Below are 144179 nucleotides of genomic sequence, written 5' to 3'. Positions count from 1 at the left end.
TATCCTCCCTTGGTCATCTTTTGTTGTTTTCTGACCCCGACGGTATTAGCTTTTCAGGCCTAGGGAGTCTTTCATTTTCACGCCCTTCGTAGCCCTTATCTTCCTTTGGCCGATACCTTCATATATCGAAGCGTCGGACCCCTTCCATTTTTTCTCTCTGATTAGTGTATATAGAGGACAGTTGCCTGGTAGTACTTCCTCTTAAAACAATAATCACCGGGAGAGTTGGCCGTGCGGTTACGGGCGCGCACCAGTGAGCTTGCATGCGGGAGATAGTGGGTTTGAATCTCACTGTCGGCAGCTCTGAAGATGGTCTTCCTTGGTTTTCCATTTTCACACCAGGCAAATGCTGGGCTTATACGTAATTTAAGGCCACGGCCGTTTCCTTCCCACTCCTAGGCCTTCCCTATCCCATCGTCGGCATAAGACCTATCTGTGTCGGTGTGACGTAATACAAACTATAATAAATATATTAAAACAATAATCACCACCACCACCTTACCAAAAATTGGAAAATAGTTTTCCATACAAAAAAATAAGTTTTTCTGCTCTTTGGTCAGAATCTAAGAAATTGGTACTGTAGGCCTATTTTGTGCGTCGGTCATGTCCAGAATAAGAAGGAAATGCAAGTTTTAAATTGTCGTCATATTTGTATGCCTCCGTGGCTCAGGTGGCAGCGCGCCGGCCTCTCACCGCTGGGTTCCGTGGTTCAAATCCCGGTCACTCCATATGAGCTTTGTGCTGGACAAAGCGGAGGCGGGGCAGGTTTATCTCCGGGTACTCCGGTTTTCCCTGTCATAATTCATTCCAGCAACACTCTCCAATATCATTTCATTTCATTTGTCAGTCACTAATCATTGTCCCAGAGGAGTGCGACAGGATTCAGCAGTCGGCACAATTCCTAGCCTCGCCGCTAGATGGCATTCCATTCCTGAACCGGTCGAATGACTGGAAACAGGCTGTGGATTTTCATTTTCATCATATTTGTATGGACCTATGTACTGTATGTGCCAGTTGGCGACTACACATTTCCTCACCACTTGACGAGTCAACAGCCTCCCTTTCAGAATCTGCATCTTCTCTCGGACTTCATCCAAGAGGTTTCGGGCTGCAATATTGTTGTTGTTCTTGTGCAAGTCAGTTGCGAATTTGATAGCAATTGGACTGTCATTGGGATAAAACTGCCGGGAATCGAAAACAATTGGCAGTAGGCTGTCACTATTGTAACGGCCGCAGGGTTTTGAGGGTTTCCTAGACTTACTTATTAGAAACGCTCACATATTGGAAATCTGTACGATCCGGATTTTTTTTTTTTTTTTTTTTACAATTTGCTTTACGTCAAACCGACACAGATAGGTCTTATGGCGACGATGGAACGGGAAAGGCCTAGGAATGGGAAGGAAGCGGCCGTGGCCTTAAGTAAGGTACAGCGCCTGCATTTACCACGTGTGAAAATAGGAAACCACTGGAAACCATCTTCCGGACTACAGACATGAGGCTCGAACCCACTGTCTCCCAGATGCAAGCTTACAGCTGCGCGCCCTTGACCGCACGGCCAACTCGCCCGGTGCGATCCGGATTAATGAAACTATTTGTTTTAGACAGTGGAGGTATCTTCTTTTTGTACAATTACCTCTTGCAAGAACCACACAACATAACTATTTCTACATTTGAATCTGGAAATACTTCTCACAATGTACTAACGAAGTTTTCATTCTTCATTTTCAATGCCACATCTTGCATAAACCAATGAGTGAAACTGGACTAGACGAAACAGTGACTGAATGGGTTGCTATATTTCTAGAAAATAGATCTCAGAGAAGTAGAGTAGGTGAAACTTCATCTGACCCTGTCATAATTAAGAGGGGATTTCTCAAGGCAGTATTATTGGGCCTTTATGTTTTCTTACATATATAAATGATATGAGTAAAAAAGTGGAATCAGAGGTAAGGCTTTTTGCGGATGATGTTATCCTGTACAGAGTAATAAATAAGTTACAAGATTGTGAGCAACTGCAACGTGACCTCGATATTGTTGTGAGATGGACAGTAGGCAATGGTATGATGATAAACGGGGTTAAAAGTCAGGTTGTGAGTTTCACAAATAGGAAAAGTCCTCTAAGTTTTAATTGCTGCGTTGGTGGGGTGAAAGTTCCTTAAGGGGATCATTGTAAGTATCTAGGTGTTAATATAAGGAAAGATCTTCATTGGGGTAATCACATAAATGGGATTGTAAATAAAGGATACAGATCTCTGCACATGGTTATGAGGGTGTTTAGGCGTTGTAGTAAGGATGTAAAGGATATAAGTCTCTGGTAAGACCCCAACTAGAGTATGGTTCCAGTGTATGGGACCCTCACCAGGATTACTTGATTCAAGAACTGGAAAAAATCCAAGAAAAGCAGCTCGATTTGTTCTGGGTGATTTCCGACAAAAGAGTAGCTTTACAAAAATGTTGCAAAGTTTGGGCTGGGAAGACTTGGGAGAAAGGAGACGAGCTGCTCGATTAAGTGGTATGTTCCGAGCTGTCAGCGGAGAGATGACGTGGGAGGACATCAGTAGACGAGTAAGTTTGAGTGGCGTCTTTAAAAGTAGGAAAGATTACAATATGAAGGTAAAGTTGGAATTCAAGAGGACAAAATGGGGCATATATTCATTGATAGGAAGGGGAGTTAGTGATTGGAGTAACTTACCAAGGGGGACGTTCAATAAAATTCCAGTTTCTTTGAAATCATTTAGGAAAAGGCTAGGAAAACAACAGATAGGGAATCTGTCACCTGGGTGACTGCCCTAATTGCAGATCAGTAATTGATTGATTGATAGATAAATTGATTGATTGATAGGTAAATTGATTGATTGATTGATTGATTGATTGATTGATTGATTGATTGATTGATTGATTGATTGATTGATTGATTGATTGATGTCTGTCGCAAACATCACACGCAAAATCAAATTCAATGTCCAGAAAATGCTGCTTGAAATACTTGCTGTAAGGGGTACACCAATGCATTTCCAACGTTGTTCACGGACAGTTTCTTCAATCACACCCAATTGTGGAATTTTAAAATCCACTGGTTCACTTTCCTTGTCTTCTAACAAAGTCGTACTTGATGTATATGCACCTTAATTTACTTTAAAAGTAGTTAATTACAGTAAATTGTTTCAATATCTCATAGTAACGCCCATTACGTTCTTTTCGTTTCATTTCTTCATCATTCACTTTTCTCGTTTTTACTATTTCTTTTGCACGTTTTTGCCTAATCCTAATCAATTCATCCTTTCCCATTGTTACGGAGTTACCCGTGGAAGGCAGAAGTGAAAGAAGGTGTGGGCTGGAATGGATCTAACTACAAGGCCGAAAGATGAATTAAAATTTCAATAAAGGTTATTGTTGGGAATGCACTTCGAAAACGATAAAACACGGGTACAATTCCACAATAATCGAACATATTTATTTTAATACACATATATACATGGAAGCCATCTTGCGAACAACAAAATTGATACCAAACTAAAACTTGAAGTGTCTTTCTTTGCTTATTTCAAAGCTCTCGTAAACAAATCTCAGGAGTAACAAGAATCAAAGAGGTTACACTAACTGATCTCACCAACGACATTAAAGATATATAGACTGCTAAACATACTCGTTACAGCGCCCCTGGTTGAAGCACAGCGAACTAACTTTTGCCTACAACTGTCATGGCGGCTGCCACTTCTTGGTCTTGACAGTTAGCCCTTATCAGTTCAATGAATTGATGAGATTATACGTTATTGCAAATTAAAGATGTATTTAAGAATAAACACGACATTTTCAAACGTGCTTAATGTTGCATTGATGTTATAATGAAATAAGCGCAGTGAATATGGTGAACATTTGCTTGATTAAAACGAGAATTACGTATGTAGAAGAATGGATAATTCGGCGTCATGCACTAACAATAAAGTCATTCATTACAGAAAGACATGTTATATGTACAGCAGTTCATTGAGGAATTCACACGCGTAAAGAAAGATACCCTGCCTTTTCATTACATACCTTCAGTGTCATTCTGGTATAATTTTTGAATTTTGCTTCTTTGTCTGGTTTGTAACGTTTTATGCTTTTTGCTACTTATGGCTACTTTCTAAGAACTGCTGTGCAACATGCAGCACATACGTCCATTGGTTGCGGTGTACAATATCTCGACGGCATCCTCTGTCTGTCGTAAGGGGCCACTAAATGGGGTAACCCCAGATTCTAAAGTTGAGAACACCTGACCCCTGGTTGAGTGTAGCATTCCTTCCACATACGGTATCCTACCAGGTTTACCACTTTAATATTTCTACCGGACCTCTCTTGGTCAAACCTCGCCTGACTTCATTCGACTGAATTTATTTATTTATTTATTTATTTATTTATTTATTTATTTATTTATTTATTTATTTATTTATTTATTTATTTATTTATTTATTTATTTATTTATTTATTTTAACATTGCACACCTTCTCAAAGACCGTACTCCATCACACAACTTCTTTCTGTGGCAGATTCAGAGGAAATAACCATATGTTTTGCCTACAAGTGTCATGGCTGCCAGTGGTTCAAGTAGATTCAAAGATGGCCATCAGATTAGCAGTCTATATTTTTAATGTCGTTGGATCTCACACAACATCCTCCCACCTAAGTCAAATGAATGTTAACATGAATTGACTTACACCCTTCATGCACAAATTGCCACTTTCATAAAATAGTCCTGAAACAAATACAAAATGATAAAATTCAATAATATAAACACAAATAAATATGTTAATTGACACATATCACAAATTTAACCTTTCTGGCTTGTGAATCAATCGTCCTAGACGAGTTATTTTCACTGTCTGCTTTGAAACTTGAGGACCATCTTCAGCAGGAGTAGAAGAGTCACATGCTCCGGCCTCGTGATTATCCTTTATATTTTCCTCACTTGGAACAAAGTCTTTCCTTAGGTGGTTTCGGATTTCCTGGGTATCCTCAGGTGGTTGAAACTCGAGTTATAGTGGGTATATTCTTCGAACTGGCCTTATAAGCTCGCCTGAAGCAGTGATGACACGAACTACTCTAACATTGCCATCCTTTCCCTTAACAAGCTCGACAACTCGTCCCAATGGCCAATCCATTCTTCTAGTGTCATCATTGCCAACCAAAACAATTTCCCCCAGTTTGAGATCATGTGGCTTATCCTTGCTGGCGAATAACTTCAACGGACCTAAATACTCAGTACGGAATCTTTCTCTAAGATTCTTTTTCAACTGAAGGCGATACTGCAGTCTTTTCCGAAGATCAGTTGCTTCGAACAGGTCATACTCGGGTACTCCTACTTCTTCTATGTCGTGTAGAAACATGTTTGGAGTTAGAGCAGCCAGATCTGATGGGTTGTCAGACAAATAGGTTAATGGCCGAGAATTTATGACGGTTTCGCAGTCACAGAGGATTGTCTGCATCTCTTCATAGTTGACAGATGATCGACCAAGCACTCGACGGAGAAGAGTTTTGAGCATTCCTACTAGTCGTTCCCACCAACCTCCCCACCATGGCGAAGCTGGAGGATTAAAACGCCAATCTATCTTCCGCGCTGAACTGTATTGTGAGATTGCATTCCAGTCCAGTTTGTGACAGGAGTTCTTAAACCCAACAAAATGTGTTCCCTGGTCACTGTAGACAATGACAGGTCTTCCTTGTTTGCTGCAGAAACGTCTGAAAGCTTGTAGAAAGCTATCTGTTGATAACGAAGATACCAGTTCCAATCGAACTGCACGGTAAACTCCACAAGTGAATAAGCAAACCCATGCCTTCTTCGAGGTTCCATCATCGGCTTTGATGTAGAGAGGACCAGCAAAATCAATTCCAGTAACTTCAAAAATTCTTGCGTCACGCACTCTACTCTCGGGTAAAGGTGAAGGATGAGCTGCCAACTTCTTTGAACTATGACGTTTACAAATCATGCAGGAGTTAATAACAGCTCTAATTGTTTGTCTACCTCCTAGAATCCAATACTGTTGCCTCAGAATTGACAAAAGCATCTGCGAACCAGCATGACAGTTGCTAAGATGGGCGTCCATAATCAATCGCTGAACGACTGGGTGATCAGCCTTTGGGAGCACAATGGGATGACAAAAGTCCCTGACATCATCCCGGTTTGATATCTTGGTCATCAAACGAATCAATCCCTGTTCGTCAACAAACGGAAGTAAGCTCTTTAGTTTGGAATTGAAAACATCTATGAACACTTCCTCCTGCACCCACCGTAAAATCTTCCTTTCTGCCGTGACAAATTCCTCACTTGTCAGGTCACAATGTATGCGTTGAGCTTTGCTGATGCGACAGTTGGTCAGAAAGCGGAACATCCAGCCTACCATCCTTACAATTTTCTTGTACTGAGAAAAGTGTCGGTAATACCAATCTTTACCGATGTCTTCTGAATTACTTGATATCAATGAAACGACATTCTTCCTTCTCTCCGAATTTATCTCTTCCTCATTATAAGAAAAGTCATTTTGTGGCCAGCAGTCTGGATTTTCTCTCAACCAACCAGGGCCTTCCCACCAACGGCATTGTATCAACTTCTTCACAGAACATCCGCGTGATGGAAGATCTGATGGGTTTTCTTTTCCAGAAACATGTCGCCATTCGCAACCAACTGACAGTTCTCGTATCTCTTTAATCCGGTTCATGACAAAAGCATCCCATGCTTCACTTCGCTGAATCCAAGCGAAAACAGTTGAAGCATCTGTCCAAAAAATTGCCTTAATATCGGGAATACAATAATCCTTTACAATCGATGCATATAATCTCGTTGCTATTGAAGCTGCTAAAAGTTCTAACCTGGGAATGGTCAATCCCTTGCCTGATTTTCCAGTTGGTGCAACTCTTGACTTGGCAGCCACCAAGTGAACACTCACTTCACCCCCTTGCTCAACACGCAGGAATACAGCTGCTGCATATGATGTCTGACAGGCATCTGAAAAAATATGAAGTGTCCAGGAGTCGTCTGGGCTGTTGCAGTTAGACAACCAACGAGGAATCTTGACTTGAGCTAAAAGAGGAACTTCTTCAAGCCAACTCAAGAATTTCATTTTGATCTCTTCATTGACTTCTTCATCCCATGTCAAACCTTCTCTCCAAGTCTGTTGAAGCAACAATTTTGGTATTAATGCTACACTACATGTGACACCCACCGGATCAAAAATTATATGGGCAGCACTCAAAATAACTTTCTTTGTTATTTTTTCGAAGCTAATCGAAAGAAGGTTATCTACGTTGATTGCTAGGGAATCGTCGGACTTGTTCCATAGGAGTCCTAACAGATTGATAGGTCCGGAAACATCATTACTTCCGGTCAACTCCCACCCTCGAAGACAAAATTGCCGTTCCCTCATGACACCTGAAGCTACATCAATAAACTGTTTAGCTTGTTCTTCATCGTCCAAACTGGCAAGGCAATTATCAACATAGAAGCTATGGGTAAGAAGTTCCACAAATGACTTGGGCCATGGTGACTTCCCTTCCTCACACAGTACTAATGTATTTTCAAGGTGAAGTTTGATGCATGATTCTAATAGAAAAGGACTTGGAGAGACTCCAAATACAACACGACAATGTCTGTATGTCTTCAGACTTCCATTTCTGTCTAACCACAAGAATCTCAAAAAAAAAAATTTCTGTCTCTCTCACGAATGCTGATCTGGAGAAAAGCTCTTCTTATGTCTCCAACAACTCCCACCTTCTTCAGTCGGAAACGAGCCAACACGGAAGGTATTTTCTCAATTAAATTAGGGCCTTTCTCAAGACATTGATTGAGGCTGGGCTGTTTATCTTCTTTAGACGAGGCATCGAACACGGGGCGCACTGGTGTTGTTGATCCAGGTTTCACAACGTGACGATGAGGCAAATAGTGGCAATGAACATCCATTTCCTGAGGAGGCACTTCTTCTATCACCCCTTCCCTCAGCCAATCATCTAGTACTTCCTGATAAGCATCATAGTAACCTTCAGTCTTCAATCTCTTAACAGTAGACATCAGTCTCTTCAGTGATAATTGGTAATTACCAGGCAGTGGAGGATGGTTCTCAACCCATGGGAGGTGAACTTCAAACCGCTCTTCTTCATTGACTGATACTGTATCAAGGAAATGTTGCTGTGTAGTAGACTCAATCTCAGATCTGCTGCGTTTCTCAGATGGATCGCTAATCCCTAAAGTATCTAGAGTCCACAAATCTGTGATGGTGGCTTCTCTTGTTAGCATAGCAGTCACCACCATAGCCATACTTTCCTCATTCCTATGTTCTGAAGGTACTTTGCCCATTAAAATCCATCCCAAACGAGTTTCCATGGCCACTAGTCCAGTACTTAGTATCTTGTGGCCTCCTGTAAACAATTTGCCTGCAACATCAGCTCCAATTAATATTTCTATTGGTCCATAAGATTCGATGTCACTCAAAACAATGTTCTGACTACTTAGTTCTTCAATCCAAGGACCTTGCTGTACTGAAGGTATGGCACCACAAATTCTTGTTGGGTCTAATGCTTCAAAGTGACAGTTGTAGCTACCATCCAGACTAGAGAGATAAATAGTGTACACACAATGATGGTATACTCCAGTGGTTGTACCTCCAAATAGCGAGTGTTGGATATTTTCCTGTCTGTGGCTGTACTCTTCAAAATGTAGGTACGTTGTGATGCTGAATCAATTAATGCTCTTACAGTCCGCTCAACTCCTTGGCCCCGAACCTTGACAACTAGTGTTTGCATCAGCATCCCACAATGGTTCGACAAACTAGCTAAAGCTTCATCTTTCTGGACTTGCGCACTAGAAGCCATCTTATCTCCTGTTGAGTTCGGTCTCTCTACGGCTGAGTCTACCTGGGTTTGTGGCAACTTATCACACATAAGCACAAAGTGTCCTCGACTACAAATGATGCACCTAGGCCTATTTCTACATTTCTTCGCTGGATGTCCGACCTTGAGACAAGAAAAACAGCATCTTTTAGTCTCAAGTGCAAGACGACTTTCTTGCAAAGTCATCTTCTGGGCCTTAATACAGTCTTGAGACTTGTGATTAGACGAACAAAAGACACACCCTGCTGTTTCTTTACCAGATGCAGTAAGGAGACCTGCTGCTGTGGGAATGTTCTCATTCGGATTAGTGGTGTAGTTCAAGCTCTTTTCCTTCTTCTTTGGACCTCCCTTGACAGCTACCGAAGACAAAACACCAAACCCTGACATAGCCAAAGTAATCTTCCGTTCCTGTTCTACTTCACATCTAAGAAATTGCATCAAACTGTCTAAACGATTCTTGGAATTCACACTCTGGTCACCGACACTAGCCCCTCCTGGTTCAACAGCTGAATTTGAAGAAGACTGGCCAATGAGCGCGATTGAAGAATTTCTCTCCCAAGTTCTTAGAATGTCCTCAGGCAAACATGACTCTACTAGTGGTAAAAGCATGGAATTACACTTGTCCGTTGTGACACCTAAGGTTCCTAGGGCTCCTATATGGCTCTGAAGCTTATCATAGAGGGATGATAAACACACCTTATTAGGGCTCACAGCATTCTGTAAGATTAAACTTAACAACTCCCTAATGTACACTTCTACCAGCAAATCATCCTTCCCATAGCGTGCTTTGAGACTTGATATTGCTTTACAGTAATTTTCTCCGGTAGCAGGAAAGCTCTCAACTAAATCTCTTGCTCTGGATCCAGAAGTGGTGGCCTGTATGAGGTATTGGAATTTATCACTAGGGTCTAAAAGAGGGTCCTCATCAATTTTCTTAAATTGTGACCAGAAAGGAAGCCAATCTTTTAGTTCACCTCCGAACTTTTTCAATTCCAACAAAGGCAGCTTGTATGAACGCTTAACTTGGAGTGACGAGTTACAATTAACTGATACTGCAGTAACTTCTGAGTTCCGGTCTTCATTTAATAATTTCGTAACAACAGTCTTAACCTTATAAAATTTGAACTTATACTCGTCAGCCATACTGATTTCTTTGTCTAACTCGTCATCCCTAACCTCCACGTTTTCAATCATATTAGTGAAGATAAGAGTGTCCATACCTGTTAATTCATGAAATTTTGTTTCTAATAGATCCATATGTGCACTAATACTTTCCGTATCTTTCTCCGGCATCTGTAGTAACGCGTCGAGCTCATTGTAGATCTTGGTTATTGATCGCCGTAATACCGCTCTTGATTTCTTTGTCACAGCTATATTCAATTCCATGCTTGAAATACTACGTATGAAACTGTTTATATGATTATATAACTGTCTAATGTCCTGTCACGGTCGCCAAATGTTGGGAATGCACTTCGAAAACGATAAAACACGGGTACAATTCCACAATAATCGAACACATTTATTTTAATACACATATATACATGGAAGCCATCTGGCGAACAACAAAATTGATACCAAACTAAAACTTGAAGTGTCTTTCTTTGCTTATTTCAAAGCCCTCGTAAACAAATCTCAGGAGTAACAAGAATCAAAGAGGTTACACTAACTGATCTCACACAACAGTTATATTTTCAAAATAGAAAAACTTAACAAATTTCACATAGAATTTCAACAAATAACAAGCCAACAAATCAGGTACAAGACCAGGAAAAGCCAAGATTTAAGACGATTTAACAATCTGGGCTTGGAGCCCCAAGTTTTATAATTCCTGAGCTCTCAGCTCACAACCACCAATTACCAAAGGGCAGAAAACCCCTAATTACATGGAGCACTTGCTCCCACCTAGTAATGTCAAGCCTCCTAGAGGCACCTTTCAAAACACCAGAGCCGCTCTCAATCTTTCAAGCCTATTCAAGGCAATACCATACTTTACAATCACTTGCCATCAAGGCACAACTTACAAGAATTAAACAGGGGTATCTGGTACCCAGCCTACAGGGCCTTAAAAGAAAAATAATTTAATTTAAATAGCCCTAAATGCAAAAAGGAAAGGATGCGTGAATTAGCACTCCTAAATACACATTTTAAATCCTAAGAGGCACTAGACCGATGACACAGGGGCTATTCCCAAGCTAGGGAGGTGACTCGTATAATAAAAAAATTAACACATTAAGGAAGAGAAGAAAATCGGTTATGAAAACGTAGTCACCTCAAATCAAAAATGAAGGGGAGCTCGAGAGGGTAAAGCACTCTCTATCCCCGGATTACAGTTAAAGATATTTGAAGTTTTACAAGGACGGAAAACTTTTACATATTACAAGAGATAGGTTACATATTAAAGGTTTCGGACCTGCCACGCGGGTTAAACTGCTGAGCTAGCAAGAAATAAAGATGTTAAACGGCCATTACCTTGTTGAAGAGCTGCTGCCCGAAGGAAGAGGTGCTACCCGCCCCCTGCTACACGTCCATACACAAAGCTAGATGTAGAAGAATTGGCAGAGAGACAGGAAAATCAGCAGTTTTTATACTCTCGGGAAAGATTCGAGACCTTTCATGAATAATTAAGACACACCCACAATCGTTTATTGGGTAACTTACAGTTACACATCAACATCGAAGAAGAAAGACACGATTGGTCAAAAATTAATTACAGAAATTCTGGATTGGCTACGTTCAAAACTGGCGGAAAGAAAAGATTTATATTGCCAACCCACAAATGAAATAACGAAATTTAGTAAAGAACAAACTTATGAATACAAAATTTCTTCAAATAAAGTTCTTCCACTTCGCACCAGGGTGCATGGTCATAGTTTTTGTAGAGACATCTATCAGAGAATGTCCACACTCCCAGATCAATAGAAAACAAAACAAGTTGAACTCCACACAGTACTGACAACTTCGTAATCACAAAATTTACGATAGTGACATCTTCTGAGAAAACTTATGAGTTGATACAGTTGTTAAAGTTCAGAGTTTCTCCTGTAGAGGAGTACTTTAAGGCGGAAAATTCAAATGTGCGGCGTAGAGGTGTACCAGCCGGTACACCCATTATTAAATTTGTTATTGTACACAACTGAACACGATGTATTCACAACGACAACTAACCTCCAACTGAGCACACGAGTCTACACAGCGCCATCTTATAACAGAGTAAGCGTGTGACGTCAATCTTTCTTTTCCACTATTAAATTTGTTAGGTAAAATTCCAGACATATTCACGCAAGTTTTAGAAAGAGGTGATGAAGTAGAAAGCACGCGAAACTTACGTGGAATTCCTTTTAGAGGAGAGATGCGTTCATTGCCATGTCCAGGGACCCACGAGCCCACCCCCAGAAGTGTATTTCTTTTATAACTTAACGAAGAGTAGTGCACGCGATGTTCCATTGCTGGAATCGCTACTCGCATTATTGGCTGACGAGAAATGCATGTGACATCATTCCCATGAATGATCAGAAGTGCATAACATTACCAACCCGCGGAGTATAAAAGCACAGCTAATAAAGCCTGTAAGTAAAGCAATGTATATAACGCAGAAGAACATATCAATAGAATTACATAGATATTGTATCACAGTGGAGAGATGCACTGCTGTCTCGATCTGCCGAGAACAATGTAGTAGGCTTTTCAACTATCCGGCATTCTTAATTAATTAAGCTTTTTACCACTAGCTAGAAAAATGTTTTTAATCTTCTCACCAGTAACCTACATAGAATGCGCTGTTGTAGTACGTCAATAAAAAAAGGTCATTTCGGTTCAGGGCCCACTACCCTTACCAATCCAGACCAATGATCTTGTCCAGGCCCTACCCTAACTGGTGCAGACCAATGGTGTTTGCACAGGAAACTAGAGGCCTAAGGCCGCTTCGCGGCTCTAACCTGGGGCCGTAAGCCCCCAGACCCTCTGTGCTTGTCCCCATATCACTGGTCTTGTACAGGCGCTCCCTTAACCAATCTAGACCAATGGTCTACTCTAACCTATCCAGACTAATAGTCTTGTCCAGGTCCTACCCTAACCAACCCAGACCAATGGCCTTGTCCAGGCCCTACCTAACCAGTCCAGACCAGTGGTCTTGTCCAGGTCCTACGCTAATCAACCCAGACTAATGGTCTTGTCCAGGTCTTACGCTAATCAACCCAGACTAATAGTCTTGTTCAGGTCCTACGCTAATCAACCCAGACTAATGGCCTTGTCCAGGTCCTACCCGAACCTATCCAGACCAATGGTCTTGTCCTGGTCCTACGCTAATCAACCCAGACTAATAGTCTTGTCCAGGCCCTACGCTAATCAACCCAGACTAATCGCCTTGTCCAGGTCCTACGCTAATCAACCCAGACCATTGGTCTTGTCCAGGTCCTACGTTAATCAACCCAGACTAATGGCCTTGTCCAGGCCCTACCCGAACCTATCCAGACCAATGGTCTTGTCCAGGTCCTACCCTAACCAACCCAGACTAATGAACTTGTCCAGGCCCTACCCTAACCAGTCCAGACCAATGGTCTAGTTCCTAAGTAGAGAGGTTGATAGCCTTGTGCAGCGCGAGATCACATCATCGGCGAAATTTCTGCGAGAAATAAACATAGGACAGTTATTGGCGATGTAAGTGGTAACCCATGGTACTAACATTGCGTGAACAGCACTGGAGTTATAATATTTGTTATTCTATACAACTGACCTCCAACTGAGCGCGCGAGTCAACACAGCACCATCTTATAACAGAGTATGTGTGTGACGTCACATATTTAGCATAACATTTGCCTTACTTTGAAGCGCTATTTCATGAAAACTACGTTTCAGATTTTTTGCAACAGGCAGCCTCCTCTGTCATCTATCACTTGAGACATTGAACATAATCGTAAGTTAAATACTCTCGGCGATATACGCGTTCAACTCAAACACTAAAAGCGTTTTCGAGGAACGTAAGTCTACGTTCAAACGCCGAAAATCTCACGCGTTCAAATATAGGCGCAAGAGCTCCGTGCACTGTGCATCGGTTCCACTCGGCTCGGTTCGGACTAACGCTTCGTCTCTGGGCTACTCGGCTAAGCTCGGCTCGGATTTGGAGCGCTAAGGAGCAAGTAAGGAAGAGGAAGACAGGGAGAGCGAGCGAGACAAGCGTGGGGAAAGAGAGACAGCGCTATTGCTCCAAATCGAGGAGTGGGGGTCTGCACTCTGGTCAACCAAGCGAATTCGTCTTTTGCACCGTGCACAGTGCATGTACCAGGCGCATTCACCCTGAGAGGCCCTGGTCTACGTTAAAAACTAATCAGGTTGGTTACCTTAGTCTGAAGTCGAATTACGCCGAAATGATCAACATAAAGTCGTAGTCCGTAAAGTACCTTATCTTGCGCCGACCTCAAAACAATGAACTCTGCAGAATGAAGTTCCTGCAGCATCAAATTTCCTTTCCGTCGACTAGTCCTACTTCACAAGTTGTTCCGAATCAAGGAGATCCTATTGGTGGTCCTCTCAAAACTCTCAAAATGTCCGTACAATAAATCATGTCTCAGTTCTCGGAGATTGTTAATTATCACCAAATATCTCTTCAATCTGTTCTTCGATCTCTGATTTATTTGAAATCAGATCACCGACAGGCGATTCACTGTCATGAGATTTGAGCCAATCGGGGCAAATCCGGCATTTCGAGCTCACAAACTGCTCGATACTACACCCTCTTGAAAGTAGATTAGCTGGGTTGAGTGATTCTAGAATACGGCACCAGTCCACGCCAGAGATAAACTCTCGTTTCTCGTCGATGCCTCTTCGTACAAATGCACTCCACTCTTCCTTGCACCTAACCCAAGCCAAAACCGTACTCGAAGCACAGGTGAGAACGTCAGAACATGTAAGAGCATCTTTACGTATTTGAGCGATCAAGCTCCAATAACTGCGCCCAATAGCTCCAACCTCGCCATTGTAGGCATTTTCAGAGGCCGTGATACGTGGTTTGGCTTGCACCAATTGTCACATTCTCCTCCACACTCTCACACTGAAGGAAAAGGCAGGCAGCGTAGGCCTTAGAACATGCATCCGTGAACAAATGTGGTGAAGTATTTAATCTAATCCCGATGCATCGGGAGATAAAAACCTGCTTCAATATCGGAATACTTTCTACCCAGTTCCCAAAGGTTTTTCCTAATATCACTCTCCAGAGGATCATCCCAGTCAATTTTTTCCTCCCACAAATCTTAGCTTGACAAAAATCGTGTCTGGTGAGCTAAAAGCAATGCAGTAAAGAAAGTGCTGTGACATAGATAGCCCGGTTCGTTTTGTGATCACGCTGGTCCGTGTCCATTTCTCTCACCAATCCAAGTTTATGGTCAAAACATCTTCCTCGTAATTCCACTTGGCACCAAGGAATGAACTTTCAGAGTATTCCTTTCCATCACCGCAATATTCCCTACCTCCGAGGTTTAAACATCCTCCAGCCATCACATCAGTGGAAATCTCTTGAAATCAGCAGTCTCAGACAACTTGGCTCGTTGAAAAATAATCCACGTAGAAGTGTCTCGAAGCAGACTCAGCTATTCAACTTCTTCTGGGGTTAGATCAAGAAAATCCTTGATGAGATGTAAGTTAAGTACCTCGGCTAACAAGAAATGGATACAAGTAACACCAAACAATTCTCCTGTGCTGAAAGGTAATCGTGTGTTTTTTCTCTTGATCCCACCAGAGAAGTTTCAGTTACTTCCGGTGCTCAGGATGTACCACGATATGAAGAAATGCCTTTTCAGTGTCTGCCAACACACCTACAGCCGTTTCTCGGAATCTCAAAAACATGTCGGGTATCGTCTCAATAAGATTCGGTCCTTCCTCCAACCTTGCGTTAAAAGACGGGTACCCAACCAGTTTCGCAGACGCGTCGAACACTGGGCGAACTTTTGTCTGTCCACCTTTCTTCAAGACAGGCCTGTGCAGAAGGAAATGACCGATCAGCTCGTCATCCACCTCCTCAATAACATTCAGACTCCTCCGGCAATCATACTCTTTCATAAGGCTCTCAGAATTCTTCATTCTCTTGGTCGTACTCACAAGACGTTTTGACATAAAAATGCCTTAGAGCTGGGGTTCATCCGAAAATTTGTGTAACGGAATAGTGTAGAGTCATGTAACAAATTGTGTCACGCGATGTTACCTAGCAACAGTACCTTGAGATCTGCACAGGATCAAATCTCTTACTTTTTCGTAAGTCATGGCTATCCATCAATACTTCACATCACATCCTGCACGGTTGCTAGGTAACATCGCGTCACACATATTAGTGAAAGCCATATTTATGATCATTTGATTTTCCCAAAGGAAAATTTAATAACCTTTTTTCAGCCACCCTTCGATCAGTGGGAAGTTCTTCAACGACATCTCGCCAAGGAAGACTAACCTACATATCTTCCTGGGAAAACTGAAACCTTTCTGCGAAATGCTGCATAGCCCCACAAACGAATCACCCAAATACAACGAAGCTGGCCATACGGTATCATCATAGGGTGACATGTGCACCATTTGCGATGAATTCGGATTACTTGAGCGGAAGTTCCACTAGAGTGCATACATGTCTCTCTTTCATGCATAGATGAAAAACACTGAATAAGGCCTTAGTACCAGTGTGAGCTACAAGAAGCAGAGTGAACACAGCATCCCCCGACAGCACAGTCTTCAAGCCTCTGACCAGGAAAATGACTTTGAGACTGGTCGCTTCGTCGGTCTAAGAGAGGCAGGCTGAAGGTTTTGGCGCACTGCTCGTGCATGAAACGTTCTGAATGTACTGTGCGTCGATGTTCGATGCTTTGAGAATGTGAGAGTACACAAACGCATGGACAAGGCACGGGCTGAGCCCGGCGGAGCACCAACAGGGTAGGATCGTTCTATGGTGCGATAGGCTACAAGCACTCGCCGAACGTCACAGTACACCATCCAGAGACATGTTACTTCAGCTGGGGACCCGCCTGTGTTCACCAGTACTGTATCCGGTCGGATAACAGAGGAGGGTCTGTCGTCTTGGCGTCCATTACGACGTTTACTATTATAAATTGTGAATCGCCGAGCACGTTTGAATTTCTGCCAGGAACGGGCAGCATGATAGCTTGCAATTTTCGACAAGTGGTGTTCATCGAGAAATCATGGTTCTCTCTGGATAGAGACGACCACCAAATTCGAATCTGGAGACGTCCTGGCCAGCGCCGTGATCCACGCTTCATTGTAGATAGGCACACCGCCCCAAGGAACGTTTTATCGAGTGGATTGCCATTTCCTATGATTCCCGCTTACCACTGGCGGTGGTTGACGAACCTGATACGTCCAGGAAAATCTGTACTAGTGTGTGTGTGTGCTTCCTTCCCTGGTGCAGCATGACAAACCCATTTTTCATCAGGATAATACCCGGCCTTACAAAGCACGGATATCTCTGACTTACCTTCGTAATGTCAACATGCCTCCTTGACGAACAAAACCTCCACACCTCTCGTCCATCGAGAACGTTAGGGATCAAATTGGACGGGAACTTCGACCAGTGTTAACTACGGCAGATTGCGAGGGTTAGTTGGCCAGCTGTGGAAGGATCTTCCTCAGGAGAACATCCGACAACTGTGCGACTCGATGCCCGACCGTATCGCCGCCTGTATCCGTGCTACGGGTTGTCCAACACCGTACTAAGTGCAATAAATGCTTGATGTGATTGAATATGTTGATGTTTTCTTTATACTACCTTGACCTACGCCTGTACCTACTTATTTTCCCCTAGGATGACTGGGATCGCATATCGACTTTGTATTTTTGATTATCGAAACATAACATTCTTCCACCTGGCGCATGCGTTGGTCAGCGTGCCTTGTAGGAAGAAGAAATACGCGCTGGTAAGATTTTAGCTCAATGAAAGGGAAGTCATTCGAGTCTTCAGAAATGATCTGAAATTCTGAGTAGGAAAACCCAAGGAAATACAGTTTATACGATTCAGCGCGCTCTGAATACTTCCTACTTCTTCCAGTAAGTGTGAAAGAGGATCTTCCCACATGAACCTCATCGTGACTCCAGTAAGGCATTCCAAGTAACTGAAAACATTAACCTCACTGTTCTTTATAAAATAGATGTTGGACCTCCTCTAAGTATGTTAAAACATGGCTGCATCAAGGACACCATTTTACAACAGACACCAAAAGCAGGAGCCGGAAACGAGCCGAAGACGATGGTGACATAAGTGTGGAAGCTGTTTTAAACATTTAATATGAGCTACACTACACAAAAATTATGTATGTTGTTTAAAAGAACGGACAATGCCTTTTGTTTCCCTACCGAGTGTTCCGGTACCTCTTTTTCCAGCAAAAGCCTGTGTTTACTTACTGTACTTATTTTAAAGTACAGTAACATTGTAACTAGGAAGCAACTTTGGTTGGTTTAAACCACGTGTTTTTTAAATAAACCATCTTGCTATATTTAACATGTATTTCTAATTACTGCTGGAAATGTACGTATTGATGATAACGGTAAAATTAGTGCAATTAAATAATTCAATAATATATTCATATTGACCTAATGAGTAATAAACGATGCCATGGGAAATTCCATTCCAAAAGAAACCACTTTCAAATGAATGATTCCCTTCTGAGTGTGAATGACCATTCTAAGGGCAATCTACATCCAAATGCTGGTGCAGGCTGTGAAGCAAGGAGCTGGAGCAGTTTCTGAAGTTTAGTGGAAGAGTGCAGACCTGTTTTTTGGACTTCTAATCCGATGCTGTTCGATTACTCTCTTCCATTAGTTATCTGCCCTATCAAATATCGCACCTTCAGACCTTAGAAGGAAAGCAGCATTTCCCTGAAGACTCAGATACAGAACTCGCTCGTACACAGAGATTTATAGGATAAACCAGTAATATGCTTGAAATCACTAAATAACCATTGGTTGAAAAAAATGTAAAAATACATAGATCACGAAGACTGATTTTCTTTTAGTGATGTTACCGTGTGTAAGGGGCTTTGCTGTGACCTATACGAAACGCCAGTCAAAGAGAGTAGAAACACGTTTAAAACACGGGGCCATTTGTACCTATTGTTTATATAAGGCAGTGTTTAGCACATGGTAATAATGGGAGGAAGAAAATGACGAAGACATCCACACATTAAAGGCCACGCTGGTATAACGATGAACGAGATAGTAGACCAGCTAGCGAAAGAAGCAACAACATGTGAACTCCGCCTTTACAAACAGTTACCACATTCTGATGTCCTACCCACAATCAACCAACAGGTCTACAGAGATTCGTGTGACTAATGGAAAACATTACAGCTTGCAAGAGGAAAGCACTATGCAAAAATTCAACCCACAATAACAACGCAAATCTGGTTCAAGAAATGGAAACTAACACGCAGGCATGAATGCGTCTGGGTCATGAATGTTATCAGAGTCATCTACACAGGATCAAGGTATTGGACACCCCTCACTGCCCAGAAGACCGTGGAGAAATAGGCAACTTGAACCACATCCTACTGCCATGTAAAAGTACTCCCAGCAGCAGAACTTTCTGAACTCTTCTTTAGTGAAGCTAAATACCCCACTGCCAACTTCAATTGCCATCCTGTTACCAAACCTAACTCCACAATTCTTCTTTCCTTTTGCTTCCGCTTTCTCCCGCACCTGTGGGGTCGCGGGTGCGAACTGCGTCGCACATGTGGATTTGGCCCTGTTTTACGACGGGTTGCCCTTCCTGACGCCAAACCTATATGGAGGGATGTAATCACTAGTACGTGTTTCTTTGGTGGTTGGTAGTGTGGTATTTTGTCAAACTATGATGAGGAGAGTTTTGGGACGGACACATACACCCAGTCCCCGAGCCAGAAGAATTAATCAGAAGCGATTAAAATCCCCGATCCGGCCGGGAATCGAACCCGGGACCCTCTGAACCGACGGCCAGTACGCTGACCATTCAGCCAACGAAACCTAACTCCACAAGTATGCGCTGTAATTTGTGAATATTTATCAGACTGTAGTATTAATTTATATGTTATGACTCTTTATCAAGCACGAAGATCTATTAATGTATGCTCTCTCACTGGCCACATGTCCGACTCGTTGGCTGAATGGTCAGCGTACTGGCCGTCGGGGATTTTAACCTTCATTGGTTAATTCCAATGGCCCGGGGGCTGGGTGTTTGTGCTGTCCCCAACATCCCTGCAACTCACACACCGTACATAACACTATCCTCCACCACAATAACACGCAGTTACCTACACATGGCAGATGCCCCCCACCCTCATCGGAGGGTCTGCCTTACAAGGGCTGCACTCGGCTAGAAATAGCCACACTAAATTATTATACTGGCCACAAGGCCTCCAAGGCCGACCGCCATTAGTAGTGTTAAAAAAAATGAACACTGAGATTACCTGTACCATGGTATCGGTTTTCTGTCTATGCTAAACTGATAAGGTTCATTGCAGACGGGCCCTCAGCCCAACAATAGATCCATTTTGAAACATATCCATGTTAAATAAATGTAATAATAATCGGTGAAATGGAAGGAAGGGCCTTGGAGTGCGGCGAAGAAGGCAGTAGCGCTTGCGAGGGAGTTGGAGCAGACACTGCAGCACTCCTATTCTCAGCCCTCCGCCTTAAGGAGCTGATCAAAATAGACCAATCACTGAGAACAGTGGGACTTTGCCAAACTATTTCCTACGTCTGATGCCAATAGAAAGTGAGCAGCTTTCCAGCCACAAGGAATATCAGCTGAAATATCTGATACCTAACATGACTCAGATCACAAGGATTTTAGAAGAAGCGAAGTATCAATTTCTTTCAATTAACCTTAAAGGGAGAACACTCAATTTACATGGTGTTCCACAAACAGCATGCAAAATATAAATGAAAAAACTGCTGTGATGTAAAACTCAGGTTTGTCAATGTTATGATGCTGGAAGTTCTGCCAAAACTTTTCTTTTTGCTATTTGGTTTACGTCGCACCGACACTGATAGGTCTTATGGCGACGATGGGATAGGAAAGGCCTAGGAGTGGGAAGGAAGTGGCCGTGGCCTTAATTAAGGTACAGCCCTAGCATTTGCCTGGTGTGAAAATGGGAAACCATGGAAAACCATTTTCAGGGCTGCCGATAGTGGGGTTCGAACCCACTATCTCCCGGGTGCAAGCTCACAGCCGCGCGCCCCTAACCGCATGGCCAACTCGCCCGGTACCAAAAAGTTTGACACGCTGTGATTTGAACATAGGTGACGCTACTGGTATATTATGTTAAATAACAACGTCTTTAGCTGTTAATTAACAATGATAATCGACAGTGGTGGCCGGTGGACTGTTAGGTCGCGGGCGTGGCCACAATACTTTTTCACTCGCCTCTTTCTTGACAATTTTGACAGAAAAGAGAAGTCGACAAACTTGACCATATCGGTCCTTAATTGGTCCGTATTGACTCGTAATAACAATATGTACAACGGGTGATTGTTTGGTGCGCCCTGTCAATATATTATTAATATTTGAATAATTTATACGTGCATGTTTCGGGAGCCTTAATTCCCTTCTTCAGCCTATTTACATCAAAATCTACATTACCCAAGTCTCAAGATACAACATCTTATCTTATTAACATTAAGCATTGTCCTGTATAACCTGAACTCTAGACCACTATATGTACATTTTGCTTTTTGTATAATAGTGCTTGTTGTAACCCAACACGTAAGACATGGAACATGGAACAGCTAATGGATCCATCCAGGGTGTGATGCACGTTGTAAGAGTGTAAAGAACAGGGGGAATGAGTGAAGTATTCAAGAGTGTTTTTAAATGTTCCATGTCTTACGTGTTGGGTTACAACAGGCACTATTATACAAAAAGCAAAGTGTACATACAGTGGTCTAGAGTTGAGGTTCACAGGACAATGCTTAATGTTAATAAGATAAGATGTTGTATCTTGAGACTTGGGCAATGTAGATTTTGACGTGAATACGCTGACGAAGGGAGTTAAGGCTCCCGAAATATGTACGTTTAAATTATTCAAATATTAATAATATATTGACAGGGTGGACCATACAATCACCCGTTGTACACATTGTTAGAAAAGAGAGGAGCTGAGGCTGCCCTTATCAGCTGTTTTTGCCATTTGGAGATACAATTATGATTACATTAATATAACACCATCACTGAGGATCTGATGTGAAAATTACGTATATACGGAATTAGTCAAATTTTATTTGCCGAACTACATTAAGTGGAGGTAAATAAGTCCCATGGAAAAGTGATAGCTCAGAGCTATGATGGTTCGAATGTGTAACACACAGGCAAGAAAGAAAGTCGTGTACAAAGATGCGCACTTTGTTCATTTTCACGCCCTTTATCGAGCACTGTTCAACCAACAAGCAAGTGAATGGTTTTAAAAATAGCAATATAGAAGGATTTTGCACCTTTTTCTCCAAGCGGACAGCAGTACTAGATGAGATCGTTTAAAAACGAGTCCCGAATATTTCCGCAACTAGATGGAATTTTAGGACAGGATGCGTACGGAATGTTTTCGTCTCCAAAAATGAACTGAATAAAGATTTTGGATGACTGTAATGGTTATTCTGGTTGTCTCAGAGAAATCTCGTCACGTATCAGATTGAGTCTAAAAGCTAGTTCTGTATAGCTTTAGATAGTCCCGGGAAAACTGTTAGCTTTTTTCAATGTTTCCCTTTAAAGTAGAGTCTAGCTCGATCATTACATTACCCAACCCACGAAAAATTCTAGGATTATCGGATGAATTAGTTTCATTGTGTCCTCGCCGTGCGAACTCGGATTTTCCACAAAACTTAATGCAGTCAATCAGTTTATTGAGTATGTAACACTTTAAGATTCGTCCTCATTGAACTGTTTAATTTTCAACCTATACGCTCTGCCTTGAGGAAAGCAATGGCAAACTACCTCACTCCTCATCTTGCCTAGTATGCCTCATCTGGGCTCTGCCATTGGTTTTTGCAGTTTCCCTATAACTGCATAGCCTTTGGTGGTGCTATTTGAGGATCCAACCAGTCTCTGGGGCTGATGACCTAAAAACGCTCTATCTAACTGGCACCTGATGACTACCTTACCAAGCATCGGGAACTGAATACTATTGTTCATATACTTTTCATCTAGATGTATGTTTCTTTAACTCATTCAAGAGTTTTAGGACCCTAACACCAATTATTGTCCACGCGAGATCACGAGAATTCACAGCCAAACCCGTGTAGCAAAAGACCGCATTTCTTATCTCACATCCACACAACCAATCTGCATGCTTGTACGATGTGCGATTTACTTTTGCAAGCATTCTGAACCTGTGTAATATTTAAATCGGGTTTCGGAGGTCCTAGCCTTTTCAGTCAAAGTGAAGACGTCCGCTCTTGAAAATAGCGTCCACAGAATTCATTTTCAAAAGCAGGAATAATTAATTACCCTAATATGTAAGCATGGTTAGAATAAGTATGAAAATTTAAAAACGAAGGAAATTTAAGATCTAAGCACTGTAAGCAAAACTCACCAGTTTCAACTCTAGAACACAGAATAATAATAATAATAATAATAATAATAATAATAATAATAATAATAATAATAGATCATTTGATTGGTGAATACCAAGCAGGCTTCAGAAAAGGTAGATCGTGTTCTGAGCAAATTTGGAGTCTGAAGACGATATTAAGGATACGCCGCAGTACCACCACATTTGTCATCTTTGTGGACTTTAAGAAGGCGTATGACTCTATCGACAGACAAACTGTTGTGGACATCCTAGGAGAGCTCAGTGTGGACAAGAAGACTACAGAATTAATCCGCCAGACTCTCACAGACACAACATCTCAAGTGAAGTTTCTAGGTGAACTATCAGAGCCTTTTGAAGTGCATACTGGAGTTCGACAAGGAGATAGCCTCTCCCCAATCCTTTTTAACTTAGTGTTAGACAAAGTCATCAGGGAATGGGGAAAAGAAATCGAAGGTATAAACATTGGTACTCGGGGACAAAGAATTAACGTCAAGTGCCTAGCTTCTGCTGATGATCTAGCTATCTTTACCAAGACTAGTGAAGAAACCAGGTATGCCATAGAGAAGTTGCATGAGATAGCATCAAAGACAAATATCATATGAGAAGACTCATATCATGGCTAATGGACACCAGAATATCCAAAGATCCCCACTACAGACAAATTATGGAATAATCACACAGGTCCCTTCCTTCAAATATCTAGGAGAAATCATTGTACCATCCGGATTGGACAGGAAAGCTAATTTAGAAAGAGCCACCAAACTCCTGAAAGCATACCGAATATCATGGAACCACTACAATAAAAGAGTGATGTCACGAAATGCAAAACCTCGGCATTACAAGACTGTTGTTCTTCCGGAAGCATTGTATGCCTCAGAAACCACATCTCTAGGAGGCCACTCTAAAATGGATGAAATTGAAAAACAAGAACGAAAAATTCTGAGGAAAATATATGGCCCCGTTCATGTAAATGGTATATGGATGAAAAGGAAGACTGTAGATTTGTACAAAGCAATCGACAAGTTCACCGATACCGTACGCAGGAGACGATTGAAATTCTATGACCGCATCTGTAGAATGGACGACACTAGATATGCAAACATACTGCTTGGTATAATTAATTCAAAGAAGGTCAAAATAAGCTGGTTTGAGGAAATAAAGCAGGACTTAAAAGAAATGAACATCACAGAAGATATCATCAGGGATCGCAAGGCTTTTGGGAATCTGGTTGCAAAGCACACGTTCACGGAAAAGGCTAAAAGAACCACAGGGAGACAATGGACGGAAGAACGCAAGAAACAGCACAGCGAGTTCATGAAGAGATTTTGGGAGGAGAAGAAGAAAGGAAAACCATCATCAAACTAACAAGTTCCAACGCGCTCTGTAAACGGGCATAACGAAGAAAGAAGAAGAAGTAATAATAATTATATTATATTATATTATATTATATTATATTATATTATATTATATTATATTATATTATATTATATTATATTATATTATATTATATTATATTATATTATATTATTATCAATAAACACAGATAAAGAAATCGCGAGGATATCGCTGTCACCACAAGCGGTTCCAAATCACAATCGCACCGGTAAATTAACAAACACTACTTTCAAAGCTCAATAGCGTACAGAATAATCACCTCGAAGCACGAACATAAAGGAAGATTACAAACAAAGAGTACAATTACGGACCAGTATCACCGCACTCAATCAAGTCTTCCGCGCGAAAACGAACTCTCACTTCTGCCAACCGTCACGAAACGCGGGATGCAAGCCACAGGCCTGTGTTACTTCACCTTTGCAATTTGAATCGACATTCCTGGTCTCAAATGTTACATTTCATTATCATTATTATTTTTCGTCTTCAAATATAATAAAAAAATTGGGCAAATAAGGTCATGAATTATTATTTAATGTAATAATAATAATAATAATAATAATAATAATAATAATAATAATAATAATAATAATAATAATAATAATAATTTCGTGTGGCTATTTCTAGCCGAGTGCAGCCCTTGTAAGGCAGACCCTCCGATGAGGGTGGGCGGCATCTCCCATATGTAGGTAACTGCGTGTTATTGTGGTGGAGGATAGTGTTATGTGTGGTGTGTGAGTTACAGGGATGTTGGGGACAACACAAACACCCAGCCCCCGGGCCATTTGAATTAACCAATGAACGTTAAAATCCCCGACCCGGCCGGGAATCGAACCCGGGACCCTCTAAACCGAAGGCCAGTACGCTGACCGTTAAGCCAACGAGTCGGACATTTAATGTCATAATATGCAGCCATGGCTGGCGCATGCTCGTAGAGGGATTTGTAAAGATGCTTTTACTCCTACGGACTCCGCCGAGCTTAAAGCCTCTCCCCGCACCCGTCGTCCCTTCAAAACCGTCCACCGGCGTGCTTCCCCCTTACATCTCTCTCCCCTCACCGACACTATATCCTCGGACAGAAGCACGAGAGTCCGTGCCTTACCTTCAACCTGGAAACATTTACCAGCGAACTGCGCGCTAAAAGTCACTCGCCTAACAGTCTTCTTTATCGACGAAAATGTACAGTTTTACGATGAAATGTAATTTTCTTAGCGTTATTCGAGTCCAGTTTTGACTTCAAATATCGAAAGAAAATAAAAAGATAAAAAACTCTTAGTTCTCTAGGGAGGACACCGTCGGGCAATCCTTACGAGCCGGCCGCTACTGATAATCGAGTATTTGTTTCGTCCAAACAAGGCATTTCTAGGACGATGGGTACTACTTGAAAATGTAATAGATTTTTAACCAAGCGAAAAAGTTTTTTTTGACAATAAAATGCAAAATGAATAATTGTGGATGCAATTTTGATTTATTCCTGGATTGTTTCTAACGTATCATATTTTAAATTAGCAAGGATGAAATATGCCTTGAAGAATTATTTAGCAAACTGATAAACATTTTCCGAGTTTCGCTTTTCTAGACTAGAGCGTAGGAAATCATGGAATTAGTTTAATATAACCTTTGAGTGGAAGCATCTAGCACGCCACGGTTTGCGCAGGAGCGCTCCTTGGGATCCGCTCTATAGTCGAGACATGTTCTGCGCGCACTAGATGCTTCCATTCGAAAGTTATATTAAACAACTTGTACCATGATTTCCCCCACCCTTGTCTAGAAAACACGAAACTCTGGAAATGCTAGGCCATCTGCGAAATAATTTGTCAAGGGATATTTCATCCTTACTAATTTATGTAAAGTTATTTTGCATTTTATTGTGAAAAAAGTCAAACATTTTAGCTTGCTTAAAAATCTATACATTTTTCTAGGAGTCCCCATCGTCATAGAAACTCCTAGTTTGGACGAAACAATTACTCCTTTCCAATTCTTAATTAACAGTTAATTTAATCTAATAGTATAGCGACAGTGTCACCTGTGTTCAAATTACAGTGTGTCCCTAAACTTTCTGGTAAGGTACAGTAAGAACTGTAAATAATGCAAAAACTCATGTAAACAAATACATGTAAAGATTAGTTGTAGCCGGGCTGAGTGGCTCATACGGTTAAGGCGCTGGCTTTCTAACCCCAACTTGGCAGGTTCGATCCTGGCTCAGTGCGGTGGTATTTGAAGGTGCTCAAATACGACAGCCTCGTGTTGGTAGATTTACTGGCTCGTAAAAGAACTCCTGCGGGATGAAATTCCGGCACCTCGGCGTCTCCGAAGACCGTAAAAGTAGTTAGTGGGACGTAAAGCAAATAACATTATTATTATTAGATTAGTTGTAAATAATGTAAAAAAAGTAAGTGTAAATAAATACATGTTAAACATTAACTGTGGATAATCTGTAAAGCAGTAATAGTGATGGAAATGTTTAAGTCCATATCTCCTTAGACTGCTACTCAGACCGTAAGTTCTCTGTTTCAAAATGTTCAGTAGAGCATCTCCTTTTCCCTGTTTATATTTTGAACGCTTTTACTGGAACACCTTGAAACCTGTACCGCCCTCATCCCATCTTCGCCACAATTTCGTATCACATTTATATCCTGACTGGTATGTACCGTTGAATTTTGTTTCGAAGAACCAAGTGAGTGGCTGCGCGGTTTGGGTCACGTAGCTTGCAGCTTGTATTCGGGAGATAGTGTGTTCGAACCACACTGTGGGCAGCCCTGAAGATGGTTTTGCATGGTTTCCCATTTTGACACCAGACAAATGGTGGGTCAGTGCCTTAATTAAGGCCACGATGCTTCCTTCCTACTTCTAGCACTTTGTTATCTCATCGTCGCCATAAAACCTCTGTAAAAAGTCGAAGATACTGTATTTTAAAAACAGTGTCAGATTTCCCTTTGGGGAAAATATGTCATTCAATAAATGAAACTCAAACTGATAACGGTTAATTCATTTGAATCTAAAGAATCGTTTTTCGAGAGGCATCTGGAGTGGACAAGTGTAGGAGTCAGTGCATCGAAGGTGGGAAACTGACTCAGGACCTATGAAACTACCATGAGTGAAATAATTTCTCTAGAGTAAGATGATATGGAAGCTCTTTGATAAATGGGCCTTGCTATATGTATCTCAGTCATGGCCATCCATCAATACTTGACATCACAACTTGTAAAATTACACCGACCATCTATACTTTGATAATATCTCAGCCATGGCCATCCATCAATACTTGACATCACAACTTGTAAAATTACACCGACCATCTGTACTTTGATAATACCTCAGCCATGGCCATCCATCAATACTTCACATCACAACTAGTAAGAATACATCGACCATCTGTACTTTGATAATACCTCAGCCATGGCCATCCATCAATACTTCACAACTAGTAAGAATACTTTGACCGTCTGTACCTTGATAATACCTCAGCCATGGCCATCCATCAATATTTCACATCACAACTAGTAAGAATACATTGACCGTCTATACTTTGATAATACCTCAGCCATGGCCATCCATCAATACTTCACATCACAACTAGTAAGAATACATTGACCGTCTATACTTTGATAATACCTCAGCCATGGCCATCCATCAATACTTCACAACTAGTAAGAATACTTTGACCGTCTGTACTTTGATAATACCTCAGCCATGGCCATCCATCAATATTTCACATCACAACTAGTAAGAATACATCGAGCATCTGTACTTTGATAATACCTCAGCCATGGCCATCCATCAATATTTCACATCACAACTAGTAAGAATACATCGAGCATCTGAACTTTGATAATACCTCAGCCATGGCCATCCATCAATACTTCACAACTAGTAAGAATACTTTGACCGTCTGTACTTTGATAATACCTCAGCCATGGCCATCCATCAATACTTCACAACTAGTAAGAATACTTTGACCGTCTGTACTTTGATAATACCTCAGCCATGGCCATCCATCAATATTTCACATCACAACTAGTAAGAATACATCGAGCATCTGTACTTTGATAATACCTCAGCCATGGCCATCCATCAATATTTCACATCACAACTAGTAAGAATACATCAAGCATCTGTACTTTGATAATACCTCAGCCATGGCCATCCATCAATATTTCACATCACAACTAGTAAGATTACATCGACCGTCTGTACTTTGATAATACCTCAGCCATGGCCATCCATAAATACTTCACATCACAACTTGTAAGATTACATCGACCGTCTGTACTTTGATAATACCTCAGCCATGGCCATCCATCAATACTTCACATCACAACTTGTAAGATTACATCGACCGTCTGTACTTTGATAATACCTCAGCCATGGTCATCCATCAGTACTTCACATCACAACCTGCAGAGGTGTTAGATAACATCGCGTCACACCTTTGGTATCGCTAATTTCGTGACACAAGTGTTCAGAAGACCCCTGGCTATAAGATATATTTATGTCAAAATAATTCATATCGCAGTTAGGTGCTAAAAGATATTTTTTTAAAATGTGAAACGACTTTGTATATTAATAAGAAGAGATTAACAATCTAAGATTTATAGGTAATTTTTTCTGATTCTGGAGAAGATCCTCACATGATGAGGGGAAAAGAGTATAAATGAAAAATTTGTCTAAGACAAAATAACGACAGTACACTGAAGTCAGGTAACGAGTAAAACAGCAGGTAAGGAGATTCTTAAAGGAAGTACATTCATGTTATTAATTGGTTGGTAGAATAGCCAATGGCGGAAATAGTAACATGGATTGAAAATACAGTCAAGAAGGCGTTTCACAAGAAAAGCCTTTTGCTCATCTACTCATAGATATGAATGTTAAAAATATTTCTGAAGACTTCTTTGCCGAACATGGCACTATGTAGAAGTGAAACATTGAGAGTAACTAATGCAGAAGGAGACAGAATAGAAGACTTTTAAAATGTGATGTTACAGAAGAATGCTTATTGTGAGGTGGGTTGATCCGATCTCAAATTAGGAATTTGACCAGATTTGTTGAGATACCCAGGACTTGCTCGCTTAGCATGAATTCTGTGATATTCTAAATGTATTGTTACCAATATAAAACTCCATCTGTTTCATTGCTCTAATTTATTTCAGGATGACCTAATAAATGCACACACACATATTTAAACACAAGTAATTCTAACCAGTTATGAATGGCCACACTAATTACAGTCTATTTACAAATCTCTCTTCTGTACACACAGTAGGAGGTCTAGCCCGCTCATCTACCTGCGGACGCTTAAGCCTCACTTTCACTTCCTCAAGTCCAGTCAATCAACTCATACAGCGGCTGTGCGTAGACAGCTGGATTTGAACACAGTGTCACTGGCTATACAACCCGCGACGACTGTTCGTTGGTTCAAACTCCAATGATAGTCCGGAACTTCACAACATGGCTAACCACCCATTTCGAGAAATCTTACAGTTTAACAATATTTTACAGCACACTAGTATATACAGAATTATATAACTTGTAACACTTCGGTAAGTTCGATTCTGGCTCAGTCCGGTGGTATTTGAAGGTACTCAAATACGTCAGTTTCGTGTCAGTTGACTTGTGGGCAGATAAAAAACTCTTGCGGGACACAATTCCGGTACATCGGTGTCTCTGAAAACTATAAAAATGTAGTTATGAAAATGAAAATCCACAGCCTGTTTTCAGTCATTCGACTGGGTCAGGAATGGAATGAATGAAGCCCCCATCTAGCGGCGAGGATAGGAATTGTGTCGGTTGCCGAAGACTGTTACACTCCTCTGGGGCAATGATTAAGGAATGACAGATGAAAGGAAATTGTATTGGAGAGTGTTGCTGGAATGAAAGATGACAGGAAAAACCGGAGCACCCAGAGAAAAACCTGTCCCGCCTCCGCTTTGTCCAGCACAAATCTCACATGGAGTGACCGGGATTTGAAGCACGGAACCCAGCAGTGAGAGACCGGGGTGCTGCCGTCTGAGCCATAGAGGCTTGTAAAAAAATGTGGTTAGTTGGACGTAAAACCAATAATATTTGTATTTCTAACACTGCACTCTACTGATTACACGTAATGTAGTTAGTATATACGTTATACATAGTCGAACAAACACTCGTTATCCCGCATAAACAACGAAAAATATAATCATCTGTGAACCAACAGGCGATTTTCTTCTCAACCGATAGTAGTATTATGGTCTTAGATATTGAACTCTGTCTTTGTCACTGATATAATTAGAGCGCTGACATTCTGAACCGAACTTTTCAGATTCGATCCTGGCTCAGCCCGGTGGTATTTGAAGGTACTGAGAAACACCATTCTCTTGTCGATAGATTTACTGGCACGTAAGAAGAACTCCTGCGAGACAAAATTCCGGCACCTCGGCGTCTCCAAAAACTAAAAGAAGTTAGTGGGATGTAAAACAAATATTATTGTTATGTCCGGCTCCATGGCTAAATGGTTAGCGTGCTGGCCTTTGGTCACAGGGGTCCCGGGTTCGATTCCCGGTTGGGTCGGGAATTTTAACCATCACTGGTTAATTTCGCTGGCACGGGGGCTGGGTGTGTGTGTTGTCTTCAACATCATTTCACCCTTATCACGACGCGCAGGTCTCCTACGGGTGTCAAATCAAAAAACCTCCTCGGACGCTCCCGGCACTAAAAGCCATACGCCATTTCATTATTGTTATTATTATTATTATTATTATTATTATTATTATTATTATTATTATTATTATTATTATTATTATTATTATTATTATTATTATTATTGTACCGGGCGGTACACCTCTACACCATTTATTTAAAAGTTGCGCCAGTTGAAACTCCTCTTCTGGAGGAAGGTTGAACTTTATCTATTCTATTAATTCTCTACTTTCTCAGAAGATGTCACCACGTGGAAAATTTTGAGTTTTTGAACTGTGTCACTTTTGATGTGTTTTTGTTTCGCTTGAAGTAAGAAGTGTGAACTTTCTCTTCTAGAGGACACTACTGAAGATCAACAATAGTGCGACCTAGTGCGGAGTCAAAGAACTATTTTGTTGGAGAAATTTTTATTTCAAGAGTTTGTTCTTTGTTAAATTTCCTTCTATCATTGTTTAAGTTGGCTGTATACCCCTCTTTTTCCCCCTAGTTTGGATCTAGCCAATCCCGAATTTCTTTAATTAATTTTCCACCAATAATGTGTTTCTTTTTCCTCTATGTAGGGGTTTCTTTTCCCGAACCAATAAAAAGTTTGAGGAAGGGTGTTTTCTTTCCCCTAACGACTAGAATCTTCCGCGAGGGTATTTAAACTGCTGATTTTAGGGTCTCCAGGCCACTTTTGTTCCATCTCTCAGTGTGTAAAGTACATAGCAGGAGGCGGGAAGCGCCTCTTTCTTCACCAGCTGTTCAACTTCAGGTAATGGCCTCTTAATAACATCTTTTCTAGCTAGAGTTGGCAGTTTAACTCTCGCGGCGGGTTCTAGGTCTTCCACCATGTAACTTTCCTTTCAAATGTAAAAGCAACTGGTATCTATTCTATCTTTCAAACTACATATCGGGATAGAGAGTGCTTAACCCTCTCGAGCTCCCACTCACACTGTTTTGAGGTGAACTTATTTTTCGCAACCTATTCTTCAGTAATGTAATGTGAGTTTGTGTTTTCTTAAGTCACCTCAGTAGTATGGGATTAGCCCTTGCATCAGCGGCCTAAGAGCCAACGTAGGTCTTAGAAACAAAGTGTATTAAGGAGTGCAAGTTCGCCTCCTCTCAAATTGTGATTTTAGAGGTCATGTAATCAACCTTCTTTTCATGTAATAGACCTCTGTAGGTTGGGTATTTTACCCCTGTGAATACGTCCTTAGAGGACAGCTTGAAGGTAGAGATTGGTGTGGCCTTTGAGAGGCTTAAATTTTAAGAGCGGATCGCTCTTTTGAAAATGAAGTGTCATATGCCTCGTGGAGGCTTTTTAGTGTAATTTGGAGCAAGGGCTCCGAGGTATGAATGGGGTTTTCTGCCCCTCTGTTGAAACTAGTGTCTTTGAGGTAAAACTGGGCTGATTGCCCAAGCATTGTGTTTTCGGGGCTCGAAGCCCAAATCCTGTAAATATTGTGACTCCCCGTTGATTTGCTACATTGTACCTGCCATGCTTGTTATATCTTTGTTTTGAAAAGAAAATATAACCTTGTTAAATTTTGAAATTAATTTCTCTTTAGTAGCTTGAGATCCATTCACCAACCAGCACCTTCTTTCACGCCTACCTACCACAAAAACACGGTAACAAGTGGTAGCAGAGCGTGGTTGAATGGGTCTCAATTTAGCCCCTTTTGACGGCTAAACATTGCTTTGATTCGAACTCTAACAATTGTCTCAGTTGCTGGCATTTTTTTTGAGTTTTTCAAAATTGTTCTGTCATCATGCCCGGCCCTCGCGATGTTCTCCTCCTTAACTATTTGCGCAAAGAGGAGTTGATATACGAGTTAACTATCAGAAATGTGCAATCTGGAGGCACGGTTGCAATCGACACCAACAAGCTTAGAGAGTCCCTTGATTTGCCCATTTCCATCCCCAATTTGGGAGAGAAAGAAATTGATGAGTCTCTTTCCACGATCGTCGAGAATATTACTGGGCTAGCATCTGTAGTCAGCTTTTTTGATGAAAACGATCCGTCTCCTAATCAAATTAAGCGTGTGCAAGGCAGGCTATATCACTTTTCAAATAGAGTTAATGATCTGTTGTCTCTGAAGGTGAATGACGTTCAGAGGAAGCAAGCTAATACGCTCCTTGAAACTATCTCCGAATTGTCTAGTAAAGTCACTCAATTGTTAACTGGGGAAGTTCCTCCCAAATCTGATCAGCCCACCGTTGTGAATGTAAGTAGTGAGGAAGAACCTGCTAAGGGAGAAGGCAATAGGATAACCGTTGCTGCTCAAACTATCTCTGCCCCATTGGACAACGAGTCTGAACGCCGCACATCGTTGAACAATGTACGTGCTGAATTAACTTCCTTGCCATTGAAACCTTTACCTACTATGTCGCCCGGGTTTAGCAGCTTGCCTCATCCATTGGCAATGTTGCTCAGAGGTATATCCAAGTTTTCCGTTAATACCACCAGTGACGTAATTTCATTTTTAAGATTTCTAGTGGAATTTCAGGATCATGCCCTTGTGTTTTCTCTTTCCCCATGTCAAATTTTGCAAATTATCTATCCGTATGCTATTGGTATTCTCTCTGATAAAATAGTTAGAGCCATCGCTGAGCAATCTTCTATTGAGGATTTCCATGCCCATTTGCTAGCTAACTTCATCCCGGCTAGGGCCAGGTCCTCCCTTATTCAGAAATACTATTATCGGGTACAGCGCTTGGATGAAAACCTGGCCGACTTCATCCAAGATATTAAGTTTTATACTAGGGTGTTTGCTCTTCACTTCCCTGAGGATCAAATTGTACAAGCTATTGTGGAAGGTATTTCACCATCCTATAGGTCATATTTGTGTTTCGCGGCGTGCCCGCAAACGTTCTCGGAACTTGAAGCATTGGCAGTCTCAGCGGAAGGAGTTAGATACGCCGATTCTTTGCGTGTCGCGAAAGAACCCCCGCCTTCCTTTAGTAACACTCGGCCTCCACCTCGCCGACCAGTCAATCCCCGTAAATGTTATGCTTGCGGGTCGCCTGACCATCTGCGGAATAAGTGTCCTCTGATCAAGTCAAGTGGGACAAGGAATGGAGCAGGGTCATCACAAGGCTGTTTTAAGTGTGGGGCCTTCTCACATATCGCCAAGAATTGCCCAAACTCAAATAGCACCCCCTCCTGCTCAACTTCTGGTGCAAATTCCAGCTATGCCAATAATAAAAAGTGACTAGTGGCGTCGGCTGAGCCGACTAATCCATCTTCCCGAGACTCAGCCCCTAGTAAACAGATTGTAAATGCAGAGAACGATCAGCCTTCAAGTTCATCTTTTGAATGCCCTAAAGAATGTCTTAGGATTGCGGCGGATACCCCCGCACCTGTTCCTTTTCTTAAGATTGAGGTAAATAACGAGCCTATAACAGCTCTCTTAGATTCAGGCAGTGTTTGTTCCATTATTTCGGCTGATTGGTATTCTAAATTGAAATCTGTTTGTAAACTCCCTGACTATGACTCATCTCCTGTTAAATATGTTTCGGCTAATTCATCTCCATTAGAAATTCTAGGTTCCTTACATGTCAAAATTCGGGTTTTTAAATTTACATGGAAGATCAAATTGTTTGTGGCCAAGCGTTTGTCTTGCCCCATCATATTGGGAGCGGACTTCATTTCTCACACTGGTCTTGTGCTCGATCTCCAGAGTAGGTCGTGCACATTCAAATTTGCGTCCAATTGTAGAATTCCCTTGTTAAAGTGTAATTCTGTATCATGTTCATCTATTTCGCCTACCCAGGATGAGATGTTGTTAGACCTTAGACATCTACCTGAGGAGCAGGCTGATAGTATTCGGAAACTGTGTCAGTCGTTTCCCGAGGTGTTCTCTGATACTCTTGGTGTTACTGACCTTATTGAATACAAAATTGAGGTCACGGATTCAATTCCTGTCCGTTTTCCACCGTATAGGCTATCTCCACCTAAAATGAAGGCTCTGAAAGAAATCATCGATCAGATGTTGAAGGATGGTATTATTAGGCCCTCTAAGTCAGCGTATTCTTCGCCTATCTTTCTAGTCCCGAAACCCCAAGGAGGCTTCAGGCCTGTCATTGATTACAGGGCTCTCAATCGGAAGGTGGTGTTGCAATCTGTGCCCCTTCCCGACCTTCATTCTTGCTTTTCATGGTTTCGTAAGGCCAAGTTCTTCACCATCTTGGACTTGAATCAGGCCTATAATCAAATTCCCCTTGCCGAAGAATCTAAACATCTTACAGCGTTTGCCACGGACTGGAATTTATATGAATACAACCGCGTGCCTTTCGGGCTCCCCACGGGGGCAGCTGTGCTCACTAGGCTACTAGATAGGGTCTTTTCTGACATCAAATTTGAGTACTTATATCACTACTTAGATGATGTCGTTGTATTTTCAGAGACCTTTGAAGAACATCTAGATCATCTGCGAGAAGTTCTCAATCGCCTTCGTAAGGCTGGGTTAACTGTTAAGTTGTCCAAGGTTGCCTTTGCTAAGCCCTCTATGTCATTCCTAGGGCATATTGTGTCACCTGATGGTGTAGCTGTCGATCATTCTAGAACACAGGCCATCCGTGATTTTAAACCTCCTAAGGACATCAAAGGTATCGCTAGATTCATTGGTATGGTGAATTTCTTCAGGAAGTTTATTCCTAACTTCGCTAATAGAGCGGCGCCCTTAAACCTTCTTCGTAGGAAAGGCATCAAATTCGAGTGGGGACCTTCTCAACAAGCCGCTTTCGAAGATCTTAAATTAGCTCTCTGTAATGCTCCTGTACTTGCTATGCCTGATTTCTCGAAGAAATTCATCGTCCAAACGGACGCGTCGTCGTCAGCTGTAGCTGCAGTCCTTCTTCAAGAGACTGAACTAGGGAGGCGTCCCATCGCCTATGCATCTAGGACTCTATCGGCTCAAGAAGCCAAGTACTCCATATATGAGCTTGAAGGTTTGGCAGTCTTATTCGCCTTAGAAAAGTTCCGTCTCTATCTGGAACACGTCAAATTCGATCTGGAGACAGATAATCAAGCCTTAAGCTGGGTCTTAGGTAGGCCGCGTCGTACAGGTCGTATAGCCCGTTGGGCCATCCGTATTTCTGCCTTCCAATTCGATGTACGGCATATCAGAGGTACTGAAAATGTTGTTGCCGATGGACTCAGCCGTATGTTTCATAACGACGTAGAGACCCACGAACCGGTCGACAGTTCATCACCTTCTGAGTCCATACTATCTGGTGTTAATGCCATCTTAACAGATGCTCCCATGCTTTTTAGGGATATTGAGAAATACCAACGTGAAGATCCGACGCTGGCTCCGATAATGGAAACCCTTTCTTCTGGGGAACATGCTGTCCCTTATGTTCTAAGGAATGGTGTTCTATGTTGCCCATCGAGGCATGATAAGATGATGAAGGTTGTCGTGCCAGCGGTTCTTGTGCCTATGATCTTCAAGTATTATCATGAGACCCCATTAGGAGGGCATCTTGGAATCTTTAAAACCCGTGAAAAAATTCGTGAAATGTTCATTTGGAAAGGTATGGACGGTGAAATCCGTGAACTTGTAAAAGCTTGTAAATCTTGTTTGCTTAGTAAACCCACCATGTCCACCAAGGTAGGCCTTTTGTCTTCGCATCAAGCGTCGCGCCCCATGGAACGCCTGTATATCGATTATGTAGGACCCTTCCCCCAGTCAAAGGGTAATGCTAACAAGTTCATCCTTGTGTGCGTAGATGGCTTTACTAGATTTTCTTGGTTATTTCCGACTAAGCTGGCTACCGCTCAGTCCACCATTACTTGCCTAAATTCTATTTTTGCTTCTTTTGGTCCGTGCCAATATATTGTATCTGATAATGCTAAGGCGTTCACATCAAATTTATTTCGTAAATTCTGCTTTGACTTGTCCATCTCTCATGTAACTACTTCTGCTTATTACCCTCAACCATCTCTGGCTGAACGGGTTAACCGTAATCTCAGGTCCGCACTCATTGCCTATCATCATGAAGATCCTTCCAGGTGGGACACGTCCCTGCATTGGATTGCTTTTGCTTTGAATTCGGCGGTTCATGAATCTCACAAGTTTACTCCAACTTCTTTGATGTTCAAGTTTGTTCCCAACTCGCCGCTCTCTAACCTCTGGTCTTTGAATGACATTCTCCCCGAAACAATAGATCCGGATAACATTAAAGATCTTTGGAAGAAGGCTAAAGCCAATCTTAAAGTGTCTCATGAAAAGGTTAGGGAAAGGTATGATCGTGGACGGAGACCCACCCCTTTAAAGGTAGGTGACCAAGTAATGGTCAAAAATGTTGTTCCCGCGGGCAAGCTTGCCCCCAGATTTCAGGGGCCTTGTATCATTCTCGATTTTCTAACGCCGGTTACCTTATTGTTAAGTAATCCAGCCACCGAGAGGATATTTAGAGTTCACCTGTCCCAGGTGAAACCGGTGTAATTTTGTGTTAACTTGCTTCATATTATTTTGAAAGGATATGAAGGTTATATTTTTTTGAGTTTCACTTTTAAGGCATTCTGCCCCTTCTGTAATATTTTGGTTTTAGATGTAAGCCTTTTGTAAAACCCACCCCGATCCGTTAAACTGCCATCCTGTTCTTGCCACGGCCATTACCACGCTCCCGTCTCCTGCTCCACCTTACACTGTGGCTTCATAATAGTAAATGCCATGGATATCTACACGCCGCTGGCCCCTCAACCTCTCCACAAGCCTGTACCCTCAAAGAAAATGATTGTCCAACACAATTCTGCCGCCTAGCTTTAATGTTTCAGCGCCCCCGCAGCCGCGCAGCGCCGTGCAGCGACTGGGGAGGGGGATGGGCCCCCTCCTCTCCAGCGAGGACGACATGTGCACGGCGAGCCGGAGCTCACCTCCCGGCCAAGGCTGATGTGCGGCGCACGACCTGCTACATGCCCGCAGCCTGTATCTGTTCACCGCGGGCGCGGCGTACTTCAACACCTCTGCTCCCCTCATAGTGCGGGCGAGCGGTATCTCAGGGTACTTGAGGGGTCCGAGCGGCCTCCTGTTGGACGCAAGCTGCAACGGCCGGTCCGGCCATCCAACTTCATCAACATCAACTACATGGATAGTTACTATAAGAGATAACTACATTTGGGAATTCAACAGCAATATCTGATGGACATTGCAAATTTTTCCTTCACTTTTAAGTATTAAAAGCTTATCTTCAGAAATTCAAATTCTACAAACATAAAGACTTTCATTCACCTGCAACAACAACATTTTGAAACTGAATTAAGAAATCTTGTAAATGCTTCTGCTATCTATCTTCGTATCAACATCATTACTTGGACTTTGTTTCAAACTGATTTCATGTGTAACCCCTGGAGGAACTTTTGGGGGGGGAGGTCTGTACCGGGCGGTACACCTCTACACCATTTATTTAAAAGTTGCGCCAGTTGAAACTCCTCTTCTGGAGGAAGGTTGAACTTTATCTATTCTATTAATTCTCTACTTTCTCAGAAGATGTCACCACGTGGAAAATTTTGAGTTTTTGAACTGTGTCACTTTTGATGTGTTTTTGTTTCGCTTGAAGTAAGAAGTGTGAACTTTCTCTTCTAGAGGACACTACTGAAGATCAACAATAGTGCGACCTAGTGCGGAGTCAAAGAACTATTTTGTTGGAGAAATTTTTATTTCAAGAGTTTGTTCTTTGTTAAATTTCCTTCTATCATTGTTTAAGTTGGCTGTATACCCCTCTTTTTCCCCCTAGTTTGGATCTAGCCAATCCCGAATTTCTTTAATTAATTTTCCACCAATAATGTGTTTCTTTTTCCTCTATGTAGGGGTTTCTTTTCCCGAACCAATAAAAAGTTTGAGGAAGGGTGTTTTCTTTCCCCTAACGACTAGAATCTTCCGCGAGGGTATTTAAACTGCTGATTTTAGGGTCTCCAGGCCACTTTTGTTCCATCTCTCAGTGTGTAAAGTACATAGCAGGAGGCGGGAAGCGCCTCTTTCTTCACCAGCTGTTCAACTTCAGGTAATGGCCTCTTAATAACATCTTTTCTAGCTAGAGTTGGCAGTTTAACTCTCGCGGCGGGTTCTAGGTCTTCCACCATGTAACTTTCCTTTCAAATGTAAAAGCAACTGGTATCTATTCTATCTTTCAAACTACATATCGGGATAGAGAGTGCTTAACCCTCTCGAGCTCCCACTCACACTGTTTTGAGGTGAACTTATTTTTCGCAACCTATTCTTCAGTAATGTAATGTGAGTTTGTGTTTTCTTAAGTCACCTCAGTAGTATGGGATTAGCCCTTGCATCAGCGGCCTAAGAGCCAACGTAGGTCTTAGAAACAAAGTGTATTAAGGAGTGCAAGTTCGCCTCCTCTCAAATTGTGATTTTAGAGGTCATGTAATCAACCTTCTTTTCATGTAATAGACCTCTGTAGGTTGGGTATTTTACCCCTGTGAATACGTCCTTAGAGGACAGCTTGAAGGTAGAGATTGGTGTGGCCTTTGAGAGGCTTAAATTTTAAGAGCGGATCGCTCTTTTGAAAATGAAGTGTCATATGCCTCGTGGAGGCTTTTTAGTGTAATTTGGAGCAAGGGCTCCGAGGTATGAATGGGGTTTTCTGCCCCTCTGTTGAAACTAGTGTCTTTGAGGTAAAACTGGGCTGATTGCCCAAGCATTGTGTTTTCGGGGCTCGAAGCCCAAATCCTGTAAATATTGTGACTCCCCGTTGATTTGCTACATTGTACCTGCCATGCTTGTTATATCTTTGTTTTGAAAAGAAAATATAACCTTGTTAAATTTTGAAATTAATTTCTCTTTAGTAGCTTGAGATCCATTCACCACCCAGCACCTTCTTTCACGCCTACCTACCACAAAAACACGGTAACAATTATTATTATATTGGAGATATCTTTATTGTTCCAAATAAACACAGAAGAAGAGCGGAAGATATGAAAGAAAACAAAATTTGATTCAGAAACAGAAACCACTTGTTCTGTAGACAGTAACATTCAGTGAACTCCGTTGCACTTGAAGAACGGAAGGAGAGCGTTTGTGAGCAAGCCAAGCGAAGTGACACAACCACACTCATTAATTACGACAGAATGAGGAGACTTCACGTCCTCTACCTCTATGTTTAAGTAGAAAGATACTGCACCCAGCAATTCGGAATCCATCAGGGCTTCGAACAGAGGGATGAACTCCCTCCTCTGGCCTTCAACTTGATCCTGGAGCGAGTGGTGAGAAAGGATGGCAGGAATAAATCTGAATATTGAGTACGTACTCAACTTCTATGAACAAATACTCTACTTCATAAGGAAAAAGTTCTTGAGATTGTGATTGCTTATACTGATCTTATATGATGTAGGTAGTGTGGTGTAGCATAGTTAACAGTCTGAGAGTAGATTCTCATTTACGGTATGATTAAGGTGGTGATGGTGATAACCAGGGAACGGATTTATATGTAAATACATATCTCTTTAGGAAGCTAAAATTAATTGTATTTTGCATTATCTTTACGAGTCATGACGTGTGGAGTTAAAAATGGAGCGTTCATTTTCCATATTTTGGAGTTTAGCTCATATGTTCCATATTCTTCGTCATTAAAATCAATACAGTCCATATTTGGGCTAAAAAATATTAAGTTATATTAAATTAGCAGTCCTCTCAATAATGGAGAAATAAAAAAATCAATATTCGAAAAATTAATATTTTAACTGGTGTGCAGGTCATTATCACGCCTGTCCTCGTCTGGGCTGATAAAATAAGCTGATAAGCGGTGCGAAGAAAGAGAGAGGTTGAGCCCGAAAGTGGTGATCAGCCGGTCAGTGCCGTGACTACCTGAATCACTCTTATTACAGCACTGATAATCTGCATTACATAACATCGACTGTGCCTGTGTCATAATTTCGTAACTAGGGAAATCTCGTTCATCGGCGATGTGCTAGTGGTTTCCGGATTAGTTCGTAATTCGAGCATTCCCTTTGATTGCTTCATAACTCCATCTAGTTGACTACCAGTCATCACAGTTTGAATTAGCAGTGAGACGGATCATAGTGTTCTTGTAGGTTCAGTGTGTGCAGTTGTATATTGATATTCACTGAAGATATTAACGTTGTTACAATATGCCTAAAGTAGCTCAGTCAACCATTTTAGAAATTGAAAAGTTACGTATCAGAATTTAAAGAAGATGGTTTATCAAATGACAGTAAGATATTATTTTTTAATTTGTGTCATTGTACAGTGACATCTACTCAAAGGTTCCTTGTGCAACAGCACGTTTCAACCAGTAAAAACCAGGCTAACAAACAACGAGATTCCAAGCAGAGACAGTTGTTTCTGACACAACCAACAACTTCCAGTGTAACATCCGAGTTCAACACCGATCTCTGCCGTGCTCTCATCTCTGCTGACATACCTCTCTTCAAACTGAATAATCAGTGCTTCAGGGAATTCCTCGAGAAATATACTAAACGATCCATCCCGGATGAGTCAACGTTCAGAAAAACGTACTGTTCAGCCATATACAATGAAACTGTTCGGAAGATACGGCAAGAGATTAAAGACGGTCCAATTTGGGTTTCCATTGATGAGACAACAGACAAAGAAGGCAGGCTAATTGGCAACGTAATCATTGGTTTGTTCAGCGAAGATTATTGTAAACGGATTCTCTTACACTGTGATGTTCCAGAAAAGTGCGATAACAAAACTGTTCGATGAGGTCATGGGTATCCTCTGGCCACAGGGGGTTAAGTATAATAAAGTGTTACTTTTTATTAGCGATGCCGCACCTTATATGATAAAAGGAGAAGCATTATGTGTTGTATATCCTAAGATGATGTGTAGCACATGCCTTTCATCGTGTGGCAGAAGTGGTAAGAGGCAGTTACCCCAAAGTAGATTTATTGATTTCCTCAATGAAAAAAGTTTTTCTCAAAGCTCACAGAAGAGTTCATCTTTTGAAAGAAATGTACCCAGAGATTCCATTGCCGCCTAAGCCGATTCTAACTAGGTGTGGTACGTGGCTGCAAGCGGTTGAATATTATGTTGAATATATAGACTGTATTAAGAACGTTCTGCATGCCATGGACTCTGAAGATGCAGCCTCAATTGAAGCCGCGAAAACAGTTGTCTGCGATACAAGTGTGAGAAATGACTTATGTTACATTCAGGATAATTTTTCATGCATCACAAAAACACTGAAAAGGCTCAAAAACTCGCATCTCTCACTTTCTGAAAGTTGTGAAATTGTGAATAAAACTGTTGAATAACTAAATCGTGGTACAGGTAAAGTTGCAGACGTAGCAAACATGAAGATGGCCACTGTACTTTCAAAGAACCCTGGATATAAAGAAATGACAAAGGTTGCTGCAATACTGTGTGGAGATTTAAATGTAACATTGGATTTAACCCCAGCAGATATTGTGAAGTTGAATTATGCCCCCATTACCCCTTCCGATGATGAACGCAGTTTCAGTCAATATAAATCTGTCCTTAGAGATAATAGGAGAAGATTCACTTTCCAGCACTTAAAAGAACATTTTGTAATCCATTGTTTTGGTAACAGAGAATAAAAGATTGTGTGTTATTCAAATATATTAAAATGAGAAGTGCAACATTATGTTGCATGTAGATCTACTTTGTTTAGCTTCTTTGAACTTTGATGAAAAATGAAAACCTACAACCTGTTTTCCAGTCATTGACCGGGTCAGGGATATGATGAAATGAATATATATAGGCTATTAGTACGATGGGGTCGCCACTCACAAAGTGATATTTATTAATGACTGATAGATGCTATGGAATGAGAATGGAGAGTGTTACTGGAATGAAAGATGACAGGGAAAACCGGAGTACCCGGAGAAAAACCTGTCTCGCCTCCGCTTTGTCCAGCACAAATCTCACATGGAGTGACCGGGATTTGAACCACGGTATCCAGCAGTGAGAGGTCGACGCGCTGCCGTCTGAGCCACGGAGGCTCTTTGAACTTTGATATTAAATAGAAATGAATGCTATATGTGTAATTTTAAGTCCATATATAATTCCATATTTCAGTAAAAGTTGCTAATTGCTTTACGTCGCACCGACACAGATAGGTCTTATGGCGACGATGGGACAGGGAAGGGCTAGGAGTTGGAAGGAAGCGGCCGTGGCCTTAATTAAGGCACAGCCCCAGCATTTGCCTGGTGTGAAAATGGGAAACCACGGAAAACCATTTTCAGGGCTGCCGACAGTGGGGTTCGAACCTACTATCTCCCGAATACTGGACACTGGCCGCACTTAAGCGACTGCAGCTATCGAGCTCGGTTTCAGTAAAAGTAACTAAATAAATATGTACATATTTCAATAATTATTAGTATATACATCCGTTTCCTGTGATAACTGATAACGTTGTTGTTTGAGTGATCAGTCCATGGACTAGTTTGGTGCAGCTTCCATGCCACCCTATCCTGTGCTAACGTTTTCAATTACCGTATACGTAACTACTACATTCTTGTCATATTCATACCTTGGTCTACTCGGGCCGTTCTTACCGCCTACAGTTCCCTCAAAAGCTAACTGAACAAGTCCTGGGTGTCTTCAGATGTGTCCTATCATTCTGTCTCTTCTTCTCGTCAAATTTAGCCAGATCGTTCTCCCTTCACCAATTCGATTCAATATCTCTCAATTCGTGATTCGATCTACCCATCTCACCTTCAGCATTCTTCTGTAACACCACATTTCAAAAGCTCCTGAGCTAGTTATCGTCTAACTTTCACTTCCATACAAAGCCACGTTCCCGACGAAATTCTTGATAACTGTTGGTGGTGTTGCAAACAGTCAAGCTCATGGGGAGGAGGAAAATGATGTTGGTGAAATTATGCTTGAGGAAGTGGAAAGGATAGTAAATAAACTCCATTGTCATAAGGCAGCAGGAATAGATGAAATTAGACCTGAAATGGTGAAGTATAGTGGGAAGGCAGGGATGAAATGGCTTCATAGAGTAGTCGAATTAGCGTGGAGTGTTGGTAAGGTACCTTCAGATTGGACAAAAGCAGTAATTGCACCTATCTATAAGCAAGGGAACAGGAAGGATTGCAACAACTATCGAGGTATCTCATTGATTAGTATACCAGGCAAAGTATTCACAGGCATCTTGGAAGGGAGGGTGCGATCAGTCGTTGAGAGGAAGTTGGATGAAAACCAGTGTGGTTTCAGACCACAGAGAGGCTGTCAGGATCAGATTTTCAGTATGCGCCAGGTAATTGAAAAATGCTACGAGAGGAATAGGCAGTTGTGTTTATGTTTCGTAGATCTAGAGAAAGCATATGACAGGGTACCGAGGGAAAAGATGTTCGCTATACTGGGGGACTATGGAATTAAAGGTAGATTATTAAAATCAATCAAAGGCATTTATGTTGACAATTGGGCTTCAGTGAGAATTGATGGTAGAATGAGTTCTTGGTTCAGGGTACTTACAGGAGTTAGACAAGGCTGTAATCTTTCACCTTTGCTGTTTGTAGTTTACATGGATCATATGCTGAAAGATATAAAATGGCAGGGAGGGATTCAGTTAGGTGGAAATGTAGTAAGCAGCCTGGCCTATGCTGACGACTTGGTCTTAATGGCAGACTGTGCCGAAAGCCTGCAGTCTAACATCTTGGAACTTGAAAATAGGTGCAATGAGTATGGTATGAAAATTAGCCTCTCGAAGACTAAATTGATGTCAGTAGGTAAGAAATCCAACAGAATTGAATGTCAGATTGGTGATACAAAGCTAGAACAGGTCGATAATTTCAAGTATTTAGGTTGTGTGTTTTCCCAGGATGGTAATATAGTAAGTGAGATTGAATCAAGGTGTAGTAAAGCTAATGCAGTGAGCTCGCAGTTGCGATCAGCAGTATTCTGTAAGAAGGAAGTCAGCTCCCAGACAAAACTATCTTTACATCGGTCTGTTTTCAGACCAACTTTGCTTTACGGGAGCGAAAGCTGGGTGGACTCAGGATATCTTATTCATAAGTTAGAAGTAACAGACATGAAAGTAGCAAGAATGATTGCTGGTACAAACAGGTGGGAACAATGGCAGGAGGGAACTCGGAATGAGGAGATAAAGGCTAATTTAGGAATGAACTCGATGGACGAAGCTGTACGCATAAACCGGCTTCGGTGGTGGGGTCATGTGAGGCGAATGGAGGAGGATAGGTTACCTAGGAGAATAATGGACTCTGTTATGGAGGGTAAGAGAAGTAGAGGGAGACCAAGACGACGATGGTTAGACTCTGTTTCTAACGATTTAAAGATAAGAGGTATAGAACTAAATGAGGCCACAACACTAGTTGCAAATCGAGGATTGTGGCGACGTTTAGTAAATTCTCAGAGGCTTGCAGACTGAACGCTGAAAGGCATAACAGTCTATAATGATAATGTATGTATGTTTTAAACACAATTGGGCAATCATCCTCTCGTAACACTTCGACGAATAAAGGTATCCGCGAAGGAAAGGGTAAGGGAACGAAGGAAGTGGAACTGAAGAAGAAAGAAAGAACTCTCTAGGTCTCGCATACCGTCTTAGTAGGAAGAGAATAAGAATTGATCAGGGAAAGTCTGATAAGAAAGATGAAAGGTTATAGAATGGCTGATTGGGATTCGGTAGAAATATACCCAGTAGTAAGCAGTTTGCCCTATGTTCAATATCTTGCAGGTTGAAAAGAAGTGTAACGAGTATGATGTGAAAATTAGTGATGTCAGTAGGGAAGAATCGTAAGAAGATTAAATACTAGGTAATTGTTATGTTTTTGTTTGAGTCATCAGTCCATAGACTGGTTTGATGCAGCTCTCCATGATACCCTATCCTGTGCTAACTTTTTTCATTTCTACATAACTACGACATCCTACATCTGCTCTAGTCTGCTTGTCATATTCATACCTTGGTCTACCCCTACCGTTCTTACCGCCTACTCTTCCGTCAAAAACCAACTGAACAAGTTCTGGGTGTCTTAAGATGGATCCTATCATTCTCTCTCTTCTTCTGGTCAAATTTAGCTGAATCGATGTCCACTCACCAATTCGATTCAGTATCTCTTCATTCGTGATTTCATTTCAAAAGCTTCTCTTATTTTTCTTTCTGAGCTAGTTATCGTCCATGTTTCACAAAGCCACGCTCCAGACGAAAGTCTGCAAAAACTCTTTCTTATTCCTATACCAAAGAAATGGAGTATGGCTTTTAGTGCCGGGAGTGTCCGAGGACAAGTTCGGCTCGCCAGATGCAAGTCTTTCGATTTGACTCCCGTAGGCGACGTGCGTGTTGTGATGAGGATGAAATGATGATGAAGATGACACATACACCCAGCCTCCGTGTCAGCGAAATTAACCAAGTTTGGTTAAAATTCCTGACCCTGCCGGGAATCGAACCCGCGGCCCCTGTGGCCAAAGGTCAGTACGCTAACCATTTAGCCATGGAGCCGGACCCTATATCAGTGTACGAAGTGAGCAAATTTATTTTCTTAAGAAAGCTCTTCTTTGCTTGTGCTAGTCTTCATTTTATGTCCTCCTTACTTCTGCCGTCATTAGTTATTTTACTACCCAAGTAACAATATTCATCTACTTCCTTTAAGACTTCATTTCCTAACCTAATATTTCGTCCATTACTTTTCTTTTGGATTTATGCTAGGTAGAGAATACTAATCTAGGACAGGTGGATATTTCGAGTATTTAGGATGTATATTCTCCTAGGTCCGCCTCTGTGGTGTAGTGGTTAGCGTGATTAGCTGCCACCCCCGGAGGCCCGGGTTCGATTCCCGGCTCTGCCACGAAATTTGAAAAGTGGTACGAGGGCTGGAACGGGGTCCACTCAGCCTCGGGAGGTCAACTGAGTAGAGGTGGGTTCGATTCCCACCTCAGCCATCCTGGAAGTGGTTTTCCGTGGTTTCCCACTTCTCCTCCAGGCGAATGCCGGGATGGTACCTAACTTAAGGCCACGGCCGCTTCCTTCCCTCTTCCTTGCCTATCCCTTCCAATCTTCCCATCCCTCCACAAGGCCCCTGTTCAGCATAGCAGGTGAGGCCGCCTGGGCGAGGTACTGGTCACACTCCCCAGTTGTATCCCCCGACCAAGAGTCTGAAGCTCCAGGACACTGCCCTTGAGGCGGTAGAGGTGGGATCCCTCGCTAAGTCCGAGGGAAAAACCGAACCTGGAGGGTAAACAGATGATGATGATGATGATGATGATATTCTCCTAGAATAGTAAGTGCAACTGAATCAGGTGTAGCAAAGCTAATGCCATGAACTCTCAGTTGTAATCAACAATATTCTGCAAGAAAGAAGTGGAATCTGGGTGGACTCTTGAGTATCATATTCGTAAATTACAAGTAACAGATACAAAAGTAGCGAGAATTATTGCTGGTAAAAACATAATTGTTGTTTTAACAGATGGGAACAATAACTGGAGGGTACTCCGAATGAGGCGATAAAAGTTAAGTAAGAAATTAACTCGATGAAGTTGTACATATAAACTGGCTTCAGTCCGGGAGTCATGTAAGGCGAATGGAAGAGGAAAGGTAATCTAGGAGAGTAATATTCTCGGCCATTGAGGGTAAGAGAAATAAAGGGAGAACAAGTTGACGATCACTAGACTAAACATGTAGTTATTTAAAGATGAGGGGTATTAGAAAAAACGAGTTCACATAGCTACTTGCGGTTAGAGCATAGTGGAGGCGCGTAGTTAATTCACAGAGGCTTGCAGACTGAACGCTGTAAAGAATATGTACGTATGTATGTATGTATGTATGTATGTATGTATGTATGTATGTATGTATGCATTATGCACTTCCGAACGATGTCGGCAAGTAAGAGATCTCTGGCGACATATTTGGTGTTTACCCGACAAAATTAATTAAAACTCAGCTCAACTCACAAAACAAGACGCCATCTAGTAGAGTGAAACGGAACGTTAAAACTGACGCGCAGGCAGCCTAGTTGGCGTCGAATAGTAATGCCTGCACACGATAGCTGAAGTTATAAAATGGTTATTATTATTATTATTATTATTATTATTATTATTATTATTATTATTATTATTATTATTATTATTATTATTATTGGCCCACCTGGTGGCCCTGATCATTAAGGTGTGACGTCTATATGGTCTGACACCGTGGTTGGCCGGCAGGGTAGGAGAGGAGGTGGTATACAATGTCTTATCATTAGATCGCGTGCCAGAAGCCTGGATTAAATTGCAGACCTCTCCGCAGTGCTCATATGGAGTGAGGGCACGTTGATGGTCATTCGTCCGTCGGATGGGGACCTAAAGCCTTGAGCAGATCCCTTGGTGTTATCCGACAGGAGTAGGCTATGTCTCGGCACCGGGTTTCACCCTGTCTCTTCTTCTTCTTTATCGGTTTACTCTCCAGGATCGGTTTTTCCCTCTGACTCAGCGAGGGATCGCACCTCTATCGCCTCAAGGGCAGTGTCCTAGAGCGTGAGACATTGGGTCGGGGGATACCACTGGGGAGGATGACGAGTAGCTCGCCGAGGCGGCCTCACCTGCTATGCTGACCAGGGGCCTTGCGGGGGGATGGGAAGTTTGGAAGGGATAAACAAGGAAGAGAGAAGGAAGCAGCCGTAGCCTTAAGTTAGGTACCATCCCGGCATTTGCCTGGAGGAGAAGTGGGAAACCACGGAAAACGACTTCCAGGATTGGGAATCGAACCCCCCTCTACTCAATTGACCTCCCGAGGCTGAGTGGACCCCGTTCCAGCCATCGTACCACTTTTCAAATTTCGTGGCAGAGCCGGGAATCGAACCATGCCCTCCGGGGATGGCAGCTAATCACACTAACCACTACACCACAGAGGCGAATCTCTCCCTTCTTACTATCTTATATCACGTCATTCATTTAATCTCATTAACTTCTGTAATGAGGTTGTCGTCAGAAAGGGCATCCAGTCGTAAAAACTCGCTACGAAGACTCATCTGACCTCATATACAACCCCGTAGAGAAACGGGAAAAGGATTGGGTATACATACATACATTATTATTATTATTATTATTATTATTATTATTATTATTATTATTATTATTATTATTATTACCAACAACATCATCAGCAAGTAAAATCATGGAGTCAGTTAAATCTAAAGCACGCCGAAATGTGGAAACATCTTTCAAATATCATCCGTAGAGCGACTCTTGGCGATAGTTTTTGCCACACGCTTGCTGTCGATACTAATGTGGGTTGTTACTTTCATGACCGCCCTCAAGTGTTTAAGCCCTGTATGTTAGGCTCACAGTCCTCTCCCGCCCGAGATGGACTCGTCCGCTTGCACCATTGGCATACAGACAGATTCTAACCTGATGGCAGTTCTCCAACTATTCACAGTCCAATTTCCTTCGCACTTAATACATTTTACCTGGTTGTAGGGATCACGTCAAATGGGTTTAAAATTGTATATTCGAATGCTGTTCAAGAAACAGTCTCTCGATTTCGAACATCGCATTAAATAAGGCTGGGCTGAGTGGCTCAGACGGTTCTGGCCCCAACTTGGCAGGTTCGATCCTGGCTCAGTCCTGTGACATTTGAAGGTACTCAAATACGTGAGCCTCCTGTCGGTAGATTTACTGACACGTACAAGAACTCCTACAGGACAAAATTCCGGCACCTTGGTGTCTCCGAAAACAGAAAAAGCAGTTAGTGGGGCGTAAAGCCAATAATATTATTAAGATAGGGGGTCCATATTTCGTCCCCTTAGCAGATTTGCACTTGTAGAAATTCAGGAATATTTTGGACAAAGCTATGAATTTGTATATATGTTACTGAATATATTCTCCACTTATGGGCAATTTACAGTGACACTGTTATAACGTAAGGTAGTCAATATTTGACCGGGCCCGTGGTGTAGGGGTAGCATGCCTGCCTCTCGCCAGGAGGCCCTGGGTTCGATTCCCGGCCAGGTAGGGGATTTTCCTCTCGACCTTAGGGCTTGTTCGAGGTCCACTCGGCCTACGTGATTAGAAAATTGAGGAGCTATCTGACGGTGAGATGGCGGCCCGGTCTCGAAAGCCCAGAATAACGGCCGAGAGGATGCGTCGTGCTGACCATAGACCCCTCGTAATCTGCAGCCCTTCGGGCTGAGCAGCGGTCGCTGGGCAGGCCAAGGCAGTTTCAAGGGCGTTAAGTGCCGTGGGGTTTGGTTTGGTTTAAAGTCAATATTTGACAAAAAACCTAAACACTGGAAAAACTAAACTACCAAAAATGTGTTCGTAATTTCGTCCCCCACCAAATTTATGAAAAGTACAATTAATTTTAATATATTTTTCCTTTCTAACCACACCAAACACTTTCGCTATAACAAGGTCATTTGTGAAAAATGTTTCCTCAGTATTATTTTTAACACAGTCTTGTGGGATGTTAAACACTTTATTTGCACGTTTGTAACTCATTATCTTGTCCCTCGCTGCCTTAACAACCTGTTTGATAGCCTCCTTGTCCCACTGGTTTTCCTCATCTGAAAATAATAATAATAATAATAATAATAATAATAATAATAATAATAATAATAATAATAATAATAACAAATAAAATAAAGAGGGACGAAATTGCGAACATCCACCGATTTATGACAATGATCGCTACAGTAACTCACGCCTATCACCTCACTGTAGTCATTATACGTCAGGAACTACACCACAAGAGTGAAATGCAGTCCAGTATGTTATACACATATCAATGCTCACTCTAGGAATAGCAGGCTCTTAATTTGAATGCTACACTAACTCAGCTGAGCATGAAAAATGAATCCTCCTTGTACACGTAAACTAAACGTGGTGCACCTAACCAACTCTCACAACAAGACAACGGGATGAGGCTATGCGTGTGCGCGCGGCTAAACATTAGGTACCAAACGTGCAAACTGGAAATCCCTAGCGGGACGAAATTAGGTGCGGGGACGGAATTTGTTCCCCTACCTAATTCTTCTTCTTCTTCTTTTCCCACCACGTTTCCCACGCCTGTGGGGCCGCGGGTGCGAACTGCGACGCAAATGTGGATTTGGCCCTGTTTAACGGCCAGATGCCCTTCCTGACGCCAACCCTATATTGAAGAATATAATCACTATTTTGTGTTTTTGTGGTGGCTGGTAGTGTGTTGTGTGTATGTGAAGAGAAGAGTGTTGGGACGGACACAAACACCCAGTCCCCGAGCCAGAAGAATTAATCAGAAGCGATTAAAAACCCCGACCCAGCCGGGAATCGAACGCGGGACCCTGTGAATCGAAGGCCAGTACGCTGACCATTCAGCCAATGAGTCGGACTCCCCCCAACCTTATTATTATGATCTTAATTCGAAGTAGGTACTCAAAGTACCCACGTCGCTGCTGCTTTTCGGAGACGTGAAACTGTACTTTCAATTTTAGGAGTTAGTACACTCAAACATGATTCGCATTATTTCCACGCTTTTTAAAAAAAATTCCATTGAGGGGATGAAATTTACGTATGTGTTTGTGTCTATGTAAAGTTACGGAAGGCTGTATCGAATTTGCGGGGAATTTAACAAATGTTAAAATTACCACACGATCTCTGAAATTCCCTCAGACATAATTTTGAAATATTTAGATCTGTTTTGAGCAAACATTATAAGTTTACTGAACCAGAATGAAGTGACGTTTCTAATAATAATAATAATAATAATAATAATAATAATAATAATAATAATAATAATAATAATAATAATAATAATAATAATAATAATAATAATAATAATAATAATAATCAGATTTCAGGGTAAACCAGATCTTTCTTGGGCGATAAGATTTTGTCTCGACGCGGATGACCATCGTACCAGAGTTTTCGTTCTAAAGCGGATCACCACCGGAGGTGGGTCCGATGGTACGAAGAGCAATCTCAGATATTTTCAGGACTCTTTTGGCGATGCTGCAAGAAACATTAGTAGCCGCACAACAACTTGCTCGGTAAAGTGTACTTCCAGGGAATTCTGAGGCCTCAGGTAAATCCCTACATGAGGTGGCTCCAAAATGCTATGTTTGGACAAGATAATGGCCGCCCACGCACCGACCATGCTTCCCAGAACTGCCAACGTCCTGTTGACTCACTTCTTTGGTCTTTTCGTCCATAGAACATGGACGAGACCATTAGGAATGGAATCTGCGGCTATAATCGGATCTGAAGCGGAAGTTGCAGCAAGTATGGGACAGTTATCCAGTAGAGAACATTCACCGTCTCTACGACACCATGCCACTCCGAATAGCAGCATGTATAGGTTAGGGTCGGTGGTACTGAAAGGTGTCCGAATAAAAGGTAATTTGTTTTGCTGTCAACGGCCATAGCCGTTTTGAAACACCGGATCACGTGAGATCTTCGAAGTAAAGCAACATTGAGCGTGGTCAAGATTTGGATGGGTTGGCACGCGCTGTTGGTGGGGGGTAACGTAATGGAGGAGCGGACAGGACAGGAACTGGCCACCTTACCGTACGTAAACTCCGGCTCAGGCACACCTCTGCGGAGGTTCGGACCTGCCTTCGGGCAGAATACACCCTTACCTTTGTATTGCTGTTGTAATCAGTTATTTGAAATTAGGGATGTCTCACGAAATCATAACTTTCAGCAGTTCTACCTGCTCCTACCAAGGTGCAAGCACGGAAAAATACAAAGAAAGAAAAATAGTCGGCTTCTTACTGGGCATCTCTTAGAAATGTTGAGGAGAGTAGGGCAAAGAGAAATGTTATTGTTGGAGAAAGATACAGCAGCTACAAAGCCACAATGGCGGGGCTGAGTGGCTCAGAGGTTGAGACGCTGGCCTTCTGACTCAACTTGGCAGGTTCGATCCTGGCTCAGTCCAGTGGTATTTGAAGGTGCTCAAGTAAAGCAGCCTGATGTCAGTGGCCGGGCTGAGTGGCTCAGACGGTTAAGGCGCTGGCCTTCTGACCCCAACTTGGCAGGTTCGATCCTGGCTCAGTCTGGTGGTATTTGAAGGTGCTCAAATACGACAGCCTCGTGTCGGTAGATTTACTGGCACGTAAAAGAACTCCTGCGGGACTAAATTCCGGCAACTCGGCGTCTCCGAAAACCGTAAAAGTAGTTAGTGGGACGTAAAGCCAATAACATTAATTAGTTTATTAAACCCACAATGAGCAAGAAAAATCTGTCCGTTAAAAGTAATTGACTCTAGCAGTTTAAGTGAAGTATCTACACTCGAATCTTCTGAAGATGAAAGTGTACCATGTGGTTCTTGCGGGATCAGTTAATTTGATCGTAAATCAATCAAGAAAGGTGATAGGGATAAAGTGCGAGTCACCACCATCACCCAATGGTCCCAATAAAGGGTCATGCATGCTGCTATTCGGAGTGGCATGGTGTCGTAGAGACGGTAAATGTTCTATTGTGTATAACTATCCCATACTTGCCGTCGCCGGCTCGTCAGTTGTCATGCGGAGGCAACATATAAAATATATTTAAAGCCTGATGACTTCGTAAGTGAGATTACGTCGATTAGGATCATGCCGAATATTTGGGCACAGCATTCCAAGTATTTAGGTTAATGCGCAGCTCAATTTTTCAAGCCACGTTTTCCATTCGTTGCTCGTAGCTCAAAACTGTCCCAGAATTCGGATACAAGCATAATATTATCAGTGTAGAACAATGTGAGGTATGTTAATTTGAAGTCCCCAAGTTACGGCATAAAACGAAGAGTAGTGGTGACAAGACAGATACTTGGACACCCACTCGAAGTCCAAACGACTTGGTAATGCCAGCAATATAACGGATAGAGCTGGTACTGTTGTACAGGAACATTTAAAACTGGGACACCATGGGAGTGGAGGGAATACCAGTGGAGTTTATGTGGTGTCCGATCAAATGGTTGTACACTGCTATATGTCTATGAAGGGTATAGTCTAGAGATACACAGATATTTATACCTAATGTTTGAACTATGAAATTTTCGGGAAAAGTCTTCTAAATCTAATGGAGATATGATTTTAAACAGACCATGAAAAAATATTCTTATGAGACCTTCAAAATGTATGTTTTCCTTTAAGTTCCACTACAATTTTATTGAAAATTTGGAACTGAGTAGATAAGGCACGTTCAAAACATAATGTTTATTGATTTTCTGTATACTATTTATAATCTGAGATATAGGTAATTTTGGTAAAGACAATTCCTACTGCCTGAAAAATACTGCGATCAAAAATTCCATACACAGGTTTTGTAATATAACTATAAAACAAACGTTTTTAAACTTAAAGGGAATATTACATCATAAAAATGAAAAGATGTTTTATAAAATTAAACGGAATGTCATAGGTGGAAAATTAATCCAATATGCATGATGGTAAATTTGGTAAGAAAGGAACAAGGTCAGATATAGTTTTCTCTGTTGAATTGTTACGCAAACACTTTCAGAACCATATGTTTCCATAAAAATGACCAAAATATCCATTTTTATCTTCAAACTGTCTCCTTAAACGTTAAATTAGCTAATTATTTACTTTGTGGTATATCAAGTGTATTCTGAGCACCTAACATAACAATGCTGACCAGGACAATTTGGTTGTTCACAAAATCGTCTTCTTAAATCTGTACGTCCCACTAGAGCTCCTCTCAACCATGAGTTGTGAGTTATGCATTTTTACTTTTTTCGTTTTTTGCAAAATACACAACTACAAAAGTGGGCGACAGAAAAGGCCGAACCAGTCAATTTCGGATTTCTAATCTTCTCATACAGCATATCGTGGTTCTTTAACTTAGTAGGAAACGATTATTTGTATCGAATATGTTAATTTGGTGAACATATCCTGTAGTCAGTTTTAGTAAAATAAAAATATAGAAAAAGGCGAATTAGTCAACTTACGCGCTCCTCCTGGCATGATCACAGAACGCAACCCGCCTTCCAGTTGGGCTCGGTAAGTTGCCGATCCCTGGACGTCTCGGCGTATACTGGTACTCTTGCCCGGGCCACGGTTACACCAATAAAACCACGCAATTTTAGTATTATAAACGACGTGGCAATAGTCGTTTATGTCATAATGTGCTATTTGCAAATGAAAAGTTATTTACCCTATTTCTTTTAAAACTTCCATACAATTTTAACATATTATGTATCTAAATTTTAAACTACTGTTACGAATTGGTTCGGACAAAGGACCATAGAACAGTACAAACATTTAACGAGTGCTGCTTCTTCACACTCCTTCATTTAAGATTCTGCGAACTGTCTATACAAAGACCCAAGTAACGAGTAGTACTTACCCTATTTCACTCAGCATAAATTGCACATCCATTTCGACAGAACACGTAAGCATACACTAATGATGTACGTGTATTCCTCCATATGTATACTGAAAAGTCACTCGTCACGACGTCATTTCAGCGGACGAGCAAGTAGTACCGTGTGAGATGCAATCATTGGCGGATTTTAGATTCGACGTCCTATGCAGATGGTAGGCAATTTGCGTACAACTTCTGTAGTAAAGGGGGAGACAATTTTTGTTCTTAGGTAGAGGTAAACAGCCCCTTTGGAGGTAACCCCGGTTAATATGAGAGGACACCTTTCTCAATCCTGAAGACCATCCAATAACACAGGTCATCAGACAACCCCAGAGTATCCACTTCCCGTGGTCGGACATTCCCTGCCTGTAATAAGAAGCGACTAAAAGGCACTCTCACCTTGGGAGAGTGTTTTTTAAATATATTTTAATTTACAATTTGACTTACGTCGTACGACACAGATAGGTCTTATGGTGACGATAGGATAGAAGTAAGAAGGAAGCGATTGTGGCCTTAATTAAGGGGTGAAAATGGGAAACCATGCTCAGGGCTGCCGACAGTGGGGTTCAAACCCACTATGTCCCGAATACAAGGCGATAGCTACGTGACACAAACTGCGCAGGCACTTACTCGGTTGGGAGAGAGGGATGATGATCGCAGAACCCCTAGTTAAGTCTGAAATGACTTCCATTTTCTTACGATAGTCTCCTCACAGTCATCCTACCTTCATGATCTTTAATATTCAACTCTTGTTCCCTGCAGAGTCCGACGGGATAGTCAGAAGGTGGCCTTCCACTTTCTTAAATCTTCCGACTAAATCATAGCCGCTCTTCTGCAGAAATGTTAAGCTTTTCTCGGCTCTTGGGGGCGGACGTGGGAGGTGGCGTGTGACCTTCGTCCTTGATTTGAATATCTTGAAGCAGAGCCTGTGAATATCATCTTTATTTTTCCCACCCTCTTGTCAACGACAGCTTTTTCGTCGAGGCTACGACTGGAGTTAGAATTTCACCCAAATATGTTATTTTCTTGGTCACGTAAATAGTCCCTACTGGATGCCATTACTTGAACCGAATCTGTTCTGTTTAAGTTCATATATTCTGTTTATTCGAAGGAGATTTGTAGAACTTCTCTTTCAGTTGTTTACTTACGGTCTTGATTTATCCAGTAGCAATTTCTACATATTATTATTATTATTATTATTATTATTATTATTATTATTATTATTATTATTATTATTATTATTATTATTTTGCGCGGTTTCGGTTACATAAGTGTCAGATGGCATTCGGGAGATAGCGTGTTCGAAATCACTGTCGGCAGCCCTGAAGATGGTTTTTGCATGGTTTCCCATTTTCACAGCAGGCAAAGCTACTGTCGCTTCCATGCAACTTTAAGTCCTTTACTGTCCCATTGTTTCCAAAAGACCCATCTGTGTCGGTGCGACGTAAATCAAATTGTATTTATTGTATTTTTTTAAGAAACAGACCTCCCGTACCTGTTCATCTTGATTGGAGAATGCATTTCTTGACTCTTCAGACCACTTCGTGTAATTCGTTTTCTCACTCTTTTTTAGAATATAATTTATTCTGTGTACCCAGGTTCTGAACATACGTGAAGCAGTGTCTCAGAGGCACCGGCCAGATCCTCCTTCACTGGAATGGCCCATGGAGCGGTACATTTCCAAGCAATGAGAATATTGAGAATTCTGGGTGGTAATCGAGAGACAAGACTGTGAAACATGAGATACCGAGCTCGATAGCTGCAGTCGCTTAAGTGCGGCCACTATCCAGTATTCGGGAGATAGTAGGTTCGAACCCCACTGTCGGCAGCCCTGAAAATGGTTTTACGTGGTTTCTTATTTTCACACTAGGCAAATGCTGGGGCTGTATCTTAATTAAGGCCACGGCCGCTTCCTTCCCACTCCTAGCCCTTTCCTGTCCCATCTTCGCCATAAGACGTATCTGTGTCGGTGCGACGTGAAGCAACTAGCAAATAGAAACATGAGATGATTCTTCCTTATACTTATAACAAGTGAGAGCTTTCCAAATTTAGAATACAGATCTGCATTCACCCTCTGAATTTTGACTTGGGCAAAGGGCCTTTCGTAGGAATTTCCTGTCTTATATTAGGTTTCTCTCCATCTCACCGTAGTGAGTGAGGGTCAAGCACTCAGCGGCATATACGGCTTCTGGGGATACTACTGTGATGAAGTGACTATTTAGTCTGGCATGAGTTCGACCTGGACTGTTTCCATACGTTCCCACTTATTATTATTCTCTGTCGTTTAGCCCTACTGAGGACCACGGGGCTCGTATCTAATCTTTGGTAGAGTTGTAGCTTTCTTCTTCTTCCTATACAGCTTCATTTGCTGACTATGAGCCAGCTTTCTCTCCTGTCCACTTAGTTTCTGTAGTCTTCTTACTTGTAAGGGACGTTGAGAAAACTCCCTGTCGGATGGCTTGAAGGAACGGTAGTCGGTCAATGAGTTTATCCCAGTGGGATATCTAGTTGTTCCATATCCGACTTAACTGACGTGATCCTTTTGTTTTTATTATTATTATCATCATCGAGGGAAAAGATGTTCGCCATGCTGAGGACTACCGGATTAAAGGTAGATTATTAAAAGTGTTGACAACTGGGATGCGGTGAGAATTGATGGTAAAATGTCTTCTTGGTCCAAGGTACTTACAAGAGTTAGACAAGGCTGTAATCTTTCACCTTTGTTCTTCATGGATCATCTACTGAAAGGTACAAAGTGGCAGGGAGTAATTCAGTTAGGTGGAAACGTAGTAAGCAGTTTCGCCTGTGCCAATGACTTGGTCTTAATAGCAGACTGTGCTGAAAGTCTACAGTATAATATCTTGGAGCTTATCAATAGGTGGAATTACGATATGAAAATTAGACTTTCCAAGAAAAAGTTATATCATCAGGTAAGAAGCCTCAGACAATTGAATGTCAGGTTGGAAATACAAGGCAGGAACAGGTAGATAATTTAAAGCATTTAGGATGTGTATTCTCCCATGATGGTAGTAATGTAAGTGGGATTGAATCAAGGTGCTGCAAAGCTAATGCAGTGAGCCAGCAGTTGCGATCAACAATATTCTGTAAGAAGGAAATCATTTCTACAATGAAACTCTTATTACACGTTGGCGGGGCAAGCAAATGAACACAAATACTGGTAGCGTTAAACTTCTAAGATTTTATTAATTAACTTCTTAATCTACACATTAACACACTCAGGTATATCATAACTTACACATCACTGTACAGATCACACAGTTACACAGTTACACAGTTTGCTCTCTCTCTCTCTCTCTCTGTTCCTTCACACTAATTCACACTCGGTCTGTGACCACTAGCAATCACTAGCTCTCGTTGCCGCTGTCACAGTCCTCAGTTTACAGCCTGCACACGTCAGTCTCGCAGTTCAGGATGACGTACGCGTAGAACCTTGGTTCCCTGTTCCCTGCCGATATCCAGTCTCTTCCACGCCACTTCACAGCGGCTGGCCCAACAGTCGCACATACGGCGACAGATATGTGGAACGAATACTCACTTCCCGGACAGAACACTGTCGACAGGTTGTCAGCCCACTCTCAGACTGTCGACAGTCAACTCACCGACTAAGCTCAACCAACTCACACTGAACCCACAACAACAACTGAACCGCTAACTCCTTGCTGGCAAGTCTCGCGTGCTTTATATACATTGCGCACTAGAAGCCCGTGGTAATCTCTGGACATGGAAGGGTCTCGGTTCATGGTTCTCGTCGTTTCTGCACCCCTCGAGGCCTCCAGCGACGTAGCGGCTATGGCAGTAAATGTAGCAGGGTCTGACCAATGCGCGCCGGCTCTCTCCCTTCAGTTTGGTTATGCGGCGAGCAGCAAGGCTGCAGCGCGGTGATGTCACTGGTGGCGGGGCCATAATGGATCGCTCTCCCTCCAGTCTTGCTGTACAAAACGGCGAACATACCACACTGTATTTACACCGGTCTGTTTTCAGACCAACTTTGCTTTACGGGAGTGAAAGCTGGGTGGATTCAGAATATATTATTCATAAGTTAGAAGTAAAAGAGATTAAAATAGCGAGAATGGTCGCTGGTACATACAGTTGAGAACAATGGAAGGAGGGTACTCGGAATGAGAATATAAAGGCCAAATTAGGAATGAACTCGATTGACGAAGCTGTACGCATAAACCGGCTTCGGTGGTGAGGTCATGTGAGGCGAATGAAGGAGGATAGGTTGCCTAGGAGAATCATGGACTGGGTCGTGGAGGGTAAAAGAAGTAGAGGAAGACCAAGACCAAGACGACAACGGTTAGACTCGGTTTCTAATTATTTAAAATAAGAGGTAGGCTATAGGACTAAACGAGGCCACAGAGCGAGTTACAAACAGAGGATTGTGTCGGTGTTAAGTAAATTCACAGAAACTTGCGGGATGAACACCGAAAGGCATAACAGTCTATAATGAAGACGGATGTATTATTATCGATGCTTTTCTCCGGCGGTACGCAATCCCGCTTCCTTTCTACTTCAAAAGTTTAAAAGAATGCGTTTTATTTACAGCACAATGAATTATAAATATTCCGGCAGACGGAACTGTGTTCACTTTCTTGTTCAATTCCATTACTCTTAAGGGAACAGTCTGGAGAAAATATTGGATATTTCGCTAATTTTTCTGAAAACATGGTTCTGGAAGCTTTTTAAGAACGATTCGGCACAGTAAACTACATCTAACACCGTTTATTTCCTCAACGATTTCCAGTTTTACACACCGAATTTCATTTTTCTCCTGTAATACTCCGTTTAGCTCAACAAAACGTTTATGCTATTTCGAATACGTCTCTGCATTCACCCTCACCCCGGCCGATTTCGGATTGTTCGGACCTCTCTGGCAGTCGTGGGAGGACGGAAAATGTACAAGAACCAAAAATGAACATACCGTAGTCAACTATGGAATCAATAGAATGCTGTATTGGACAATACAATAATGAATTCAACTCCGTCATTAGTTAAATTTGTTAGAATTATGCTACTTCCAAAAAGTTACGAAAAGAGGACCAATGAGATAAATGTATACATACTAATTTCTGTAATTTGAGTTAAAACTCGCTTATATGCACTGTAAGCAATGGAAACTATAACATTTAGGACTATTCAATCCAATGATTAAATATTACTTAAATGTGTAGGCCTACTTCATGTTTTTATTTTCGTCGCGCCGACACAGAGAGGTCTCATGGCAAGTGTGGGACAGGAAATGGCTAGGAGTGAGGAGGAATCGACCGTGGCCTTGACTAAGATACACCTGTACTCAGGCCATTTGCCTGGTGTGAAAATGGGAAACCACGGAAAACCATCTTCAGGACTTCAGACAGTGGGGTTCGTATCCACTGCTAGTGGTTTAACGTCGCACTGACACATCAAAGGTTTTCGGCGCCACAAGGATAGAAAAGGGTCTGGTGTGAAAATAGAAAACCACGGAAAATCATCTTCACGGCTGCCGACGGTGGGATTCGAACCCACCATCACTTCATTTCTTTATTTTAGCATTATTATTTTAAATGTATATGCAATTATTTTTATATCCCTAATAAATAATGTTATTGGTTTTTACGTCCCACTAACTACTTTTACGGTTTTCGGAGACGCCGAGGTGCCGGAATTTTGTCCCGCAGGAGTTCTTTTACGTGCTTTTACGTGCCGGTAAATTTACCGACACGAGACTGGCGTATTTGAACACCTTTAAATACCACCGGCCTGAGCCTGGATCGAATCTTCCATCTTAGGCTCAGAAAGCCAGCGCCTTAACCGTCTGAGCCACTCAGCCCGGCTTCGATATCTATGCCATGCTTTACAACTATGTTGTTCTGTCCGCAACATGAGCTCAAGTCCAGAGGATCTTTCACACAGTAAATAAATAAATAAATAAATAAATAAATAAATAAATAAATAAATAAATAAATACTTTAAGGAGATGGGTGGAATTAAATGATCACAATGTAATTGTCAGTGAGGAGAAAGGTAACGCCCCTAACGAGAGCAGGGCGCACAGAGACGCCCATTTTAGTTGGTCCCCACCGACACTATTTTTAGGCCAGGACCGAGTTAATTTGAGGAGAGAGCTTTGGTGGTACGATCGCGCCACCTCTCCTTCGCCAGAGCCGCAACGGACTCCGCGGACTCCACATTCCAGCACACGTAGCTCCGGCCCGCTCCACTTCTATTTCGCCAGTGTGAGTTGAGTGTCAAGTGCAGTGTTTAAGTGCTGTAAAGTGCTCCCACTAACCTCCTAACTCCTCAGCAAGTGAACCAGTGGTGGAAGGCTAAGTTTCACTAATTTATCTGTAAGCTAGTGAATATCTTGTTTAATTGCTCCTAAAGTTCCGGATTGTGGTGCGAATAAGGAAATAAAGAGGCTCTTCTTTTTGTGTAGTGCGACATCAAGACGTGTATCATAGTGGAATTTTCGTAAGACGGTGCATCAGCAGCAAGAAAGTTTGTGAAACTCATTCGCCGGTAATTTGGTAAATAGTGGACACGTTTCTCACAACCATTTCCCTACATCACATTTATACTATCTGTTCCTTTAGATCGAATTCACGAAGAGGAGTTTACACTCTTACCTCTAATATGGCTCTGGAAACGCTGCATGGCTGTGATAAGAGCAGAGAGGTTCACCTCACACAGAAGACATAGAATATTTGGAATTGCACACAACTTTACACACACTACAGGGATTAAAACCTGGATTCGAGGTTTTTCAGCCTAAGCAAGAACATTTGAGGAGCTATCTGATAGTGAGATAGCAGCCCCTGTAAAAAAAGCTAAGAACAACGGCCAAGAGGATTTGTCACGCTGACCACGCGTAATCTGCAGGTCTTCACTTGGTAGGCCAAGGACCATCAGGGATGTAGTGCCATATAGTCTGATTTCTTTGTGTAGGGAGGGAGGTGGTTCTACATGAATTTTAGTAAGCTTTCAGGTCAAAAACCTAAGTTCAAAACTACTGGTTAGTTTCTTACGGGGAGAATTGCACACATATATTTAACACCAAGCTCTACAGCATAAGTTGTGGCGTAAGGCCTCTAGAGAGGCCTGGTGCATGTCTTTCTAGTTGACGCCTATAGGTGACCTGTGCATCAGTGAGGACGGATGAACTCTAATGTCGAAGATGGCACACACATCCAGCCCTCGAGCCGTTAGAATTAACTAATTAAGCTTAAAATAACCGACACGGACGGGAATCGAACCCAGGACCCCAGCAACTAACCATTTAGCAGGACTACAGCATAAGTTGAAGAAGAAAACACTCGTGTCTGTACATTTATAAATTACAGTGATCACTGAAATAAAATAACAATAACTTTTGTTATATAAAATAAGATTCGCATGCATACATTATAATAGGTCAATGTTGCTTTTGTGATTGGGAATTGAGATCAGAATAGTAGTAAAAGAGCATACAGCTCAGTTTTAACTCCAAATTTCTGTCATCTACTCCGGGAGCAGCTAATGAATGTTCATACTGCTTGCAATCAGCCAACTACCAGATCAGCGATGAAACTACAATTAATAACGAGATGTCAGATATGCGCCATATTTGCTTGTATTGTTGCTGATAACCTTGTTGTTTTGTGCACGATAATGTCACCAATCATCTGGCACTCACAGCTTGATACCAACATAAACACAATTCAAAGAAATTTATGCAGAAACCGAACTGTTCAGAGAAAACCCATATCCATTTTATTATTATTAAATCCGTTTACTCTCCAGGGTTGCTTTTACCCCCGGATTCAGCGAGGTATAGCACATCTACCTCCTCTAGGGCAGGGTTATGGAGAGAAAGATAGTTGGTCGGGGATACAACTAGGAAGGAGGACAAGTACCTCACCCAGTCGGCCTCACCTGGTGTGCTGAACAGGGGCCTTGTGGGGGATAGGAAGATTGCAATTTGCTTTACTTCGCACCGACACAGATAGGCCTTATGGCGATGATGGGATAGAAAAGGGCTAGGAGTGGGAAAGAAGCGGCCGTAGCCTTAATTAAGGAACAGCCCCAACATTTGCTTGGTGTAAAAATGGGAAACCACGGAAAACCATCTTCAGAGCTGCCGACAGTGGGGTTCGAACCCACTATCTCCCGAATGCAAGCTCACAGCTGCGTGTCCCTAAGTCGCCCGGTTGGGAAGATTGGAAGGGATAGACAAGGAAGAGGGAATGAAACGGCCGTGGCCTTAAGTTAGGCACCAACCGAGCATTTGCCTGGAAGAGAAGTGGTAAACCACGGAAAACCATTTCGAGTATGGCTGAAGCGAGAATCGAACCCGCTCTACTCATTTGACCTCCTGAGGCTGAGTGGACCCCTTTACAGCTTTCGCGCCACTTTTCAAATTTCGTGGCAAAGCTGGGAATCGAACACGGACCTCAGAGGGGGGGGGGGGGGGACAGCTAATCACACTGACCACTACACCATTTTATTCCGCGTAAATTTACCCGCTGCCGGCATTTGAAGTCAGAACTAACATCTTTGAATTTATTATTAAAAGTAAATAATGTCTACCGATGTCTTTTCATTACGGTGCAAAGAGTCCGGCCCCACGGTGTAGGGGGGGCAATGCGTCCTCCTGTCACCCGGCGGCCCCGGGTTCGATTCCCGGCCTGGTCAGGGGTTTTTAATTGTAAATGGTTAATATCCCTGACTTGGAGACTGGGTGTTTGTGTCGTCCTTAACGTTCCTTAACGTTTCCAAAAGATCTGCAGAGGTCGACGCCACGAACAATTTTTTTTTTTTTTTTTTTGGTATAAAGACATGGAGAATATTGCTGGAAACATTACACTGCATTATTACTGTACGTCGTCTTCATATTATCCTTTAATTCATTTTTATTATCTTCCACTCGTGGTTTCGTCCGCGCGGGCATAGTTCCCAACACTAAGAAAAGTATTCAAGCATGCAGGATAGAATATAAAATATATACATCCAATGTGTGTGTGGAGAATGCGTGGACAGCAAGTACGTTACTTGGGAGTGATTAACGTCATACTAACTTAGTGTTATGTATGTCCTGCGTACTTAAGAGCTTTGAAAACAACGACATTTACGTTTGTTATTCATCGAATCTCATTCCTATCCACGGCATACTAAATACACTCAATTCAAATTATTCAAGAAAAGAAAAAATAGAAGCATTGTGGATAGGATCACTTTAATCATCACACAAAAATTAAAAATGTTATGAAAGAAATGTAAAATAACAAACACAGCACAGACTCACAGCGCAGAAAGACACCATACAATCTTCTTGTGTCTTACCCGCAGGATCAATCATCTACAACATAACTTCTACAGCAGAAGTAAATTTCTCGTAAGAATACACGGCACAGGGAATATACGGTAAAGATTCACCCTATTTGCTGAGTAACTAAGTGAGGAAAACAGAAGAAATGCATAATAAATGGTTTGATGGAAACTGAAATCGTCAGTAACTGTTCGTAAATAGAACACCTGAAGACAGCCGTAAAGAACATACCCGGCTTTATACCTCGGTTAACACAGTATATGGCAGTAAGCTCAATTTCCTGCCAAACCGTTTAGAATTACGAAAACAATTCATGTGAACACTTTTGTAGGAAATTTAATTCTAAATATTGTACCTGTTCTCCTTTCCTGATAAGACTAACAGTTTGCCCATTACTTTGGTTTTTATCGAGCAAAACCCGTACCATAACACGTAAAAGCAGGCGGTTTTCGAGGAAAACTGTTGAGTTAAGAACAAAATGCATGTGAACTTGTTTTTGCTTTGTGTGTGTGTTGAAATTTGATATCTAAATACATTTGTTGGGCTCCAGGTATCCATTTTCCTCCGACTTGCTTCACATTTTCTTGATCATAATAATGTTATTGGCTGTACGTCCCACTAGCTACCTTTACGATTTTCGGAGAGGCCAAAGTGCCGGAATTTAGTCTCCCAAGAGTTTTTCACGTGCCAGTAAATCTGCCGACACGAGGCTGACGTATTTGAACACCTTCAAACACCACCGGATTGAACCAGGATCGAACCCGCCAAGTTCGAATCAGAAGACCAGCGCCTCAACCGTTTGAGCCACTTTAACGTCATGTTTTCTCTATCTGCACGGGCCCTTAAAGAGAGACCTTATAGAAAGTACCGGTAGCATATGTTTTATTCCATTTCATACTCTACTATAATTAAGTCAGATACACCTACTATAGTCGTTTAGACGTGATGATTCTACAAACAAGTAAATACATTTTAACATTTATTATAGTAGTAGGGATGGTTAGTCGATTCGAGTCCCGTTGGTGGAAGACATTTTCACTATCAGAATGTTGGCCAGGATAGTAGAGGTGGTGGAATACGATTCCTGCCCGCCCGGGGGCCAGTCTTTTGCGGTCACCATGGTTAGCCGGTTCGAGTCGAAAAAGTTTACCATCAGAATGTTGGCCGGCAGGGTAGTAGAAGTGATCGTATACAATTTCTAATCACTAAATTACGTGCCAAAAGCCAGGGTTAAATTCCAAACCTCTCCAGTGTTCATATGGAATGAGGGAGGGCATATTATCCTGTTGATGGAGATTCATCCGTCGGATGGGGACGTTAAACCTTGAGCAGACACCTTGGTGTTATTCAACAGGAGTAGGTTATGTACCGACACTGGGTTTCACTCTCTCAAGTACCTTACCATCACACTACAGAACACACAACGTGCAACTGTCACACTGGACACTGAAACACATGCACTCGCGTATAATCTTCAAATCTGAGGCAAGGAGTGAGTGACTCTTTGACCAAAGATGGTACGCACAAATAAATGAAGATCGCAAACCAGGCATTAACGTGGCCAATGGATCGGGTTTGTTTTATTTTGCTAAATTATTTAACGTCGCATTAACACATCGAAGGCGAGGTAAGGGGTGGAAAGTGATAGGATTGGGATGGTAGCGTTTGTGGCCTTAATCAAGGTACAGCACCGGCATTTGGTGTGGAAATGGAAAACCACGGAAAACCATCTTCAAGGCTGCCGACGGTAGGCTCCAAACTCACCATCTCCTGAATACAAGCTCACACCTCACCGCACGGCCAACTCGCACGATCCAATGGATCGTATCCAAGTGCATTACAAACCACACACATATTAACAGAGGCAGTAGGGATTTTTGTAAATGGTCATCATCATCATCATCATCATCATCTGTTTCCCTCCAGGTTCGGTTTTTCCCTCGGACTTAGCGAGGGATCCCACCTCTACTGCCTCAAGGGCAGTGTCCTGGAGCTTCAGACTCTTGGTCGGGGGATACAACTGGGGAGTATGGCCAGAACCTCGCCCAGGCGGCCTCACCTGCTATGCTGAACAGGGGCATTGTGGAGGGATGGGAAGATTGGAAGGGATAGGCAAGGAAGAGGGAAGGAAGCGGCCGTGGCCTTCCGTGGGAAACCACGGAAAACCACTTCCAGGATGGCTGAGGTGGGAATCGAACCCACCTCTACTCAGTTGACCTCCCGGGGCTGAGTGGACCCCGTTCCAGCCCCCGTACCACTTTTCAAATTTCGTGGCAGAGTCGGGAATCGAACCACTACACCACAGAGGCGGACTTTTTTAAATGGTACTGATTTTTAGTCTAGGTTGGTTACATTGAGTCTTTTATGAAAGCTAACAGAAATTCGGTAGGGTGTTACCTACACGTCTGTTCGCTGTTAGCTGTGGGTGGAGTATAACACTTTTAGCCTCGCTAGTGTTGAGTTTCCAGAAGCGTCTTTCAATCGTCCCGTGTAGTGAGCTAGCCTAAAATAGCCTCTCCCATTGCACTCGACGTCAGCACCAAATGGATACCCACCAGTTATATTTAGCATGGCTTAGGAGCCAAAAGGTGTAGGAGCCAAATCACCGCTTTTCAACAAGAAACAATATCAAGAAGCCTTTTTTTATATATGCAAAAGACAACAAGCTACCACCACTTGTTTTTAAAATAAGTTAATTACTAATAAATGTGAATTAACACTGAACCCTAGAGTGATGTTAACTTTAGTTTCATTAACCTTGATACAGTTTACTTCCCATAACTGGAATAATTGCAATAAATAATTTATTACATTTCCTACTATACTGCATGAATTGGAATGATTTAGTTGCGCAATATCTTATAGCGAATCAGTGGCGTGGGCAGAATTCCGTCAAGGGGGGATTTTGAGAATGGTTATTCACTTGGAATTTACCGGCATTTTAATTATTTTACAACTTCTACTAGGTCTCAGACACATCACTGAATATATTAAACATAACTTATTTAAATTATGAAACTTGTATGATTAAAACAGCCGGCCCCGTGGTGTAGGGGTAGCGTACCTGCCTCTTACCCGGAGGTCCCGGGTTCGATTCCTGGCCAGGTCAGGGATTTTTACCTGGACCTGAGGGCTGGTTCGAGGTCCACTCAGCCTACGTGATTAGGCTATTGAGGAGCTATCTGACGGTGAGATATGGGCCCCGGTCTCGAAAGCCAAGAATAACGGCCGAGAGGATTCGTGCTGACCACACGACACCTCGTAATCTGCAGGCCTTCGGGCTGAGCAGCGGTCGCTTGGTAGGCCAAGGCCTTTCAAGGGCTGTAGTGCCATGGGGTTTGGTTTGGCTTGATTTTTTTATGATTAAAACAATGTGGTTTTGATTTCTTACATATTTCTCCATTTCATGTCTATTTACTTTTTTTAAAATAGTCGTTTAACGTCGCATTAACTCACAGATTTTCAGACTCTCAGGGATGGGAAAATGACGCGGTCTTAATTAAGGTACAGCCCCAGAGTATTTGCTGGGAAACCCCGGAAAACCATCTTCAGGGCTATCGACGGTGTGAAGCAAATCCCGTGTCCCGAATGCAAGCTCAGAGCTACACGATCCGAAACAGCACAGCCAACAACAGTCATCAATGATCTGCATTTAAGGCTGTCGCCCAGGTGGCAGATTCCCTATCAATTGCTCTCGGTTTCAGTCTATTATTGTGTTAATAAAATCAACATAATGTGATCATATTCACTGAAGCTGAAAATGGAATGTTTATCATTGCTGAGAGATTTGGAACTTCAGTCTACCCCTAATCGTCCAACACTATGCACATGTATTTTTAAATTTTAAATAATGGATAGAAAATTCATAACCCGCGGTGTTACAAATAATGCAACGAAAACTAAAATAGGCCCGCACTTCCTTTCTGAACTTATGATAGAAATGAAGCATTTGTTGACTGAAACATGCTGAACTAGAAGTTAAATCTTTTAAAATGTACCGGTAGGTACTTTAAATTGTAAGTCTTAAGGCGCTCACCCTTCTTGCAATGCAGCATTAAACACACACTTGCGTATCGGCATGTCGAATCTTCTATCGCATAACCGCTGGTACCTACACAGTCTTCAACTGTCGCTGATTAGAGAATGAACCGAAGAGAAAGAAATGAATGTAGTGGAACTGTTATGTCCCTGTTTTTTTTCCTTTTTTTTTTCTTCTCCCAATGCACGATGCCTATCAAATCAAAAGCATTCCTTCTTTAAGTCAGTGTTAGCCTATTACATACGTCTCCTTTTTCCCGAACTTGGCCTCTATTTCGTTAGTAAAAACGGCATTCAACCGGTTTTCTTTTCAAATATTCAAATTAAAAAGTCCGGGTTTTCCAAGTTTACTATAAATCCTTAAAATTTAAAATGTTAGGAAGAAAATTATAACCGAAGTACGGTAACAATCGTTCGAAATCGCAAAAACAATCTTGTCTCACACACGTCGCACAGGTTACAATACCGTATATTAATCGCCCTGAATGATTTTGTTTTGCTATTCCAGCCCATAATATCAATGTAGAAACTATGGTCTAAATGAGGTTATGAGCACAATAGTGGCCTAACCAACATTTGTGGATTAAGTGTGTATCAGCCTATAATAGCACTTTATGGCACCGGAATCCAGTGCACAAGCTTATTGTTGTGCTGAAACGTAGTGCATGCTGGCGACAGACGGCTTTGGCCATTCTAGGCACTGAGCTTAGGCTATTAAAAGCAGGTGCCGCACTTCATCCAAAGCCCACCTGGTGGCCATGATTATTAAGGCGTAAAATCTATATGGTCTGACACTGTGCTTAGCCGGTTAGAGTCCCGTAGGTCGAAAATAATTCATCTTCAGAATTTTGACGTATAGGAGAGGGGGAAATACCAAGGAAGTGTAAAGAGATAATGTACAAAATGGGTTATGTTATATCGATAACCTCACAAAATGTATTATACATCCACATTGACCTATGCGGCTGAGACCTGGACAATGATAAGTAGGGAGGAGAGTAGAATTTAAGCCAGTGAAACAAAATACCTAAGAAGAATGATAGAAAAGACAAGGGAAGTCAGATTGAGAAATGAAGATGTGAGAAAGGAAGTCAGAATGGAAAGTTTAAATGAGGGAATTCAAAGGAGTAAACTAAGATGGTTTGGGCATATAAAGAGGATGGAGGAGGAAAAAATACCCCAATAAAGAGGAGTGCAAGAAAAAAACTGGACTGGGACAAAATGATGGAAGAGGAATGGTGGAAGAAGAGAGGAAGGTGGTGAAGTGCCATAAATGTCCCGACCCAGTAAGAGCTGGATAAGGGAAAAGGAGGAGGATGATGATGATAATTTATAATGCTGTAATACATTAATGCAAGCATAGAATACTTTACCCTTTCTAACAAAATGGAGCAAACAGGACTCTGTGACAACAAGTAGAAAAATGGTACTGTCCAGAACAGGGTGTCCGGTCATTTTACATAAGTTATTATGTACAGCTACACACTTTTTGCAATAAACAGGGGAACCACAATGCAGTGTCCAAATGGCAGCTTTTCTTCATTAGTTCATTCAACACATCTTCTGAATTTAGAGACTGTAATGTTCAGGGGTGCCAAGCCATTCATCCTAGTATTTCCAATGTGTATTTAGATGATGTAATGTTGAAAAAAAAAATCATCTACAGTATATGTGTTGATGCAGGCAGCACAGATAGAATTCCTACCAATGTAAATACATTTGCAGTTGCATATGATGACATGCAATTTTTCTGTACCATTATTTTAACTTGGTGTTCAAATCGTCTTGGCAGCCACTTTTATCATTGGCATAAAAGTCTGTGTGTAAACAGAAGGCCGAAGAATGGTATCTTCACTAGACTATTATTGTTTCTGGTTTGACTTGTTACTTTGAATGTGAGAAACTGAGGAGGAGATTCAATTAATCATCATTCAGTGATCACTGGTCTGTAAATATTTGGCGCAAAGGGTTTTCTGGTGTAGGAGACAGTGAACTGAAATAAACTGTTAGAAGCTCTGGGAGGCATTTTTTCTTATTGCATTACTCATGTTTGCAAATTTAGTCTATTAACTGGTTAGATACAAGGCATTTTGGGTTAAAGAAAGATTATTCCAGTAAGGCTTTACTTGTAGTTTTCAACTCGTTACCGCAGATATTTTACATTCAAGAGCTCAGCACTGCTGTTGTGCTACCCATGGTCTTTGATAGGGTAGATCATGGGAGATATCTAGGGATATTATACTAGATGAAAGAGTAGTTGAATGGATGGCTAATTTTGTAGAAAATAGAACTCAGAAAATAAAAGTAGATGAAGGATTATTTGATCCTATAATGATTAAGAGGAGGGTACCACAAGGTAGTATTACTGAAATATGTTCTTTTAATAAATATTATAATGGTAAACTGGGTAAAAAGTCAGGTTGTAAGTTTTACAAAGAATTCCTCACAGTTATAATTACTGTACTGATAGAGTGAATCTTACAGGGAGCACTGTTAAGTTCCTAGGTGTTAATATAAAGAAAGATCTTCATTGGGGTAATCACATAAACATGATTGTAAATAAAGCTTACAGATCTCTTCATATGGTTATGAGGGTATTTAGGGGTTTAGTAAGGATGTAAAGGAGAGGGTGTGTTACTGGTAAGATCCCAATTAAAGTATGCTTCCAGTACACTGAACCCTCACCAGGATTATTTGATTCAAAAACTAGAAGAGATCCAAAGGAAAGCAGCATGAGTTGTTCTGGGTGATTTCCAACAAAAGAATAGTTTTACAAAAATGTTTAAAACATTGGGCTGGGAAGACTTAGTAGTAAGGAGGTGAGCTGCTCGACTAAGCAGTATGTTCTGAGCTGTCAGTGGAGTAAATAATAATAATAATAATAATAATAATAATAATAATAATAATAATAATAATAATAATAATAATAATAATAATAATAATAATAATAATATTGTCTGAGCTACCATATGCATGCAAATATGACACCATCTCTGCTGCCTGCACGTCAGTTTCATCATTCCATTTTATTCAGTCAGATGGCGGATTAAACAGAATTTCTCTTAACTGTCTATGGCTGAAATAAACACCATAAATGTATCATCAGAGGTCTTTTATATGGCGACATTGTTTGATGTGGATTAAACCACTACTGGCAGTAAGAAACAGTTTGGTGGAAGAGGGAGTTTTCAAGCCACAGTGTTCACTTCTAAACCATATCCTCTTTGATCCTGAGAAGAAAACTGTTTTGCTTTTACTAAATTGTGAACGTTAAAATGTGTAGTGGATTAATTATATTGTATAATGCCAGCAGAACGTACCCTCTGTTGATGGGCTGATAGTTGGCAATGTCATTGACCTGTGAACCCATTGTTGACATGGAAGTATTTAATTCACTGGTAATGAAATCAGGTGTCCAATCTGTGAATTACCTTGATGTACTAAGCCGAACAGTGCTCGGCCAGTGAGTGCTCTGGAACGTGCACTTCAACAAGTAAAATATTTCCTGGAGAATCATTAGTTACAAAGAAAATGCAAGTGATATTGCTTGTAGAAAATTGAGTTTTAAGCACACATACTGTACTTTATTTTGTGACAGGACCAATCATTTGATCATTATTTTGGTCTTAAGTGGATAAAACATGCACAAGTTCAGTAAATTCTTACATATGAATGGCCGCCGTTTTTAAAAATATTGAAAAATCGTAATAGGCCTGTGTTTGAACTGAATGTCTGAGATACATTCATACCAAATTTCACCTCAAATGGTCCAGTAGTTTTGTAGTGATTGAACGAGAAACAAACAAACAAACACTATCTTATTTTAAGCTATTACATGAATTTTGCAAATACAGTGTGGCCCATAAGTCACTTGATAAAATAGTATTTCAGTATCAAATAATTACCCTAAACAGATCCAACATGGTAACATGGAGTCAGCACACAAATGTTAAGTGCTCAAAGTGTCCTTCTTTTACAATGCATTAGTAACATCATTTCAGCACAGAAGCATGAATGGAGTCAGTAACATCCTGGGATGATACTTTGATGAATTAATTTAATACATTTCTTCAAGTACTCTCAATCTTGGTCTTTTCCCGAATAAACTCATCTTTCATTTTTCCTCACACTGAAAAATTCATTGGGTTTAGATCTGGGGAACGTGCAGGCCAGTCTGTGGTTACATGTTTACCAATTCATGTATGAAATGTATCAGCAAGTGGCTGTGTGGTTTGGGTCACATTAGCTATCAGCTTGCATAGTGGGTTAGAACTCCACTGTCAGCAGCCATAAAGATGGTTTTCTGTGGTTTTCCACTTTCACACCATGTAAATGCTGGGGCTATACCTTCATTAAGACCATGGCTGCTTCCTTTCCCCTCCTTGCATCACTGAAAACCTTCAATGTGTTCGTGTGACACTAAACCACTAGCAAAAAAAATACTCTTTAGTTTGATGGTAATAATAAAATAATAACCTGAAAAATTTGTGTGACACAAGGGAAATTAAAATTAATTATTTTTTTTCTCTCTTTCAGCCCTTTAACCTCGTGCAATCATGTCTGACGATGAGGATGTTTATTCGTAAGTATCAAAATATTTCTTTCTTCTATGCTAAAGTCTGTTGGTACATGGTGAAATGTTGTAATAACTGATAATAGTAATAATAAATTGGATAGGAATTCATATTGAGATAAACATAACGTCAAATCAGAGAGGGAAGAGGGAGCAGTAGAAAGAAGAGATCAGAACAAACATGAAAATAGAATAGGCATGGACAGTTTTCTAATCTTCATATTCTGACATTTGAAGATCTCAGTTAATATGGTCCCTTGATGAGTGTTGAAGCCCTCCTCTTTATGAAGTTTTTTTAAAAATAATTTTTATAACTGTTAGGTTCTTCAGTTTGCTGAAACTAATTTTGAATAATAAATTTATAAACTACCTGAAAAAAGAAAACATATGATAACAGTATTATACTTGAAAAAGGAGCAACTTAGGTTTATTAAGTTAATTTTAATTATGTTGTTGAAAAAGAAACAAATGTAATTAATTTTAATTATGATGTTTCTTCTTTCAAGTACACTACTGTTACTATATGTTTTCTTTTTTCAGGTAGTTTATAAATTTATTATTCAAAATTAGTTTTGGCAGACTGAAGAAGCTACAGTTATAAATTAACTGAATTGAAAGTGAAAAGGGATGGCTTCAGATATTACAAAAACAAAGAAAATATCTTGATGAATCTGCAATGTAAAACAGCTCATCTAGAGCTGAGAAATATATGTGAAAGAATCAGATTGATGAGGAAAAAGCCCATCAGCAGAAAGATGAGGAGATCGTTCATGTCCCTTCTTTCTGTTGATCTTTCTTTCTCACTACAGTCCCCATCTAGATCAATTAACAAGTATATTTACAAATTAATTTTGGGCAGGTGATAAATGATGTAAAAACACTTCTTAGCTGGAAATAAAATTAATCACATTGATTGTTTAGATAACTGGTGAGAAACTGAAATGAAATTTGTTACAAGATGTCAACTTTCAATTGTCCAATTGCAACTTTTGTTTGATGAATTTCTTTAGTGAATTATGGTTGGACAAATGAAAATGAAAATCCACATCCTGTTTCCAGTCATTTGACTGGGTCAGGAATGGAATGAACGAAGCCCCCATCTAGCAGCAAGGATAGGAATTGTGCTGGCTGCCGAAGCCTGTATTACTGCTCTGAATGACAGATTAAATGATAGTGGAGAGAGTTGCTGGAATGAAAGATGACAGGGAGAACTGGAGTACCCGGAGCAAAACCTGTCCCACCTCCACTTTGTCCAGCACAAATCTCACATGGAGTGACCGGGATTTGAACCACGGAACCCAGCGGTGACAGGCCAGTGTGCTGCCACCTTAGTGATGGATGCTCTGGGGTTGGGCAATAATAATAATAACGAAATGGTGTATGGCTTTTAGTGCTGGGAGTGTCTGAGGACATCTTCAGCTTGCCAGGTGGAGGTCTTTTTATTTGACGCCCGAAGATGACCTGCACGTTGTGATGAGGATGACAACAGATACACCTAGCCCTCGTGCCAGTGGAATTAACCTACGACGGTTAAAATTGCTACCCTGCCGCGAATCAAACCCAGGACCTCTGTGACCAAAGGCCAGCACGCTAACCATTTAGCCTTGGAGCCGGACATATAATTATATGGCCTCAGATACCCTGTCCAGGCATTTCAATTTGACACCATCTAGGTTACCTGTGCATCAGTTTTGATATTCCGGTTTACTCTACCAGATATCAGAGTACCGTAAACCAAACCTCTGTTGGATTATTTATGGTTGTGTTTTAATTAATTCTGTAGGGTAAACTTGAAATATGTCACCAGGGATATCTTGCATACCTTCATCATATGGCATGGAGTGTCAAATGGACTTGTTTTTCCACCCCTTTCAAAAGAACGACTACCTCTGCTGGATTTAAATCTGTGATATTGGGATCCAGAGGCTGACTCACTACCACTAGTCCACAGCTCGGTTAAACAAAAGTTGCAACTGGACAATTGAAAGTTTTACACAGAATATATCATTAGTACGAAAGCCTTATTTCTGATGTAGAAAGCCAAGAGGACGGCTGAGGGGATTCGTCGCACTGATCCTGTTCCATGTCGTAATTTGCAGGTCTTTAGACTGAACAGTGGTCGCTTGGTAGGCCAAGATCCATCAGGACTGTAGAACCATGGGAGAAAAAAATGAAAAGCTTTACCATTATTAGCACTTATCTGTGACTAAGCTTTAAATTTTAAAAATTTGCTCTCATGTAAACAAGGGTACCTGAATGAGACAGTAAAATCATGCTTGGTTCATTCATAAGAACATGTGCTTGATCTCTCATCTGGAAACAGTGCCAAAATGTCCTAATATTTGAACATTTTAGTGTTTCTGACAAATCAGACATATGAAGGGAACTGGGTAAAAAAATTTGAAATTATGACAAATTTTGAACAGTATTCTGAATGCCTGAAGATTGCAGAGTACTTATTTTCAGTACCAGGGGATAATGCTAATATAGAGAGGTTGTTTTCTTTAACGCCTGCCCAATGGACTGAATTTTTTAATTATTTAAGCACTGAATCAGTGAAGGGTTTATTATTTGTGAAGTACAATTAGAAACATTTTGAATTCATAGAATTTTATAATATTGGCAAAAATCCTATCAACAGGTAAGCACAAGTATGGCTAACAATGTCACATAATGGCAAGAAAATTCATGTTTTTAATATTATGGTTATTTAATAGTATAATGTGCCTCTTTATAAAAGCCATCCTAGAATAAACCAGAAACTCATTTAATGATCCGCAATATGTTGACAGAAAATGTTCAAGGTAAAATCTTGTTGCTCGATAAAGTATTTTACATCTTGGTCAGATGTGCACCACATTTCAGGGCCCAGTCCCTTCATTTGAGTAGTGGTCATCTAGTCAGCCTACTCAATGCTCTTGGGTAAACTCATCGTTAAATGTGTACCAAGTTAATGCATTGGTGCAATGGCAGCTGAAGAGTCTGTCTTATATAACACCGAGATTACAAAACTTTACCTCCTAAAACAAGGAGTAGATATATTTTATCATCTTGGGGTTTCCCGCTTTAAAAGACGAGGTCGCCTGCATTTAGTGCAGGTCACAAACATTATTTAATATATTTAAGGGTGAATAAACCAAAATCTGTACTTTGTTAGGTACACATTTGAAACTTCAAACACAATTGTATTTGCGTTACCCTAGCTACAACACAAAATTTGCAACTGGTATGTTAAATAACTTCTCAGATAATTGACTTTATATTATATTTTTAAACAAAAGCCATAAAATAATAATAATAAACCTCCTTGCACAATGGTTTTCAAGGTAGATACTTTTTCTACAAGTTCACCTTGATCTTTTCAAGGATTTCATTGATGATTTTTTCCATTATAATACTACAGAGATATTAATTATTATTTAATATATTTTACTTCATTTTTCAGAGAAAACAGCATTGTATTAGATGAATAATGAAAATTTGCTTTCCTTATTGATACACTTTACAATTTTAAGACCTTTTTTTAAAGAAAAACCTTAGAAGTAATTTAGATTCTTTTCAATGTACAGTCAGTTTTCCCAAGACTATACCAATATTTCAGTAAAAGAATAAAGATTGGTGACCTTTTTAGATTGATCAAAATTGCTAAAATGAATATGTTGGTGAGTAGATAGGAAAACCAATTGCAATAAAATAAAATTGGAAACATAAATTTCATAAAAATAACATACAGAGTGTTTCAGAACTATACCGACAAAAAAATCAGGGATGCTCTTCGTGTTATGTTAAGAATGATGGTGTAATCAGCTTGGCGGAGAAAATTTTTCTTTTCGAGAAAATGAGGTTACTTTGTTACAAGTTTAAATTGATGAACTCGCCGTATTTGCTGTATATCAATTACTAGAATGTAAAGATTATAATTTCATTTCAAGAAGTAAATTAAAAGTAAATATTACATTTTGTAAAATGTAGGTAACGATTACAAGTAAAAATTACTAAGAAAATCATCATTATTAGCAATTCAATTACATTTAATCATTTACTTCCCTTTGAGAGGAACCAGTTCATGTGGTATCTACCATAAATCACTTATTATAGATTTGAAATAAATCTTGTCAGAGAACTCAGGCTTTACAGGGTAAAAGTATTGTTATGTTAAGAAACACTGATTTGATTATTTTATCATGTATTTCAGATAATGCAATGAGTAACATGAGAGAATGGCACTTTCTAATAAATATTCTCTGCTTTTCTTTTCAGTGAGGAGGAGGAGGAGGAGGTTGAGGTGTAAGTATCCTTTATTGTATTTTAAAAATACTTGTATGGTATTACCGTTTATAAAGTGTTATTATTACAACAGAGTAAGTCCTGAAAATCTAATTGACTGTCTCAAACTGGGCTGGTATAGTTCTCCTGCAGCTGTAACATTGTCCGGCTCCATAGCTAAATGGTTAGTGCACTGGCCTTTGGTCACAGGGGTCCTGGGTTCGATTCCCAACAGGGTCAGGAATTTTAACCATCATTGGTTAATTTGGCTGGCACGGGGGCTGGGTGTATGTGTCGGCTTCATCATCATTTCATACTCATCACGACGCGCAGGTCGCCTACGGGTGTTAAATCAAAAGACCTGCATCTGGCGAGCCGAACATGTCCTCGGACACTCCTGGCACTCAAAGCCATACACCATTTCCTTTTTTAGCTGTAACATTTTAAGCAGGGTGAAAGTGTACTATCGGGAGCAGACCTTCAAATGTTCAGAGGTTTGCAAAGAACACTATTAAATATGTTGTGCTATGAAAAATAGAAATGCAATTTAAAAGAATGTTTCTGTATCATCTTGCAACAAGTCCTCTTGTAATTGGAAGGCAGCTGATGAGTGGGGATGTTCAGTCATATAACAATACATTATCATTTCCCATGAACCAATGACTGTAAAAGCCTGATAGTTTGTCTTGAAGAAAACTTGAAATTAATCTTGAAACTTTCTTGCTAGTATCTTTTAAAGCAACAGTAACATAAACTGTCATATGAATGTAGAAATGTTATATTGTGTTAGGCATTTTATTGTGTCCCTTACTTCCTAAATACTTTTAGGCAATATCCAGAGTGGCACAACAGTGTATGAACTATCTTAGCAAAGATCTCAATGGGTTTCATCACTAAATAAATAACAATAGGACTACTCCACAAATAATTTATCAAGGGAGATATTCAATAAATTTCCAAATTCTTTGAAATTATTTAAGGAGAGGCTAAGTGAACAACTGATAGGGAATCTGCCACCTGGATGACTGCCCTAAATGCAGATCAGTGATAATTGATTGACGGGGGTGGCATGGAAGACAGATCTGTACTGGACAGCCTAATACTAAGTTTCTAGGAAATGGTTTCTATATTTATGAAGAAAGCAACAGATTTCTCATTCTATACCATCAAGCCAGTAAGAGCCAGTTTGCACAGAATCACAGTTACTAGCTGCTGCAGATGTGAATGGCAGATGTTGTCTCCATCTGGGAGGTTTGCTCCAATCAAAGCAAATATGTCAAAAAGTGAGGATTGTAGAATGTTGTTACTAGCAATCCACAATCATCCTTTATTGGTTGAATGACCATCAAAATGACTATAGCATACATTATTTAAAGATCTGAGAAGGATGACAAAAAGTTTTTCCATTATTCTAGGATGTCCAAGAATTTGTTTGATGACCTGTTCATCAACTAAATGAACAATCCACTGCATCCTGGCTTTATTTGTTTATGACATAACTCTGGTAGAACTCAATAGGCTGGCATCAACTAGAACAATAAGAAAATGGCTGCTATGGCCAGAGGCCCGTTGCATCCAAATGTACCAATTCTAAACAGTGGTTTGCTGCAGCTATTTCAGACTTTTGATGGCACGATTGGTAACAAGGGTCAGCCCTCCCTAGTCACTAATACTTACACAGGCCTCTGCTGCAGCACTGTACAAATGCACCCATTTCCTTTCTTGTATTTTGAAAAGTGGAGAGTGGCTATGGCGCATGTTGGCCACTAAAAGTGACCCCTCATAAACTGGTTCTAAGGACTCATTCTTCACCATCTCAGAGGTCAATGAGATTTTCTGGGCTTGTAATGCTGAACTACAGTATGCAGCAAAACAAACTACATTAAAATTATTGCTCATCTAGTGTCCATGTTTCCCTAGCAACTAAATCACAAAATCCACATATTTTTAAAGAAGAAGGCTACCCAGCCGAGTTGGTACAAACAGAAAAAATAATCTGAGAGAACTAGGACCACCAAATCTACATGACCGAAATGAAATCAGAAAGATCACTCATACACTGGGTTTCAAGGAATAAGACATGAGAACTTGCCAATACACATGGTCAATGCAATGAAAACAAACTCATTGCTTATGAAGGAATATTGGGTTAAAAGAAAGGCTAGGAAATGTTGATTCCACGTAGTCCTAAGTGACCCATTCATGAAGACGAAGAAGAAGAAGGAGAAGAAGAAGATTTCTGCAACTATGGTTCTCACCACAGAGCAGCGATTTAATAAGGTGGCACCAAATAACAGGACAATGTTAGCTGTTGTTGACAAGTTCCATCAGTCTTATGTAAATGAAAGGGACTACAGGGTGCCCAAGATCCAGAATTGTGGACAACTTCTCCAACATTTCATAGAGGATACTGCACAGAATCCAAAACATTAGACCAGGTAGTCTACAGAGACCTCATTATTGCCCATTTATGCGGAATTTGTGCCGTTTTTGTCACACCAGAAACAATAAATAGATGCAGGCCCTTCTGCAACAATACTTCGGAGAACTCCTAATGTCTCCTGAAACATCATTCCCGTACCCTTCCTGTACCCTGAATCATAGCCCCAGAAGCCTACATATGGTGCATGATGAAAGAATCAATTTTCAAAACAGATGGCCCACCTACTAATATTCCCGAATTACTCAAGTAGATAACTTTTTGTTTGGTGTCCTTACAGTAACTATTGTTCATCAACATGTCCTATAATCTTCAGAAGCATTACGATCAACGCTTGGAATGTGATGATGCACATTTTGAACACCTACTGTACCAATGCATCAGGTCAGAATCAGTCTGCCAGCATATGTGACAGTAGACGGTACTACCTGTGACTGTCTGGCCGAGGGTGAAGCGACCATTACCAAACTTGACACCCGAAGGGAGGGGACCAATGGCTACGGGCAGAGGAGCCCTTCCTTTGGAGGCAAGGTGAAGGCTTTGTATACGAAACGACACATATATTCACCAGAAAGGAGAACATGGTCAACAGTTTAGATGGTGGAAGGGGATCTCAGTTCCAACAGCAGATAAAATGTAAGAACTTTCTCCTGTCAGCAACGTCTGTACTTCTGTGGAACAGCCTAAAGTTACATCTGGCTGTAGGTGTAAATGCCTCTGGGAGGGGTGTCCCCATCGTAATAATAGCCTATATTATGATATGGTGCTTCTGAACTTGCCTGGTAAAAGGTTGGGGCATACCTTGCTGCAAGTGATGGACAGTTCCTTGGGCACTGAGGGAACTATGAAAAATGGGCGACCAGTAGCCAACATCATGAAGGTGTGCATAATCAACCTTAAGACCCATACAGAAAAGGCGGAAGAAGTGGTGGTGAACTATACCAACACAATTTAATAATATTTCAGTGCCGTTTGTTTTGCTGCATATAGTACAACTGACAAGTGGTCTTATATATGTGTTATTTACTTTTCATGGAAACTGAGCAGTCCCATGTGGCTGAATTCATTCTATATGTTCTTATTTCCTGGATTAATAATTGATTTATCGATTTTTGTAGTATTCAGTACTGGTAATGTCAAATAAATTATTTTATTATCACATTTGATAAGAAATTAAGTACCATATTATGTACCATATTAAAGTTCATGATGCACCCTTTTTATATAAATGACAAGGGGACTGTTTGGACTGGACTACATAGACTGCAATGAAACTTGGTTAACATATCTTTAAATCTTTAAATTTAATAGTGATGATAATGTTGTCATAAAATCAATAGTAATGATATAACTAATTGCTGAAATATAGCTGGGCAGTACAGGGAAGTTAGCTGATGATGATGATGATGATGATGATGATGATGTGGAATGACATTGTGTATGCACTGTAGAAATATACTGATAGTTCTATTTTAAATTTATAACTGTTTGGTTCTTCAGTCTGTCAAAACTAATTTATGAAGAAATAACATTTAGAAACTACCTGAAAAAGAAGCAACATAATTAAACATTTTCAAGTATAATTATGTTACAATATAATTCCTTTTTTTCTGATAGTTTCTAAATGTATTACTCAAAATTAGTTCTGGCAGACTGGAGAACCTAATAGCAAAAAAATAACCGAATCGAAACTGAAAAGAGATGGCTTCAGATATTACCAAAAAAAGTTTCACTCATTACATGAATATATTTGAAGTACTGACAACATGAACAGAATTTCATACTCTACAAACCTATTTTACAAACACATACAGTATATGAATATATCAAAATGTTTAGGGTTGTAATACTTCTGTATCCATTATAATGAAAGCTAAAATGTTATGTAGTATGAAATCTTGGTCATCTGTATATGTAAACAGGCATGCTATTAATATAATATTCTGCCTGTGTAACAATAGCAGTCATGCAGTGACATTCTGATGTCTTAATTGACCATTCTACCAAGTTTCAATCTAATTGGTCTGCTCCAATACAAACAGTTCCCATATGAGTACAATTTACCATGTACAACGATGGCTAATTCTTGTGTTTCTTTCTTTGCAGGAAGTAAGTATAGCTGCCCTGGTGATATCCTGTTGGTAACATGGCTTATTAGATGCTCTCAGAATCATTGCTACGATGATCAACATTCAGCCACAGTCAAAGAGAATGCAGTGACGTGAGCCTCTTTAATGTCCAATGTTGTTGAAAACTTCAAACTCTGATTTTGTTACCTGCACTCTGTATCTTGAGAGCTGCCTGCACTTTTACTCCAAGATCTGAAAGTAGTTCAGAAATTGTGATCTCTTCAGGGCTCACATTCTTAGACATCAGACTTGTACTGCTGTGTTCTGAGTTGGTAACTCAATAGGTGCAAGTCCAGCTCCCTGTTGTCACTTTAATTCCAGTTCAGCTCTTTAACCACCTGTGTAAGAAATACAGGGTTTGATGTTTGATTGACTGAAATATATACAAAACATTGGCAATATTATCAAACAAGAAATTTGAATACCTGTTCTCTATAACCTATCAAATTTGTCTAAACTGAATCTTTCACATGAAAACAGGCTGTACCTCAGAATTAAGGGACCATTTTCAAAATGTAGATAGAATGTTTGGTGTAAATTAGTACCGATACATTGTTTACCAGTTATAAATAAACTTTGCTCTTGCTAATTAATTTTTGATCCTTGAAAATGCTTTCTCTTTCACTTCTGGCAGTGAATGTTACATCATATAGGACTATGAGGTATATTTCAAACTTTTGAGTGACTGTGTGTGGAATTAGAAGAGACTCAAATATTGTTTGTTATTCATTAATTTATTTAAATGTAATCTTCTAGGCTTGAAAATCTGGGAATTGCAAGAATACAAAGTAAAGAAGGGTGGAATCTTCACAGGAAGTGAAAATAAACATTTCTTAAAGTAAACTGAAGTTAAATTTAAAAGTTTTGTTGCAATGAGAATATGTTCCTATTCCCAAGGAAAGTAGGACATTTATGGGTGTTCTCTGCAAATGTTATTATTGAAGGGTAATCATAATAATTACAAGGAAGTATTGAGGAAGGTAAAATGGAGAGGTAGATGGCAGAAACAGATACAAGGCAGATAACCATTACACTGGATTTCCCTCCTTTTCAATTTTCAATTCCCACAATCAAAATTTTATTCTCAAACTCAAGAGTGATTACAATGAATACACCTCTTGGCATATCTGGTATTACTATGCTCTTGATGAAGTTCGCAAACATGTTAAAAGATGTAATTGTCTTGTGACTTTTGTTACAAACAGTTTGTTGCATTTATAAATATTATCTTCCAATTACTGTGTGCTGGTGTTTCCAAGGTATTACCCAACATAAAGGAAGAAATCTCACATTTGGAAAAAGAACCCACAATATTTTCCACATGTTTCAAAAAATTAAAAATTGGCAGAAAAATCCAAATACAGTTGGGTGGACAACTAGAGAATCCCTCACCGGTAATGCTGGGACTTAGAAAAATCCAAGTGCAATTGGTAGTGAGAGAATCGCTCACAGACTTAACAAGACCACAATTATAGGCTTGGTAAACACTGATTGAAAATATTACCAGTCTTTGACTAAAGGCAATGAATTCAGCTCGAGAGAAAACCAGAATTCAGATCAAGGTACAAACAAATACCGTACACATATGTTTGAAAAAGGATTTGAGGTAAATGCTCATATATTGACCACTGATGGATTAAGGCTAATTTCTTTTGCTTTGCAAATTGTTATTATGTAATCCCACAACAATACCCAGTGGTGGCGACGGCCGTGATTACTTTTTTAAGAGGGAGTGCAAGTAGGCAACCATCCTGTATTATCATTAATCGGAGCGAAAAAATAGAAGGGGTTCGACACTTCAAGAAATGAAGGTATCGGCCAAAGGACCACGAAGGGCATGAAAATGATGGACTCCCCAGGCTTTGTAAACCTAATACCGTCAGGGTCAGAAAAGAACAAGAGTTGACCAAGGAAGTTCAGATAGGACAGATTCAAGGGAGAAGCCCAGCACAAGTAACACAACAATGTCCCTTGTCAAAGAAGACAGTAGTTATTTCTAGGAGGTATTGGCTATATCTTCATCCTCAAGGCCTGGATGAGCCTGGGATATTCCATAAAGTGTAAGGTGCACACATGTATCCTAATACTGGTGTGACTTGCTCACCAGAAGTTAAAGAATGAAGTTTGCTCTGTGGAAGAGAGGAGAGCCTACAAACCACCATCGAGACAGCATGGAAATGTTACCTGGATGTAAACCAGTGTTGTCAAAGCAAAGCAAAGCAAAGCAAAGTCATCTCCGTACAGGCCATGAAGGCCCTTGTAGGAGTGGAGTAGAGTGGAGTGGGGTAGAGTGGTTAGCTCTATGCCTGGCTGCCTTTGGCCCCAGGAATTAACCTGGTACTCATTTTTGGTGTAGGCTGAGTGAACCTCAGGGCCATGTGCACCTCCGGAAGTGGAAATATTGTTTCTTAAATTTTACGTCTTCCTGACGGGGAATTGGACCTACATCCGTCCAGGCGAGCCGAGCACACCTTTACCGCCTCGGCCAGGCAGCCCGTCCAGTGTTGCCAGGTCCTCTGAAATTTGCCAGGTCCTCTGAAATTTTTGAAGATCTTCAGATTTTTTAAAAAAGATTCCAGAAAAATAAAAATTAGGTGGAAATCTTCTGAATTATCCTCCATCCTCACTTTATAGATAAAAATAACAAGATGGAAATATCATTCATTGCGCCTGAATATTATGTTTAATTTTTCTTCAGATGCTATTGGTTCTAAGAGATACATCTATAAAGATGAGGAGGAAGAGGAGTAAGCATAGATTTATCAATGAAAATTATGAAAATCCAGATGGCTTGTATACCAATTAGTGAAACAAAACTCTACCAGATGATGATGATGATAATAATAATAAATAACTCTGGAAAATGTAGCATGGTTGGCACTACGTATAATATATTGCCTTGGAAGCGGGTCTATAATGTGACAGTGGTACGAGCTGTCTGCAGCAAGATATCGATACAAGACCAATTACGTTATCCAAAAGGGTTCTCAAAGGTCTAGGTTTTCAAACTTGGAATAGAATTTCATCGTCTGGTGAAGGACGACATATATAAAGATGGCGAGGAAGAGGAGTAAGCATAGATTTATCAGTGAAAATTGTGAAAATCGAGATGGCTTGTGTACCAATTAGTGAAACAAAACTCTACCGGATGATGATGATGATGATAATAATAATAACAACCTGGGAAAATGTAGCATTGTTAGCACTACGTACCTTTCAAATCACTTCTGTTCAGATGATATTGACAATACTGTCTCTTATCACAAGGCAATTTAAATATCTTGAAACATTTTTGAGATAAAAAGATAGTTCTTTTATAAAATGGTTCAAATGCGATAGATGTCTGTCTATCTTGTATATGCTTCCACCTATTTCTTTACTCTCTATTCTTCCATCCTTAATTCCTTATGGTTTCAGATGCTGATTTGTTTCATGATTTATTTCATACAGTTTTGTTTTCCTTTTTTTTTCTCTCCCTCCCATGCTGCCATCTATAACACAGAAAGCAACCGGAAGCAAAGAAAGAGTAAGTGAACGAGTTTATTTGATTTTTTCTGCCAGCAGTCAACGAGGCCAGTTCAAGCCGTGCCATCATGTTTTATCACAGAACAGTCCCAAGAGAAACTTTAGAGGAACAAAAATGAAAATTTGTAGAAAACGTTGACCATTTAAAGCTCTACGGGAGACTGTTTCTTTGTGATGAGACATTTATGTTCTTAATTTGCTTTTCATGTGCGTATTGCTTCTCTGTGGTCAACTACATAACAACGTAACATCAAAACTCTCAACAAGTTTATTTTATCCTGCGATATTAAGTATATTTGTTGATTTGGCAATAGATTTCTGTCCTTAGTTTGCTGGTACTAATAAATAATTAGTATGAATGGACTGGCCTGTTTTTTTAATTCGTTGCTCCAGAGAGATTTTGTTTTTTGAACACTATTGTGATGCTCAGTTAACTGATTGCCTGGCAGAAATTCAGTGTGCAGGGCGGGGAAGCTTCGTGTTACGTTTGTTTCTGTGTTGTCTGTGCTCATCATTCTCCTTGCTTCATTCTATCTTTCTCTACATTTTTGTTTCAGTTTTCTCTTTTTCAGATCCTATCAGCTTCTTTTTGTATATGTTTCTTTAAAAACTTTTCTTTGTACTTTTTTACACTCAAAATTATTTTCAAAAACTCGACCAATGCGCCTTTGTGAACTACTTTGTCCAAGTTGGACTTTGCTGTGTACTTTCTGAACATGTTTCAGCACTTACTGGCATTTTCTCCAGGTCTGCAAGTATTTTTGAAAATATTCACAGAAATTATAAATATGTGGTAGATATTCTTTTATTCAGTTATCAATGCATTTGTGATTTTTAGTTACCAGAGATGAAATGCTGTTACTACACAATTAGCAAAGTTTGTGGATTCTTCATGTGCATGCAGCTGTTGTAAGCTCATTAATTTCAATGTCTATATGGCTTTCCACTATGTGGACTCATTTATGTAATTTCTACTTAAATGTTTTCCTGAAACTAGTAATTCTGAAATCTCTCTGGACACATAATGATTTCATCAACACCATTTAGCACGGTTTGCTCTGTTTGGATTATAAGCCTCTCTGTCATTTCAATCCACCAACTCTGTTCCAGTCTTCTGAACACAGCTCTTCACTCCCTTCAGCCTCTGTTTCTCAGGCTCATGCTGTTACTTCCATCTCGTATGCATTCTTCTGGGTATCCTCGAGTCCTCCATTTGCTTTACATGCCCATACCTTCTCTATTCTCCCTTGTAATGATTCCTTACTCACTACTTCTCTCACCTCCTATCTCTTCTTTTAACTTCTATTCTGCTACTCAAGGATGTCATTTAACTTGCCTGTCCATGTTAGTACTGGAATATAATAGGTATGATACATGCTCTAGAAACGTAAAGCCAAATTTAGACATTAAAACTTTTTGTGTGTGTGTTTAATGAGCATTTATGGTGAAAAATATGATAAATCTAGGGGAATTTTTTGTGGGGGGGGGGGGGAATTTTGGGCCAGGTTGGCTTTTAAGGGGTTCTAGTGGGGAGATTTAAGCATTACCACTGTTTTGAGTTTAGTTTGATATTAAGGGGTAAAATATAGTAAGAGATACTTCCAAAAGAAACAGAATTTTGGGAAAATATTTAGTAGGGTTCTAGATTTTTTTTGGAAATGTGTCATAATATGATACATCATCGGAATTATATAGGATTTTGAGATATGCATGATGCTGCCAATGGAAAATGCCAACAAAATTACAGACCTAAAGCATAGAATGTATTACATATGGTACAACAGGTCACCAAAAGTTATACTTTTTGTCTTAGCCAGCAAAAAATAAACCACCTGATGTATTATATAATCATACACAGGTACATCCTTTCTCCAAATCAGGCTTCTAACACTTTGAATAAGTGTTTGTGCCTGTCTTCTCATTCACAGATCTCTTTGTCATTTCCAACACCTTCCTACATATTTGAAACTCTCTACTTTCTTCAGTCCTTCTCCTCCAAGCAATTGGTCAGTCTTTCTTCCTTGTTATTACCAGAAGCTCACTTTTCTTCATATAGAACTTCATCCCATACTGTTCTACTGCTTCTAACCATGCATTCAGCTCCTGTACTTCTTCCTCTTCATCATTCCCATGCCATCATGTCATCTGCAAACACCATTGCCTTCATATTCACTTCCCCAGTCATTCCTGCTATTGCCATCCTCACCTCATCCATCACACCAACTTCCTTGCTATAAATCATTCCTTTCCCCAACCATCCTGTTCTCCCTCCTCCTATTTTCACTGAATTCACAGTACCTTTATACATCTCTCTAACTCTTTCTACAGTATGCTTCCCAAATCCTTGGTTTTCCAAATTCTTGCGATGTGATCTTCGTGATGAAGTTCCCACGTTAATCTACTTTCTGGAATGGTTATTATTGACTAAACAGAAGTAATAAGCAATCACTGTGCTTCAAATGTTGGCAAAGTGTATATAGTGTTCATTGCTGCATTCAAATTGTAAATACTTGTGTGTATTGTGGATATTTCGTGCGTGTTACATCAATGTGTGCTGCTTCAGACTACTCACTATGTGTATCAAAACACATTCAAGAATTGCACCAGGCTTCACATATTCATTATTTTACTGTCAAAAGAATTTTAAACTGCTGTATGACTGATGAGAACTGTTGTTTCAAGTTCTCTACCCTATTGGTTGGTTAATTTGATCTTCAAAAAGTCTAGAGATGATTTATCTTTCATGTCCAGAGTAATGAGTTGTTTTTGTGTCAGGTTACTTCATATTACTGGCATTTTGTTACAAACATAGGAATACAGGAGCATCGGAATACATGGGATTCAAAAATACAAAGACCTACATCAGCTTCACAGTGAATGTGTTGAGTCAGTCATTAAGCATTCAATTTAAATATCCCAAAACCTTATTCACTTTGCATTAAACAAATTTTTATATTCAATGGGCAAGTAGATAAAAGAAAGAGCACTTAAAATATTATTTTCCTTTTCTTTCCTAAGATGAATTTTAAAATAATGGTGGGAGGGGTATGTGATGCAATATCAGCATTCATGTTGATGTTTCCACAGTCTGCTAAACTGAATATACATTCTGATTGCTGTTCATATACATTGCAGCATTCATTATTAAGGTGACTGGAATACCTCCACTGGAGGCAAGATTCCTTAATAGTAATTGGAGGAAAACATGGAAGAGGTCTGACTCTTTGAAGAATGGAGGGTATCGGCAAAAGAAAGAGTAGGGCCATGAAAACGAAAAACTCATTAGGCCTCTCAAACTTGATATCATCGGTATCTGAAGAGAACAAGAGTTTATCAAAGAAAGATGAAAGTGAAGAGCCTGGCACAAGCTAGAGGCCCCACAGTTGCCAATGCCCTTGAAGTTTTCATTTCAGTCGCCTCTTATAATAGGCAATGTGTCGGGCTGAGTGGCTCAGACGGTTCAGGTGCTGGTTTTCTGATCTCAACTTGGCAGGTTCGATCCTGGCTCAGTCCGGTGGTTGAGACTCATTGACCAGAGTACTCAAGCAGGAAGCTTTGAATGAGTCCAGTCTTTAAAAACCCCTCTTATAAATGAGTTTGAGTGAGTCTACAAGTTGATTTGCACTCATCTACTATTGAGTTCAAAACTAGGACAGGAAAATAATTAAATATTTTCAATTTCTTTGTACCTTAAACTAAACCCCATGGTGCAACAGCCCCAAAGGTCCAAGGCCTACCAAGCGACCGTGCCTGCAGATTATGAGTTGCCGAGTGGTCAGCACAACGAATCCTCTCGGCCGTTATTCTTGGCTTTCTAGACAAGGGCCGTCATCTCACCATCAGGTGGCTCCTCAATTGTAATCATGTAGGCTGAGTGGACCTCGAACCAGCCCTCAGATCCAGGTAAAAATCCTTGGCCTCGCCGGGAATCAAACCTGGTGCCTCTGGGTAAGGGGCAAGCACTTTATTCCTACACCATGGGGCCGGCATTTCTTTGTACCTATTTCTTTTAATTTCTTCTTCTTTTTCAAAAATTCCCTTGAAAGTCTGAGAATCACTACTTTAGTACAAAGAATAAACTCGAGGCACATTTATCAAGTTTTTGAATGTATGTGATGTCGTGAATGGAATATGAAGGATAAATGGGAGAGTAAACGGCTAATCTCTTAATGATTTATAAAATATTTCTCTTCACAGCTTTCGCCTGATGAAAAGAAGAACCACACAGAAGATTAATCTACTTTCATTTTCAGCTTACTGGATTCTTCACAGTTAAAGTGGCTCTGTTGTTCATTAACAAATAATAATGTGTCTTAACTGAATCCACACCATTCACTCTACAGCTAAACAAAATACTGTACAAGTTACTCATAAAACAGATGATAAACAAATCCATAAAATGAGAGCCGTATTGTAAGCTTTCGCACAGAGCTTCTTGTTGCTTCCAATAACCACAGCCAGCATGAACTTCTAGCATGATCTCTCTCCTTCCACATGCTTGGTACAAGTCGCTAAAATGAGTTTTTCTTGCTTCAAATCACACAGTATCTTTATGTTCCTTCTTGACATGAAGACATGCTATTTTAAATCATACGTGAACTAAGTTTCGAAAGTGAAAATTTCAGGAAAACTCATCTTAGTATTTCCTGTTGCATAATATATGGGGTGTCAGGTAAAAATGTTCATTTCAAATAACTCATAAATTGTTAACTATCTCAAAAATATGTTTTCACTTTCAATCATGTTACTAAGGGGATTCATAACCTTAGTATCAATATCTGCTGAGATAAGTGTAACAATCGTGTATCTTTGATTGGAAATCCAGTGTTTTCTACATATAACATTAGAGATGTGTGCACTAAAAATTCAAGGGGAATGATTTTTCTTTTTTTAATCTGACAAGTACCTCTCAAGAAAATAGAATGTCTTCAAATGTGCTGCATTCAACAGTCATGTTCAAGTGAAAGTTGTTTCATATCCATATTTCCCCAACCTGTTACCTACAATGATATTAAAGACTTCAAAGCATGCAATGTTATATTTATGAGCACCTTCATAAGAAAGTAAAGGAACTCACATAGCTGGTTAGTGATTTATTCAAATAGTGCACATGGCTGGCGAATGAAGCACGTTTGAAGATATTCCATTTTTTCAAGAATACTTGTAGGATTTTGAAAATAATCATACAAATGAAATTGCAATGCACTTATATCTAATGCTAGGTGTAGAAAACAGCATAATTCCATTTAAAAAAAATATTGTTCTCTTGGTAAATAACGACACCTCAGACAAGTACTGTAAATTTGATTTCAAGTCCATGGTTAACATTATTGAAAATGAAAATATATTTTCAAAATATTTAATGGTTTACAAGTTATTTGAGGTGAACATTTCATCTGACTAATCCTGTATAATTTATCTCCCTCCCAAAGTAAATATTTAAATTATAAATTAAAAACTTATTGTAGATCTGACTACTCATCTGTTTACATTAACCACATTGTATGACATGAATATTTCTTTTCTTTATAGGCCCAGAAAGAGCATTGTGTAAGTTCTGCCAGCAGCAGTCTGTGTCACACATATGTTGGCATGTCTGTGTACAGAAATACTGCTTCATATAACACTCACCTCTGGAAAATTTCACTGAAAAAGTAGAAGCTAAGAACTCAAACCTGTAGTATCATAAACTCTTCTTGTATATAAAACAATAAAATGAAGCAGTATTTCTTCAGTTGTCCTGCCTAAGGCTTCACTCCAGATCGCGCCACGGACTTGTAGCTCACTGTAGAAGTACACTTCTGGTGCTTCCCGAGTATTAATGGCATATGCATTAAAGATTAGCTGCTTCTTTGTCTGCATCAGTCCAGATATATAGAAATTGATATGAGGAATCCAATAAAAATCCTCACTACCATTGTTCACTTCTCTAACATAGCATGGCATATTTCATACAGGCCACACAAAAATATTGCCTAATGATGTAAATGGCTGGACCCGAGATACATTCCAGTTTTGCTCGTACAAATTTAAGGCCTACAAGCAGAGGTAAGAAGAATGTGCGCCTGTCCAGTAGTAAACAAGGGAACATGTTGAAAGCTCAGAATGAAGCCATTCATGCAGAAGATATTTGTGCTCTGGTCTAACAAGAAAAGCTCTAAAGTGTCCTTGGAGATAATATGACCCTTGGAATATTCAAACAACCAAAACTCACAGTTGAAGAGATTTCATGCAGAACCACCAATCATCTTCTGTAAAGAGCACATGAGATATGGTTGTCTGAGAGAAAGAAAATATACATCAATCGGGGTCTGATTGTTGGCAGTTGTCATGCATTGTCAGTAAAAATAATATTCTTTTAATGACAGGTACTGATGGATACTTTTCTTTGTGTGAAGAATGCAGTCTCTCTTTTCTTCTCTTTTTTTATGAATCCTATGAAATATAATGCCAAGGGAACAACAAATGTGCTACAAGTCAGTTGTGCTGGACTGGATGCCTTGGTTGAGCATGGTCCACCGTACGATGTGATACTCAATTTTGGCTTGCTTGTTTGATATGCCCTGTAACACAGTGTAATAAGATTCTTGTAATAAATACTGAAGCACACTGTGCCAGCCGGGAAACTACTGTATTGTTACATCACATACTGCACATGACATGACACAACCAACACAGCAAGCCATTTTGAGCATCATTTAAACCAACAAGGGAAATGTTTTCAATTCTCCTGTGTAACATGAGCATAAAAGACACACAAACTCATTTCATTCACTACATTGTGATCACATGACACTCAGACTTGTACAATACTGTGTGAACCACAACACTCAACTGTATTTGCTGTACAGCACGTTCTTTTGAACAATTAGAGGTAACATTTATTGTTTTCCTGCAGCATGACCTTGAACTGTGTCTTACTGTCATAAACTAAATAACAGCAATTAACTCTGTGGCTCATGTTGTTGCTTGAGCCTGACGTCTGTTAAACCATTCCTGACATCCACTCTGCGCCAGACGCTACATATAAATAATACCTACTCTTGGTTTGGAACAAATACCTTTTACACTTATTAATTTTGAGGACCAGGCAAGTGCTGTATGAAAATGATATTTGCCTTTGATTTAGGACAAATACCTTTTACTCTTATTAATCTCGAGTACTGGGCTGCCTTAACGCTGTACCAAAATCTACTGCCTCTATTGTAGTTGCTGTTGTGATTTCCACCGTATGATGGCAGGCAGTCCTTATCAGGTACTACCAATGGGGCCAGCTGGACCTAGATTTTTATGGTGTCACCACTTTATATTGCCTTGTAGCGTAGCAAGCAGAGCTGACTCCCATACATTAGCCAAGGTTCGTGGGGCTAAATATGTGCTGGCCTGCCTTTAATGAAAGGTGTATCACACTCCAAAAGTGATGAGCACCTTCTTCATACCAAGGAGATGTGCATGTTATGCTCACCTCTGAGCATACAACCATCAGAGGATGGGACCTGTTCCCATTCACAAGAAAAATGTGGGAAGGTATTTGAGGTAACATGGCCATGTCCTGAGAACAGCTAATGGTGCCTACAACTTTACCATCAAAGGCAAGGCCCTTTTGGAAGGCCAAGCAAGACTAGGTGAGATGGATTGGAGAGAGGATACAACATTCTCTCACATCTTTTTGTATCGTGATCTCTTCACTGATGTGGTCTCCAGTTTTGACATGTGCTGATTGGTTCCAAAACCGTTTCTTGATGATGTTCACATCTTTACTGCCAAGCTGATTCAGCTGATGTATAACGATATGTTTAATGTTGTCAAAAGCTTTTTCATAATAATATTCGTATTATTACCATTTTTTCTTCATGTTGATAATGATGATTATTGTTTTAAGAGGCCTAACATCTAGGTTTCTGGCCCCTTTTCTTTATGATCTGAAAGCACTGGCACACCTAAGATGTTGTAAAATGCTCAAATGCACATACTCTGAGTTTAGATACCTTGGATAAATAACGACAGAAGATCTTCGTTGTGGAACTGAAATCAGGAGTTGCATTGGCATTTCATGAAAAACTGTCTATGATATGTCAGCGCACCATTTTCAATAAGCTTGAGAAAAGAAGTTGCAAAGACCTATTAGTAGCCAGTTATGATATACTGTAGTGATACCTGGACTCTGAACAAAGGTGGCATACAAAAAATAGGAGCCTTTGAGATGTGGTACTGATGCCATTAGGAAAAAATAAGCTGGGTGTAGATGATGACTAATACAGCTGTGCTAGATCAAGTTAGTGAGGAACAACAGCTGTTCAAGCAGATCCAGAGAAGGAGGATGAGGCACAGACTGCAACATGGTGGACTGATGATTAATGTCCTAGAGGGTAAAATACCTGGAAAATGTAGTCGCAGAAGGTCAAGAAACAAGCTAATGAAGATGTTCTTCACTGGCACATGCCACTGGAGTAACAAAGGTGATAAAAGGAGAGTCCAAGATAACTCATTTGGTGGAGAAACATCGTAGAGACAAACCAGTCCTAAAACTGAATGCACATGGCTCTGAGCATCCAGAGATAGATTGTACCACTAGGGTAGAAAACGGGCAGACAAAGAAAAGAATGGTAGGGTAGATCTTGCTGTCGTACATGAAGCAAGGTCTGGTCTTGTTCAGTGATCTGCATGTACCTGTTAGGCTAAGCAGCTCAGTCCAGTAGTATTTGAAATTGCTCAAATACACCAGTAGATTTATTAGCACGTTAAAGAAAGTCTGAGATAAAATTCTGGCATATTAGTGTCTCCAAAGTAGTTAGTAGGACATAAAGTCACTGACATTATTATTTACATACATAGTACCTCTAATTGATCAAAGAACACAACATACTATTGTGAACATGAGATTTTTGACTTGCTTGATAAATGAGTGAGTTGTTTTTTTTTCTTTGGGTATGATGGTGTGAGAAAGTTGTTCAGGGATGTGTCATGATCGATTATGCCAAGACTGCAATGGTGTTCTCAATTTATTATGAAATATGATATACTATAATATCAATATGTTTAAAAAAATTATTTTGAGTGTGATCTTGTACATAATTTTCAAGTGCATGAACACTTCATTTATCATTTTGTGTTATATTAACAATCTATGCACATTCACTTTCAATTTTTGGGCTGAGTTTGGAGCTTTTTGTGTTTGTCTTGACAATTTGTGATTACTGTCAATAAAACTAACAGGTGTCTGTAAGTATTAACAGTTCTATTTCTGTTACTGGTGCCTATGTTCACCAAATTAGTGATTTTAAATCTCTTCATGATCTTTTATAATTTTCTGTATTCAAGTTAGAGGAAAAGGTTAATTTCTTAATTCAATTACGTATGGTACTTTAAATTTGTATTGCATTATTTAATTTTTCAATTAGAAGAGCATATATCTTGTCCAATTAAAGAAAGATCTCATAAAAGTAGTTTTCAGTATCAGCTGTACATTTAGAACAAGATGATAAGATGAAAGAGAGTAAACTATATTTTAACCATCTGTGTTTCCTCAGGGACACATCACCTCAAGGAGATCCAGAGTTCATTAAGGTGAGAAATTTTCTCTCAGGCCTACTCATAAGAAAAGTCCAGTTCAAACATTTCTTTTGAATGTCATAAAATCTTAATGATAGCTAGTGAATATAAAAAAAACCTATGTTAAGTATATGCTTCTCAGCTAATTTGAATCATCATCTTCTGCCTCCCTGCTTTGTCAGTACAGTTTCATGAATTATGGATTGAAAGAAAGTCAAATTAATTTGCTTTCCTCCAGTTCTTTACTAGTGTAACTTTTCTATTGTGTACCAGTATGTTTATAAATATTATTTTCTTTTATCAGAGAATTGAATACAATTTTTCATTAAATACAGGAATGCACTTTTTCTTAAATTTCTTAAGTTATTTATGGAACCATTTCAAATTTTCCTCTTAACAAATGTTCATTAGATTTATTGATCAAATCTTTAAGATCTTGAAATCTACAAACAGATACTAGGTGAATGTACTCATTACCTCTGAAATCATTACAGCGCCAAGAACAGAAGAAATCAGACCTTGATGATCAGCTCAAAGAGTACATAGCAGAATGGCGCAAACAACGAGCCAAGGAGGAGGACGACCTCAAGAAGCTGAAGGAGAAGCAGGCTAAGCGCAAGGTAAGCTTACCTCTAGAATGAGCTGTATTTTGTCTACCAGGATGGCCCAGTCCTTTACATCAATTTGCAACTCTTGTATATCCAGAACCTGTTCTATCGATGAAAAACAATATCTTTTTTCTTGGGAAACAAGCAAATTTTTCAGAGACTGATAAGAAATTTTCTAAATCTTGAAAACTTATTTTACCCCACAGTCCTAAACCTCTGCCTGTTGTAGGTCACACGAGCTGAAGAAGAGAAGCGTTTGGCTGAGCGCAAGAAGCAGGAAGAAGAGAGGAGACAGCGTGAGATTGAGGAGAAGAAACAGAGGGACATCGAGGAAAAGAGGCGCCGCCTGGAAGAGGCTGAAAGGAAACGTCAGACCATGATGCAGGCACTAAAGGTAAGACTCCATTCTTGAAATATGCTCACGTCTAGTCCATTGCTACATGCAGAGTGCTAATGTGTCTCCTTTCTTTGTACAGGCAGAGAACAAGAAGGGTCCCAACTTCACCATCACCAAGAAGCAGGAAGGGGTATGTATCTTCATCTGTACTAATACTGTATTATAAATTGTGAGTTTGTTTGTATATTGACGTCAGTCTCAAAAAACACTCAATTAATTTCAGTAATTCTTGTACCATTAGCTTGTTTCTTCACGATTTATTTATTTATCATGTCAGAAGTGAGAAACATTACAATAAAGAGAAAATAATATATATATATAAAGGAATTTGAAAAAAAGAATAATCACACACAAACTACACTGTGTGGTTGCAGAAATAAACTGTAGAGAACCAAAAGCTGGTCTCTTCAAGAGCATTTGATTATATGAAATGCTTCCTTATCAGAGGAATAGATAGTTAAAAGAAAAAGTAGGGCAAGTCAAGAAAAATTGTCTTGTGGAACTAGTGATGTCGCGTGCTTAAAATCTTTGGGTGTTCACACAGAGGTGACAGTAGATAAAAAAATATCCGATGTATAAGCCTAAGTTGGTCAACATGTTAACAGGAGCTCAGGTAACCTATATTGTGTCGCCACCGTGGTTCGTTAAGCAATATTATGTTACACATTCGACTGTCAACAGCGCCATATTGTTAGTCAATTAAGCACTCCAGGGTAACTGCTCTGTGCATTAACCGCTGCCACGGACTACGCGATACGTGCTGCCGTCTTTGGAATTTGAAAAGAACTTTTAGAGAAAGCATTGGAAGCGGGTCAGCAGTCCATAATCCACTCACTGCCTGCTCTATATGAAGCATCCATTGGATGCATATCAAGCAGGCAGTGCCGCAATCACACAGTAAACTGTGATCATATTCGCCATACCCACAGCATTGCCCCTACAAGCTCTAGCTATGCAATATGCCGAAGTTTGTGGTTCAAAATGGGATTGTGATCGGCTGGTGTGGCGCGTGATTCAGATGGAAATGAAAAGTGAATTGGCACTTACAACTTTGTAAATATATTTTCAATGTACAGAAATCTTGTTCTCATCATACAATATTGTATAAATTTCAAGAATTTTGGGATTACCAGGGTTTTCACATGCTCATGTGATCCTTAAGACAAGACGCCCTTGTGTGAAACACATTAAAATGAATATGTTGCCCGAGCTATTAGTTCTATCAAAAAAAAAAAAATTTTTTTCAATGAGTCCAAACTATGCATGGTTTCATAAATAAACTACAGTATGACAATTCATATTTATGGTAAGAAAAAAGGTGGACAAATTAACACTGATCTTGCACAGTGCAATCTGTTGTAGTGTGAATGAAGGTCTAAATACAATTCTGGTTCATGAACAAAATTTTGGTTGCAGAGCATTTCCAGTTGGAAAATTATCATAGCACATTCAAAGCCAATGAAATTATCACCTAACACTGTAGATGTATTCAAACACTTCTCAAATGCTAAGCACATGGAATTAACATTATTTGCAACCAAAATTTTGTCTATGTTTGCTTCTGTCATTGATTTCATGAATAAACTAGAGTATGACAATTTGATATACAGATCTTGTTTGACTGACAATCACATGTTGGTGCAGCTGAAAAAAAACTTTAACGGGAATACTCATATTTTAGTGAAATACAATAATATTATAAATTTAAATAAATGTGATTAAAAGCAAAATCTTGTTTGTTTTTTGTTACGGTAGTGTAGTTTAAAGTAAATATTAACTATAATTAGCATTTGTCTAAAAATTAGCCACTGCACTCATTGTCTTTTTGTGCTTCCACACATCATTTCATTCTGAACTACAGTATGTGATGTTCGTTGGCTTTGCACGTTGCTTATCAAGTGGTTTTGAGTTTGCCCATTCCTGGTCTTAACCATGAGCCCTATTAAGCTGAGCAGTAGAGCTCAAAGAAAAGTTGTTCAATGCTTCCTCTTTAATGTTTCCAGTTCAACTTGAGCTCAGCTCAAATAGAGAGGAATAAGACCAAGGAGCAACTGGAAGAAGAGAAGAAGATCTCTCTCAGCTTCCGCATCAAGCCTCTGGACATCGAGAACCTCAGCGTGGACAAGTTGAAAACTAAGGCCACCGAACTCTGGGAAGCCATCATCAAACTGGAGACTGAGAAGTATGACTTGGAGGAGAGGCAAAAGAGACAGGACTACGACGTGAGTATTTTACTAAATAATAAGCAAGAATGGAAATACTGTAAGGTTATCTATAATATTTAGAGTCATATTCAAACTATGACAAATTACAGAAACTCATGGTTTACCCTTAAATGTGCTACTTTTAAAATTTTCAAATATTTATTTTTCCACTCCAAAAGTAATGCACAATCATCAGAATTTTTAAAAAATGTTTTGTCTGTTAAAAGTCAAATTATTGTGGCAGGTTGTTGAGGTTCTTAATAAAAAATTATTACACGTATAGGTAGCATGTTTTTCTATCCACTAAATTTATTGAACTACTATTTACAGTTAATCACAAGTTTACAGATGTCAGAGTTTTCCATTCTACACAGTTTTTACTAATGATTGTAACATGCACTCACTCGGGAGATCCAATCACATTGCACATCAGCACATCAAACATTTGGTCCTCAACACGGCTTCTCATAGCATGATGTTGTTCCAGAAGAGTTCACAGTAGCAAGCCTTATAGAACTCTGTGTAGTCGCTTGACAGAGTCGTTCTCAACAAATGACTCATCACGGACTTCCAACTGTCTGCCTGTTTTCACTTGTGACTGATGCACTCAAAGCTGACTCACTGACCACACACTCCCTCAGTTGCGCTCTCATATACGGGCGGGAGATTCTAGGAGCTTCTACCTCCAGATCATTCTGGGTGCCTGGTCCATTGTTAATCAACTTCCACCTTCTTCTAGGAGCTTCCTTATTGCGAACCTGAAGGATACGTCTTCTTTGCTGCTGGCCCTGTCCGAATTGTTGCCACTGTCATGCTAATATTATCTCTTGCACGTATTTTTTGCTGGCCATCCTGAATCGGTCTCCACTGCCACAATATCACGAGTTTTGAATGTTTTGCATCCATGTCTTCTTCTTCTTCTTCTTCTTCTACAACTTTCCCACACCTGTGGGATCACGGGTGCAAACTGTGTATCTCATGTGGATTTGGCCCTGCTTTACGGCCAGATGCCCTTCTTGGCCAACCCTATATGGAGGGATGTAATCACTATTGCGTGTTTCGGTGGTGGTTGTTAGTGTGGTGTGTTGTCTGAATATGAAGAGGAAAGTGTTGGGACAAACACAAAGATCCAGTCCCCAAGCCAGAAGAATTAATCAGATGAAATTATAATCCCCGAACTGCCCGGGAATCGAACCCAGGACCCTCCGAGCCAAAGGCCGGAATGCTGGCCAATGAGTCAAGACAATATTTTGCATCCATGTAAAGCTGCAAAATTAGCTACAGAGGCTACTACAACATTTCAGTCGTAGGAAACATCTGTGCTCATAGATACTTGAGGATAAACAACATTTACCTTGAAATTTATACTTCACTCCATAAAATTAGTATGATAAGCCTTGAACTAATTCTTTCTCTGTTCAGCCACAGGTTCACCTTACATTTCTCACATATGATGAAGGTGTATTTCTTACAAGAAGGCAACTTGCATGTTACATATTTTTTATTCAGAAGTGGCCAGTGGTTGCTAGATCCTTTCTTACATGAGTCGGAGAGACTGACGATCCACGAAACTTTGTTTTAATTTTTCCCATGATGCCCAAATTTGCTCTATCTCCCTTGGAATTCCCCTTTACAATATGACACAGGGTTTGTGCAAAATTAATGCAATTTTTTTCTATTAATTGCCATGATTCATTCACTTTTCTATCCAGAATCAACTCGTTTATCATGCTACACAACAGCCAGATGGTAAAACAGTACCATTTTCTAGATTTAATTTTGTTGTATCAATACTCAGTTGTATAAGAGAATACCGGTATATAGCAGGCAAGTAAATTCTCCTTCACACATATGCAGTGTTGCACATTTAAGCATTTTACCTCCAAAAAATAAGAGAAAACAGAGTAATCATATACAAGGTGCATCTAGAAAGTTTGGTGAATGATACCATAACACAAAGAAAACAGAAGTTACATACAAATTACCTTTAGTTGCCTTCAAAGTACTCTCACTGGTCACAATTCACTTTTGGCAATGTGTAAACAGCTGCTGGAAACTGGCAGAGAAGATATCTCTTGGAGCACTGATGTCACACACCTTTGGATGTCAACACATTGTGTGTCTTTCAAGATTCCCTTGAGGCGGTGAAACAAAAAGAAGTTGCAGGTGCCAGATGACATGGCGCATCATTGAGACTTTCCTGTCCAACCCGAAAGTGTTTGAACCAATCGTAAACATATCTTCTGCTTACAGCTTCTGTTCCGTACACTTACACTAACATTGCATGTGTCTCCATCAACATTTTCCCAATCTGTAACAAAACTTCAATCAATCACTACTGATCTGCATTTAGGGCAGTCACCCAGGTGGCAGATTTCCTATCTGTTGTTTTCCTAGCCTTTTCTTAAATGGTTGCAAAGAAATTGGAAATTTATTGAACATCTCCCTTGGTAAGTTATTCCAATCCCTAACTCCCCTTCCTATAAACAAATATTTGCCCCAATTTGTCCTCTTGAATTCCAACTTTATCTTCATATTGTAATCTTTCCTACTTTTAAAGACACCATCCAAACTTATTCGTCTACTGATGTCCTCCCACGCCATCTCTCCACTGACAGCTCAGAACATACCACTTAGTCGAGCAGCTCGTCTCCTTTCTCCCAAGTCTTCCATGCCCAAACTTTGCAACATTTTTGTAACACGCCTAGAACAAATCAAGCTGTTTTTCTTTGGATTTTTTCCAGTTCCTGAATCAAGTAAACCTGGTAAGGGTCCCATACACTGGAACCATACTCTAGTTGACCGGGCGAGGTGGCCGTGTGCGTAGAGGCACGCGGCTGTGAGCTTGCATCCGGGAGATAGTAGGTTCGAATCCCACTGTCGGCAGCCCTGAAGATGGTTTTCCGTGGTTTCCCATTTTCACACCAGGCAAATGCTGGGGCTGTACCTTAATTAAGGCCACGGCCGCTTCCTTCCAACTCCTAGGCCTTTCCTATCCCATCGTTGCCATAAGACCTATCTGTGTCGGTGCGACGTAAAGCCCCTAGCATACTCTAGTTGGGGTCTCACCAGAGACAACTTGATGTTTATGCATTGCTCTATTTCATTACTGGTATAATAGGAGTCTTTACATGCACTATGTTCGACTAGCTGCAGCAAACTAAGCTGTTTCAGCTCTGTACATGGCACTTCTCGAGATGGATCGGTCCATTCACTGTACTTTTTGACACACCTTGTATTTTATAAATGGATAATCCAGGAGGGAAAGAACTGAGAAAAGTGAACGGGGAACAAGAAAAGATGAAGAGTTTTTTACAGTGTAATATTTATATTGAAATTATGTATTCAGCAGATTCAAAAGCTTTTAAGTTTTCATTTGAAGAGAAACTATAACATCATCTGTGCCTTCTGCTCTTGGCTTGCCTCATTCTTTCCTCTTGAATGTAGTTGTGTGTGTGTTTTCCATGTGAGGCAAGACTTCTTTACAGCCACCTGTTTTGCAGTTAGTCACTTGAGGATAACCACTGCTACCTTTTTAATGACAAGATGTCTAATTGCTACCGTATTATGTTACAGTTGAAAGAGTTGAAGGAGAGGCAGAAGCAACAGCTGAGGCACAAAGCTCTCAAGAAGGGTCTTGACCCTGAGTAAGTTACTTTCCTTTGTTGTTGTAGTAATAATAACAATAATTATCATCATCATGTGGCCTCAGCTACCACATGCAGGCATTTAGATTTGATGTCATTTAGGCTGCCAGCATGCCAATTTCAATGTCCTGTTTTATTCCAAAAAATGCCAAAGAAACTGATGTTCTCTTGGGTGATCTGTAGCTGAGTTTTAATTCAAAATGTGTTACCAGTGATCTTTTATATGCCAACATCCTTCAGTATGAATCAATGAACTTTTTTCTGTCCTTAAAAATATCTGACAATCCCTGTCTGTCAGATTTGAACCCACAATCTTGGGGCCCAGAGTCCAACACTTTACCACTGATCTATAGAGATGTCTTTGTTGCGGTGATAAGAACTTAGTAATGACGTTATTGGAGTACTTTCAACCGACTAATTTCATTTCATGCTATTAACCTTTTAAGTGCCGAGTTACCAGTTGACTGTTTGGTACCTCAATGCTGAGTTTTTTCATTCATTTGTAATTTTTTTTATAGAACTCTCAATTTTTAACTTATCAGGGGAGTGATTAGCTGATGTTTATAGATGTTGGTTCTTTACAAATCTATTGTAAAAAGAAAATCCTACATTTATGTTCAATATTATTTTGAAAGAAATCAAAATTACGCTTTTTTTTTTTTTTGCCCACACGTACATCAACTTTCTACAAAGTAAAGGGCCCAAAATAACTTTCACTTAAAAAATAGCTTACTGATACATTAAAATCATCGTCATCATTACTTTCTGCTGTGGTTAATAACAGAAGGTTTCTTTGATCGCAACAAAAGCAGGTAGCTTGTTGTTCTGCCATGCTTGTTTACATCACATATGAACTCCAGTTATAGAGGACAGATATCTACAAAAAGCTCTGTTAGTTACTTCCTGAAGCTATAATCCATAATCAATTAGTTCTACATAATGCCCAACAGATGGCAGAACATACCAGAGATCGATTTGGCTCTCGAGAGTGAGCTGGTAAACTGAAAAATAGAAAAGTTCTTGTGTACCGTCTATAGACAGGTGTAGCATTGGTGGACCGGCCGCGTCAGTGCCTCTATAGGCAGGCGTAGCGTTCATTGGGTATTAAAACTCAGTTTATGGCAATTCTTAGCTGAGGAATAGACACTTTAAATTTTAGCTTTTGTTCAGTCAGTTTCATAGGAGAGCAATATACAACACTACACATTTTGTTGAAATTCACTTTACGTATAGTTCCTGATCTTTTATTAAGCTCTCTGTAAAATAATGATGCAAGGAACATACAGCTTGACCCTTTCTGCTTGTTTTGGAGGCGGAGTGGGGGAGAGCTAACACAAAGAGGCCTGTTGCTAAGAATTGCATAGGAAAGAGCAATACAACATAACTTTAATATGAAAGCAGACATAATAATGCTAAAATTACTCATTCAGGCAACCAAATTAAGAAATCAAAATAATTCTTACGTTGTCAAATAATAAACAAATAAATAATTGAGAAATTATCCACACATAAACAGGCCCTTAAAAAGTGTATGAACTGTTTCTGAAAAAAGAAACAACTCAATTTAACTTTGTCTTTTCATTTTAGAAATTATCATTTGCTCTTTATCACCAATTTGTTATACTTTTATTCAGATCCTGATGCATAGTAAAATATGATATTTAGTTATGATAAACAGAAAGCTTGGATACCAAAAATACATTTCAGCCAACTCAGCCTTAGCTTTCAGAGCCCTATGATTTATGTAAGATAATAGTTGATTTCATTATCCAAATTGCTGTTCTGTCCAATGAATATGAAACAATGCATAAGCAGCACAAGGCATGCAACTGTACAGGTAGATATATCGTTTATCGAACCATGAAACAAAATTTTGGCTCTAACTTAAGTGAAAACTAGAATTTTAAAACTATACAAATGTAGTATGACAAATTCATTGATAGGACATAGCATTTTCCCATATACACAAGGAAAGACGGAAATTACAACATCACAAAGGAATGGGTCATTAGTGCTGATATTGGAGATATGGAGTGGTGCCAGCTAGGTACATAAAAAATACTGTTTGTTCATACAGCCCTCCCTACCTGACTGGTCATGGATGAACCACCTCCTGCATCCAAAATCAGTAGAGCAATGAAGAGATGCAATGATGTGAAATGTCCATTTGTGAAATATGCCTTGCAGAAGGGTATGAGAAGGACACCAACAATTGTCACCAGTTGAGAGGGCCCAGATAATTAGTCTGTGTGAGAGTGGCTTATCTGTGCAGTATTAGTCAAAATGCGTCTATGGTACCATATGTATAACACGCTGGTCAAGTGGAGGGACACAAGCTCAAAGACACGGGACAGGACCAACCCTACATTCAACAGTGTGGAAGGATCCCCGCATCATTCAGATGTCCCAGACCCCTAAGCAACAGTGGCAGCTCACACTTCAATTTAATAATTGTTTGTGCATGCAGCTGGCTTATGATTCCGTGTCTCTGCTGCAAGCGTTCCACTGAGTATGAGGCTGTCCTGGTGTCAGGAACGGTCAAGCTGGACAATGAATTGCACGGTTTTGTCTTTACTGGTGAATATCATGCTTTTGTGTTGGACGCAAATGGTCTCTGATAGCATACGAGGGAGAGGGGCCGCACCAATCTTGCTGCCAAGAGCCACACGGGGCCAACCCTAGTCATTGCAGCCTGCAGAGCTATTGGCTTTCAGGTGAAATCGACGTTAGTGATTGTTGAGAGCACAATGACAGCTTGACAGAATGTGGACAGGCTTTTCAATCCAGTGGTTGTCCCTCTGATGGCATGTTGCAAATGGGTTGTTTATGCAGGACTGTGCCCACTCTCACACTGTAGACATCTCCAGGGAAGCCCTCCAGAACATTGTGATTTTACAGTGGCCCACCCGGTCCCTTGCTGAATATGTACGGAACATGATGGGTAGATACCTGAACAACTCCCCTCAGCCACCCTGAACTGTTGACAAACTGACCCTTGCAGTGGAGCAAGCATGGTCTGCAACTTTGCAGGATGTGATCCAGGGCCTTATTGACTCAATACTGCACAGGAATCAGAAAAGTATTGCAGCTCAGTATGGGCACACCTTGTACTGATCTGCATCTACATGTTCATACAGGGGCACCTCAATGTGTTATCATAGCATCACTACCTTATACCTATCCACCATACACACTTGGGGTGTTGCAAGACCCTTTCACGGTGTTGCAATTTCAGTTTTCTTTCCTATACGTCTTATCTCTGAATATGTTTCATTTTTCTTATCTTGTACTGCAGATGTATGAAGAATATAGGAATGACAGGTCTCTTAGTGTCTAGAATATTATCAATCCTTATTTATTCTGTATGTTTTCTAATCAAAGTCTGGGGATCTAATGTGAACTTGTCTCTCTCTTGTTTTCAGGGCTCTAACTGGCAAGCACCCCGTAAGTACTCTACACTATACTTAGTATAACTCTATCACCCAGGATGAGTTCTTCAAACTCAGAAAATGTTACATGGTAAAATATTCTTCTTGCAGCCCAAGATCCAGGTTGCCTCCAAATATGAACGTCGTGTGGACACAAGATCGTACGATGACAAGAAGAAGCTGTTTGAAGGGGTACGTACTGATCATACTCATGTAATCTGGAGAAATAATTGAAATGTGCTTAGCACAATTCATATGTATAGCAGAAAAAATGTCTTCTCTAAGTGATTGATACAGCATCTTTTTGAAAACATAAACATTATGACCGCATCTTTTTGGAAATAAATTATATATTAGGAATCAGATGTTTTTTTTTCATAAAATTTTTGAGAGTATTTTGACAGAATTTTTGTTTATTGTTTTGATCTTAAGTCCAAGATTGGAGTCATCGAGGTCTCTTCTCTTGAACTAAAGACCTTGTACTTCTATTTCACTGCCATGTGTAGCAGTAGAAAATTGTGTTTGTATCTTGAAGTAGTTGCGCAGTAGAACTTTAATGCTATTTTTGCTATAATCTGCGCCTAAATCAATTTTTCTTTATTGTAGATTAAGCTACTTCATTAACCTCTTTACTTTAACATTGGGCTGTATGGAATGCTTTTAATTCTCTTTTTCTTCTTTGTGCAAGTCTTGCTCTTGTGATTGGTACCTTGATGGCTATTGTGAATACAAATTAGTTTCATGAAAATCAAATACATCTAACATGAATAATATACGATAGCTGGTATGAGCCATGCTTCAGGCTGACACCTGTCCTCACGTATAAAGCTGTTGCCAGTGTTATACTTACAGGAAGAACATGAGCAGACTCTAGGACATGCATGGCCACAAGTGGTTCCTGACCTTTGTGCAAACTGCAATAGATGATACTGCAGGAGATCAATGTTTATAACTCTTTCCTATAACAAATCTGAATAACAGCAGTCAGTGAAATGAAATGAAAATCCACAGCCTGTTTCCACTCATTAGACCGGGTTAGGAACAGAATGAAAACTTACACTTTTTTTAAAACATTTGTGTTGGTACATTTGATGGAGATTTATTCAAACATTTTTCAGTTTCTAAACACAACATGAAATTAAAATTATTTCTAGCTAAAATTTTGGCCCTGTTTGCCTCTACGTACTTGTGTGAGCATCTCTTTTCACAAAGAACTAATAAATGAAGATTGTTAACTGCCGATCAAGCCTCCGTAGCTCAGGCGGCAGCGCATCGGCCTCTCACCGCTGGGTTCCGTGGTTCAAATCCCGGTCACTCCATGTGAGATTTGTGCTGGACAAAGCGGAGGCGGGACAGGTTTTTGTCCGGGTACTCCGGTTTTCCCTGTCACTTTTAATTCCAGCAACACTCTCCACTATCATTTCATTTCAACTGTCACTCATTAATCATTGCCCCAGAGGAGTGCGACAGGTTTTGGCAGCCGGCACAATTCCTATCCTCTCCGCAAGATGGGGGCTTCATTCATTCCATCCTAGACTCGGTCACTGACTAGAAAACAGGTTGTAGTCTTCTCTTCTCTGTTAACTGCCCATCAGCATGGCCAATGGACTTGTATCCAAGTACCTGGGCGTTAGAAACAAAAAGAACCACACACACAGTCAACGTATGACTGATGAATATCTGTACGAGCAGCTTAAGGTAGCTTTAACTGATATAAAACCAAATTTTAATGAAATTATTTTAAATGTACAAGATTCATTAAAAGTTAAATCTTGAAATTTATTATTTGTTTACTGTATACATATAGACTACGCAGTAAAGGAATTCAAACAGGAGGTGGTGGTGGTGATTTTTATTTTAAGAGGAAGTACAACTAGGTAGTAATCCTCTCTGAACAAATTAGTGGAAAAGAAATTTAAAATAAAATAAATATATATTCTACAAAGGTATTTGGAAACGAAGTACAAAATAAAAATTAATTAGGCTGAAAAATTACTAACGAATCAAAAGGAAACGTGTGTTCCCTGAGTAACAGTATACTGTAATTTACATACCCTTGATTAATCCATTGTCGGACATGACGAGATCAACAGAAGTCGCGTCATCGGCTAGTATGCCCTCCAGTGTTTCCTGCAGGCCGAGGCTCCGTCTTAGGCCAGAGAGATTGGCGCACTCTGTGAGGATGTGGGCCACCACAAGAACGCACTGGGGGGTCTTAGCTCTTTAGGAGATAAGAGTGCGTGGATCGTCCATGATCTATCCTTAGCCTACACAATACTGTGGCCTCACTTCGTGAAGCCTGGAAAGAGGACCACCACACAGTATTTGTCTTCTTAATTGCTCTCAGCTTGTTGGGAGTTCAGATAGCTAGCCACGGAATTTGTAAAAGCAATCACAATCCGAAGAGAGGATATCAAAACTCTGTGATTTGCCAATTATATTGTTATTTTATCTGAATCTGCAGAAGATCTGGAGAAATTGCTGAATGCTATGGACACATTCTCGGAGAAGGAGTACAGTCCAAGATGAAAATAAATAAGTCTAAAACAAAGGCAACTGAGTGCAGTCAAAAGTCAGGTGACAAGAAATATTAGATTAGGAAATGAAGTCTTAAAGGAAGTAATGAATATTATTACTTGGGTAGTAAAATAACTAATGATAGCCAAAGTAAGGAAGATATAAAATGCAGACTAGCACAAGTAAGGAAGACCTTTCTTAAGAAAATAAATTTGCTCACTTCGAACATTGATATAGGAATTAGGGAGATGCGGTTGAAGACTTTCCTCTGGAGTGCAGCATTTTATGGAAGTAAAAGAAAGAAAGAAAATAGAAGCATTTGAAATGTGGTGTTACAGAAGAATGCTGAAGGTGAGATGGGTAGATTGAATTGTGAATGAAGAGATACTGAATTGAATTGGTGAGAGGAGATTGATTTGGCTAAATTTGAACAGAAGAAGAGAAACCCAGGACTTGTTCAGTTAATTTTTAAGGGAAGTATGTGCAGTAAGAACAGTAGGGGTAGACCAAGCAGATTAGAGCAGATGTAGTAGTTACGTAGAAATGAAAAGTTTATCACGGGATAGTGTGGCATGGAGTGCTGCATCAAACCAGTCTATGAACTGATGACCCAAACAACAACAACAACAACAACAACTGTAATCACTATTTGTCTAAGAATGTCACTGTGCTCATTGTCCATACTTCATAATACTCCAAGAAAGTTAGGCATACAACACTCTTATGGAAATCATCGAGTTTTACCTTCTTCCCTCGTGGTCAATGATTACCAGAAGTTAGGATTTGACTGCCACCCTTATCAACTGTTACACACTGTCTCACTTCTATTTACAGCCTTAGCAGGCACTCTTTACAACTTTTGATATCTTTCTTCTTTATGAAATTTTAAAATAATGCTTTTATGAAATTTCTGCTCTGTGAACGGATCACTACGCATTATTTCTCTAGAGGCATTTCCATTCTATAATGAACTACAATTCTGTTATCTAACATGAAATTAACACAAAGAAGCTGATTTCTAAGAGCATTTCGTTGCACATGAAACATGAGAACACTATACCTAAGACTTTACGAAGACATGACTGTACTGCGACAGAGTGCATCACTCGTTTACAGCAAGTAGTTCCTCTCGTTGCTACTGGTATCTGTAATAATCAAATTTAAACACATGCTTTTAAAAGAACATTCAGATCTTTTCTTGGTGAAACCACGAGACAGCCATCTTGGAACCATCACTGCCGTGGCGTTCCACACTGATAATGCAGGGTTATATCAGAAGTAGTACACCACAGTAGAAGTTGTGGCTGATGTCTTTCTTATTCCATCCACTCCATGGTAGAGAACACTCCCATGCTCTTTACAGACAGTCATATTTCTGTCTCCCTGTTCTGTCGGTGTGGAACGTCCTCTATGCTATTTCTTTGTGTAACTTGTGTGTTTGATGTCCTCACTGCAGGGTTGGGCTACATTGAGCTCAGAGATTAATGAGAAACAGTGGAAATCCAAATATGAAGTATTTACCAAGCGCAGCAAGTGTAAGTAAAGAGTATGACGTGCCCCCTCCCTGACCCACAACCCCTGCCAGAATGAGACGTGGCCTGAGTCTATGTACCTGCATATGTGGACACTTTGTTTCTATGTGTGTGTGTGTGTGATCCTTCTAATGACTGTCATCACAGTCAAGCAAGTGCTAATACAAAACTCTTGGTCTACCTTATTTTCTTAGTTAAATAAATGCTAATTGAATATTACACCAGTACTTTTAGTCTGATGACTAGCTCTTGTGTATATAATTGTAAGAAGGCATGTGGTTGATATTATTAGTATCATTATTACTGGTATATTAATTTACAATGCAATCATATTCTGTCACCTCCAACTGAAGGTCGCCTAATTCACTACGCTTAGAAAATAATTCATTTGGAATTGAAAAATGTTGTTGTTGAAGAGAAGCAAAGTAGAACTGTCAGATATACTGATGATTTTTAAGAATGTTAAAAGAGGATATGCTCACATCATTGACAAGAGTATGTCTTAGTCTAAATTGTTCACAAAATTCAGTGAACTTCTTAGTTACTGTTTCCCTGGCCCCAAAAAGTAACACTATAACTTGATAGTACGGCATGGTGGGATTGTCCATCATACATTTCTCCACAAGAACCTTAGCTGGTTGGTCCTCATTCATTTCCATTCTATGGTGAAGCTTGCTGGGATAGCAATGATGCCCATTCTCCTTGTGGATCCATTAACTGCCAATCTATGCACCTTGTCTGATTCATGAATTAAACAAAAGTTACAAATACATCATAAATAAAACAGTTTTTTTTTTAATGTGTGGACCTGACATCTATAGGGAAAGCACAGATCTAGATTTACACGTCCATGACTTCCAGCTATCATACCAACAGTTAGGAGGTTTTGGCAAGGTCCTCCTGATTATTGTGGTATGCACAAAGAGGGCATTCATTTGTGATGTTCCAAATGATCTGGAACTCTGCTCCACAATCACATTCAGGAGAGTTTTTAAAGTCCCACAGATCCAGCATGTAGGCACATCATTCACAGTTAAGGCAGAACCTGTTTAGAGATGTCCACATTCTTCTTGGATGAGATCAAAGCCAGTATCTATCTGAATTTTGAAGGGATTTCAGTCCATGCCTCCAAAGAACCATGGTATCTCTGTGTATGGGAAATCAACCCACATATAGAAAGCTAGGAACATTGAAATTATTTCCACTTCTCTCTCGTCCTACGCTGATGTGTCATTGTGCTTATCCTAATATGTGTTCGTTTTCTATATAATATGATGTTATTTGCACTTCTCCATTCCTTTCCATTACCTGTGTCCTTGCCATTTTCTCTAGTTCTTCCTAATCTAGTTTGATTTTATTGGCTGTATATTTGCCTTTATTTCACGATTGTCTATTGTACATTGCTAATAGTTATCAAATTAAAAGTACTGGCAATGTAGCACTGAGTAATGCACTTGTGACCGAATTTTACAGAATTACTAAACAAACTAACACTTCAAAATGTGTTTGCTCTAATGAATTGTGTGACTACTTGGTTCCTCTAGGGTTTAGCTGAACAATACAAAGAGTACAATGAGAAGCTGTGGAGTGATAAGTCGAGTGAATTCGACTCACGCCAGAAATGTAAGTGGGACACCAGCAATACAGCACTTTTTTTTAGCACTAGTACACATCTTTAAATAATTACTATTTTTGATAAAACTCTGTATTTTTACATGGATATTTTGTTTTCTTTTTTGACACTACCAAACTTCTTCATTTTTAATATCAGGGCAAGGTGAAGTGTTACAACTAAAAACTGTCTTCAGCCAAGCGTGTTTGTGTGTCTCTTGCACCCTTACTAATAAGACCTCCCAATTGTACAAAGTGTCCTGAAATATCTCATGTTTTGATTTGTTTTCACAGCCTGGAATATTAGATATCATAATATTTTGGGTTTATGTTTTCCTTACAAACAGCTGATAAATCTTTATGATGCATGAAGACTTTGCCAGGCCTGGTCCAAATGTATTTCATGCTCAGGGATGCTTAGTGCCCCCATCCATTTTTTTAACGGTTTTAGTCTGTTAACACAAAAATGTATTACTTGACTCACCATACTTGAAAATTCCATCCATGATCGAAGTTCACTCTTTGCAGCACAGAAAAAGTCCATCTTTTATGTCCTATCATGCACAGAATAAATTCAATTTTTGACAGAGAATGTGTCTATCATTTTGGTGATACAGGGTCCATTGGTAAAAATGAATACAAGCTAGTGAAAATATATTAACTGACATGAAAAGTGTAAACATTCTATCCAAATATTTTTCAAAGTCAGATGGTGCAATAATGAGCAGCGCACTCATCTGCCATTTTTGAGGTGAAATTGGAGCATAACTAGGGTACAGGACATGACAGCTTGCATCATGAGGTGTCATTTGTTTTGTTTATATGATATGTATCAACATGTGTAATAATACTTATGAAAAAACTTGTGTTTTTAAAATAGTGGTTTAATATCACACTAACACATTGTAGGTTTTGTACGATGCAAGGATGGGAAAGAGCTAGGATTGGGAAGGTAGCAGCTGTGGCCTTAATTAAAGTACAGTCCCAGCATCCACCTGGCATGAAAATGGGAAATTTCAGAAAACCATCTTCAGGGCTGCCAATGGTAGAATTCGAATCCACCATCTCTTGAATGCAAGCTCACAGGAAAGAACTTGTCAAGCTGAGTGAAAAATTGGAAATTTCATTCAGAATTTTGTGAAAATTTTCCAAAATGTTTCAATATCTTAATTTAAAGAAGATGCAAGCCTACTGAAAATGAAAACAAGCTGGCTGGGCATAAGAGGTGGTGGTGGTTGTTGTAAACAAGGTTGGGTTTACAAAAACACAACTTCTTTATTTGCTTCACATGTAAAATTACAATATTTACACTAACAAAACTGAAAGTTATCTCGAAGCAAAATGAACTATGAATTTGGAGAAGAGTCTGTCTTTTGTACACTATATACACGTTGGAGTATTCACATTCACTACTATCTCGGAAAGATAGTCCTTGTGACATGAAAAGTTATTGATAGTCGAAAACTATCAGAAGCACTGACGTAAATATCTCAGAGAATCCTTCCTTGTTGAAGTGTCTGAGTTCATTAACGTAAGTTCAATGGCTGAAGAGTTCCTACTTAGCGAAACTAAGTTGATAATGGGAGCTTGCATTAGCTAGGGAATGATAGTGGCATATAATGGTAAGACTGGACATGGACAGTGGAACAAGCAAGAGGAGCGGTGACCCGAGGTGAGACCTCTTACTGCCAGAAATTCAGTCCACCTGGCCGAAGCACATTTTCAAGAGGAGTAGCCTCCGTGCTCGACGCAGGGTGTATTCTGGAGCTGGACACCGGGGTCAGTGGGGCTTGGACAGGCTAGGAGCTCCTTTTTATAGCACACACAACGTTCCAGGCACGCGCACTGAGGGCTGTGCGTCGAGGCTCGAAGAATAACACACTGGCACGCGTGTAGCTGGCTGGCGGATCGAGAAGGGCGCGACGGACATACAACAGTGGTGATTATTGTTTTAAGAGGAAGTACAACTAGGCAACCATCCTCTATTAACACTAATCAGAGGGAAATTGAAAGGGGTCTGACACTTTGAAAAATTAAAGTATTTGCCAAAGAAAGACAAGGGCCACTATGGGCGTGAAAGTGAAAGACTCCCTAGGATTCGCCACCTAATACTGTTGGGGTCGAAAAGAACAAGAGTTGACCAAAGGAGGTCAGAGAGGATAGAAGAAAGTCAGGAGCCTGGCACAAGTAAGTGGAACCAATGCCAGGACTCAGCTAAGGGCCCCATGGTCACCAGCCCACACTCCCAAGGTAAGAGCCCCTGGGACCCCTTGTCGTTGCCTCTTACAATAGGCAAGGAATAGCATGGGTGCTATTCTACTGCACCCACCCACAAGGGAGCTGGGCGTAAAAGAGCCTGTGAACAACGTAAGAAAGTGTTCCAAGCCCAACAAAGTAGGTCTTAATTTTCTGCTCCCATCTAACCTATGGAGATAGATAAGTTTATTTTAATACCCTCATGCTGATAGAGATAAGAAATAGCCTGATTTCAAAATATTTGCAAGAGGAGAGACCACTCAGAAAGAAAAAAAATCTCTCTAAACATCAACTTTGCACATTAATTTATTTCTAACACCCACGTGACCTAAAAGACTTGCGGCTATAGCTTTGACACGGCCCTTGCACTTTCTTTTCTAATTAATAACACATCAGAACTTGTACATTATAACTGACAAATCTGATGAAATGAAAACCCTCGGCCTCTTTCCAGTCATTCAACCGTGTTAGGAGTGGAATGACTGAAGCTCCGTCTAGCGGTGAGGATAGGAATTGGGCCGGCTGCCGAAGCCTGTCGCACTCCGCTGGAGCAATGATTAATGACTGGCAGATGAAATGAAATGATATTGGAGAGTGCTGCTGGAATGAAAGATGACAGGGCAAACGGGAGTACCTGGAGAAAAACCTGTCCTCCCTCCGTTTTGTGTCCAGCACAAACCTCACACGGAGTGGTCAGGATTTGAACCATGGAACCCAGCGGTGAGAAGCCGACGCGCTGCCACCTGAGCTACAGAGGCTCTTACAAATCTGATATTAGGTTAAAATACTTTGTTTTAAGTTCTCATATCTGTTTAAATAAACAAAAACTGGGTGGTTAGTAACAACAACCACCAAGCAAATGTTGAAAAGCTTGAAATAGGTTGTCACTGATACTAACCACCATGCATGAAAGGATGGACAATTTTTAGGTGATTACGGCTGCTGACCTTCCTGCTGCAAAGAGTTAATGTAAACATTATTCTAGTTCAGTCCATTTAACCTCATTACAAATAGTTTAAGCACTTACATATTGTTACTTCCAAAATTTCACATTTACTTATTTCACACTCAAATGTTAAGATTTTTTAAAAAATTTACACTTTCATCACAATTACACAAAGTCAGACTACATTTATCTTCATACAGATTTCGATCCCTCACGTGCTTTCCACAAAAATATTAATCGTATAGGAGAGATCCAAATTTTTTAAAATTTCACTCTCACGTGAGATGTTTGCTAAAGCTGGCAAATGGCCATGTCTTATTGTAAAGTGCAGATATGATTTTATTAGTTTTATTGTATTGAAACTATATACTCCACTGAGAGAGAGCCTATAGTCAACAAATGCAGAAGATGCAATGGAAAGTATATGATACAGTAAATTAGTTACAGTAGTTAATTTTCTTCTATGAAATAACCTAATAAAGGTACTGAACAGCTAGAAATAATTTTAGCTGTAAAAATATCAATGTTTCATTACATTCAGAATACAAAAGTTATTTTTCAGTAAATTAGCACCCTGACCATGGTATGTCCATTAGACATTACTTCACTTTCTCATTTGAAACCTCAACTGTTTTCACTCTTTCTCTCCTAGCAATTATACCGTGATGTAGCAGGTCTGTTTGCATGCGTCTTCTTCACCTTTTCTGACTGAGGCCATCATCAGGGGTAACAGCTACTATTTGTATGTCTTCCTTGATCTGAACTACCATTTTTTAGTATGATCATGGGGCTGGGTGCCTCTCAGGTCATATCAGAGCGCCGCCTTTGCCACCCAATTTTCAACAAAATCTTTCCTTGGCTTCTGCCAGTTATTTCTGGGGTTGTTGCAGCTATCCTGTCTCATTCTGGGTTTTATCTGGATACATTGTCTAACAAGAACAAATCAACCAATGGTGTTACAGCCCTGACGGCCTTGGCCTACAAAGTGAGCACTGCTCAGCCTGAAAGCCTCTTAATAGTGGCTTTCAGGGCTGGCTGCTATCCCACAGTCAGATAGCTCCTCAATTGTTCTCACATTGACTGAGTGTTCATTGAACTAGCTCTTTGACCTGTGTAAAATTTCTTGACCTGGCCAGGAATTAAACCTGAACAAGGGACAGGTTGCAACCTCTGAACTGAGGGGTTACCGCTCTGCCTAATGCCATGTAATTTTTTGGGTGCAAAGTCCATCCGAGGATCCATCAGGATTTGAACCCTGACTGTCTGCATGGAAAACCACCAATCACACCCCAACTGGCTTTTCATTCTAATTTATTGGTGTCAAAACGTGGTGCAGGGGATGTGACCTAGTTTCACGGCTGGATGCTCAGTCTGATGCCAACCCCATGTGGAGGGATATGGCTCTGTAGTGTGCTGTGTATTGTATGTATATGAAGAGAAATCTATTAAGACTAACTAAACATCCAGTCTCTGAGCCAGAACAATTAACCCTACGCAGTTAAAATCCACGATCCGACTGGGAAAAGAACCTGAGCCCTTCTGAAACAAAGGCCCAGATGCTGACCATTCAGCCAAGAAGCCTGAGCACGTGCTAACTGTTTTAATATTATATTATTAGAACAACTTCTAAAGTAGCCCACCAAAGTCTTTTCAAAACATTAAGGTTATCAGCAGTTTCATAAACCCAAAAGACTCTTAACTCATATAATTAATGTCCATATTCCAAATAAATCCATTAACACAAGAAATACATGGTTGGTTGCCAAAATAATAATAATAATAATAATAATAATAATAATAATAATAATAATAATAATAATAATAATAATAATAATAATAATAATAATAATACATGGAACAAAAATATGACAAAATCAAATTAATCCCACAATTTAAATACTTCAGTAAAACAATACAGGAAAGCAGAACTAAAACAAATATCTAAAACAAAAATTTATTTCCAAACACAAAATGAAGACATTGTAATTTGGTTATTAAATCAGAATGTCACTATAGATCAGAAACACTAACTTTGAATAGAAAAGCAGACCAGAACTGCAAAATCATAAGGAAAATTTTAGGCCTAAAACTCGAAGATGAACAATACACACTCAGAAACAATCAGGAAATCAATACACAGATTAGAAAACACTGATTAAAGTTTTACAGGCATATCAAAAAAAGCAAAAGCTGTGTCAGTATTGGAGACGGTCACACTGAATGGTTCAATACAACCAAAGGAGTACATCAGGGAAGTGCCTTATCACCTCTTCTATTCATAGCAGTTATGGATACCATTTTAAAGGAACTAAAAAGAAAAGGTAAAAATCATCAGGCTCTGGTGTTTGCAGACGATGTGGCAACATGGGATGAAACAGAGGAGGGAGTGCAAAATAATCTGAATGCATGGTGTAAGAAGTTTGATGATTATGGAATGAAACTGAACCCATCAAAAACAGTAGTATTGGAAATCAGCAGGCATAATACAGAATGTAACATAAAAATACAGGACCACCAAGTTGAAGTAGTACAACAATTCAGATATTTAGGAAGTGTAATGGCTAGTAATAACAGAGCTGAGATAGAAATAACAAACATAGTAACCAAAGGCTCTAACTTTTACAGTATCATTAGACACCCACTATGGGGTGAGAAGGTCCCACAAAGAACAAAAATGACCCTGTAAAAGTCATATTTCATTCCCATCCTTACATATTCTCTGGAAACCTGCACACTAACATGAAAAGATTGTAGTGGAATTCAAGCCTGTGAAATGAAATTTCTTAGAACTGCCCTGCAAAAGACATGACTTGATCACGTGAAAAGTGATGAGATCCGATCTAACCTAGGTCTAAATGAATCGATGGAGGAAAGACTTAAGTCATCTAATCTTAAATGATTTGGGCATGTTAAACGAATGAATAACACAACGTTACCATGAGCTTATTTGGAAAAGAGAATAACAGGTAGAAGACGAGCTGGAAGACCCAAGAAGAAGATGGATGGACCAACTGAGAGAAGATGTGGAGAGAAGAGGATGGAATTGGGAATCTGTCATGGACAAGAAAATCATTTTGAATAGGCAATTTTGGAAGACGCTCGTTTTCAAACACCCTATCCGGCTCACTGGAAGGGAGAACCAATGATGATGATGATGATGATGATGATAAAAAAAGGAACGCTGACAGGCTCGCAAAATAAATAGATGATTTTTAGGAAAACAGACACTATGAAATGCATAAGAAAAATCAGAATAGATTTAAATTGGCAGGCACTTAAATTGAGGTACCACTGCAGAGGGCTTATACAGTGCACAGTGTCTCACAACGAACAACAAAGGCCTGATTGGAAAACTGGAGGGCAAACAAAGAAAAATCTTGGGCTCTGTCAAAGAAAATGGTGAATACAGAAGATTGTACAAGTAATAAGCAGATAAGGGACAACATTCACAAAAGAGGGATCATCTTTTATAGTCACAGGTCATGAGTGAACTCACAAAGATTGGCCACATGGATCATAAAATACTTTCAGGGCAAGAAAATCAAAGGGGCCTGATCAACTGTGGCAGAAAGAGATTTTGAAAAACTGGAGGTCATGTGTAATGACATCCAAAGTTATAAGTAGGAAAGACCAGACCAGAAGAAAGGGGCAATGAGGAGAAGTGCTGTGTAAATGTCAAAGCCTGAAGAAATAAACTGTGGTCCATAGCTGGCCAAAATGGGATGGATGAATCATACCTCAGTTTCCATATGCAGGCATTTTCGTTTTATGTCATTTGGGCTACTGCATGTCAATTTCAACATTACATTTTACTCAACAAGATGGCAGAGAAATGGATTTCTGTCGAGCAATCTATGGCTGTTTTAATTAATTTTGTTGGGTAAACACCAAGAGTGCCACCAGAGATCTTATACATGCCGACATCATGCAATATAAAGAAATTGGAAGTCTTTGAATTGTGCACTTTTTTTTTTTTTTGCTAGTGGTTTTACATTGCACCAACACAGATAGGTCTTATGGCGACGATGGGAGAGGAAAGGTCTAGGAGTTGGAAGGAAGCAGCCGTGGCCTTAATTAAGGTACAGCCCAAGCATTTGCCTAGTGTGAAAATGGGACACCACAGAAAACCACTATCTCCCAGATGCAAGCTCCTAGCCGCGCGCCTCTAACTGCATGGCCAACTCGCCCGGTGAATTGTGCATTGACAGGAGGATTCTGCGCTTGAGCCAAATGACCCAGATCCCAAGTGTAAAAGTTATCTTTACTAATGTAAACCTAACCTAACTTAACCCCATGGTACTACTGCCCTGAAGGGCCTTGGCCTACGAAGCGACCGCTGCTCAGCCCGAAGGCCTGCAGATTACGAGATGTCGTGTGGTCAGCACAACGAATCCTCTCCGCCATTATTCTTGGCTTTCTAGACCGGGACTACTATCTCATGGTAAGATAGCTCCTCAGTTCTAATCATGTAGGATGAGTGAACCTTGAACCAGCCCTCAGATCCAGGTAAAAATCCCTGACCTGGCCAGGAATTGAACCTGGGGCCTCTGGGTAAGAGGCACCACAGGGTCAGCACTAATATAAACAGTGCTCCATAATTTATCTAGACATAATATGGAGGTCAAGTTGTATTCATTTTGACTATTTAGTGATTAACTACAAAATTAAATGGGAGTATGCAGCAGTCAATTAACACAGTTTCAAGAGTGCATATGATTGTTTTGCCCTCACCGTCAATGGACATAAAACCAAGATCCTTGCTGAACCTGCCGCAGGGACTAACCTTTCAAAGTCCAAGGTCTCTCTCTCTCTCAGACATCATTCTGGAACAGGTAGATCACTTCTCATACCTTGGGAGCATCTTGCCTAAATGATGCACCACAGAAGAAGTTGTGGAAAACAGACTCCATGCTGCTCATTTGGTATTACCTAACAATTTATACCAAACTCATGGTGTATAAAGCAGTCGTTATATCGTTACTCTACATATCTGAAACTCGGACCCTGTGCCACCGTGACATCAAGAAACTTGAATGATTTCATCAGCAGAAACTTCATTCAGTCTTCAATACCAAATGGGAGAACCAAGTCTACAATCTTGCAGTTCTTAAGAAAGCATACATGAACAGTGTAGAAGCCTCTGTCATTGGCCATCAGCTTCAGTGGACTGGGCGTGTGTGCGATACCAGGCTTCCTTGCCAATTCCTTTATGGTGAACTTTCCTCAGGCACAAGCATTATAAAGACCAGCTTAAACAAACCGTGAAGGATAACAAACATCAACCCTCAAACCTGGGACACACTTGCCAAAGATCTCTCACTTTGATGCCAAACACTTTTACTGCCACTGAACTGTTTGAACAAGAACGTCAAAGGCATGAAGAGGTTAAATGACAGTTATGCATACTCCGTCAGATGCAGCCTCATCCTCCTCCATCCATGAATTGCAATCTGTGTGGATGCAGGTTTCACGCTAGAATTGGCTTGTTTGGTCATCAAAAATACAAACACTGAGTACTAGTGGAGTGTAAGTAGAAGAATTTGTATACTTGGAAATGAGTAGCAACCACCGGCAGTGACGACAAAATGAAATAAATAAGTAATGTATGAATATAAAACAATAGGTATTAATAACCTACACAGAATAAAACTTTCAACATGGAAACTTACTGCTTCATTTTTGCATTTAAAGGAAATACGTAGTGTTCATTAGAATAAGACAGTTATGTTGATTGTACAGTCTGTGGTCAAATGTGTTACTGAAGATGTTTCAGTGCGCTCTTATGATGAATTTATACTTCATGGGTAAAATAAAATTCACCCAGAAAATATTTACTGTAGGACTGACACAGGATTGACCCTGGTTAATGAACATCACAGAAGATGCTGGAAATAGCCTCACCTGAAGAAACAAAAAACTGAGAATCCAAAACTCCTCTGACTCCACTTCACTCAGAAACCACCGGCAAAACTCAATACGCAAAGTTTTATCTGGACACTTCAATGCATGCACAACAGAAAATTTGTAAAAATACAGAAGCAGGTCCTTTTTGATAACGTTTCAACACGACGATCTCTTAATTCCCACATGCGCAGATAAACGGCATTGAGATTTTGTCGGACTTCGTTCCAGACTTTCTTTCATTCGAGCAATGTTTTCTGGATTTGAACTCTTAGGATAGTTATGGTTTTCATTTGCTACAGAGCCCTTTTCACACCATTTTGCATTGCAGATGTTGCGAGAGGTTTTGCCAAAACACTTCCAGCCTTCAGCTCTTGTGCAAACAGTTCTGCTCAGGGCTTTCAATGAATCGTGCTTTGCACAACACTCGACAGTGAACACGCGCTGTTTTATCATGAGCACCATTTTGTGTTGCTTGCAATTGGTCACTAAACATGTCTGCTCCTCTCTCTCACTCACACTGACACAGTGAAATATTCAGGAGATGCGCACGTGCAGACATGTGACAGCAATCGATTGGTGCATCGAAATCATAGTTTCCAGCATTTTCTGTGATAGGCAGTTCTCCTGTTCATTAAGTGTCAATACCGTCTCAGTCTCAGTTTCATTTTGTCCACCTGTATAACATAAAGTGCATGTAGGTGTGATAATACGAAAACAATAATGCTGTGGCTATAGACAGCTGTTGACTGGTTGTCGTTCCTGATATTCTTACACTGGATTGGTCGTTGGAGCCATGAGCTAAATACTCCTATAATGACACAGAGAAGGATAATCTGAATGCAATGAAGATCACGAAACTGCTACAGTATATCCAGGATACTTGATGCTATTACAGCTGATCCTTCAAGGGAATGTACAAGGCAGACAAACACAGGTCAGAAGATGTACATCCTGGCTGGAAAACTTGAAAACATGGTAGAACTGTACCACCAGCCTGCAACATCTGAAGCTTCTAAGAGGAGGAGATGACACATGGTAGGTGATGTTTACTTGTTTTGAGAAGAAGTACAAAAGAGCATCCATCCTCTCTTAACAATAATCAGACACAAATGTGGAAGAAATCTGACATTTCAAAAAAATGGCATCAGTGAAAGAAAGGGAAGGGAACAACCACAGAAAGCCTCGCCACTGGAGTTGGAAGAGAAGAACAGCTGACCTAGGGAGATGGGATAGAAAAGATGAGAGTGAGGCACAGTAAATAAAAGTGATGCTAGACTCTGCTATAGGCCCTGTGGATGCTCCCAACTTTACAGCCCCCTTGGATCCTCTGTTAGTTTCCTCTTACAGCAAGCAGGAACTGCCCTTCCCACAGGGGGTAGGAGATGGCACACTGACAACTAATCCCAAGTAGGTACTAGACTCTTCTCCAGGACATTTAGTTTGGCAACCAAAACAAACAAACAAACAAACAAACAAACAAACAAACCCCATGGCGCAACAGCCTCGAAGGGCCATGGCCAACCAAGCGACCGCTGCTAAGCCCAAAGGCCTGGAGATTACGAGGTATCGTGTGGTCAGCACAATGCATCCTCTCGGCCCTTATTCTTGGCTTTCTAGACAGGGGCCGCCATCTCACCGTCACATGGCTCCTCAATTGTAATAACGTAGGCTGAGTAGACCTCGAACCAGCCCTCAGATACAGGTAAAAATCCCTGACCTGGCCGGGAATCGAACCCGGGGCCTCCGGATAAGAGGCAGGCACACTACCTCTACTATAATCTATCAGCTTCATTGTCCATATTGATAGTTTGAACACACAAGTATAAAGAATGAAAGTTTTCCACCTAATCAATACTAGTGTCTAAAATATTTCAATCACATTAAAACACAGTACTGGTTTAGACCTGTTAATTAGGTCATCGTCACCTGCTGATGAACCTGCTTATTGAATAATAATTGTACACTGTAAAACATTACTTAAGACTAAACATGAATGCCACATATTCCAATAAAATATAATGCTATAATTGTATAACTGTACCCTGTTTTATATTTTAACATTATAGCATTATATTTTACTGGAATATGTGGCATTCATGTTTAGTCTAAGTAATGTTTTACAATGTATAAGCAGGTTCATCAGCAGGTGACGATGACCTAATTAACAGGTTGAAACTGGTACTGTGTTTTAATGTGATCGAAATATTTTAGACACTTTATATAATAAAGTATTGATTAAGTGGAAAACAATAATTTTTTATACTTGTGTACACAACCCCTACACCGTGGGGCCGGCAGTTTGGCAACCACCTATGCTTTAATTATTAACACACTTCAGATATTGTGGTAAGTCAAGTGTACATCATGGTGTTCAAATTCATAATTGCATGTTTCCTTTCTTTGTCATATTAATTGTATTGTGTTTCACAATGATAGGTACAACATGCAGGAGTGAGTACAAGATAATTAGACAAGCAGATAAGTCCTAGTAAACATAGTTTGGAAAACCAGCATTTTCTGAGATATGACAGAATCACATTTGCCGCGATTACAGCTTTGTTAATACTGTGTGTTCTAGATATCAGGCTCCACACTGGATGTCAACAGTGTCTTGCATTTGAAGCAGTTGTCATGGTATTACCTATGTTTTCTAACAAATAGATGACTAATATTCATTTCATGTAAGTATGTGTCAATGGGAGGAAGCATGATCGTACCATGAAGCTTCACAGAATACAGCTATGGTGTTGCTAAGCCACAGAGCTTGTGGAAGCTTGTGCATAAGAACTCACAAATGTTCACGTGAAAGTGCACTGATACTCCATCATGTAAGCTGCCTTTCCCCAAGATGCACAGCATCCAAAAGTTTGCATCCATGTGACATGAAAAGAAAGTACATATGGCCATTAAGTCTGCCAGATAAGATATGTCTGCCTTCTCTTCATTAGAAAACATGTGAGATACTCGGACAACCACATTACATGCTGCTACAGGGGCAAGGCTCTGTCAACATAGAACATAAACAACATTGTAACATTTGCAAGGATGGGTTGATTTATTAGGACGTTCCTTCTGGGTGTTTTAATTGTCCTATACTCACTTCTGTAGTCTGTACCAGTACCTATAATTCTAAAACACCCTGCATAATTAACTGTTAGTGACTTTCTTTTCACACCAAGGACGATACTACTGTAATTCTCTTTCACTCATCATTAAAAACTGAGCTAAACCTCATGACTTCATTATTTTAAGTAATGAATGTTCATATATTCAATGGAGTATTACTTGTAGTGTTATTCTATTAGAAGGCCTTACAAACTTCTGCAGCATATTCCAAAACCCACCATTGGGCTTTTGCTTTTTTATTCAAATGAGTCAGAGTTTCTTTTAGACTTGCATCAAGTGTCGTTATCTAGTCATCATTGGGTATGTAAACTATTCAGATTTATGAACCTTCCTCAGGATAGAGCTAGCCTAGTTCATCACAAGATCAATGTGAATAATCCCAGTGTAGTTGTTTTTACTAAAGTTTACATATCAATTCATGGGAATTAAAATTAGTGGGTATTTTATAATTGGAGATTATTATTATTATTATGTGAGATTTTATAGTTCAAGTTAAACAACTGTATTGAGACACAGAGATGTGTACAAATTCAAGGAGCAAAGTCAAGCTGTTTGAAAACCAAGAGCAGAGTCCAACAAGCAAGTTGCCTGTCATCACTTCTCATTATAATGGATGAGGTTATACAAGCAGTAAAAGGAAAGGATCAGACAACAAATATGCTTGTTTTTGTCAATGATTTCTCTGGTGCGAGACAAGGAGAATTTGAAAAAAATGTGACTGATCATCAGCAAAATAAAACAGTTAGGTGGTGATGAATTGAAATCCTGAAGCAGTCCATCTGTGAGTACAAAATGAAGATGTTCCATAGAAGGTAAATTGGGTGAAAAACAAATATATTTTTACCTCGAGGCGTTTAGGCATTAGTCGGGCACGTAGGACTCCAGCAACCTGCTGCCACTTCATCCTTGATGTGTTGACCTTGTTATGGATATCTGGGAGAATACCTCAGTCATAACTAATGACTGAACCAAGGTGGTGGTGGTGGTGATTATTGTTTTGAGAGGAAGTACAACTAGACAACCATCCTCTATTAACATTAATCAAACAGAAAAAATGGAAGGGGTCCAACACTTCAAAAAATGAAGGTAATAGCCAAAGAAAGATAAGGGCCATGAAAGATGTGAAAATTAAAGATTCCGTAGGCCTCATAATCAAGACAGTTGGGGTTGGAAAAGAACAAGATTTCACCAAGGGAGGTCGGATAGCATAGGTGAAAGTGAGAAGCCCGGCACAAGTAAGTGGAAGCAATGCCGGGACTCAGCTATGGACCTCGTGGTTGTCAACTCATGCCCTCAAATTAAGAGTCCCTGGAGCGCGTGTTTGTCACCTCTTATGACAGGCAGGGGATACCATGGATGTTATTCTACTGTCCATCATCCACAGGGGCAACTGAACCAAAGTACGTAAACATTCTTGTCTTCTTGAGTTCTTCATCGATACTGATAGTGTTGTTTGTCTCGAGTTCTCATTTTTCTAGAATCCTAATTAATGATACTTTCAAAAGTTCTTATGCACTTATTTCTGATTTTGCTATAATATTTTCAATAACATTTGTATAATTTTATTATACTTTCAGTTACATCTTTTCTGGCAGAGAGGCCAGACACATACAATACATGGCATTAAAAAGGTAAAAAAGAATCATTCTCTCATATCCTCACTGACTGATATAATGCAAATATTTACTCAGCAAGAGGAAGACAATAAAAACAAAAATCCATTTATTCTACAGGTGTGCCTCTTCTTTGGGCTATAAAAAACAGAATGCATGTATATAAGTGATCTAACCATCAGATTTGAGACTGATGCTACACAACCAGTAGAAGTCAACAAAGAGGGAAATAACAGATACAATCCATGTATCCCCTATTATCTTTATAAATATCATCAAGAACCACAAAGTTGTGGTACTTATGGTTGGAGCCAGAGGCACGATTACATCTCTATTTGTCGGCTTCTGGAAGACACTCAGAATAAACAAGTATGTCATCCACGACGTTGCCTTCGCAGGATTGAAGGGATCTACCAGGCTAATGAGACATCATGTACATTCATCCTCATGTTAATGCCCTCAATGCACCACAAATCACAAATCTTTCTGTTTGATATTTATATTTCACTTTTTTTATTCATAACTACTGAACGCTATTAACGTTTAAACTTGCTGTAGCATTCTGGATCCTTGTGGTCACCTGTAATGTCTACAATTCTGTAGGTGCATGAGAATCATTCTCTTACCCCTTTCCTGGACAAATTATTTAAGAAATTAATGTTTAGAAACCAAACATGTTTTTGTAGTTATGGGAGATTAAGGAATGGGTAACTATAATTTTCATCATTTTTCAAATGCTAGAACCATGAACAAAATATGTGGGAACTAAACATCCCAATGGCTGTCAGCATGCCTAAGTGACATAAATTTGGGAACTGTACTTCCCAGTAATCAAACACTTGTAAACTCACAGAATATGAATACATTGTATACTACAGAAAAGTACAAGTAATTTACACAGCTCTAACCAACATTTCAGGTAGAAAAAAGGGGTGTACAAAGCTTCCAATATTTCTTCAAGTGAAAGATGTTCCACTAAAAAGTAAAGTAAACTCGTGTCCTCATCCCGAGGTGGTGCAGCTCTTTTCAGGCACACCCCCCAATGGAGGTGAGCTGCATGTACCATTTCAACCACATGACAGCCCTCCTGCCAGTTTTAAATTTCTGGCAATACCAGGAATTGAACCCGGGGCCCCAAGGATGACAGCTAATAACACTAGCCGTTACGCTACGGAGGCAGACAGATGTTCCATTGATATAGACTGCAAACAGTAGTGTAGCTGGGATTGGCCGATTGGGGCGGGGGTTATAGGTAGTTGCAAAATGATGACAGAACATAATGAAGGTGTTGTGCGCGCATGCATGAGTGTCATTATAAGGACACTGATATAAGTGAATTATGTTGCAGTACACTACAAAATCTTACATTAAAACACAGAACAAGAACAATATGATCAAGGTCAGCAGTTTTACAGCGAATTACAACCTAAAATCCAACTTTCGAGGCTTCTTATAAAATAGATTCAAGAGATCTCTTGGTTTTATACTGTAGTTATGTCCCTGTGAAAGTTCAAAAGAGCCAACATATTGAGTTGACTTTCACTTGTTTATTGTCAGTTTTTGTTTATTTTCTTTTGTAAAAATTCCATGGAAGGGGGGGGGGATTAACTCCCATTAATTCCCCCTCCCCTTAGCTAGGCCCCTGACAACGAAAGAAAACAAAGAGTTTATAAACAAACTGTACGGTAGCCTTTAAGTTTATAACTCAACTATATGTGTCTGTAATATTCAGAACAACATTAGTAATAACACTGTAACTTAATAAAAAATTCTGGAGATTAGTTATGGCAATGTGAAGAACATGGATTGCTGTGTCTTACCACTACATAAATCCTATTTATTTAACCCATACTGCAACTTAAAATGTGCTCAATCTATAACTGAAGCACTACAGAAGAGTTTAGACTTACTTATATCCATCTTTATGGTGCAGAAAAACCACTTCACTTCCCAAACGTGCGTGTGCCTGTCGTTCTTTACAGTACACATCATAAACAAACACATCCACCTACCTAGAAACTCCAAATAATGAGAGCAGAATTTTTTCTAGATTTTCTGATGTCTACACCAGGTAGCAGCACAAATCAAATGTGGCAACTGGGTCACCCATTGACCAAACAGTAGACAAAAGGTAGAGGGAATTATACCACCCACTGGCCATGAAAGGGTTACACAGTGAAACCTAAAGAACTCCAATGAGACAATCAATCAATAAACTAAATATGAATATATGAGCACTCATTTTGGTATATAAGTCACAGAAATACTTTCCTTTTCTAATAATTTGCATGGTGTGTCTCAATAGCCAAGCTGCCCAAGTGGTTCGGTGAGCGACCTGGCAAGAAGAAGGGCGACCCCGAGAGCCCCGAGGAAGAGGAAGTGAAGGCTGCGGGAGTTGATGACGACCTTGATGAGCCCTTGTATGAACCTGAGCCAGAACCCGAAGAGGAGGTTGTAGAGGAAGAAGAGGAGGAAGAAGAAGAAGAGGAGGAGGAAGAGGAAGAAGAAGAAGAGGAGGAAGAATAAGCTGGTGAGTACGGTAACTTCTGTATATATACCTACCTGGTGCCTGCAGGGCTGTATAGTAATAATAATAATTATTATTTTGTGTGGCTACTTCCTAGCCTTGTAATGCAGACCCTCCGGAGAGGATGGGCGGCATCTGCCATGTATGGGAACTGTGCGTTTTTGTAGTGGAGGATAGTGTTGTATGTAGTGTGAGAGTTGCAGAAATTTTGGTGACAGTACAAACAAACACCCAGTCCACCAAACAAGGGAAATAACCACTAAGGTTAAAATCTCCAATCTAGCCGGGAACTGAACCCGGGGCCCTCTGAACCAAAGGCAACTATGCTGACCATTCAGCCAAGGAGCCAGACATAATAATAGTGGTGGTGGTGAAACAATCAACTAAATTGCAAACCAATTTTGATGTTTTAATTGCACTGCATCTTGCAGCAAAGCAGGGATTACCTTGCAATTAAATGAAAAATCACAGAAACATTGTCAGGGTAGAGTAAAAACCCACCATTTCCTGAATACAAGCTGACAGCTACATGACATTTATCAGAACACTACTAGCATGATATTAAAACTAACACAGAGTGTAGCATATGTGATGAGATCACCACATGATGTGTCATAAGTTTTACCACTTGACTAAACCAGACTTTTAAAGTGTGTGTTAGTGCTAGGCTGTTATGTACACAGGTACATGGCACACAAACCATGTGGAGCGTGGTGCAAAATGACAGCACAACACTATCATTATTTGACAAGTAGAGTGACCAACTCTCAGCCAAGAACTTAAGGGAGATCTAGTTGCGACAAAAACTGTGTGTGGTGACATGCCAAAAATGCTTATAAAATGGATGATACGGAAAAACTATGAAATTAATATGTATATAATATACAGGTCACAATATTAGAAAATCAAGTATTTATTCATTGGCATTTTTCTTACTATGAACCTACTTATTTTTTATTTACTTTTTGCTATTGTCTTTACGTCGCACTGACACAGATAGTCTTATGGCGACGATGGGATAAAAAAGGCCTAGGAATTGGAAGGAAGCAGCCATGGTCTTAATTAAGGTACAGCCCCAGCATTTGCGTGGTGTGAAAATGGGAAACCATGGAAAATCATCTGCCAACAGTGGGATTCGATGGTGGTGGTGATTATTGTTTAAGAGGAAGTACAACTAGGCAACCATCCTTTATATAACACTATCAGAGGGGAAAAAATGGAAGGGATCCGACACTTCAAAAAATGAAGATACCGGACAAAGAAAGACACGGGCCATGAAGGGCGTGAAAATGCTCGGAAACCTAATAGCGTTGGGGTCAGAAAAGAACAAGAGTAGACCAAGGGAGGTCAGATAGGATACATGAAAGTGAGGAGCCTGGCACAAGTAAGTGGAAGCAATGCCAAGACTCAGCTAAGGGCCCCGTGGTCGCCAACCCACGCTCCAAAGTTCAGATCCCCTGGGACCCTTTTAGTCACCTCTTACGACAGGCAGGGGATACCGTGGGTGTTATTCTACCGCCCCCACCCACAGGGGGACAGTGGGATTCGAACCCACTATCTCCCAGATGCAAACTTACAGCCTCGTGCCCCTAACCGAATGGCCAACTCACCCGGTGAACCTACTTATCTACGCACGTTTGTTTCAAGAAATTTTGTTAAGCTGTTTTTCTATGATGTCATCACAAATGGACAGACAGGCAAACAGTGGCCTGTATCTACTTTTGACTTTCATATACCTAATCTGAAGTAGGTATGAGGTCAAAATTTGAATTAACAGCAAAATTATTTTACTTTTATAGATGACTTGTTGAGGCAAGAGACCTGTCCAGACAGAACCCAAAGATGCTTGTTCTTGGAGGAAGAACAAGCAAAAATCAGCCAGAGAATGGAGAAATACTGGTGAAAGGGAACAGGAAGGGAAAGTGAAGGAAGTTATGTTATTCCAATATACATTTGGCTGAGAGAGCTATCAGCGGGAGATGGCAATGAATGACATTTGTATACGAAAGAAACTTGAAAGGAGTTTTAAAAATAGGAAAGATCACAATATGAAGATAAATTTGGAATTCAGGAGGACAAACTGGGGCAAATATTCATTTATAGGAAGAGAAATTCGAGACTGGAATAATTTACCAAGGGAGGTGTTTGATAAATTTCCAGCTTCCTTCAAAATCATTCAAGAAAATACCAGGTGAAAAACTGATAGTGAATCTGCCGTCTGAGCGACAGCCCTAAATGCAGATCATTGATGATTTTTTGATTGAAACTAATCTTAAATATATACTTAGATAACTTCACTACTGTTGTTAAAATTTCATTCAAAGTGTTTGAAAATCACAGTTATCAGCTCCATGCACATACTACATATGGAGTGGCCCACCTAAGTTTTTCACCTCAAATATCTTCTCACTGGTTAAAGATAGCAATATGCAATGCAGTTTAAAAATGTTGAAATAATGAAGTAAAGCACTTCTCAGGCCGTTTGCATTGATGTGTGTCTTGTTGGTTTCAGGATTCAGCACTCTTGAGAAGAAGTACAGCTTTACGCCAGGTCTGCATCACCACCCGCAAGCCTGGTAATAATCGTCCACCGTCGTACAAGTCACCTGCTCCTGACCATCTAGCCACTGGATGCAACAATATGTTACATCGCCAGTGTGATCATGTGAATGAAATTAATATATACATATGGATTGGATTATTTTAAATAAATAAATTAAATTATACATAAATTGATGCATGTCTCTTTTTGTTTCGTATCTCGTGGAAAGAAAAAGAAGACGCACGTCTCTCTAATATACTGTCCTCTATAATTGTGATATAAAAGAGTTTCTAAGAACTGTTTGTTCCCTGGATGGTTGTTGGTGAGCACCACTTACCCCAGCCAAGTGATGCTCACCAAATCTTAACCATTGCATGTCCTCGCATTAGGTCACTTCAGTCCATGTCCTCATTCAAATAAAGCTCATCATGTATTGTCTTGTTACTGAATCATGCATCACAAAATTCAATAAATGCCATGTTGCTTTAGAAACTTCAACAAATTGTTCTTTCATTCTGCATTTATAATAAATTAAAATTGACGATTGAATATTCTCCCTCTTCTGCTACTTTTCTGAGTTCCATATCTGTTATCAAGCAAGAGTCATCAGAAGAGATTGGCTACCAATTCTACTTATGCCCATGAGCAGTAAGTATCCAAGTGAAGTCATGTACAAAAAGATAGGAACATGTAAGAGGATAATTAAGAGGGGAATTCCTCAAGACAGTATTATTGGAACTTTATGTTTTGAGTAAAGAAATAGAATCAGAGATAAGGCTTTTTGCAGATGATATTATTTTGTATAGAGTAATAAATAAGTTACAAGATTGTGAGAAACTGCAAAATGACCCCAATAATTTTGTGAGATGGCATGATGATAAATGAGTTTAAAAGTCGGGTTGAGAGTTTCACAAGTAGGAAAAGTCCTCTCAGTTTTAATTACTGCGTTGATGGGGTAAAAGTTCCTTTTGGGGTTCATTGTAAGTGCCTAAGTGATAGTACAAGGAAAGATCTTCATTGGGGTAATCACATAAATGGGGTTGTAAATAAAGGGTACAGATCTCTGCACATGGTTATGAGGGTATTTAGGGGTTGTAGTAAGGATGTAAAGGAGAGGGCATATAAGTCTCTGGTAAGACCCCAACTAGAGTATGGTTCCAGTGTATGGGACCCTCACCAGGATTACTTGATTAAAGAACTGGAAAAAATCTAAAGAAAAGCAGCTCGATCTTTTCTGGGTGATTTCCGACAAAAGCGTGCAAAAATGTCGCAAAGTTTGGGCTGGGAAGATTTGGGAGAAAGGAGATGAGTGGTATTTTACCAATTTAGTTGGTCCGTCATTGCACATTATAAATTTTCCAGCTAACTCTCTCTTGGTTGCCAGCGTTTCACCCCAGTGCGCTAAATTGGGCTCATCAGTTGGTAAATAGCATACCCACCAAGACCCATGGCTAGTGCATACCGTGGAGGCCACTGCGTAGGCTACTTAGAGCCACCAGCAGTGCCAATGCACTATGAGAGACTTTGTCTCATTTCCAAAACACTGATGCCTGGCCTGCCTGGCCATCAGAAGACATAGATGTTGATTCCCATAGGGAACCTGAAATATTTATCCTGAATGAGTAAATTTATAATACCAAAGTAGTTGGTTCGTTATTGGACATTATAAATTTTCCAGCTAACTCATTCCTGGTTGCCAGCATTTTTTCCCAGTGTGCTAAATTGAGCTCATCAGTTGGTAAATAGCACACCCACCGAGACGCATGGCTAGTGCATACCATAGAGGCCAATGCGTAGGCTACTTGGAGCCACCAGCAGTGCCAATGCTCTATGAGAGACTTTGTCCCATTTCCAAAAATTGATGCCTGCGTGGCCACAGGGGCAAAACCCAGTGGCCTGCATCTTGGTGGGTGTGCTATTTACCAACTGTTGAGCCCAATTTAGCACACTAGGGAGAAACGCTGTCAACCAGGAATGAGTTAGCTGGAAAATTGATAATGTCCAATAACGGACCAACTACATTGGTATTATAAATTTACTCATTCGGGACAAATATTTCAGGTTCCCTATGGGAATCAACATCTATATCATAAGCGGTATGTTCCGAGCTGCCAGTGTAGAGATGGCGTGGAATGACATTAGAAGACGGATAAGTTTGAGTGGTGTCTTTAAAAGTATGAAAGATCATAATATGAAGATAAAGTTGGAATTCAATAGGACAAACTGGAGCAAATATTTGTTTATATGAACGGGAGTTAGGAATTGAAATAATTTACTAAGGGAGATGTTCAATAAATGTCCAAATTCTTTGCAATTATTTAATAAAAGGCCAGAAAATCAACAGATAGGGAATATGCTGCCTGTGTGACTGCCCTAAATGCAGATCAGTAATGGTTGGTCGGTCAGTCGGTTGGTTGGTATAGGAAGAGGGAGCAAAAGAACAAAAGTAAAGGAGATAATACCAACATGAAAACACAAATGGAAAGGACAATGTCTACATTAAAGTGCTGCATAACTAAATATTCACTAATTTAATATTCACAGTTACTAACACATTCACTGCCACCTTAACCTCTAAAATGCCCCAGGAACCTTTATGTATTTCTTTTCCTCCTGTTACTTAGAAGATGATGATAGTTTTAACATTACAACTGAAGCTTTTTACATACACATGAAAAATCACGTACAACATCAGCACTGAAGAACGATATAATATCCTAGATGGCAGTAGGCGCATATGTGCAACATTGATGTGTGTGTTATTAATGCACCATATTTACGTTGCATTGTAACACATTATGTTACACTGTTATATAATTATTGTTCATATCAAGAATATCCTTCAATAACTGTTTTCTTTGATGCAGTAGTGAATATTATTGTAGTCATTCGTTTCATGTATAGCACTAGTGGTCAATCCTAAAGCAAGGCCTTAAGCAAAGTGCAGGATTCTCGGGGAAGTGAACACAATAATAAATGGAGTCAGTTCTTTTCCCCTTTTTGTGGCATAATTTTCATTGTTTTCTCATTGATCTGCCTTTTGTATTTATTCTTTTATGTTGGAATTTGAAGGACTAGTAGAATTGTCATTGCCACTTTCATCCTTTATTACACCATGTTTCAAAGCAACAGGTCATGAACTAATAAACTTGAACGCATAACTTGAACTTCAATCTGAGTGTCGTTACAGAAGAACAAAGCCCAATTGCTGTGCCCACCAGTAAAGACAAGCAAAACTGGATCATATACAATGATGCACATGCTTGTCGACAGCATGTAGCATAGGAACAACATGCTGCACATGTGTGTCAGGTGGCAGCCAACGTGTTAAATAAAATAGTCTAACAGCCAGCTTTATCAGAAAACCAGCAAACATTTCTGTGAAGCACTATTGTATACTATAACAAAGTATTAAATATCCAGCTGAGTCTGTTCACATTTGGCCCTTTCCATCTACACGAAATGTGTCCCTTCTCATTTCCCTTGTTTCATATCACCATCACCACAAACAACAGCATAACAACTTAGTCATATGGCATGGTGTTTTCACTGCTTCAATTGTCATTATAAGTGAGAAAATAATTTAGTTTCAGTGATTATGTGCTAGTCATTAATTAGTATAATTATGTTTGTTTACACAATGAGAATACCATGACAATATATAATGTGCAATATTTAAATTATTGTGGCAGAGAAAACACCATGAAATAAAGAATGTAGAATACGGAAATTTTGGCAATTTATTTGTCAAGGTAACATATTTAATTGATTAAAGGTACAAGACTGCTGGTTAACATCCGTGCAAGAAAAGCCATCACAATTGTGCCATGCTAGTCCATTAATAACTGGTGTAATAGCCGGACTGTTGAACGCAGGCATGCAAACGTGCATGCAATGTGTCGTACAGGTGCCGAATGTCAGCTTGTGGAATGAAGCTCCATGTCTGTTGCACTTGGTCGGTCAATACAGGGGTGGTTAATTCCGGTTTTGGATGACGCTGGAGTTGTCGTCCAATGATGTCCCATACGTGCTCGATTGGGGACAGATCGGAGGATCGAGCAGGCCAAGGCAACATGTCAACACTCCGTAGAGCATGTTGGGTTATAACAGTGGCATGGGGGCGTGCACTACCCTATTGGAAAACACCTCCGGGAATGCTGTTCATGAATGGCAGTACAAGAGGTCGAATCACCAGACGGACGTACACATCTGCAGTCGAGGTGTGTGGGATAACCACGAGAATGCTCCTGCTGTCATAGGAAATTTCTCTTCAGACGAGAACTCCCGGTGTAGGTCCAGTGTGTCGACGCTACAGACAGGTGGAATGCAGGTGCTCACCTGGCCTCCTCCTAACCAAGATATGGCTATCACTGGCAACAAGGCAGAACCGGCTTTCATCGGAAAACACAAAGGACCTTCACTCCATCCTCCAATAATCTCTCATTTGATACCTGTGCTTCAAGTAACCAATTTCGAAAAGTTCATTGCATCACTGTGATACCAACTGTCGCTCGAAATGCTGCTGCAGATGCAGTCTGCTGCGCCACAGCCATAAGCTGAATATGGCAGTCCTCCCTCTTGGTGGTGCCACGGGGACATCCAGAGCCCAGTCTTCTTGCGAGCGTACCTTCTCATGACCACTGCTGCCAGCACGCATGTACAGTGTAGACATTCTTGCCAAGTCATTCTGCAATAGCGCGGAAGGAAAATCCACCTTTACATAGCCCTATTATACGGCCTTGTTCAATCGCAGTGAGTTCTTGATACTGGCCTTTCCATCACTGTAAAGGCATTCTCGACCCACTCACAGTCACTCCGTTCAATCTCACACGTAACTAACGCTCTTGCACAGTACAGCCCATATTTAAAGCGAACCTGATGTGCTACGTTATGGGGCCGCTACTAGTGCCACGCTAATGTGATTTGTGAGAAATTTGAATCAACGTCATCTTTCAGATGTATAAACACACCTACCAATGTTCATTAATCTAGCACAATCCCTTCTTGGTGTTTGGATATTTTTTTCTGCCAGTGTATTTATAACAAGAATAGATCCCTTGCACTTGTAGTATTAATCTTACAGATATGAGTTAACGAACTGCAAATCCTTATGGGCATAATCTATATCGGTACTACATAAGGTCAAAATGCAAATTTCATACCAGAAGGGCAGAAAAAAATATATAAAAGTGTAAAGATCATTGTGAAGATTATTGTTTTAAGAGAAAGTACAACTAGGCAACCATCCTCTATATAACACTAACCAGAGGGAAAAAATGGAAGAGATCCGACACTTCGAAAAAATGAAGGTGTCGGCCAAAGAAAGACAAGGGCCATGAAGGGCATGAAAATGAAAGACGCCCTAGGCCTCGAATGCTTTAATACCATCGGGGTCGGAAAAGAATAAGTGTTGACCAAGGGAGGTCGGATAGGATAGGTGAAAGTAAGGAGCCTGGCACAAGTAAGTGGAAGCAATGTCGACAACCCAGTTCCCAAGTTCAGAGCCAATGGGGTCCCTGTTAGTCGCCTCTTACGACAGGCAGGGGATACCATGGGTGTTATTCTACTGCCCCCACCCACGGGGAGAAAAGTATAAAGAATGGTCCAGAAATGTTAGGAAATGGTCAGTTCTAATGAAAGAAAAAAAAAAAGAATTTCTGTACGTAATTTTTTTTATGTTAGTTAAGCAATATTGAGCTGCTGCATTTGGTTGTATTATGATCACCATGTGGTGTCATTTGTCAAGCCTTGCAAGGGCAAGTTTGGTCAGCTATGAAACATTCGGCGGAGTACAACTGTTGCATCATGCTCAATGGCTGGCTGAAGGTAAACAGAGTCTAAACCAGTTTCTGTAGGACTCTATGTCTACATCATTGTAGATTACCATCTACAAACAGACTGGCTTTCTCCTCATCAAACCAAGCTCGATAGCTGCAGGCGCTTAAGTGCGGGCAGTATCCAGTAATCGGGAGATAGTGGGTTTGAGCCCCACTGTCGGCAGCCCTGAAGATGGTTGTCCGTGGTTTTCCATTTTCACACCAGGAAAATGCCAGGACTGTACCTTAATTAAGGCCACGGCCGCTTCCTTCCACTTCCTAGGCCTTTCCTATCCCACCGTCGCCATAAGACCTATCTGTGTCAGTGCGACGTAAAGCAAAAAAAATCTCATCAAAATTCTTCTCCAATTTATTCTTAGCTCCTGAGGATCTTGTTTCTGTTGCACAATTCTGTGAGGAGGGCAGGCTTCAACACTCACTGAGGGACCATCTTCACAGTTCTTCATTCTTGAAGTGGGAAATGTAAGATGACAAGAAAGCTGGATAAACACAGGAAAAGACAAAAAGATACAGGTAGCAAAAGACTAGAAACACAAGACAAACTCAAAAGGAGAAAAGGACCCCAATGGGTCAATATAAGCAATAAGGTAGGGGGCCCATTTTTAATCATGGAGTAAGTAAAATATCCAGTAGAGGTAGCTCTGACATTGCAGTCACGTGTAAAGTTGAGTGAATGCGCTGTTTGGCAAAAGCTGGATTGTTTGGCAATGTCACTACTAGAGCTTCCCAATAAACTGAAGTACGTATATTTTTCGTAATGAAAATGCCAGTCTTTTGTGCAACTTTTGGTCGCATACAGAGGTTAATAAATGGCAATGGTATATCATTACACAGGTACGTTTATTTGAAATTCATTTTTATGCATATGAAATAATATTTTGCGTGACAGTTATTGACTTCACGGGTCTTTTCCCCAGTCACCGTGAATTTCTTTGGACCTTAGCTTGAAGACTGAAATTAATGTTTTAGGAAATATAAGGGATGACACTTTTCTTTCATTGAATGGCCATGCCTTTCAGAGCAAATATCCAGAATATCCCGTGAAAGAGTAGGCCCTATACGAATATAGGCCTACGTATACATACATGCATGATCCCAATATTAGAAGTAGATTAACGAAGATGATTTTGTTTTATAACCAGTAGGATGATGCACTATTACTCTTCACTATAATCTGAAAGTAATGTTGATTTCTCAACATATATCTTACAGTACCAGTACTGATTTTATTGACAGGAATAATTAGCACCTCATGGTCATGAATACTCAGTGTTTGGAGATTAACCTGATGGACTTATTTTCATTTCTTGTAATGCCATTGATGTGCATGATACTGAGCAAGCAGCTGCGGGTTTCAAGTCGTGCAGCTGTAAGCTTGCATTTGAGAGATAGTGGGTTGTCATGATTGGGTTGCGTTCGGTCTGAGAGCTTGCCGTGTACCAGCCATGACAACAATAATAACTATAACTGAGTAGTTTTCCATGGTTTCCCATTTTTAAATGAGGCAAATCTTGAGGCTTTACCTTAAGGTATATAAAGATAAGAAAGGATTTCCACCTTATCAATACTGTTTACTGTAAAAAAAAAAATTTCTCTTACAGTAACGGTTTCGACCTATCTGGTCATCATCATCAGCTGAACATAGTTTGTACCTTTACATATATGTTGGGCAATAATTGACAGAGTAATTGACATTACTCTGTCTAAAGGGAGATGCCATGAGGACACAACATATCTGAATGTGTCCAAATTGGGCATACTAAATGTAAAATTGAATATGTGTTATTTGGTACGTGGGTATAAAAATGTCTTCTTTAAGACTTGGAATTTGACTATGCAACTTATTCTAATGCTTAAATCTAAGTTGTTATAGTTATTATTGTTGTCATGATTGGGTTGCGTTCGGTCTGAGAGCTTGCTGTGTACCAGCCATGACAACAATAATAACTATAACACCCGCACACAAGTATAGATAAGGAAGGAGCCTCCACCATGATCTAATATAGAACAACTCATGAATGACCAGGACCTCATCATCTGCTTTTAACTTAAAGAACAAGACTCCACTTAAAGTAGAGCTGCACATATCTATCTTTATCCACATAACTGGATCTTGTTAACAACGAAAGTGTTTTGTTACATGTACACATGAAAACATCTTTTAAGCAAATAAAAGACATTTTAAGAGACCCACATCATTACCTACGATCACAAGCACCAATATGCACAACTATGGATAAAAACTCTAACACAAGAGTCAAATGAAGAGATATGCCATACATGCATATTCAAAATTATGAAGTGTTTTTACACATGTTGTTTTAATATGTTTTAATATGTTCACTGTATTTTAAAGTGTTTATTGTATTTGTACATACAACTTAGATTTAAGCATTAGAATAAGTTGCATAGTCAAATTCCAAGTCTTAACGAAGACAGTTTTATACCCACGTACCAAATAACACATATTCAATTCTACATTTAGTATGCCCAATTTGGACACATTCAGATATGTTGTTTCCTCACGCCATCCCCCTTTAGACAGAGTAATGTCAATTATTGCCTAACATATATGTAATGGTACAAACCACGTTCAATCAATCAATCAATCAATCAATACTGATCTGCATTTAGGGCAGTCGCCCAGGTGGCAGATTCCCTATCTGTTGCTTTCCTAGCCTTTTCCTAAATTATTTCAAAGAAATTGGAAATTTATTGAACATCTCCCTTGGTAAGTTATTCCAATCCCTAACTCCCCTTCCTATAAATGAATATTTGCCCCAGTTTGTCCTCTTGAATTCCAACTTTATCTTCATATTGTGATCTTTACTACTTTTATAAACGCCATTCAAACTTATTCGTCTACTAATGTCATTCCACGCCATCTCTCCGCTGACAGCTCGGAACATACCACTTATCAGATCAAAAATTAGATGGATGGCTTTTCCGGCGTTAGCTCTATTAACCAGCGTTTCGTCTTAGGTCTGACACTAGACTCTTTAGAGTGGGATGTGTCAGACCCTACCCACTGACGCTGGGGTGTATGCAGGTGAACTTCTCTTTATTCAAATAGTTATTTCATTCCTGCCCGGTAAGGGGCAGGCGGGCCACCAGCTAAACATGTAGCTCTTTGGCCGGTGAGTGAGTACATAAAAGTAGAATTTTGAAACACATACATAGAAGTATGTCTCGTACATACTGAAAACAAAACATAATCAAATACAGATTGAAGCAGAGAAAAAAAAAAAAATAAAAAAAAAAAATAAATAAATAAAAAAAAAAATAAACAAGTATATAACAAGGAAATATTATGTGATTTCTTCCATGTCAGTCTATTTTTCATTGATTTCGATTGGCACACAAAGTATAAACGCACAACACATCGTACTGAGAGAGAAATGTCTTCAGTTCATCTTGACGTACGATACGAAAAACACTATGGTGGAAGCAGAAAGAAATGGACGTACACTAGTGGAACAATGAGGACGCGAAAAACACAGAATGATTGAAAATGAACACGGATAGAGATGACACTGGTAGTGTCGTAAAGCACTCAGACACAGATATTGGAGGCCGGTACCACTGCCGCGAGGAGCATCGTAATATCCAGTAAAAGAAAAATTAGAATAAAAAGGCAGTGGGACAGGGGGGGAAGTTACGTGATAGGGGTGGGGAAAAGGTAAGAGATAGCAGGAGAGCGGTCATTATTAAGGATAGCGGTGGCAAGAGGAGAAAGGTTGAGGGCTTCTTTAATCGCAGAGTGATTGATGGCTAGGGCAGATTGTAAGTATTTGAGACGAAGATCATGGACATGAGTAAGGATGGTAGGGAAAGAATAAAGAGGTTGGAAGTCAGCAGAAGGGGTGTCAAAGGGGAGATGGTATGCAATACGCATAGCATGTCTGTCAAGTTTAAGCAAGGTCACGTATTGTTGTCTGTCAGCTGTGAGCCAGGTCAAGGAACTGTATGTTACGACAGGGCGAATAAAAGATTTATAAACTGTGAGGATTTGGGAAGGACGGAGGCCCCACGTTTTACCAGTGAGAATACGAAGGGCTCGGAAGCGTTGAAGGGCACGTTTGTATACTTGTGTTAAATGATGTTTCCAATGAAGGTTGTTCTGGAATTGAATACCAAGGTAAATTAGGGTATTAGTTTCTGTTAGTGGAGTATTATACAACGTTAAAAGAACTCGGTGACGGGGTCTAGTGAGGCGGGATTTTTTCCGAAATACAATAAATTGGGTCTTGGTGGGATTAACAGCAATATGCCAGGCGTCGAACCAGGATTCTAGAACGGAGAGGTAGGTCTGTAAATAACGGGTAAGAGTAACAGTAGTAGGTGTAAGTGCAAGGATAGCCAGATCATCGGCATATTGATAGAGTCTTAAAGGGGGGTCGGGATGTGGGATATCATAAGTATATAAAATATATAAAAGTGGGGAAAGTGGGGAACCTTGGGCTACGCCCGCAGTCATACGAAAGGAATAGGAACGGGTACCACGGATGAGGATCTGTGCTGATCGATGTTGAAGATAGTTGAAAATAAATCGAATGATAGTGATAGGAATGGGAAGATGGCGTAACTTAAAAAGCAACCCAGCATGCCAGACTGAATCAAAAGCCTTATTCACATCGAGGCAAACTAAAGCGGCAGTTTTACGGGGGCGAAGATAGGCATTGAGAGAAGAGGATATGTGAAAGAGGTGATCGTGAGTGGAATGATGGGATCGAAAACCGGCTTGAGAGGATGGAATAAGACCTAGAGAGTCGAGATAGGAGGAAAGTCTCCTACTCAGAATCCCTTCTAGGATCTTGCTGAGGACAGGGAGTAAGGAGATTGGGCGATAAGACCGAATGTCAGATGGGAGTTCATGGGGTTTTAGGAATAGGAGAAGATTGGCGTTACCCCAATGATCGGGGTACGCGCCTGTATAAAGAATGTAGGTGTAAATAATGCTAAGAAGATAAAAAAGAATAGGAGGGGCTTCTTGAATATGACGATATGAGATGGTATCGGAGCCAGGGGAGGTGTTTTTCCGATGTTTCAGGAAAAGCCGGATATCAGTGGGTGTAATGGGAGCATTTAATGGATGAGTATAATCAACATGAGAAAAATGGAGGAATGAAGGTTGAAGTTCAGGGAGGTTAGGATCAGAGTAAGCAATGATGGTAGGTTCGTGAGGATGATGGAAATTAGGGGCGTGGGAGGGGGAAAACACAGTTTGATAATAGTCAGCGAAAAGATTAGCCTTGTCTTGGTCAGTTTGTGGATGAGTGGGGGGATGTGTAATAGGGTAGCGAGGAAGAGGGTTGGTAGTTTTGGTTAGTTTTCGAAAAGTCGTCCAAAAACGTCGAGGGTCGTGATAATCAGCTAGCTCAGTACACTTGTCCATCCACATTTTACGTTTAATAGCTTTAATATATGAGCGCGCGTGGCGTAAAGTTCGGCGGTGTTGTTGGAGCGTAGTAGGGTCCTTGGTTCGAGTATATGCAGTAAAGTAGTCATGAGCTAGCTGCAATAAGCGGAGAGCTGTGGGGGGTATAGGAGGTTTAGAGGGGTGGTAGGAGTGACGAGGAATATGAAGAGAATCTGCGGTAAGGATAGCTCGCTCTATTTTAGAAATTAGGGCGAATAGAGTGGGAATATTAGTAGGCGGTACAGCATCACTGAGTAAGTTAGTGAGAGTAGTGCGATAAGTATTCCAATTAGTGTGATTGAAACGACGAGTAGGGGGAGGGCGAGGAGGGGGTAAGGTCTGACGGGGAAGAACACCAGGAAAGGTGAGAAGGGCTGGGGCGTGATCGCTACCTATAGAAACGAGCTGCTGGATGGTGATAGATGTGGCAAGGGAGGGAGAAAGAAGGAGGACATCAGGGGTGGAATTATTGGCGGGGAGGGTGTGGAAAGGAAAATGGAAGCGCATGCCCCGGAGAGACGTACATAAATTAGTGAACTCGGAGATTTGAGTAGGGGTATATGAAGTAACATTAAGGTCTGCAACTATAATATATTCAGAAAATGTAGCGTCTATGTATTTAATAAAATCAGAGGGAATGAAAGGTTTAGACGGTATGTAGATAGTAGCTACCGTAATGGTTTTCTGAGGAGTAATTACTTCGAGTATTAGATATTCAGAGAAATTAGTAGGGAAGTGAAAGTAGTGCTGAATAACAGTAAAATCCCGTCTGACGCCGATAGCCACGCCACCACGGCCTTGAGTCGGACGATCAGCGCGATAGAAAGTAAACCGGGGAAATTGAGGCATTTGAGCCGGCGTCAGAAATGTCTCATTCAGAACAAAAATATCCGGGGCATACAATGAAAGGGAGGTGTCCAGCAGCGGCCGATTGGACTTAAGAGATCTTATGTTGGCATAGTAAAGCTTCAATACGCTAACGCATAAAGTGAACAGTACTTAGGGGAAAAAATGCAAAATGCATTTTATTCCCCGAGTACGCCACGTCGACATGAGTGTTCAAAACCAATCGAGCCGCTAGCTGGATCTGATTGAGGATGTGTGGGCGATGGAAGGGGAGGACGTTCTGTAACACCATCGTAATAAAACGAATGATGTTCTCAGAACTCGGAGGGAGGAGGAAGGAGGAAGAGGCAGGGGTAGGTAGGTCTTGAGATTGAACAGGGACAACGGTTTCAGGATGATCAGGTTCAGGAGCAGGTTTGGAACGACATTTATAACTGAAAGCAGGATGATTTTGATTACAATTAACACATTTTGGATTCGACTTATTGGGACAAGCATGAGTAGGATGCTCCTCACGTGAACAGATGGCACATACCTCCGGATGAACACATGGTGTCCCTGGGGCGTGGTCGAACCTCTGGCACGTCCCGCAGCGGATCTTCTGAGGTGGCGATGTTCTGGAGGGTTCCACCCGATGGCGCCGGGCGTAGATCATGGCGCCGTCACGGAGCAGGGCGTCGAGCGTCGAGACGTCGCGTGATAGAATGCGAACCAAGGAAGTGGGTCCTTGAGCGTTCCGAATACGGATGACTCGGTAGATGTGGTGACCCTCGAGTTGGAGTTGAGCAGCCACCTCATCGTCGGTGTAGTCTCGGTCGACTCCATAAGCAACCACAGATAGAATTGTTGCTGGTCGGGTGGGCGGTGCAGGACGTTGTGTTGGACGCTGTGTGGTGACATTAGTGGCCCGTGCATGTGTCCCCAGTTGATGAGCTCCGATGTTATTCATGAAGTGATGGTAAAATGGTTGGCAGGTTTTAAGATTATAACCATCTCTCGACCGTTGGATTTCAAGTTTATAATCCTGAAGATTGGGCGTAAATTTTGCAATTAGTTGATAGATGCACCTGACGTTGGCCTTGGTGATGTCCAGATTTGTAAGCTTTATCAGATAGAAAGGCGGTTGAACAGTTGGCTGGAGCGTTGGAGTAACTACTGCGCTGGCGAATATTAGGTGGTATTGCTGGGTTTTGCGCCGCCTGAGCATAACTACGTACATGTGCAGGCATGTACGTTGCAGGTTGGTCCAACAGGTTGGGCAGTTGGTGGGCGGTCGATGGTCCAGGGCCCAGCAAATGAATCCCAAGGTCCGTTCCAGAAGATTCCAGACGAGCATGAGATCCCGGTGAGGTTTCGACAGAGCCTGGAGAACGTTGTATCAGGGATTGTGTCGGACAAATTCTTTTCCTTTCTCCATCAGGACTTCCAGAACCAGATTCCGATAAACGACGAGGTTGTTTGGTTTGAGTAGTTTCCATGTCCTTTGGTGGCGACCTGGGTGAACGTGATCGCGTTGGTGATGGCGGCGGTGAAGGAGTCATCGCGTAACTTCCAGAAACTTCTTGATATGTAGACGTAAGACTGTCGACGTGTAGAGATTCCGGTCCGATCATATACTGTAGACTGAGGTGCAGGTGAACTTATCAGAAGCTTATTTATGAAGCACAGTCTGATAACTGCATACGGGAGATAAAACTCCACA

At 40.3% G+C, this 144179-nt stretch overlaps 1 protein-coding gene and 1 long non-coding RNA gene across 2 annotated transcripts; both read left to right on the top strand.

Moving 5' to 3' along the window:
* Window positions 1-61770: 61770 nt before the first annotated feature.
* Window positions 61771-77896, top strand: LOC136865984 (uncharacterized). Its single transcript, XR_010859473.1, has 3 exons — window positions 61771-61926; window positions 73569-73614; window positions 77866-77896. It is a non-coding gene; the product is annotated as an uncharacterized lncRNA (long non-coding RNA).
* A 2996-nt stretch (window positions 77897-80892) lies between these two features.
* Window positions 80893-130569, top strand: up (Troponin T, skeletal muscle). Its single transcript, XM_068226797.1, has 15 exons — window positions 80893-81037; window positions 82418-82532; window positions 85943-85966; window positions 91498-91515; window positions 95496-95532; window positions 96012-96137; window positions 96355-96519; window positions 96602-96652; window positions 98526-98744; window positions 102303-102373; window positions 105796-105817; window positions 105913-105993; window positions 109775-109853; window positions 127612-127836; window positions 130346-130569. Exons 1-14 carry the CDS (start codon window positions 80893-80895, stop codon window positions 127830-127832), a joined length of 1374 nt encoding a protein of 457 aa, XP_068082898.1. The 3' UTR covers window positions 127833-127836; window positions 130346-130569.
* Window positions 130570-144179: the final 13610 nt, after the last annotated feature.

The sequence above is a fragment of the Anabrus simplex genome, chromosome 3 (genome assembly GCF_040414725.1).
Source record: "Anabrus simplex isolate iqAnaSimp1 chromosome 3, ASM4041472v1, whole genome shotgun sequence".
Taxonomy (NCBI): domain Eukaryota; kingdom Metazoa; phylum Arthropoda; class Insecta; order Orthoptera; family Tettigoniidae; genus Anabrus; species Anabrus simplex.
This window is presented reverse-complemented; position numbering and strand designations above follow the sequence as displayed.

Coding starts and splice junctions, on each gene's coding strand:
- up (XM_068226797.1), top strand. CDS start 80,893: ATGGTCAACAGTTTAGATGGTGGAAGGGGATCTCAGTTCCAACAGCAG. Junction 98,745..102,302: donor AAAAGAGACAGGACTACGAC/GTGAGTATTTTA, acceptor ATTATGTTACAG/TTGAAAGAGTTGAAGGAGAG. Junction 105,994..109,774: donor AGAAGAAGCTGTTTGAAGGG/GTACGTACTGAT, acceptor TCCTCACTGCAG/GGTTGGGCTACATTGAGCTC.